Here is a 144179-nt window from a genome sequence, read left to right on the forward strand (position 1 = left end):
GGTTAGGCTCAGCTGCAAACATGTCAAAAGTGAATCCACTCAAAGCAGCCACCAAGGACCAGAGACCTTGCTTGCATCAGAAGCACAACTTCTTTCATCAGCTTTGTCTATCAATACGAGCTCAGACTAAGCTGATAAACTGACGCAAGAGCAGTTAAAAGGGGGGGGGGGGGGGATAATAGCAAGGGAGCTTGTCATCCCTCTGAGAGAGGGTGGGCAGCTAAATTTATAAACAAAAGAAGCCTTTAACAAAATGTTTTGCCATATTGAAATATTTTGTGAGAGGTCAATATAAATAAAAATAATAACAAAGATGAGTTCTATCGTTTGCAAAATGTATTATTTCAAGGAAGCATGACCTTTTCTAAGCTATAAATTATACAAACATTGGAGAATATTTACAAAGGTAAAATTGGCACAAGACAATAAAAATGAAGCAAGAAAAGGGAGCATTCAAATATTATTTTAACTGAAAATACGAATTGAACCTGTGTTTTCACTTCGGTAAATTAATATAAAGGCATCAATGTGTATTTTGCAGATTTTTGTTGATCTATAGTCAGTTTATGCTAATGCATAAATGCATTCTACATTCATATACTATGTAATTTACTGTTTTTCCTTCCTTCCTTCCTTCCTTCCATCCATCCTTCCTTCCTTTTTATTTAATTTATATGCAGCCTTTCTCCCAGAGTGGGACATAAAATAGCAACCAGAAACAATAAGTTAAAACCATGTGGCACACAATTTAAATCTATTATATGTTCTGAAATCAATTGTATTTAAACAAGTTTTTCTTGTGGAGTTTAAGCTGGGGAGTCCAATTCAGATGTCAGTTTCGGTGGATTACGCCATCTTCACTTTGAAAATGTTGATTAAACAACTGTGACGTCACACCTTGGTTGCTTCCACTATGTCAGCTATTGCAGAGTACATTGGGGGAAAGGTAAGTAATTCTAGTGTGAATAAACAATCAACATTTGCTTGAGATAGTGCTTGCAGTTCTGGTGGAACCCTAATTTTTGCTTCTTATAGACTCAGCATGTGGATTTGATTAACCAATTTAAAATTAATGACTAAACCAGGGTTTTAAAAAAATTCATTTATACTCATTTTTTTTCTCCCAAATGGGGATTCAAGGCAGTTTTGCTATTGCGCTACCAGAAAAGTTATTTTTGGACAATAATTCTCAGATTTTCTTCTCTTTTCTGAATGCTAGCTGTTATATTCTGGAGATTGTAGTCTATAAAGTCCTGACCAGAAAGAAAAGGCCCATTTTTTCTATTTGGGGACTTGTTCCTTTCTATTTGAAATATGCACAGCAATGGCATAACAAATGATTGAGGAAAGCACAGGGAATGATTATAGTAATATTGGTATGCACAACAGTTTTCGTCAACATAGCTGTGGAATCATCTGATAACTTGCAATACATACTGTTTTATTTCTCAGTGTTGGTGCACATTTTATAGCTTGAGATCAATTTCACTCTGTGGTTCTCATCCGCATGCTGTCTTTTCACACTGATAAGTAGTCCCATGGAAAAGATAATCTGATCATAAGAGTGGGTTCTCATGATGGGAGAGTGGCAGTCATTATACAAAGCAGCTTTCTCTGTGTTACATTTTGAAACAGACAGGCACAAATGATGTAGTCAATTATTTCTAGCCCAGATTTCAACTATTAATACTGATTGGCACCAACAACAGAAGAGAGGGACTGAGAATTAAATCTGCTTAATTCTATATCATGGACAGGCCCTCGGAGTAAATTTGGAATTGTTTTTCAGGAGAGTGTACTAAAGCAGTGGCTCTCAAACTTTGGCCTTCCAGATGTTTTGGATAACAGCTCCCAGAATATCTAACCATTAGTCACCTTCATTACAGCTTCTTCAACATGAAGTCCAAAACATTTGTAGGTCTAAATTGTGAGAATCACTAGCTCAAAGTAGAGCAGCATTTCTCAACCTAGGGGTCGGGATCCCTGGGAGGGTTGCAAGGGGGTGTCAGAGGGGTCACCAAAGACCATCAGAAAGCACAGTATTTGCTGTTAGTCATGGGAGTTCTCTGTGGGAAGTTTGGCTAAATTCTATCATTGGTGAGGTTCAGAATGCTCTTTAATTGTAAGTGAACTATAAATCCTAGCAACTCCAACTCCCAAATGTCAAGACCAATTTTCTCCAAACTCCACCAGTGTTCATGGTTTGGTATATTGAGTATTCGTGCCAAGTTTGGTCCAGATCCATCATTGTTTTAGTCCATAGTGCTCTCTGGATGTAGGTGAACTACAACTCCAAAACTCAAGGTCAATGCCCACCAAACCCTTCTAGAGTTTTCTGTTGGTCATGGAAGCCCTGTGTGCTAAGTTTGGTTCAATTCCATCATTGGTGGAGTTCAGAATGCTCTTTGATTGTAGGTGAACTATAAATCCCAGCAACGACAACTCCCAAATGACAAAATCAATCCCCCTCCAACTGTACCAGCATTCAAATTTGGGCAGATTTTGGTATTTGTGCCAAATTTGGCCCAGTGAATGAAAATACATCCTGCATATCAGATATTTACATTACGATTCATAACAGTAGCAAAATTACAGTTATGAAGTAGCAAAAAAAAATTTCTATGGTTGGGAGTCACCACAACGTGAGGAACTGTATTAAGGGGTTGTGGCATTAAGAAGGTTGAGAACCACTGGAGCAGAGGGTTTTTAGTATTCCACTTAACAAGAAATGCCAGGATTCCTTAAGGTGGAAGTAAGGCAGTTAAAGTCATATGTAACTGATAATAATAATAATAATAATAATATATTATTATTATTATTATTATTATTATTAATTTATATTACATGTAATATTACTAATAATATTACAATATAACGGTATAGGACAATATAGTAATATTTAATATTGATATTGTACTATGCTAAAAATATAATATATCGTACGTATATATATCTTGTAAGCCACTCTGAGTCCCCTTTGGGGTGAGAAGGGCGGCATATAAATGTCGTAAATAAATAAATAAATAAATATGTGTGTGCACACATGTACCATCAGGTTTGACTGCTGATTTATGGAAACCCCATGAATTTTAGATGGTTTTCTTAGGTCATACTCAGAGCTGGGTTTTGCCAGTTCCTTCCTTTGAAATCTAGACTTTGTCTACATGGATAAAAAAATTGCACTCACCTTGTACCAGCCACTCTCCTAAATACACAGCCATTGTATATCAGAAAGATTTTGGCATTTAGACTGCTTTAAAACTGCTTTAAAATTTTATTTTAAAAGAGTTGGCCTTTGATCTGACCAAATATCTGCCAGAGTTTGGTTATTTTTCTCGTGTAGCTGTCCTGAACATGTTTCATATTGGAACAGGGAAATGAATTAAGGATTGTCTGATCTGGTTGGGACAAGGACCTGAAGATCACATATTCTTTCCTGCTCTGTAGTTATGCTCCAACATGGCACAAATACAACTTGAGACCAATGTTTTGGGCACATGTCTTCAGCAAGACTAGGCAACATTTTACCATCTCATTTACTTAACATCCATCCTGATGAAGAGGTTTGGAGAACCCCAACACTTTTTCATGTTCTCCCCTTTCTGACATTTTTCTTGGCACGGAAAGAATGACCCTACCACATGTTATGGAATTCTGTTCTTTTTTTAAACCACCCAAATTTATGGTTTGCTGAAGTATACATGTTTTGCCACGAGGTGGCAATACAGACCAACATGTCGGAATATTTGCTTGGCAACTAAGACCAGTTGATAGCTGGGAAGCTGAAGGATATGAAAAGAAAAGAGGACAAAATATTGAAACCTTGGCTAAGTCTGAATAGTTTCTGTCCTTCACTCCACCTCCACCCCTACTCCTGACCTCTTTACAGCAGCTACTGTGCTTTCGTGTCATAGCCTTTTTCTTCTGGAGTCATGGTTTTCTACATCCTGGCTGTAGCTCACAAATGGAAGCATAATGGGTGGTCTCGTTCTACTGAGCTCCTTCATTCATCCCAGTCATGAAATAGCTATGAAACTTGGCAGGGACAGGATTAGAAGAGACTGAGAGGCCAAAGTTGAAGATAAATGCAAAATGGCGTGGAAGGATGAAGGAAACGTGCAAGGCACATGTTCCCTCACTGAGTAGACATGGTCTGAGCACAAACATTGTTTACAAAAGTTAGGGAATTTTCTCCATCTTGTTCTATTTGTCTGTCAGGCATACATAAAAACTGTTGAATGTAATCCGCATTCAGGGATAAAACATAAAATGTTGTTCAGCATAGAACTGGAACTTGGTTTACAGTACAGTACAGGAGAAATGGTTTATTTTATGGCTTCTGAGGGTACATCTACACTGTAGTGTAGTTTGATATGACTTTAACCACCATGGTTCAATGGTATGAAATAATGGGAATAGTGATGTTAGAGGTCTTCAATCAAATAGTGCTGGTGCCTCACCAAACTACAACTCCCATGATTCCTTAGTATTGCTCCATGGCAGTTAACATGGAGTCAAACTGCAGTAATTTTACAGTGTAGATTTACCCTAAGGGAACCTTAAGATTGAGTCCACATTAATAGTAATTTAGAAATTAGCCACGTGACTCAGTTTAATTAAAGACAATAATTTCTTCTTCAAACCAGGCTGCCAAGCTGGTCCAAATAACTGAAATGCAACCAAAAAAATCTGTAATGAATTAATTGTCGTAACAATGATGATGATTTTATGTGCAAATATTATGTTGATTAACTTTTCTCATTGGGCTCAAACCTGTATCTAACACATGCACATCCTTTAAATGTCTGCAAACCAGAATAAAGGGTTTTGTGCACCTCATAAACTATAACAATCCAGGAATGTAGCAGTGGTTTGGTCATTTAATGAGAGGCTGAGGAATTAGTGGAGGCTCTATCAGAAAACTTGAGGAGCCACGACCCATCAGTCCAGAAGAACTTTGATGACATTAGTATCATTCTAGTATTAGGACAATACAATCTCATCCAGTGCCAGACCTGTTCCCAATGTGAATTACTTGAATGAGAGAAGAGCCAGCCTTTGAACATAAAGCTTGTTTCTTTAAGGAACTGGTTCCCAAACTTTGGCCTTCCAGTTGTTTTGGACTTCAACTCCCAGAAGACCCATCCAGTTTATCTAACAGTCAAGAATTATGGAAGCAGAAGTCCAAAAATTTTGGAGAACCAAAGTTTAGGAATCACAGTTTTAGGGTATTTCCCTTTTGTGGGAAGGGGTGGAGTCTAGGATGAGTAGTTTAAGCTAAAAGGCACAGAATATTTCAGTTGAACATCAGATCTTGTTGGAGCAAGATGCTCACCTGATTACCTTATGGCAGAAACCCATTACCAGCCTGAACATGACACTAAACATGTTTATTAAGGTACATGTTTTCATTGAGCACTTCTACAGATGCCATAACAGCACAGATTATTTTAAAAATGTGCTTCTTTATGACCTATTCTGCTGACAGTAGTGATCACTGAAAGTTTTTAGCAGTTTTTTATTTTATTTTACAAATTGTATTTTTTATTGCCACCCTCTTTCATGGCTATATACACATTAAATACTGGGAGTCAGAGCTTCTACAAGACCATAATGGGCGTGTGTAGCTAAGGACATATTTGCTGTATTTATTGAATTTATACCCCAGATTTCTCTGGAGATTCAAGGTAGCTTTTTGAATTTTAAGCTCAAGAGTGCTTTAATACTACATCAGTACTATACAGTTACTGCAGTTTGATTCCACTTTAATTGATATGACTATTTCCAATTAATCCTAGGAGGTGTACATTTCCTGAAGAATTCAGAATTCAGAACACCATTAGTATTCTCTGGGAGGCATTTCTATGTACCTCACCAAAGTATATATATATATAATGGATAGTTGTATCCATGGGCACAGAATAATTGGATATGGAGGGCCAAAAGTATTCCATTCACAATTGGGGAAATGATGGGGGTATCTATAGATGAATAAGTAAATAATTCTGGGGGCTGAATCTATTTTGGGTTTAGGGTTATAGACATGGAGGAATGGATCCTTTAAAGTTTGGAATAAAACCTTGAATAGATTACTGACATGGAAGCCACTAGGTGCCACTGAGCACCCAGTCTTTGTCTAGAGCAGGCCTGCACAACCTGTGGCTCTCCAGGTGTTTGGGACTCTAACTCCCAGAAGCCATGGACAACTTGTCCAGTGGTCAGTAATTCTGGGAGCTGAGGTCCAAACACCTGGAGGGCCACAGGTTGTGCAGACCAGGTCTAGAGACTGCACTGATTTAAATGGTTTATTTTGAACTTCATTCTGCATCTTTCCTTTTTACAACAAGACAACTAGAATTTATCACCGTTTTTAGATAGTTTTGAAAAAAATTGATGTGTTTGTGTGTGTAGTTTTATTCTCTTTATGTTTTAAATGATCACATCCCAGTTTGTGAACAGTATTCTGTTAATAGATGATTTCGGGCTGAGAAAGGCAGCGTAGAAATGCAGCAAATAAATAAATAAGAATTTGTTGAATACCAAATTTGGTAATATTTGCATACTCATGTTTTCACTTTACAAGATTCATATGGTTGTGTGACTACTTTTTATATCAACTCAAGACACCCCTGCACCCCAAAGAATGCATTGGATTGGGTTCATGGTATACAGAGAGTGTTTCCCATCTATGTTTTCGGCCACCACAAGAAAATAAATACCTTGCAGTATAGATTCCCTCTCCCAACAGACACCCTCTTTATAAAGCCAAAATGTGTGGGTACTATTCCATGGCAATTTGGAGAATGAAAGGGTGTCAGCAAGGGGAGATATCATCATGTGACATTGGATGGTACCTATACAGGTATTATTTTGTGTCTTACCAGTAGTTCTGTATCTATGATTACCAAGAGTTAAATATAGCTCAGCATTTTATAAAGCACTAAAGGACTAAATCAGAGGTCAGAAACTGATGGACTGCATGTCCAAATATTCATCATCATTGGCATTGGGAGGGCTGAGTAATTCCCACAATGAGGATCAATCCTAGTAGTAGTTCCAACAAGTATACTTGAGATCAATGGGGCTTATATAAATAATGATTTAAAAGTTTTGTTTGTTGTAATAGCTTTACTACATTACAACAAACAATGTTGTAATGGAACGAACACTGGATTGAATCCATAGTTCCAATATGATAATACACCATTCCTTCCTTCCTTCCTTCCTTCCTTCCTTCCTTCCTTCCTTCCTTCCTTCCTTCCTTCCTTCCTTTCCTGTTTGTCTGTTTCTCTTTCACTGTCTCTCTCACAGTTTTCATTATAAATTGATATAATCTATTCTTCATGACTGGACAGAAATTATCTTCACTTTGGAAACCTTTCTCCCATCTACCTAGCTGTGCAGAATATATGCATTTTGTGTGTGTCAGGAGCGAATTGAGAAACTGCAAGTTGCTTCTGGTGTGAGAGTTTATCAATGGTAAAGGACTCTCCTTCTACACATGCTCATATATACAGGAAAAAAGAAGCAACATAAGACTCAATGTAAACCTTGTGCACACATGTACACCTTTCTTGTTTTCCTTCACTACCTTCTCCCAACGATTTTTCCATTTTTTTGCAAATGGATGCTAAACGTGGACAACTGTGTGCGGTCGATATTGAGCAACTTGCTGGGAATATTGTGGAACTTGAAGGCAAAAAAAATAACCTAGCGGGAACTGAATAGTTTGGCAGAAAGCTTGTCCTTTCCTGTTGTGGTGGGATATTGTATAGCACAAGAGGAATAAAGTAGGATTTCCCAGGCATTCGTCGCTACATTGGCGCACAAGACTCATTTTGGAATTTTTTGAAAGTACAACCCTTCAAACAGAGGAACAGAAGCACTTTGCTGGGCCCATAATTGATTTTTCCACATGAATGGGCCCTCTCCTTTATCCTTCCCACATGCTGTTACACAGACTCAAACTCTTGTTTCTGAATAGGTTGCTCATTATGTACCCCGGCTCTCACATAAAAGCGCTATTGAGACACAGCAGAATTGCTTGAGCCCTTTTATTCCATGGAAGGGGACACTGTTTAGGAGTTTAACTGTTTAACAGGTAGAGCGTTTATATCTGAAACAGCCTTTGCTGTACCTTCCCCCACACTTTGCAATAACCTCCATTATCACAGGTTGGGCCAAATGCTGATGCCAATCCCATTTCCAAAGAATGACTGAGACATATTTAAAACTTTAATACTCTTTGCATACAGCTATAAAAGCATCAGGACTAACACCAATTCAATTCCGTGCAATAATTGTTGGAGTATGCAAGGAATCAGTGAGTGTGGGCTGTTGTACATTTTTTCGGGCTATATGGCCATGTTCTAGAGGCATTCTTTCCTGTGAGTGTGTGTGTCAAAATAAGATGCATGAAGCTGATTGGTTGGATATGGCTGAGCCTGGGACTTTTGGATACTTTTACATTTTAGTTCAAGCTTGAGCTATGCAGTGCAGAGAGATAAGCAGAGAGAGAGACAGAGTTTGGAGTGTACTTGTGGTTCATGGGCTGCTGAAGGAGTTTACCCCCAAAAGAAAGTCAATTTTAAATCTCTCATAAAAGGACATTATGTGAATTGAAGCAACTGATCACATTGTACATAGGTTGTTGTTATCAAGTAGTTACCAACAATAACTACTTGTTCTTTACTGTTCACCTGTGTGACATATTTACTTTCTCTGGCAAGGTAGTGTGTGGGCTGATCAAACGTGAACTACATGTGGTTTATTTTACATTATGCCACAATAATTCCATAGCAAAATTCTTACAACACAACAACAACCAGATCATGTCTAAGGCATTTTTGAAAAATATTTCTAAAAAAGGTATTTGTTAACAGCATTCATCTGGAGGTACATCATTTCCATGATATTATGTTGGGTCTTCTTCACATCTTTCACCAGTGCCTGGTACACAACAGGCCATTGTAATGAATCTATGAAAACTATGATACATGGAAATTGGGCAGAGCTCTGTTCCATCTCCCAGTTATTCCTGCTTGCTGCTTTAATTTAACTGCAACTGCACAGCAGGAATGTAGGAGAGCTAGCATTTCTGTTTGGAGAAGAGGTGGGGACTGATGAATAGTGTTAAGTGAGTTAGAAGAAATCATTTCTGGAAAGAAAGAAAAATAACCACCTGCCCTTTGCACACATGTGCAAAGGGCATAGGGAACATGTTTCCTAATCTGAGAACTGCCTAGCAGGATGGGAGTGCCGCCTTACATTTTCAGCGCATATTCATTTAAATATGTTTGTGGGGGTGCATCTACATTCTGCATTAATGCAATTTGAAACCATTTTACCTGCCATGGCTCCATGCAATGGAATCATGGCAGTTGTAGTTTGCCAGAGAAGGCCCTGTTCCAGAAGCATTCCCTCCTGATGTTTAACCCACATCTATAGCAGGCATCCTCAGCAGTTGTGAGATTTGTTGGAAACTAAGCAAGTGAGGTTTATATATCTGTGGAATATCCAGGGTGGGAGAAAGAACTCTTGGCTCTTTGAGACAAGTGTGGATGTTGCAACTGATTAAATCTGACTACCAGTATTTTAAAAAACTCTAAAATCAGGACAGTAAATAAAGAACAATATGCAAAAACAGGGGAATTCCAGACAAGAAACAATCAGGGCCAGCTAATCACCTCCCAATGAAGGATTCCCCCAGGCAGGAAGCAACCAAGCCTTGAATCTACAAGGCTATTCAATGCTAATCAAGGTGATCAATTGCAACATTCACACTTGCTTCCAACAGACAAGAGTTCTTTCTCCCACCCTGGACGTTATTCCACAGGGTTAAAAGTTAGGAGAGAATGCTTCTGGAACATGGCCATACAGCCTGGAAAACTCACAGCAACCAAATATGTATCTTCTGTGATCTGAAATAAGTTGTGTTTTAAAACCAAGTTTTGATAAGAGACTTTTCTTCTTTTTAATTCAGATATTTTATGTTGGTGTGTGTAATTTTATGTTGGTGTGTGTTGGTGTGTTGCAGCTCCTTTAAAATCATTTTCAATATAACTTGAATACTATGATTTTTGTAGTAGAGAATCTTCCACTCGTGAATATTTTAAATGGGGGAATGGGCCCTCAATACCTATTTAAAGTTGACTTGACTGCAAATAACAACTACCTATACATTTGCTTCTGGCTAAATGTGAAATATTCATATAAGTTTTGCTTCTGGGTTATACTTCTAGGAGGAAATATGTATTACAAGCAACCAGCAACCAAAGCCTAAACAAACAGAGAGATCTAATGGCTTGGAAGTCTTTGAATGAAGCTTGCCTTTTTTCTTGTGCTTTGGAAAAGAACATGTATGTGTTTGCATGGGAATACGTTTAAGAACATTTCCGGTGAATACGTCGTCACTTGTTTGCAGTTAACATTACAGAATGTGAATCTGATATCTTTTCTTGAACGGTATCCAAAACCATTACAAAGCAGCCAGGGAATTTCCACCTGCCAGAAATGATTTAGATGTTAAGACAATTTAATAATGATAATCCTTCCATGTGGTGGGGAGGAATGATTGCAAAGTGTGCATCATTCTTCTCCCTATTTTACACAGTAAATTCAAATAAAATTTTAGACAAAACAGTTGAATATAGGGGTTTTTTTTAACCTAAAGATGTACTGGTGATTCATCTAATGAAGTAAAAATATTTTGTACTTTGAGGCAAGAAAAGGAAACTAGACTGAAGTATCATGTGGAGTTATTGTGATTGGTAAAATTAAGTTTCTTCTAGTTTGATATACAAAATGCAGTTGCTAAAAATGGTCCTTTAGCACTCTCTCCTTAGATACAAAACAAGATTGAGCACTTGATCAAAAGGGAGTTTTTGTGGACTTCTGCAAATCTGCTTATGGGAGGAGGGTTCACATCCTGGATGAAATAAACCTTTGCTTATTTGGTTCTGACGCACAACAGTGAATCATTTCATCAGTTTTCACCTTGCTATGTGAAAATATAAGGGGGTTTATTTAATTGTCAACCGTTATTTGTACTTTATGACACATTTCAAGGAAATCTCTATGTAAAATCACATATACTTTCTCTGGGTGGGTGAGGGAGTGGACAAAAGTATTGTTTCGTGCACCCAGAGATGGGTTGTGATTTTTTTTGTTGGTTTGTGCATAAAATATACTTTTTTTTTGTCGTGTCAGGAGTGACTCCTGGCGTGAGAGAATTGGCCGTCTGCAAGGACGTTGCCCAGGGGACACCTGGATGATTTGGATGTTTTTATCATCCTTGTGGGAGGCTTCTCTCATGTCCCCGCATGAAGAGCTGGAGCTGATAGAGGGAGCTCATCCGCCTCTCCCCGGATTCGAACCTGCGACCTGTCGGTCTTTAGTCCTGCCGGCACAGGGGTTTAACCCACTGCGCCACCGGGGGCTCCACACATAAATTATACTGAAAACCATATTTCTATATCAATATATTTTTGTATAAAGAGATTTTCCTGAAAAAAGTCTTAAACTCAAGAGTTGTTACTTGTTTTCTCACTGGAATGCCTGAGATCTTTTCCTCATTGAGAATATGAATATTAGCAATCATTTTTATCATTCCTAATTCCCACTTCCCTGGCAAATAATGCAATGGGAATGAATTAATGCAGACTGACAGACACCACTTTAACTGCCATGACTCAATGCTGTGGAATAATGGGAGCTGAAGTTTGGTAACACACTGCTACTCATTGCCGAGAAGGCTAAAGACTTTGTAAAACTACAAACGCCATGATTCCATAGCTGTTAAAGTGGTATCAGACTATATCAGTTCTGAAGAATAGATGCATCCATGGAGATCTCTATTTCGTCATTTGCTTAGCAGGGCAGAAGAAGAGAGAAGTCCTTTCCTTGTAGCAATATCCGTGTTGTTTCCATCTGCAGAAATCTTCACTCACCTACAAATCTACATGGTTCTGAGATCTTCTGGAGTTTTCCTCATTATTCCCACCATTCCCACAGATATAGGCCCAGAGAAAGATGAAAGGCCCTCCCTCTATCCCAACTGCTACAGCTTTGGCTTCAGAAGGAGAGAGGACAGGGCAGTAACTGCTGGATTTCTGTCCTTTCCAATATTGGGCAGAGGGTTGTATCCTTCCTTACTTGTTCTAGAGGCAAGGAAGGAAGCCTCGTTCACAGGCTGGATTGCAAGGAGAAGGAGGCAGCTGAAGCCTGCAGGGTCAGTGAAGGAAAGGGTCAGGGATAGCTCCATCATCGCTGGCTCATTGTAAGGAAGGAAGGGAAGGGAAGAAAGCATATGGGCTCTCTTGCCTGGTTGGACCAGTGACAGAGGAACACCCTGAGCCCAAGTACCAAAAAGAGCCAGGGCTCTGTTTGGGATGAAGGATGAGGGGAGGGCCAGCAAGAGAAGAAGGATGTGTGTGTGTGTGTTGAGGGGGGGATAAGGTTATGCTGCAAGGCCCCTTAATAGCCACACTGCATTGATTCAGGTTTCCTGTGAAAGACCACCACAGACCACTTTTCTATTTTTTACAGACCACCTGTGGTCCAGAGACCACTGGTTGGGAACAACTCCTAATGGATCCAACTCCTGTATCGCTAATGGTAGTGTGGAAGAGAGAACTTTAGCAGGTGTTGCTTGTTATGAAACAAGGTAACAAGCAACACTTGCTGAAATTCCTCCTTTTATTCAACTATTAAAAGTATGATATCTTCCCCCAGTTTCCGCCCTACCAGCCCTACTCTAGTGAGAACATATGAGAGGGACTTCTTGGTGGCTATTCCGAAGTTTGGAATCTTCTACCTATAGTGAAGTTAGCCATCTTTGCTATTTCTTTGTAGGCGGAATGTATTTATAATTTCTACAAAGTTGCAATTTATAATTTGATTCCTTTCAAAATCTTAGACAATAACATTTTAATTTAATCTATCTTTTAAGTTTCTGTAAGCCACTTTGGACCACAACCTGGGAGAAAGGCACTATGTCCTTTTAATAAACATACATTGTTTGACTGGTGGGGGTGGGGGGTGAGCAGATAGCGATTACTGGATGGCATATGTTCTGTACCAGAAACTAGAGCTGAAATGCAATTTTCTGAATCACCACCCCAAATAACCAAATCAAATTTAAAGTTGACCAAAAACTGTTTCGTAACCCTTTTGGTCCTAATGTTGGAGAGTGGTCCCTGGTCAAAGTGGTCCCTGGGAACTACTGTTTTAACCCTTCTTTGAGGTTGAAAGAGTACGACTTGTCCAAGGTCACCCGGTGGGTTTCATAATCAAGTGATGATTCAAACCTTGGTTTCTAGAGTCAGAGTCCAACCACTACACCATACAAACTCCTACGTGTTTAGAGAACTTAAAAATATTAGTTAGCATATGTCTTGAAACCACCACTGCTGGAAGCCCATATCATTAGAGCAGAAACACCACACAGTTCAATACAATAATGTAAAACTATTTTTTTTATTGAAAATACACCTACAAAGTAATATTTATCAAGCCACACTGGGTGCACCCAGCTGCCAGCCCACAAAGGGCACAGAAAAAAGATTGTTCTATCGTACCTGATTTTTTGTAAGAAACAGAGTTAGTGTAAAAAATACATGTAATTAAAAAAGCAGACATATTTTAACACATTTTTTCCTTATGTAGATGTTATGGAAGGACCATCTTTTATATGAAATCTTTGTGGCGTATTTCCAGAATTGATATCCAATCAAAAACACAAATGTAATTAAAAAGTTACTCCATAAACTCTAATATTAACCTCTGTACACACATATTTGAATACAGTATCTATAAAAATATCTCTAGTTACATATCAGAAGATGCCTGTCTGTCATCTAGGTTTCCTGTTAGCACAAATAAGAAATGAGTAAAAGGGAAAAAAGAGCATCCATTATTGCATTCGGTCAGAGATGACTTAAGAAAGTTGCCATGTTTAAAGCATCCCTGATTCCTGAATACATACACTGAATTAACGGCTATTCGCTTTCAGTAAGGAAGTGATCACAAAGACGCTAAGAGAGTAATGAGATGTGCTATTGACACACTTGGCCTTATCACTCCAAAGGCAAGACCTGCCCACGTCCAGCATTCTGATACTTTCATAATAGTGTTAACATTTCCACTTCACATTTTAAGGGTGCAAGTCTCCAGGGCTTATTCACAACTCACACTTTTCAACAGATCCTCGGGACACATCTGCACTTCACAAATACTGCACTTTGATACCATGGTTCCTTCCTATGGAATCCCGGAATTTGTAGTTTAGTTGTGGAACTTGGAACTCTCTACTGTAGTTCAGAAAAGGAAATGATAATTTTCTAGGGGAGCATTCTCCCACTAAACTACAAATTTCAGAAATCCATAGCATTTTAAGTTTACAGTTTACATGGCACTGAATGGGTGAAACTGGTGTGGATATAGCACTGGATGTTATCAGAGAGCTCTTGGTGGTACACTATATATTGAGTAGCCTGTTCTCATGTTACCACCAGTTTGGCAACTTCCTGAATAAATAATGGAAATCTTGGGCCAAGGGGGAAATCACCCATTGATAGCTTCCTCCACATTCTTTGGAATGGGGCACCATGTGCCACAGAGTGGAACCCATATTATCTTCTTTCTCATGACCTCAATTTTCTGAAGTTAGGTTCTATACTCCAAAAATGTGAAGGTAACATGGTGGAGGGATTGGGGACAGATCCAGACAGTGGAAAAGTCCATGCTAACCTGAGTTTTGGGGCCACACACTGGCCCCAAAAGCTTTGTGGCGAATGAATTCATTTTTACGTGGGGCATCGTTTGGACGCCCTACTTGAAAATGTGGGAGTTACCATTTTTAAAGGGCTGTCTGGATGTGCCCTGGGACTCCTGAGTTTGGAAATGCTACCTTTTTGATCTTAGCCTCCTGAATCCAGGTCCCTTCCACACTGTCCCTATATCCCAGGATCGGATCCCAGATTATGTTCTTATCCCAGATTATCTGGCAGTGGAGACTCATATAATCCAGTTTAAAGCATATAATCTGGGATCAGATCCTGGGATATAGGGCAGTATAGAAGGGCCCTAGTTAAGGATTTGGGAAATTAGATGCTTTGGAATGGAAAAAATATTAATTATGAGCTTCAATCTTTCTAGTGGCTGTTGAATCAGCACTTCCTTTTATTATTTCACCAGGGAGTGTCAGTGCATGAATACAGGGTTAGGTTATCCTCAATGACTTGAAGCATTTTTTTCCCAGATAAACAATTAATATAAGCAAACATCAGTGGAGAACATCTTAGCAGATGGCAATTTTGCTGTGCTGATATCATAGGTCTTGGGTTTTTCAGGATTCTTTAACATCTGTGACCAAATGAATGGAGTCTCAAGGGCAAAGGTGAAGTTTTAACCTTGAAACACTGAAGTGACAGCTAATGCACTGCATCTGCTTTACGGAAATACTGCTGAAGAACTTAGAAAAGAAAATTAAAACCAGCCATTGGTTTTAATTTTCTAATACGCTACTGACAACTCTTGATGCTGAGGAATTTGCTAGAATGGATAACTGTTCTTAAAAATTATTTTTAATATTATTTTTATTTTGCACATGCAGCAAAAACTCTCCTTTAAAAAAATCTATAGTGAATAAAACAGGTCAAATTAAATGGAATCCCACCTTTCTTGAAAGCTTTTTCCTGTGCTAAGCGATTCAAAAGGAGCTCTTGGTGGCACTTGTGCCAGCAGGACTGCTGACCGAAAGGTTGGCAATTTGAATCTGGGGAGCGGGGGTGAGGTCCCACCTGTCAGCTCCTGCTTCTCATGCGGGGACATGAGAAGTCTTCCACAGGATGGTAAAACATCTGAGCATCCCCTGGGCAACGTCCTTGAAGACAGCCAATTCTCTCACACCAGAAGCAACTTGCAGTTTCTCAAGTTACTCCTGACACGAAAAAAAATTTCAAATGTGGCAGTGGAAATGTTATTGAACCCTGTCAGATGCTCTGCACGTTCTGCTGCCTACCAGTTCATCTGTATATTCTCATTTAATTTGTAGCAGAGATTTTCAAAGAAGTATCTTGTTAGATAGTTAAGGATGAAGATAGACAGACATTTTAATTGTGCATAAGTGGCTTGACCTCACAGTGGATGAGTTTGCATTTAACGCTGAACAATAACGCAGCCCTCTGTGCTTCAGCAGAAAGAAGCCTGTGCAAAGCCATGGCCTCATTCTCATTAGTCAATTGTGCGATAAGTGAACAACAAACACTGTGGGGTTTTTCAGGCTTGATTCACCAACCAAAGTGTATTTTAAGCTACAGTTCCTGTTCTGTATATAGCAACAAGTTAGGAATCTGCTAAAGCAAAAGTCTATTCTTTCTTCTGTATCACGCACATAGTGCTAAATTATGATTTAGTGTTATCGGCAGATATATCCAGTGTCTGCTTTGAAAATTAATTGGATGGAAATAGAATAAACGTGCCTTTTTGAAAAGCGCATTTCCAACACTCTGGAATGGCTGTCTTCACCTTTAGGTGGCCAAATGCAATGTACTTTTTGCAGAAGTAGAGTTTGAACACTCAGCTCTAAGATTTAAACTGGCATACTACTCTCTTCTTTCCAGAGATAGGAATATTCACAGTACCCAGACTAAGCTACAATTTACAAGATTCACTGGAGCAGCCACAACATTTAAATGGGTGTGCATGAACAGTGGAGAGAAACACTCTTAAAATGTGATTTAGGATACCAATTTGTAGCGAACATTGAATTGCCTTTTAAAGTCATTCAATGTGTAGCTACACATATCTAAGTCCCACCTAAACATTCTGTAACCCATGAAGAAGCTGAACACTAGCTGTGCGTTATAGTCTGTCTGATGCTTGTCAATTCTCTTGTTTTGTTGCCTGGCAGGCAGCAAAAGCAAGGCATTTTATCAGCTTCTGATACCTGGCTACATTCAACACTTGGTGGGTCCTGGCTTGTGCAGGTGGTTTGATAATTTCCAAAGGGAAATGGATGCCCAGCAGCTATTTTGAAAGCCTACACTGATGTGGTAACCACAGTTTTTAGCAGCCCTCACAGTAGTGGAGGCTTGAAGATACAGTTCCTTTTCCAAAGTGCATGTGTATATATTTATATATATATACATATATTAGATCTCTGATCCTGGAAAGACTCTGTGCATAGGTTATCAGTACTTGTGTTAAATAGTAGTATTGTAATCCAAAGAGGAGCATAACATTACACAGAGATAATTGGAGGTTCATGATCTAGGAAGTCAATGGGACTTGAAGGTGCACAGCATCAGGAAATTAAGGTTTTCCTGATCCAAAAATATCCCATTGGGTATGAATGAAAATACGTTATGTCCTTTTTATTTAGCTGGTAATAAACGTGAAATGTGGAGAGTATTTAATCCTCAATAATAATAACAATCATCAGTATTCCTACTTTTACTGCTCTTATGACAATAAAATAAGGAAAAGATGTTTTTTCAAAAATGAATTTGCTACTCACTGCTCTGGAGGATAGCATTAGGTTTAAAAACAGCTTTGCACTGCTATTCTATACAAGCCTACTTTGAATGAGGATATACAACCATTTCGTTGAATATAATGCATACTCCCAGATAAGAGGCTGCAGCCTTAGTGGTGTTAAAAATGTGTAAAAGTCATTGAAACAAATAAAACCTTTCAGGATTTCCTCTCTGTGTTGCTTTTCAGCTTCTATTAAGTGCGATCACATTTTCAGGACTAAGAAACATGTACACTTGAAAATTATTGATAATCTGATTAAAAATATTGTGTATTCTCAAGCATATCTCACCACACGACTGTGTGATGCCTCTTTCTTCCTTCCTTCCTTTCTTTCTTTCTTTCTTTCTTTCTTTTCTTCCTTCCTTCCTTCCTTCCTTCCTTCCTTCCTTCCTTCCTTCCTTCCTTCCTTTCTCTCTTTCTTGGGGCACAATTACATACTGCAATCACAACTAATGTAGACTAAGGCATAACTAGACATGGCAAGAAATGAGGTTGCTGCCATTCCATTTCTCTTTCTTCTGCATAACATCTAGGCAAACACAACATCTGACCTGGTGTCATGTCTGTTCCTCTCCTTTTGCTTCAACAGCTGCGGGAGAAGGGTAAGGCACACACAAAAATGACATCACACTTTAATATTGTGCCTACCTAGCATTACAAAAAGGAAGAGCCAAAGAGCCCTTATTTGTGACACAGCTCCATGTCTCTCATGTCTAGGCAACCCCTAAATCTTTTCAGTGCTCTGTTTGGATAGAGAATGAAAAAGAAGGACAAATAGACAAGATACAGAAAGGACTGGACAAAGTGTACACTTCCCACGTAATCCGGCGTGTTTTGTCTCGGGTCTTCGGCCTTACATCTTGGTTTCACTGTCTAAGGGCTTTTCATTCTCATTCTCTTGTGAGATCAGCTGGTAAGGCTTCTTCATTTCGTTCTCTTCTATCACAGAATTGCCCATCTCGGCATCCTTGCTCCGCAACTCATGCCGCGACAAATGTTCTACAATCCCTGCACCAATGGAGTCTCCCAGGACGTTGGTAGTGGTGCGTAGACGGTCCCTGTGGAAAAGGTTGCAATTTCATTAAACACAGCTGCTGAAACTGTAATTGTTAAATATCTAACGGTTCAAAAGGAATTGACACATTACATGTTCATATTCATTTCCTTCACACATTGAGATTAGGAAAAGAGCATGTTCTGCAAAACAATACAGTCAGCCCTCCACATTTGCTGTGGCCAGGGGCAAAGGATCCCCATGAAGAGTGAACAAAGAAATTGCCGTTTCTTAACATGACAGAATTTTTTTTCTAGGTCTTCCAGTATGGCTCTACAGTCCACTTATACTGGAAGCTAACTACACAATGGTATTGGAGGGGCCTGGAGGTTGCTAGAGAAGTGTTCTTAAGAAATCTCTATATTATGGCTGGTGGAAGACGACCAGAGTCCATGAATAATCAAATCTGTAAAAGTCAAAGCCACAAATGTAGAGTCAACTGTGATCTGTGTGCTGTAACGTTAAGAAAATTGCCAGTATACAGAAGGCACCTAAGGAAATCTAAAGAATTTAACAGTGGATACGGTAAATCAGAATATTCCTTGCTTAAGAAAACCGTATGACATTCATGGGGTCAACAAGTTTTTTTTCCATGTCAGGAGTGACTTGAGAAATGGCAAGTCACTTCTGGTGTAAGAGAACTGGCTGCCTGCAAGGACATTGCCCAGGGGACACCTGGATGTTTAGTGTTTACCATCTTGTGGAAGGCTTCTCTCATGTCCCCGTATGGGAAACTAGAGCTGAGACGGGGGAGCTCACCCCACTCCCCAGATTTGAACTGCCAACCTATCTATCTATCAGCAGTCCTGCCAGCACAAGGATTTAACCCATTGCACCACTGGGGGCTCCATGGAGTCAACAAGTGATTTGAAGGCACATATACATGTTGCATGTTTAGCTTTAAATGTTTTTATATTTTTTACAATGAAAATTTGTTTACTTGTGTTTAAGCTTTTATTCACTAGACTACTATCTTTGTCTTGTTTTAGCACTTTTCTAAGTTCCTTGGGTCCCATGCTGTGAGAAAGGTGCTATAAAAATAAAATCTGGAATTAGGCATGCTTGGAGGGTTCCACATGCTCCCACACCTATTGCTGAAGTAACCAAGTAACTTCTGGCTTTTTTGAATGTATGAGTTGGAGCCGAAATGATCCCTGTTTAAGAGGGGAACAACATCCATATAAACATTTCCAATTTTCAGTAACAAAAAACAAAACAAAAAAAAAAAGGAAAAAGAAAACCGGTGTGATGGATAATAGGCCCAGGATGCTTTTTGTTGTTGTTGTTTCTTCACCACATGTTGCATGATTTCTCACCGTCTCTATTATAATGTCATGGACATGGATGGCCAAAAGGTAGAGTCATAGAGTCATAGAATCAAAGACCTGAAGGAGACCTCATGGGCCATCCAGTCCAACCCCCTGCCAAGAAGCAGGAATATTGCATTCAAATCACCCCTGACAGATGGCCATCCAGCCTCTGTTTAAAAGCTTCCAAAGAAGGAGCCTCCACCACACTCCGGGGCAGAGAGTTCCACTGCTGAACGTCTCTCACAGTCAGGATGGTAAATAAACCTCTGTGAAGCTGTATGATTTGGAAGGATCTGGTACGTCATGTAAATGATGCCTGTGACAAGATAAATTTGTACTCGCTTTGATCACCTAAAAACGTGTTGCCCAGTGAAATTTTGTCAACACCATGGATTGTTAAAACCATCATAACAGAAAACCTAGAAGCCACACAGATATGCAAAGAAACTATTGTATATGTTACATGTATTTACCTCCTTCTCCCTCTGTGGCACAGCTGGCTGGGAGCCAGCTACATTAAGATCACTACTGACCAAAAGGTCATGAGTTCGAAGCCAACCTGGGTTGGAGTGAGCTTGCGACCAATTTGCTGTTGACCTTTGTATCTGTCAAGTAGGAAATTTAGGTACCGCTTATGCGGGGAGGCTAATTTACGATGCCATAAAAATCTCCAGCAAGTATGCAAAGAATGCAGAAGTACTTCATCAGTGTCACAAATGGACGGTTAAGTGACAGCTCCCCTGGTGGCCAGAATACTCTCATAAAAAAGCTGGAATGTTAAATAGCTTCTGTGTGTCTGTCTATATATGTTGTGTGCCTATGGCATTGAATATTTGCCATGTATATGTACATTGTAATCCACCCTGAGTCCCCTGTGGGGTGAGAAGAGCGGAATATACATATTGTAAATAATACATAAATAAATAAAAATAAATAAGGACAGGCGAATACCAGTTTCTATTCATTTTCTCTATCACAGTAACTGATGAGATAGAGCACTACAGAATGTGTTGGCAACGTGGGAAGGTTATTCAGTGGTTTTCCTAGATGTGCAGAATACCTTATGAGAATCTTCATGGCTCTCGGGTCCTACATAATTATACTACTATGATTCCACTTTAATTGCAACGAGTGAAGTTTTCAAAATCTTGGGTTTTGTAGTTTGGTGAACTACTGAAGCTCTCTGGCCAAGAATTCTAAATATATCTTCCCTAGATTACAAAAACCCTAGGATTTCAGTAAGGTGGAACCATGGTAATTAAAATGTAATCATGCTACTGTAACTGTAAAAAGCCTTCAAGTATTTTTTCTGAACAGTGAACTATACACGTTTCTTCTGTCTACAAAATTATAATGTCCCAAATTCTCTACAATACAAGTAAAGACTGTAGAGAATCACAACATATTATAGGGTGATAAACAACAGTGAATTGCAACTTCAGTTTTGACATGCATCTGCAGCCTGTTCCAATTTATAACATGCCTTCCCGCTGATTCCATGAGAAATACTCACAAAAACCAATCCACGGCAATGATGAGAGTGATATCGTCTGTAGGTAAACCAACAGATGTCAATACAATCACCATAGTGACCAGACCGGCCTGAGGAATCCCTGCTGCACCAATGCTGGCAGCTGTAGCTGTGATGCTGGAAAAAAAAAACCCACAAAATCATTCACATTGGTTTTAAAAAATGTTTTTCAAACATTCATGCATCCTAATGATCTTTTGGGTTTTACAGACCTGAAGCTAAATCAAGCCTGAATAGTAGTTTTCACAATTTTTGGCACTTATGGAGAAAAGTGGTACATAAACTAGATAAACCATGAGCCATAGCTCTATTGTTATTTGCCTAATAGATAATGTAATGTTAGTAAACTGAATCCATCATTCATTAAGGCTGTTTCTTTGAAAAAATAGGATCGATCAGTTATGCAGAACAACTACAGAGCATTTCAAATACATTAAAAGGGTCGAAAATCCCTCTCAAGAAAGAAATCAATCAATCAAAAAGCAGGATTTCATATTGTATCGACTGAATTGTTGCTAATTATGCAAATGTAATCTATTCCCTGAAAACCAGACAAGTATATTATTTTTAAATGCATCAGCTGGCTTTTAACCAAATAATTGTAATGAAATTCACATATTACCAAGATTGAAATAGAGGCTTCTGTTTGAGATATGAGATAATACACAACTACATCCTTTATTAGTGGCAGGGTTCTGATTGTTGCTGTGTGCTTTCAAGTTGTTCCAATACTATGGAGAGGTGTATCTATAATGGGGTTTTCTTAGCAACGTTAAAAAATGTTGTTGTTGTTGTTGTTGTTGTTGTTGTTGTTGTTGTTGTTGTGTGTCTTGAATCCATTTCCAGACTTTGGCAACCCTAAGATGAATCTATCACAAGGTTTTCTTGGCAAAATTTGTTCAGAAGGAGTTTGTTTTTGCTTTCCTTTGAGGTTGAGATAATATGACTTCCCTCAGGTCACCAAGTGAGTTTCCATGGCTGAGTGCAGATCTAAGTTTTGGTCTCCAGAACTATAAGCCAACAAACTACCACACCGCATTGGCTCTCACTGTGTCCCCAGTGCCTGCAGAGTCATGAACACACACACTAAAATTATCAATTGTGCTTGGATATCTGGCATGTCTATATCCAGAATTTGAGCAAGGTGGGCCTGAATGGAAATGTACTGAAATTCCATCTCTCAAAACTGCTTATCATTGTGTCATAGTGCATGTCTCTGTATGCATACTGGGCATTTGTATGCATACTATGGTTTGTTTGGATTCAAGGGTTCTAATGAAAGTTGCCTGATAACTTGTAGTGAGGATGAAGTGTGCCTTGCCTCAAGATTTCTCACATTTGTAAAGCTATGAGAGGATCTCAGAGAAATAAAGTAAGATCCTTGTATTTGGGAGAGAATACGTTCCTGGCCAGTCCACAGTTACCTAAAACTGTGAGTATTTATTTATTTAGGGCATTTATATCCCGTCCTATCTCACCTCCACAGAGGGACTCAGGGCGGCTAACAACTGGCACAGCATAGTGCCCACAATAAGAAAAGCATAAATATACACAATATAATAAAAACAGTATAAAAACAATATAAAAACATTAAATACAACGCAGTACAACCAATTGGCATTAAATAACCTGATTTCCAGTCCCAGGTATCTTCTCTAGGAATTTGCTAGGTCCTACATTGCAATTCTTATGTTAACTTTAAGGGGAAGCGTACTATAAAATTGCCTGGAGGATCGACCAAATTCCTAGAGAGGCTATTCCCCCCCAGACATGAGTCAATGAACTGCAGATAAAGATTCAGTTATTACAGAGTTCTTAGGCCCATCCACACAGATACTATAATCTGGATGGAAGCTGGTCTGAGATCTTGAGTTACAAAATATCCACTCACAGTGCGACCTCCAACAATGCATCCATTTGGAAACTGTGTATTTAAAAACCCATCAGAAATTCTGGATCATGCCATAAAATGCACTGAAATTGATTATTTTATAACAGTACAGTCCTGCAAAGCACGAAAAGCATCCAGAGCACTTGATGGGTCAGGGTTAAAGTTGCAGGCAGAATCCAGATAAACAGCTTGGAGGGAAGGTAAACAATTGCCTCCCCTGGCAAGGAAAGGGCAGCATTCTATGGGAATCCTAAATTGCCTGGCTCAACCAGCACATTTTGTGGAGGAGCAATGACAAAAATTAATCCTGGGTCTGGTCGGATCCAAATCAGTGGAAGTTTGTGGATTCCATGGGAGAGTGTAATTGATTCCTCAGGGGTGTCTGTGTTGGCACTCTGGAGCAAACTGGATCTCTTCAATCCACATCAAAGTAAATGGCTGTGTGGAAATTTTAAAATGTGAATGTGGGCAATTTTAAAAGGGCAGAATTGAAAAAAATATATGCAAACTCTCTTTAGTCAATGTGGATGAGTGTGTAAATAAAGCACATTTGGTTACATACAATAAAAAGTCACAAACATGTCAATATGGAATCCCTGAAATCTCAAAACACAAAGAAAGATGGAAAGAAAATATTCATGGAACTAGAGAAAGAAAAGCAGCAAAATCAAGACTTCAACATGAATTCTCTTTTCATGTTGAGGGATTTGTCTAATTCATTTTGTTACTTCACTGGCTGCAACTAATCTATCACAGCAAAAGATGCCAATGTATCACACACAAATGTAAAGACATATAAATTCAGCATTTACAAACCTGATTGTGATAATCTGTCCAAAGTTTAGATCCATATTATTAACCTGTGCGATGAAAATTGCAGCCAGCGCCTCATATAGAGCTGTCCCATCCATGTTAATGGTTGCACCAACAGGGAGCACAAATCTCGTAATGCGTTTATCCACTCCATTATTTTCTTCCAAACACTTAAATGTGATCGGTAAGGTGGCAGAACTAAAATCCAAAAGAAGAAACAATGAAAGAATATTGTGTTTCAGTACTGGAAAAGCAATGCATGCAAATGTGAATGATGACTGAACATATGTTATTAATAAGAACAATTTTTTTTATATCTATGAATGAAGTATCTTAAACCAACACAATGGAAAGAAATTCCCTGTCTGTTAAAACTAAAAACTAGATTAACTAGTTTTTCAGTGGAATTTGTTCACACATCAATCATAAACTAACACTGCACTGAAGTGAAATAAAGTGAAATGAAGTGAATGCATAATGGAAAGTCCATCCAAATATGGACACCGTCTATATTAGAGAGTGCGGCTATAAAAATTTTGGTGGCCATTTTTATGCCTAGATTCCTCTATAGATTGAATGGCCTACTGAAAAATAAAACAAAGGACTCAAATGTGGACAGAAATCTATTATTGGTTTCCAAAAATGTTTTTTTTAATGATAAACAATTCAGGGGTCCCTTGCAACCAATTTTAAAAGAAAGCTATTGCACCTAGAGGCATCTGATAGCATCCCATTCTTTCCCCTTGCCTAGTAAATGGTCAGTCTAGAGCATGCCTGGGCACACTTCAGTCCTCCAGGTGTTTTGGACTTCAACTCCCACAATTCCTAAGAGTCTCAGGCCCTTTCCTTTTTCCCCTCAGCCACTTAGGACTGAGGCTGTTAGGAATTGTGGGAGCTGGTCCAAAATATCTGGAGGGCTAATGTTTGCCCATGTGTGGTCTAGAGATGCTATAGGGGTCAAGGGCAACAGAGGGCGCACCTACACTGTTGAACGAAAGCAGTTTGATTCAACTTTATATGGCTCAATGCTATGGAATCATTGGAGATGTAGCTTCTGGAACAGGGCCATACAGCCCGGAAAACTCACAACAACCCATTGTAGACGTAGTTTAGTGAAGCTTCATTAATATTTGGCAGAGAGAACAAAATATCTTGTCAAACTACAACTCCCATGATTCCTTAACATTTATCCATAATAGTTAAAGTGGTGTCAAACTACATTGATTCCACAGCTTAGATATGCTCAAAAACATCCTTGGGGACTGCAGAGCAAAACTCTGCCTGCCTCTGGTCTAAACTCTATTGCTTTCACTGATATGAGAAACCAAACATGCATATTTTTGTAAAGCAATGCTTGAAGTGTATTTATACCCAGTTGCGAAATGATAAAATTATACCGACCTATACACATCAAGTAAAATTCCACCTAAAGTCAAACTTGACTTGGTTGCAAATATCTGTACCTTGATGATGTTCCCAAGGCCGTGATGAGAGCTTGAAGTAATCCTCCAATAAAGACCCAAGGGTTCTTTCGAGTAATTAAGAAATAGATCAATGGGAGAACAACAATAGCATGGATGAGCAAGCCAATGATAACGGTGATAGTATACATGGCAAGCTGGCCTCCAATGACCCCCATATCTTCCATTTCAACAATTTTCCCAGCAATCAAAAACAAGATACCAAGTGGTGCATACCTACAAACAAATGACAGAGTTAATACTATATTATACAAACATCCAATTGCAGTCCTATTATTTGTAGGATTTAGGTACTATGTAATACACTCTTTTTCTTTTGTACTCAAAAATTCCTATACAAATGCTAACATTTGAAACACAATGATCTATTTTATACATTCCCAGAACTGGAAAAGTTTTTTTTTACTACAGCAGCTAGAATATTCCATTTAACATGCTTATGAGTACTGCTGTCTGGCAGGCTCAAGAACAGTGGTTCTCAACCTGTGGATCCCCAGGTATTTTGGCCTACAACTCCCAGAAATCCCAGCCAGTTTACCAGCTGTTAGGATTTCTGAGAGTTGAAGGTCAAAACATCTGGGGACCCACATGCTGAGAACCACTGCTCTTGAAGCTTTAGTCCAACCCCCCCCCCCCCACTTTTTTCCAAAGTCTGATTCATTGCCTAGACAGCTTAAGACTGTGAAGCAGTCTATAAACATCTTAGTCAGTCAGTCAGTCAATCAATCAATTAATCAATCAATCGATTGATTAATTTACTGGCTAGTAAGTCCAGCTCAATGCTGTGGAACGTATTTTCAAGTAAACAAGCATCAGAGCTTCAGACCACGTCTACACTGTGGAATTAATGCAGTTTGATACAACTTTAATTGGCATGGCTCAATGTTATGGAATCATGGGAGTTGTGCCAAAGAGCGCTGGTGCCAAATTACAACTCTTGTAATTCCATAGCATTGAGCCATGGCAGTTAAAGTAGTGTCAAACTGCAGTAATTCTACAGAATGGAGCCAGCCTTAGTGTAGAATAAATGTGTAGTTTTGGATGAACTGAAAATCTGTGGTCTGGGTTCAGGAGGTGGACTATATGCAGTGTCCAGTGAGTCTCAAAAGCTCTCCTCAAGCAATCAGGTTAGATTTTAGATAAATGATCTATCCCCTGCATGTGACCAGGTGAATAGAGAAAGAGAACAAAAGGTGACAACAATGAAAACAAGCTCATTTTTTGTTCTTGCCTTGCCCACCTCTGGATCTAGCCTTGTTAGGGCTACCAGATAATAATAATAATAATAATAATAATAATAATAATAATAATCATCATCATCATCATCATCACCATCAACCACACTTTATTTATATACCGCTCTATCTCCCCTAGGGAACTTAGGATAGTTTCCAAATAGGCAAAATAACACAGAAAGCATACAGAGTAGCCATTTAAAACATAGACATACAATTATTAACACAAACATATATATTAAAACCAGTTTCAACACTATTCTATTGTGCAAAATAAGGAGCACCCCAGTCCCTGAGACCAAGAAATGGGTCCTGATTATCTAGTTAAGTAAGACAGTCGAAGCACCCAACACAACTTCTCTAAACATGTCATTCAAATTAAAACAAATGTGAAATTATATTACTCTGGTTGGAAATTAAGATTTTCAAACTCTGCATTGAACAGGGAAAAAAAATCACAAACTTTTCTACTTCTGTTCCTAACACCTTTGTGAGCAGTACTTTTAATAGCACATTAGAGTTACAGCCTAAGTAAAGAAATATTTCTAATTTCTGCTTTAAAGACAAACACCCAATTCAGTTTTTAAGATTTCCGCAAGCACCGATTCATACTTTTCTAACAAAGTTATCCAAACTCTGCTTCTAGTGGTATATTTCCATTAATCACTCGTCACTCCCTGCTTCCCTTTTTTCTTTCTAATCAGGTTTAATTTCACTTCTGTGGTTTTGTTTCTCACTATCCACCTAATTTAATTTAGGAGCCCCCGGTTGTGCAGTGGGTTAAAGCCCTGTGCCAGCAGGACCGAAGACTGACAGGTCACAGGTTCAAATCCGGGGAGAGGCGGATGAGCTCCCTCTATCAGCTCCAGCTCCTCATGCGGGGACATGAGAGAAGCCTCCCACAAAGGATGATAAAAACATCAAATCATCTGAGCGTCCCCTGGGCAACGTACTTGCAGATGGCCAATTCTATCACACCAGAAGTGACTTGCAGTTTCTCAAGTTGCTCCTGACACGACAAAAAAACCCCTAATTTATCTAATCATATATATCTGTTTATACTGGATTCCCACCCAGGAGATCTCTGAAAATGCCTGTTTCTGTGAGTCCAAAAGGATCACAGCTGAACACATCTCTGCTGCTCCCCTTGCTCTCCACCAACATGGGAATAGTGCGTGGGGTGATGGGGCCTCCACATTGAAAAGGTGAGTTGGGTCAATGGAACAGAATTTGGATTTCCATAATGACCAAATAAAGGTTGAAGTTATGATGGAATCTTCATTGTAACTTACTAACAGAATACCTGCCTAGGTCTCTTTCCATTCATCTAAGTATAAATGGGATGCCAAAATTCATGCCACATAGGCAATTCAGATTGGAGGCTATTGCGTGAGAATTTGTGAACCTCTGAGAAAATATTACTTTACTTAGGAATGTTCAGAGGCCATATGTCATCTGAGTAAGAAAGTGTTTAGTAGAAAATAGCAGCAACTTGAGCATTCTTACAATATATTGCCACAGCGCATGACTTTTGGCATCTCTGGTATGTTTCAGTTTCTTCCAGTTAGCTCAAGGTGGCATTACATCACTGCTTTCCTTCATGGTTTATCTTCATGAGTTTGTGTTATAGGTTGGGATGAAAGACAACATGACTTGCCTAAGGTTGAATTTCATGGCTGAGCAGGGATTTGAACCTAGACCTTTCAAGTCCCGATTCAGTGTCCCAATGACTACATCAGCATCCAGCCATGTATTGACACAAACTAGTTGGAGATGAGGGAAGGATGTTGCCCCCACCAATCCGGCAAGAAATAAACAAACTTGAATCACTACTGGGGAGGAGTGGAGTTGAAGAGCTGCCAGAAATAGCAGAAGACATAACTGAAGGGAGTACAGTGCATTGTGGGAGGGAGAGATGAGTAGGAATCCCACTGTGTTCACCACCACCAACAGGGCCAGGGATGTTCCAAGAATTTGCTGCTTGAGGTAGAATAACAAATAATGACTCCAGCTTCCCAAAGTGATGTACATGATGTCCAAATACACTCAAATTATTGTGGCAGAGGAAACCAAACACCCTTGCTCCCATCTCTAGCATGGGAAAATACAATACAGTGTGATCCCCTCCTTGTCCTTGGACAATATCTGTGGTTTCATCTCTAGACATTTGCTAAGTCCTCCAGCATTAGTCTATGGCAGTGGTTCTCAACCTGTGAGTCCCCAGGTTTGACCTACAATTCCCAGAAATCTTAGCCAGTTTACCAGCTGTTAGGATTTCTGGGAGTTGAAGGCCAAAACATCTGGAGACCCACAGCTTGAGAACCACTGGTCTACGGTATTCTTGGGCAAGAAGTCCTTCATTTCAATTTGTTTTGCTACCATCCATACAAAGTCCAGGAAAATATCCCTGTGAATACAAGGGCCACACTGCAATAATTAACTATCAATTTGTTTCCCTCTCTATGGGAACACGTCAAACCTGCATGATGTCTCATTCTGCCTAAAGATAGGGTCAGACCTGAGCACACTACTTAGTTTTGTCAGAAAAACAGAAAAGTCTTCTCAACCTCCTGAGCTTGCACAGGCAGTAGGATAGCAACATCTCCAACTTACCACATGATTAGTGCAACCAGCCGCATGATGGCCTCATTAAGGCTATCAAAAAATTCTCTCAGTGCCCTTCCTTGCTCCCTCATGTTCCCAATCACCAGTCCAAAGCTGATTGAGAACACTACCAGTCCAAGTGCATTCACTCCATTGACAGCCCCTGGAACAGGGATCATTTCCCTTTTCAACAGAGTGAGGTTTTCCATTGCTTCTGAAACGTTGTTGATAATGCCATTGAGGAGAGATGTTTCATTTGAATCGTGTGTCGCTCGAGGAACCCGTTCCTCATAATTGGTTTTGAACTGTCAAGAGATGAGGGAAAAGACATGTATTATAGTTATATCGTCTTTAGTTGCAAGTGTCAGAAGATTTGCTTGAACATCTCAGGAGCAAGACAGAAGGAATCCACATGTTTCTGCTTTCTTCTATTCTAATTTTGATATGTATTTTGTGCAACTGCCTTTCCTCTGCATTCTCTCATTTCTCTAACAACAATAGTAAATACCACTACTGTTGTGGGGTGCCAATATTGCCCTTATTTTGACAGCAAGTTAAAACTTGGTTGTCCTGCCAAGTATCTTGAGTCAGCTAAGAACACAGCATGGTGTTCAATTTTTGAGAAAGCATGTTTTATCTTAGAACCATTTATGCTCTACAGTTCGATCCGACCCATGCATTTTCACTATGTGAAAACACAACGTGTCCACAGAAAAATATTTATGCCTTCTAAATGTGCCAATGTATTTTTATTTCCACACTGGCCTTTTCTTACAACAGAATGATAGTGCTATGATTCCACTTTAAATGCCATGCCTCCATCTCATGAAATATTGAGAATAGGGAAAGATATTTAGAATTAGAGCTCAAATTCCTCATCAAATATAAGGCATTGGATTCCACTAGATTGAATGATGGTAGTTCTAATAATAATAATAATAATAATAATAATACTTTATTTATACCCCGCCACCATCTCCCCAAGGGACTCGGAGCGGCTTACAAGAGGCCAAGCCCAACAACACATCAATAAAACAAGAGAGCAATAAATAAAAACAATACAATTAATATAAATCACATATAAACATTAACACACAAGGATTTAAAAACCTATGGCCGGGCCAAATGTAATAGTTTAAAATTAAAAAATAAACACTGGGCATGAACAAGGTAGGATATATCTGGTAGGAGGGTTTTTAAAAAAGTGAGGGGAGCGCAATCCAACGAATAGTTAAAGTGCATTCTCAGGACATTTTGCTGGGTATTATTTCCTTATTCTGGGAAGGCACACTGGAACAGCCACATTTTCAGGCTCCTCCTAAAGACTGCCAATGTTGGGGATTGCCTGATATCCCTGGGAAGTGAGTTCCAGAGTCAGGGGGCCGCCACCAAGAAGGCCCTCTCCCTCGTCCCCACCAATCGCGCCTGCGAGGGAGATGGGAGGGAGAGCAGAGCCTCTCCAGATGAATGAAGAGATCGTGTGGGTTTGTACACGGAAATGCGGTCATGCATTAAATAGTGTGAAAGGGCCTCTACATTGGACTGAATGAGTTACCAGACTCCACAACTGTCTTCATTATGTAGTACAGCATTTTATGAATTGTATGACAAATTATTGGTTTTTTATGTAAAAAGAAAGTGTACAATTACCTGTTTAAAGCAGGCTTCTACCAGATTTGGAGGAAACATATTTCTGTGAAGAAAAAAGGTGACAATTTGAGACATATTTGCAAATTTATACCATAACTGCAAGTCCAAATGGAAGAGAAAAGAACTCATTTCTATACCACAGCAAAGTAAAAGTGGTGCACATTTTAGGTTTATAAACCAAATATTAATTTTTAGGAAGCTTGGGATACAATGCATATTTCAGGGGGAATCAAACCCCACTGAATTCCATGGGATTTATGTCTCACTGCATTTGCCCCACTAATTCAAGCCCCATTGAAATCTATATCCGTCTGGAATGCAGGATTCAGCTGCATGGTCAGCATCCTTGGGAAGATGGATAGCTTCTTTACAGTTTGTCATATTCCCTGTTCATCTGACCATTATTATTTATTTTGACTGTCAGGAGCTTTTCAGGATCATAAGCATCTGCCTTTACCATTATGTTATCTGACTGCATTAATAGGAAATGCATAAACTTGAAACCTTCCAGTAAGGCATCTTTCCTAACCCATTGATATATTTTCAGAGGTATATTACACTAGATTCAACACAAAATCCCCTCAAAAATACAAAATTAGTATCTAGATTTAGCCACATGACAAATAGATCTACTTAACATGAGAAAGATAAATCAATTATGAGTTATTTTAATGATCGCTGGACTAAAACTGAGGCTTCTTCCACACAGCTGAATAAAATCCCACATTATCTGCTTTGAAGTGGAATATATGGCAGTGTGGACTCAGATAGCCCAGATCAAAGCGGATATTGTGGGTTATTCTGCCTTGATATTCCGGGTTATATGACTATGTGGAAGGGCCCTCAGACATATAATATACTATTTGGAAATCTACGTCCCCGTTGTGAAAGACCATGCTAATCCAGAATTCACTGTCACGTCAAGGACAATCAGACTCCGCCACAAGTGATAATGACCATGCAATAATTTGGCAGCTAATCAAACTGATCCCTATAAAGTTTCTGCTTATCTTTAGAGAACCCATAGGAAATATGGCATTATATCTTATTTAGCCTGCAGGGATATGCAATCTAAGGCCCCCCTTCACACAGCTGTATAAAATCCACATTGAACTGAATTATATGGCAAGTGAACTCAGATAACCCAGTTCAAAGCAGATATTGTGGATTGTCTGTCTTGATATTCTGGGTTACATGGCTATGTGGAAGACCGAGTAGATATGTGATATGAATCTCATATTAAAATTATTTCTTCCACTGATTCAGAATATAACATAATCAACAATATAATAGCAACATAAAATAATATCTATCAAATAACAATTGATTGGAGATTGGCAGTAATGTGTTACAAATATTTTATGTGGGGAAGTGAGAGGGTGCCCTTTTCTTCAATTTTTACCATGATATTACTTTTTTTAAAAAAAGGAAAAAGAGTGACACTAGTAATTTTCATTCAATATTCCTAAAATATTGCTCTTGGGGCACCATTTTGCAGGATTTCTGAATTTTTTTAAAACATTCTGCACACCAGGGGGTTGGACTGGATGGCCCTTGTGGTCTCTTTCCCTCTATTTGTCTATATATTTGTATCTATATCTTTATAGCTATATCTATAATATTATATTAAAAGTTGGAGCCCCCGGTGGCGTAGTGGGTTAAACCCTTGTGCCAGCAGGACTGAAGACCGACAGGTCGGAGGTTCAAATCTGGGGAGAATGTGGATGAGCTCTCTCTGTCAGCTCCAGCTCCTCATGCAAGGACTTGAGAGAAGCCTCCCACAAGGATGGTCAAAAATCAAAAACATCTGGGCATCCCCTGGGCAACATCCTTGCAGACAGCCAATTCAGTCACACCAGAAGCGACTTGCAGTTTCTCAAATCACTCATGACATTAAGTCTAGCGGACTCTGGGGGTGGTGGTCATTTTTGTTCCTAAGCTGAAGAGCTCGTGTTGTCCATAAACACCTCCAAGGTCATGTGGCCAGCATGACTGCATGGAGCGGCGTTACCTTCCTGCAATAGCGGTACCCATTGGTCTACTCATATTTGCAGGTTTTCAAACTGCTAAGTTGGCAGAAACTAGGGCTAAGAGTGGGAGATCATGCTGTTTCCAGGATTCAAACGACCAACCTTTCAGTCAGCAAGTTCAGAAGCTCAGTGGTTTTACCCACTGTGCTACCAGGGGCCCAATTATGTGATAGTAAGAGATTATACTTCAGCTAGAGAGTAATGTTAACAAGCTACCATTTATAGAATTAATCAGTCAAGCCTACCCTCAAACTGTCAGCCACTCATTATTTTTATAGCAATACCCCCCCCCCCCCCAATCCTTTCGGCTAGATTCTCCACCATTTGCTATACTGGCTCAAGATGCTGTGAGCTGCATTCCAACAATAACTGTATGTGATAAACAATTCCCATGCCTCATTAATAAAACCCATGATTTAATACAAAGTTGTGTACAGGGCTAATCATGGAACCTATACACAAGGGAAGGGAACCCTTGGATCTCTCCAGATGTTGTCCCCTTTTTTGTCATTGGGCGTTGTAGATAAGTTTTGAAGACAACTACAGTCCAGAACACATGGAAGGCCATCAGTCTCCCAGTCCTTCCATATGATAAAGCTACAAGTCTGCAAATTTTGAAAACAAGTTCACTATTTCACTACATTTTCATGCTGACAAATTGAGGAGGGCAAGGCCCTTTTCACTAGCCAGTATAGAGACTCACATTAACAAACTTTCAGCAAACCTTTTACTTTCCCAAATGTCTTCTGCTAGACTTCTGCAATGTGTCTTCTAATTAATCCAAAGTTACCAGATTCTTTAGGGTCTTGGAAGCTAAGCTAGGTTAGCCCGAGTTAGTTAGCAGTTAGACTTGGACTGTCACCTATATCAGGTGACGTAGGCTAATTTATTTATTTATTTATTTATTTGCGACATTTATATGCTGTCCTTCTTACCCTTAAGGGGACTCAGAGCGGCTTACAAGATATATATACATCCAATATATTATATTATTAGCATAGTACAATATCAGTATTATATATGACTATATTGTACTATACCATTATATTGTAATATTATTATTGTGTGCAGGTGGTGGGGAGAGGGGTTGATTGGTCTTGATGGCCCATGGTGTATCCAATTTTTGCCTCGGTGGTCTGTGGTCTCTTAAATATTGGGAGCCACAGAGCTAGAGCAAAGGCTTCCTTCTTCTTTCCTATGTGAGTAGCAGAGAAACTGAGCAGGCATGTAGGGAAATAACAGATGGATCTGTCTTTTCTCTGTCAGGCTGTTCAATTATTTAGAGTATTTATTCCCTGCTCTTCTGCCACAAAGATTCTGACAAATTGTTAATTTGATAGTACTCTGCCTTCAGGCTTACAGGCTACTTAATTCATCTGCATATAATTTTCTGTTCTCTTATAGAGACCAGATGAGTTGCTCAATACAAAAGCTGCCTTGCTTGGTCAATGTTGCTAAGGCATTTCTGGGCTAACGATGTCATCTTGAAAGTAAACCATTGTGCCATTTTGTCATGAGTCCATTTGGCCCCAGATCATCACTTTGAACAGTATGAATTGGCTGTGGTGACCTTTCTAACCCCATAGAAAATGGTGCCTTACCTGATTAGGTCCAGAAAGGCATCGGCAGCTGTCACTCGCACTATCTTGCCTTCTCGGTGCATCTTTTCTTTAGATCCTTTCCCAGGGTGAATTATAACCACCATGATGATTCCAATCAGGACAGCAATGATTGTGGTGCTCATATAGTAAACGACTGCTCGAAGCCCCATCTTTCCCGATGCTTTACTGTCCAGTGCAGCAACTCCTAACAAATCAAAATGCAAGTGTACAGTTAAGTGTCAACGCACCTCACAGAACTGCAGATAAAAATTAGGTACACCCATGCTTCAAGATCAGTGATTGGAAAAGTTATTTTTGGACAATAACTCTCAGAATTTCCTAGTCAACATGGCTGGAGGATTCATGCAAATATACTCCAAGAATTGCTTTGCTAAGCTTTGTATTTGGCTGGTCATGCTAGGTAACAAGATATTGCCTGGATGGACTTTTGGTATGATTCTTCAAGCTTCTTCTTACGTTCTTGTTACAGGAATATAAAAGTGAACTAGTTGTATATATTTCCCTGGAAACTGAGGGCTCTTCCAGACAGGGCCCAAAATGCAGGCCATGTTGGATTTTTTACTTGAGGCATCCAAACAATGCCTCAGGTAAAACAGAAATAATTTGAGACAATGCAGGTAAACCCTTCTTTATCCCAAATTATTTAGATATCCCATTAGATCCGGGCCTTCCTGAAAGGCCTGGTTCTAATGGGGTATGAGCCCTGTGGGGACAGACTCTTGGGACTGCCTCCGCTGTCCCAGTAATCTGTCCACACAGCTCAATTCACTTCTTTGGGCCCCATGAACCCGGATAAGAAAAGAGCCCCCCCAAAGCCTGCCTTAAAAATAATGAAAAACTTACCGGGTCACCATGAAGCTGGGGGGAGGGGGGAAAGCAAGAATGCACCTCCCCTCCTCCTGCCTCCTGGCGCATCATTTTTGCATACCAGGAGGGTTGCTGATGCCATTCTGAAAGTTCTTGGGATGGCATGGGGACACCCACCCGGGAAAGCCCAGGTTTTGGGGGGAGGCATGGGGACTTCTGCTTTGGAGTGGATTTTTTTAATCATAGCATTGCACTGGAGGACCTAGGAAATGCTTAGAGAGGTCATATTTATAAGACGTGGATAAATGGAACCACGGACACTAGTCCCACATCATACAGTTTACTACCAACTCCACATCCATCATTTTCTATCTGACAAAGGATAAAAGTCTGCCTGGTTTCTGGTCAATACTAAGTCTTATTAATAAGAATGTTAATGGCCAATGTTGTTTCCAAAGTGGAAGAGGACTCTCACCAAGTTCAGCACAATAGAACAACTTAGCCGTCCCTTTGAAAACAGGATCCTTCATTGATTTATAATGTGAAAAAACTTCAAAGTTAGATCTCAGCACGAAATTGCTGAGTAGATGCTGCCTGCTATCACATAACAGTTGCTTATTATGTTAATGCCTTACCTATTGCCATGAGGTTTGTGTTATTATCAATGGTTTTACTAATGGGCAGTGTGTTAATCATACAATTGCCGCTGGCAGTATTTTCTACCTTTCTCAATTTGCTTTGACCTCAATGTCATCATCCCAACCACAACCATGTGCTCGTATTAACCTCTAAGTTTTACTCTATGCAGTTTGAGCAAATGGCTTCAGTCTGTGAAAGCTCACCATACATTTAATGTTAGCCTTGAAGGTGCGGCATGACAACTCTGTGGTTTTGCTCTGCTTACGTAAATTTCTTGTCTAGTTCAGAAGATGAAACTTTCACAACAGTTTAGAGAACTGGAATTTGCTTATATAACTCATGGACATACATCGTGATAACAGCAATGGTGGAGGCAGATCTAATCTTTTCATACTCTTTCTTGCATGGCATCATTCTAGTCATGCAGGGAGTGAGATTGTGAAAACCCAAAGACATACAAACATCTTCAGAATTGTACAAAGGTTGAATGAAAAGTAATGCCTCCAACTTCATAACTCAACAGATGACAGACTGGTATGCGGCAGGTACTGGCTTGTTCAGTAGACTCTCCTCTATAGTTCCATTTTGGCAGGAAGCCTTAGCATTGAATGGTTGTGTTATTAAAGTGCGAAGTATGAAACCCTGTGCAGATGGTCAGTCAATGTGACTTAAGCAACGTGCAGTCATTGAATTCTTGACAGCAGAAGGTGTCACCCCAAAGGAGATTTATCAGAGAATGCAAGCTGTTTATGGTGATTGTGTTGATGTGAGTACTGATCGTTATTGGGCAAGTAAGTTTAAAGATGTTGAGGTGGGAACATCTGACTTGTGTGACAAACAAAGAGTTGGACGTCCTGTGACAGCAACCACCAAGTTTCACAAGTTAAAGGTTGACAGATTGATTCAGGATGATCATTGTATCACTCAGAGAGAAATTTCAAGCATAATCGGCATTTCACAAGAATGTGTGGGTTACATTATTTCTTTGCTTGGCTATCGGAAGATCTGTGCACGATGGGTTGCGGAAACAGAGTATTGACTTCTTCTGTGACAGCTTCAGAAAACTTGTTCATCGTTGGCAGAAGTGTATCCAATTGTCTGGTGATTATGTGGAAAAGTGAATAGTGGTAGTTAAAGAGCACAGTCTGAGGATTAATTCTGTGTTTGATTTATTAAAATATTACCATCTAAACCTAAGTAACGAGGCTGGAGGCATTACTTTTCACTCAACTCTCGTAGATATCACTGCAAGTTAGTATGACTCATAATATATGTGCAGAGATTTGGGAGATCAGTTGTCATATCACGCAACATTTCAAGGCAGTTCTGCCAGGACATTGTTAAAAGAAAGCACATAAGCACATATGAAGAGGTATAGCATGGGAGCACACAACAAAATGCAACCAAAATATGAATACATTGGGACTCTACCATGGACATCAGAATCCATGAAATGTTCAGGTGCCATTATTCAGGTCTCGGTAGTGGCCAGGGGAGCTTTTGCAGAGTGAAAGCTAGTGCGCCAGCTGTGCTCATACCTTGGGAGATCTGGCCACGGCAGTCCACACCCTTGTTACATCCTGGAAAGATTACTACAACACACTCTACATGGGGTTGCCTTTGAAGACTGTTTGGAAAGTCCAGCTAGTCCAAGGGTGGCAGTGACAAACAGGGAGCATACTACCCCCCTGTTGTGTCAGCTCCACTGGCTGCCAGTCCATTTCTAAGCACAATTCAAAGTGCTGGCATTGGCCTATAAAGCCCTATACAGTTCTGGCCCAGTTTACTTGTCCAAATGTATCTCCCTCTACGTACCGCTTTGGAGTCTAAGATAAACCAGGGAGGCACTGCTCTCAATCCTGTCTTCTTCGCAAACACGTTTGGTGGGGACAAGAGACAGGGCCTTCTCTGTGGTGGCCCCCTGCCAGTGGAACATGCTCCCCAGCGAGGTTAGGTCAGCTCCATCCCTTCTCTCCTTCAGGAAGAAGCTTAAATCATGGTTTGGGACCAGGCATTTGGGTAGTAAGTTTGGCAGCAATTGTAATATTTGAGAATCTGACTACGCACTGGCTTTGGACTGGGTCTTGGGACGCTGAATCAGACTCAGATATGGCTAAATGGTTTATAATAATCTTTTAAAGATATTTTTAACTTAATGTTTTACCTATTGTGTAATGTGTTGCATTGTGCTTTGCTTTGTATTGGCATTGAATTGTTGCTGATTGTAAGCTGCCCTTAGTCCCTCCTCGGGGGTTGAGAAGGATGGGGTACAAAGGTTTGATTTATATATATATATATATATATATATATATATATATATATATATATAAATCAAACCAATGGGGTAGTGATTTACTTTTTATCCAATGGGGTAGTGATTTACTTTTTGGAATATTTTCAAGCCATGGATAGTTGGACAGTGGGGAGCTAAAAAAGTGGGAAGGTTTATATTATATGCTATAGGAATAACTACATCAGTGTTTGAAATGGTCAATTATTTTTTGCTTTGCAGAGACAACAATCACGGTGATGTAGCAATACAAAGAAATGACACAGCAGTAACAGCTCACACGCTTGCCATGAGGGTTCTCATATCCAAGGCTTCTTTCTAGTTCTGATTTTACACCATTATGCCCAGATACAATCTGGATTTTATAAGATTTTGTCTCAAGTTATATATTACTTCAACCACAATATCAATATGAGGTCTCGTCCCATTCCCCCCCACCCCCGATCACATAATAATTCATAGAAATATGTTGTCTTTTTAGTAATTCCTTTGAAGAGTAAAAAAGAAAGAGATCTTGTGTGATATCATCCCATGAAGATGACTGGAGATATAACAAAAGGAAACACTTCTTTTAGACATCTTAAGAATGGTTTCTATGAATTTTAGATGAAAGATGAGTAAGGATGGATGATCTGCCTCCAACCCATTTTCCACCCTTGCAGCCCCCTCTTCCTTTTTGACAGAAATGAGGTGTTAGGAACGTCTCTTCTAGTTCCCTGAAATACAGTTTTGATCCCAGACAAGGGATGACATGAGTTCCTTTAAAGAAATATCATGCTTTTTATTACTTCCAGAGACATGATTCTCTTATTTGGTCACCAGTGTTGGGGACCCTTGCCCTTCAGAGTCATATAATTTTGAGCAAACCACTTTTTTAAAGATCACATCACTCTTTTGTTGGTTTTATTTTGGCTTTAAATGTGGTAATACTGTTTTTGCTAGTGGTCTAATGCTTTAATTATGCAGTGTCCTTATAATTTATGGTATGTACAAAGTGCATAAGGTTATGGATTAACTACAGCTAACATCATGCCAGGTTAACCCTGAGAAACTCCATCAGAACTTAAAGTTTGTTGTGTTGGGCAAGTTTGCTCTAGATGCATAACCGGTGGGATTAGATGTGTTCTCTGGCTGTGTGTTCTCTGGAGGTGTCTACAGACAATGCAGGCTCCTCCACTTGAAAGTGGAGATGAACACCTCCCCCAGAGCTGGAGTTGACCACCTCCTTCGGAAGTCGGAGATGAAAGGGCTTCCCTTTGCCTTTGCCTGTGAATGTCTGTCTTATTGTATCAAGGCATTGAATGTTTGCCTGTGTTTGTATTTGTATATATAATGTAATCTGCTCTGAGTCCCTTTGGGGAGATGTTGTTGTTCATTCGTTCAGTCATCTCCGACTCTTCGTGACCTCATGGACCAGCCCACGCCAGAGCTCCCTGTCGGCCGTCACCACCCCCAGCTCCTTCAAGGTCAGTCCAGTCTCTTCAAGGATGCCACCCATCCATCTTGCCCTTGGTCGGCCCCTCTTCCTTTTGCCTTCCACTTTCCCCAGCATAGGCTTGGGGAGATAAGGCGGAATATAAATAAAGTGTTGTTGTTAAATATGTAACATTAGTTTATGATGACATTTATCATGTCAAAACCAACAGAATTAAAAAGCAACCAAAAAAAACCACATTGATAAAAAGTACAGAACTTAGCAGTATGTCTGTTGTCTGAAACCACCAATTGTTCCACTATGCCTGCCTCTATTTTATAATGTCTTAGATATTGTAGCTTTACTATGAGGTTGCGATAATGTGAGAATTGCTGTGAGCCAGTCTAACATCCTGACATATATTTAAAAATGTTATACCAACAGGTCTATTTACATAATTTTAAATAGAAGTAATCAAAATAAATCTGGCATAAGCTACACATACTATTTAACATAGACAGTTCTTAGAGCAAAGCTGATGAAGAACTCTATTAATTAGCTCCATGGTTGGTGAATTCTTAATTAGATTCAAGACCTATTGACCCCCCAACAGCTTCCTCCAATGCCAGAATTGGTGAATGGATTATAATTATTCAGGGCTCTTCCACACAGCCATGTAACCCAGAATATCAAGGCAGATAATCCATAATATCTGCTTTGAACTGGGTTATTTGAGTCCACACTGCCATATAATCCAGTTCAAAGCAGATAATGTGGGATTTTATACAGCTGTGTGGAAGGTGTCTTGGGCTCCTATGGCACTGCCATATAATCCAGATTATCAAAGCAGAATAACTACATTATCCATTTTGAACTGCATTATATGAGTCTACACTGCTATATAATCCAGTTCAAAGCAGATAATCTAGATAAATGGTTCTCAACCTGTGGGTTCCCAGATGTTTTGGCCTTCTATTCCCAGAAATCCTAACAGCTAGTAAACTGGCTGGGATTTCTGGGAGTTGTAGGCCAAAATATCTGGGGACCCACAGGTCGAGAACCACTCTGGGCCAGAATGAAGAGAGAGGGGGGCAGAAGACAGTATCATCTTGTTTCCTGTGCTTTATTAAAAATATAATATAATATAATATAATATAATATAATATAATATAACTAGCAGTCTCCTGCCACGCGTTGCTGTGGCCCAGTTTGGTAATCTGGAAAATAAAGTAATGAGAAAGTGTTGGTTTCTAATATATGTAATTTCTTTCTGCTTGTGGGTAAACTGTATTTCTTGCTGTTTCTTTGCCAGTGTTGATGTGGAGATTGTCTGGTTTGCCTACTCTGGGGCATGCAACATATTATTGTCCTTCCTTAGGGGTCGCTTTCAAATCTTTGATACTGCATCTGTCTTATACATATGTGTGTGTGTCTGAATGGCTGGATGGCTCTTTGCCAGGAGGGCCTTGATTATGTTTTCTTGCCCTGGTCAAGGGAGTTGGACTGGATGGCCTTAAAGCAGCATTTCTCAACCTGGGAAGCCAAGACCCCGGGGGGGGGGGGGAGGGTATCACCAGGGTGGTGTCAGAAGGGTCACCAAAGACCATCAGAAAACACAGTATTTTCTGTTGGTCATGGTAGTTCTGTGTGGGAAGTTTGCCCCAATTCTGTCGCAGGTGGGGTTCAGAATGCTCCCTGATTGTAGGTGAACTATAAATCCCAGCAACTACAACTCCCAAATGTTAAAGTCTATTTTCTCCAAACTCCACCAGTGTACAAATTAGGGCATATTGAGTAGTCATGCCAAGTTTGGTCCAGATCCATCATTGTTTGAGTCCACAGTGCTCTCTACATGTAGATGAACTACAACTCCAAAACTCAAGGTCAATACCCATCAAACCCTTCTATTGTTTTCTGTTGGTTAGGGGAGTCCTGTGTGCCAAGTTTGGTTCAATTCCATTGTTGGTGGAGTTCAGAATGCTCTTTGATTATAAGTGAACTATAAATCCCAGCATCTACAACTCCCAAATGACAAAATCATAATGTTTTGAGTGATGGTCACACTTTGTGTTGTGAGATGTTTTGTTGCCAAATTTGGTGTGATTTCATTCATTGGTTCTTTTATTTTTAAGGTACTCATTACGCACAGAGCATTTATATATATATATATATATATATACACACACACACACACACACACACACACACACACACACACACATATACACACATAATTTTATAATATTATAATGTAATACAATACAATACTACTAGTAATAATACAATATTATAATTATATATTTTATATTACATGTAATATTACTTTTTTTTGTCATGTCAGGAGCAACTTGAGAAACTGCAAGTTGCTTATGGTGTGAGAGAATTGACCATCTGCAAGGATGTGGCCCAGGGGATGCCTGGATGATTTGATGTTTTTTTTATCATCCTTGTGGGAGGCTTCTCTCATGTCCCCGCATGAGGAGCTGGAGCTGATAGATTGAGGGAGCTCATCCGCCTCTCCCCGGATTCGAACCTGCAACCTGTCAGTCTTCAGTCCTGCCGGCACAGGGGTTTAACCCACTGTGCCACTAGGGGCTCCTATATTACTAATAATATTACAATATAATGGGATGGTACAATATAGTAATATATAATACTGATATTGTACTATGCTAATAATTATATATATATATATATATATATATATATATATATATATATCTTATAAGCTTCTCTGAGTCCCCTTCAGGGTGAGAAGGGCGGCATATAAATGTCGTAAATAATAAATAAATAAATCACTGATCTAGATCTTATATGGCAGTGTAGAAGGGCCATCAGAGAGCCTGATGAACATGCCCAGATGAAGTCTTGTATTTCAGTACTACTTCCTGTATTCCAGACACTGGTCCTTGACCTTGAAACCAGTTTCCACATGGGTCAGAATACATCCCAGACTCATTTGTGTCTTTTTTACACTTTTTGGAAAACTCAGTGAGGGCAAGGTTACAAGAAACTTTGGGATGCCCAGGCCCAGTGGTATATTTCCTTTTGCTCACATCTGCCAGGGCAGTGCCCTGCTGTGGAGGCTGTTTAGACACCGATTTAACTCTTTGCATTAGTCCGTCTTTTGCTCACGGTATTGGAATGCCCGGGATAATATGCTTTTTGAAAGGAAACTAAAGGAGTAATTTATCTCCTTTATGTGTGCTAAGCAGAGCAGGAGGTAGAGGCTAGCATGGATTCACAGCAAGCCATAGAACAGTGATTAGTAACAGCTGACAGCCCTGGACCAAGGCTCTTTCTCTTGGGTCGCCTCATTGTAATTCCTGAGTACAAAGGGCTTACTGTCCCGCGGCCAAGAAGCAGAAACGCAGGCGCATGGAGAAGAACAGCACAACATTTTCCAGTAAGAAAACGCAGTTGATACCTGCTCGGTGGAGACTTAAAAAGACCATCCTTTTGTGAACGTAAACCAACATCCCCTTCTATATGGGTGATTTGCCCTCACCACATTGGAAGTTTAACCCAGCCCATTCACAATTTTTAAAAAACCCCTCGTCGAAGCAGAAAAAAATATATATTTACTATCAAAAGTCATTTGCTTCTAGGAAAGGACTCCCAGTTGATGATTCTGTTGCATCTCCTAATGTTAAAAAAATCTTGACGTAACACAGTGAATTACTTAGGTTTAATGAGAGGAAGGTTCATCATCAACGTCTTTCTTAAACCAGCCAAACAAGGTTGCTCTCTCAGGATGCAGGGTGATTAGGCAGCAAAATTAATATCCTAATAAATAGCACTATCCCTGAAGCGAATTCTCGATGCATGAAAACAATAGGGAGTTGTATCTGCTCAAAAGGCTGTTACATTAATTTGAGCTCTCCCACAGCAAGCTCCCCAGCCAGATCCACAGCAGGGTATATGGATTTATATGACCAAATCACTTAAAAATAGCATGTATTTCACTAAATGCTTCATATACATCTCGGGCCCTTTGACACTGCCAGATAATCTAGGTTATCAAAGCAGAAAATCTTCATTATCTGATTTGAATTGAATTATCTTAGGTCCCTTCCACACAGCTGTATACAATCCACATTGAACGGGATTATATGGAAGTGTGGACTCAGATAATCCAGTTCAAAGAAAACATTGAGGATTATCTGCCTTGATCTTCTGGGTTATATGGCTATGTGGCTGTGTGGAAGTGGAATTTATACAGCTATGTGAAAGGTGCCATAAAGGTCAACAAGCTTAAAGCAGGCTTGTTGTTTCTTTTGTGTGTCTTCAAGTCATTTCCAACCTATGACATAAGATTTTCATAAGGTTTTCTTAACAATACAGTGTTCCCTCACTGCTTCGCGGTTCGCTTTATGCAAACTCACCATATCGCGGGTTTTTCCTCCCCCCCCCGAGCCGCGGGGGGAGGAAGGAGGAGGAAGAGGAGGAGGGGAGGGGGAGCCAGGCACTCCTCCTCACCATCTCTGTTGCTCCCCGCTCCGTCCTCAGAGGCCTCAGCCCAGCCTGGCAGTGCCATCAATGTATTTGTTCAGAAGGCGTTTGCCATTGACTTCCTCTGAGGGCCCTTTCACACAGCTGTATAAAATCCAGTCTGGCAGTGTGGACTCAGATAATCCAGTTCAAAGCAGATATTGTGGATTATCTGCCTTGATATTCTGGGTTATATGCTCTGTCTGGCAGAATGAACAACAGTATTCTTAGGTGTCTCAGTGGCTGGTATATCCATTTCCCTCTCAATGATTCTGTTGGATGTATTTCTTACCACATCACATCTGATTTTATTACATTTTTGTCTGATGACTTCCTGCCTTTGGTCTATGCAGCTTTGAGAAAAAGCAGTATCTCAAGACACATTTGCCATTGATGTCAAGTTTGCCCTTGATTTTTTTTTGTCGTGTCAGGAGCGACTTGAGAAACTGCAAGTTGCTTCTGGTGTGAGAGAATTGGCCGTCTGCGAGGATGTTGCCCAGGGGACGCCCGGATGATTTGATGTTTTTATCATCCTTGTGGGAGGCTTCTCTCATGTCCCCACATGAGGAGCTGGAGTTGATAGAGGGAGCTCATCCGCCTCTCTCCGGATTTGAACCTGCGACCTGTCGGTCTTCAGTCCTGCCGGCACAGGGGTTTAACCCACTGCGCCACCGGGGGGCTCCTGAATTTTGCTGAAGCATCCTTTTACCTCCTTTTCAAGGTCTGAAAGTGGGTAGAAACACTTGGACACACAGGACATTCCATAGATATATAAACCCCATTTTCTTAGTTTCCAACAGACCTCACAACCTCTGAGAATGCCTGCCATAGATGTAGGCGAAATGTCAGTAGAGAATGCTTCTGGAACATGGCCATACAACCCAAAAAACTTACAGCAACACAATGATCCTGCCCATGAAAGCCTTCGACAACACTTGGAGGACTAATTCAGCTCAGTCCTAAAACAGCTCTTCCACAATGTTGTACTTTCTACCAGATTTAGGAAATACCTTTTCTTCCTCTGGAGGGTGATGGCAATGTTTACAAAGGGGAGAAAGAATGAAAACCTGCAAGTCAGCATTCCCCTGAAATATAATCCATGGAGCTCTTTCCTTGTAGTTTCCGGCCAGGGGTCAGTGTGTCATATAAAAACCAGATTTCAGGCACTGCTCTCTGACCTTTGGAAAAGAAGATCACGGCCTCACTCAGCCGTCTTGCATGTAACTAGAGAGCAAGTTTAAGAATAATCTGAAAAATGTTTCTGAGACACACATTCAGGCCCAGTAGAGCTACGTGGCATTTGGAAGGTTCTATTATAATGATGACGATAAAAAGATGGCATTTGGAGCTTGTCTGGATGTTAAGATATTTTGGGGAGAACTTTCATTGTTGTCCACCACCGTCACAGACAGAGTTGGTGGAGAAAGCCTTTTCAGTGGCTGCTCCCAGGTTGGGGATCTCTCTTCCATTGAGGGTTCGGTGGCCTCCAATCTGTTTTCACCCCAACAGCAAGCCAAAACATATTAGACAGGCCTTTGGTGCTTAAATTATAAAGCAGAAGGATATTTGGAGGGTGGTGTGCTGTGGTTTTATATTTATTTGTATCTTAAATGCATTGGAACTGTTTTAATGATATCCTTTAAAAATAGAATCCACTGTTTTTTAAAAACTTCTGTAAATACGATTTTACCTGGACTTTCTTTGTAAACTCCTTTGAGTCCCTTGCCAGATGAACGGCGAAAGACAGCATTGGGTAGTGGTTTCATTTGGACTTTGAAGACTATGGTTCAAATCCCTGCTCAGGCATAGAAATCCACTGGGTGACCTTGGGCAAGTCATACTTTTCTAGGAAGATTCTCAAGGTGGAAGCACCACTTTCAAAAATCTGTATATATATTTATATTGTCATATACAGTGTTCCCTCGCTACTTCGCATTTCACTTTTAGTAGACTTGCTGCGGGTTTTTGAAAATATTAATAAAAATATAAAATATGAAATATTTACGTTGAAATATTTACTTCCAGGGACCCTGGAAGTGTGGCGGCCTGAGGCACGGCGGGGAAGACCTGCCTGCATAGCTCCGGAGGCTCTGCGGAGGCCAGGGAGGCAGGCAGGTGCCCTTGGGATGAGCTGGGAGATGGGTAAGAAAAAAGTAAAATAATGTAATAATAATAATAATAACAACTTTATATATATTCTGCTCCAAAGGGACTCAGGGCGGATTCCAAACATAAAAGGCAAACATTCAATACCCGAATACAGCAACAACACATCCATACTAACAAAATTTATACAACCCAACATATAAATACAAATTATGTATAAATATTAAAATTAATATGGTGTCCCATGGAGCCCCCAATGGCGCAGTGGGTTAAACCCCTGTGCCGGCAGGACTGAAGACCAACAGGTCGCAGGTTCGAATGCAGGGAGAGGCAGATGAGCTCCCTCTATCAGCTCCAGCTCCTCATACGGGGACATGAGAGAAGCCTCCTACAAGGATGATAAAACATCAAATCATCCGGGCGTCCCCTGGGCAACGTCCTTGCAGATGGCCAATTCTTCACTTCACTTCACGTCACTTTATTTCTTAATTAGTCGCACTCCACCAAGGTGCTCTGAGCAACTTACAATTTAAAATAGCATTTCCATCTCACACCAGAAGCGACTTGCAGTTTCTCAAGTTGCTCCTGACATGACAAAAAAAAATGGTGTCCCTACTTCTCGGATTTTAATTTATCATGGGTGGTCCTGGAATGGAACCCCCACGATAAGTGAGGGAAAACTGTAGTCCCATGCAAAAATATAAGTTGATAGGTACCACCTCGGCAGGAAGGTAAACGGCATTCCATGCACTCTTGTCAGCCACATGACCTAGGATGTGCCTATGGATATCGGCTTAGAAATTGAGATGAACACCAAACCCAGAGGCAGAGATGAACGGAAAGCCTTTACCTTTATCTGTGTGTATCTGTGCTTCATTGTTTCAAGACAGTGAATGTTTACCTTGTGTCTGTGTATGCTAGAAGAGGTAGAGCGGAATACAAATAAAGTATTGTTTATTTATTTATTTATTTGCTTTATTTCTATACCGCGTTTCTCAACCTAATTAGGCGACTCAATGCGTTTTTTGTTGTTGTTGTTGTTGTTATTATTATTATTATTATTATTATTACTATTACTGTTATTGCCACCATAAAGCCTCTCCTCGTGTCCTCCTGGTGCGAGAAAATTGCACCTGGGAAGACCAATGGGGGGGCGGGGGGGTACCAGGAGAGATTTTTCCAGGAGGATGTGGGGAAGAGACTTTATGGCACCAAGGGTCTTTTAAAGTAAGTTTTACAGGGGAAATGGGGGGCTTTGAAGTGGCATTATGCCATCCTGATTTCAATCGGGATGGCATGCAGCCATCCCCCACTCCCAGGAAAACACAGGATTTGGGTAGGTGGGTGTAGACTAGAACCCACGCCAAAGTGCCTTCAATTAACTGGAACTCAAACAACTGGAATTCGCAAAAACCCAGATAAATAATCCTTTAAATTAAAAAAAGCATAAATGTTACATTAAATCAAGTATATCACTCCCCAGAGCCAGAGATGAGCACCACCCCTCAGAGCTGGAAGGGGAAGCCTTTACGTTTTGTTGTTTGTAGGCAATGAACGTTTGCCTTTGTGTTTATGGATGCTGGAATTCTCCCAGAGGGGACTCAGGGCAGAATAAAAAGAGAGTATTATTATTAAGTATTATTATTATTTGTCTTATCAGGTCCAACTCCTCATGCGGAGACATGAGAGAAGCCTCTCATAGGGATGGTCAAAACATCAAAACATCCAGGCATCCCCTGGGCAACATCCTTGCAGACGGCCAATTCTCTCACACCAGAAGTGACTTGCAGTTTCTCAAGTTGCTCCTGACATGACCAAAAATAGGTTAGGTCTATTTTAATAGTTCCTCTCAAGCATCCAGAAATGTTTATCCAGCATCAACCAATTCCCATGGGTGCAGATTAACTGAGAGCCTACTTTATACTATAACTAACAGCTTTCTATAAGCAGCAGCAAATATATACCCCAAAACCTCTTGTAACTGGCATGAACGTATGCCTGAATCAAACTTATTTAGCTCAAGAAAAAAATATTCAAATATTCACACCCATTTTTGCCTCTGGTTTGGGGATGGAACAGATAGTTCTCCTAAAAAAATGTCGTTTGGGTTCAACTGTTGCCAGCTACTGACTCACAATGTAGATCACAACCTAAGCCAATTAAGGTGAAAGGTTTGGGCAATATCTGAATGAGTCATCTTTGGTTTTTCACCAAAAAATCTGATCATGTCATCACACATTAATCTGTATTAAGTAGCTTATAACTAAAACTAAAGAACATAAATCTAGATCAACTTCCTGCAACCTAGTGCTGTTCTAATCTGCTGGACTACAGGTTCTGTGATCCACAGCCATCACGTCACATGCTAGATGGGCATTATAGTCCAACAATGTTCTATCATTCCGAGAAAAGCAACCTGAAGAAATAGTCTCCCCATGGATAATGTGTCATCATTATTCCCGAGACTTGTGATTTTAATAGCAGAACTATTCATTACATTTCTAAATCATGATTTTATATAAGTGACACCATTATTTTAAGCTCTTTTATGACATTATGATGTTACTTCAGTTTCTCATTTTGTCTTGGTGTTTCAGTTTAATGGTTCTTAAACCATCAGGACAATGAGGTAGTTAAGATGAACCACTTTAAAGCACTCTCTCTGCTTTTTTTACACGGCCGAAAAGGATTTTTATTTCCTCTGAGGCCAAGATTATAGACTCCAGTTACTTCTAAATCTATGGTTCCCAAACTTTTTTTGACCAGGGACCACTTTGACCAGGGGCCACTCCCCAACATTAGTACCAAAAGGGTTACAAAACAGTTTTTGGTGAACGTTAGATTTGGTTTGGTTATTTGGGATGCTGATTCAGAAAATTGCATTGGACAGGCCACATCAGCTCTAGTTTCTGATGCAGAACATATGCCATCAAGTAGTCGCCATCTGCTCGCTCACAGAAAACCATATTTATTAATCTAGAACTGATGTGGTCTATCCAATGCAATTTTCTGAATCAGCACCCCAAATAACCCCAGGAACAGGCCTAAAAACAAAGACACCAAGGAAAAAAAATGTTTTGGTTGGGTTTTGTTATTATGTGTAGTAGTGATGTGTATTATGTGTAGCAGACCATATTTTAGTTCTCAGGCCACTTATCCTTGTGAAGATTTGAAAAAGAACATGATATGGTGGGTTAACTGGATAGAGATGTGTCAGCAGCCTGAGGTTCTGATTGGCTGCTGCCTCTGGCTGGCTGCTGAGACCAATGGTTCTAACTGTCATTCTGCCATTTTCTCTCCTTTGGACAGTGAAGAGAAAGTGCTGGCTGCCAACTATCTTAAAGACTGATCATTTCAAGACCTAAGGCTTATTTTAAAGACTATTTAAAAGAACTATTTTATTCCTCTGATCTCTGCTTGTATTCAAAGAGATCGATGTATATATTGTAACCATGTTTGAAACTTTGAAGTAAAGATACTACTTGTTTCACAAGCCTGCGTGACATTTTGTTATACAGTAGGATATATCTTGGTTTAAATACTGTGGTAAAGCTTCTGCTTATTCTGCTTATTCACATTTACCAACCCTCACAATCATGCACCTATAGAGTGCTATGATCCCACCTTAGCTGCCATGGCACTTGAGCTCTCTGGATGAGAACATGCCAAGCAAGCCTCACCACCAATATTGAATATTTCCTCCAATGTTCCAATTATTGGAATTGATGAGTGGCTATGCCTATACCATTTTGTTCCTGTAAAAAAAAAAATTGGAGATCCACGTGGCATTTTCCTCATCCCAAATATTTCCTGGGAACTTCTGGCATTGCCAAGGACTCTACAATCCTATTTCCAGGTCAAATGAATTTAGAAGTTTTCAAAATGAAACTTAGTGTCCTCACACGCAGTCATATAACTCAGAATATCAAGGCAGAAAATCTCACAATATCTGCTTTGAACTGGGTTATCTGAGTCTACACTGCAATATATTCCAGTTCAAAGCAGATAATGTGGGATTTTATTCAGCTGTGTGGAAGGGGCCCTAGCTGTCTGTTTGTATTATACTGAAGCTTCCTAAGATGGTCATCACCAATGAACGTGGTAATTGTTTCCAGAACACAAATACAATAGAGATCAAGTGAAGGGATGAGGAAAGTTTTCACCAAAAAAAGAAAAAAGAAAAAAAGATCCTAATATTTAGCATAATATTGCTAAAGCATCTTAATACTCCTGAGTGCAATTTATTTATTTATTTATTTATCTATTTATTTATTTATTTATTTAATTTACCGTATTTTTTATCCCACCCTTTTCAGCCTGAAGGCAACTTAGGTTGACGTACAGATTGGCAATAATTAAATGCCACAGCATATATACATACATATAAATTAAAAACAGTTAAATTACATAATAAAAATCCGTATAAACCACTTAAAACTATATAATCAATATCTACCAGTTCAACTCCTTATCCAACTGCATCATCTAAGCTGTTCCGTGTTCATTATTCCATCATACTATGTTTCTATGAGCTCCCTGCAAATAACTTGCTCCTATTTTTATCTCATTAAGAGTTTTTAACCATTTTATCCTGTACATGTGGCCCGCCCACTGCTACTTCGATTGTGTTTATTGTAATGTTATTTTGTTAGGAGAACATATAGTAGAGATAAGGAAGAGGAATCGAGGATATTCCAAGAACGAGTTTGGATGGAAATCTGGGAATAGGCAGGTTAAATCAAAACACAAAGAACTGGGAACTCTTATATTTCCAGAGGCATATTTTTTCCTTCCTGGATAAGTTCTGACTTTTTCCCTTGACATTCATCTTTTCATAAACTTCTGCCACATTCCTACTTAATCACATTTTTCTAGGCTACGACCGCATACGTGCTGCATCTTGCCATTTCAAGGGTGTTGCTTCAGCACTGTGATACCCTGGGTTGCGTTTTTCAGTTGCCGCTTCTCTTGAATTATCAATATCATGCTAGTTTAAGCAAATTAATATCACAGTTTGAAAGTTAGATATTTAAAATAAAAATATCAACATAGTTACTTAAATATTAACTTAAATGCTACATTACATGAGTCAACAATAATTGGGCAATACATGTACTGGTAATACTTTGGCAATGCCTTACTAGTATTAGTGTATAATAACAATGTTGAATTCATGGCTATTGTGTTGACATCAGTCATTACTTCATCATTAATACAAATATAGGTGTTGTTTTAGGTAGTGTTTTAAAGCCCTGGCTCATACTAGTCTATTTGAACAACCAAGTAAAAAGTAAAGGTAAAGGTTTTCGTCTGACATCAAGTCCAGTCATGTCCGACTCTGGGAGTTGGTGCTCATCTCCATTTCTAAGCCAAAGAGCTGGCGCTGTCCATAGACACCTCCAAGGTCATGTAGCTGGCATGACTGCATGGAGTGCTGTTTCCACCAAGGTGGTACCTATTGATCTACTCACATTTGCATGTTTTTGAACTGCTAGATTGGCAGAAGCTGGAGCTAACAGCGGGAGCTCATGCTGCTCCCTGGATTCAAACCTACAACCTTTCGGTCTGCAAGTTCAGCATCTCAGCACATTAACCCACTGCGCTACCGGGGGCTCCAACAACGAAGTCATTATTACTACTCTGATAGATAACTGATATTGAAAGATACATCTACAGTGTGTAATTAATGCAGTTTGACAGCACTTTAGATGTCCTGGTTCAGTGCTATGGAATCCTGAGATTTGTAGTTCAATAAAGAATGATTAGGACCCACGGTAGTGCAGCGGGTTAAACTGCTGAGCTGCTGAATTTGCTCACCAAAAGGTTGGTGCCAGTTTGAATCTGGGGAGTGAGGTGAGCTCCTGTTGTTAGCCCCAGCATCCCCCAACCTAGCAGTTCAAAAACATGCAAGGTATCTGAATGCAGACAGGAGTGAGAATTAAAGAAGGACAGAGGAAGAAGTGATGTTTGTACCTGTTACTAAGCTGGACACAATGAGCGGCAAAACCAACATCTGTAGCATTCTCATTAAAAGTTCACCAGGAAAGGAAAAGTACTTCACTTCTCGATAGCTGAAGTTGTATGACCGGAGACCAAATCCAAGGATAACACCTGGGGAGAAAGAAAAAAAGCATGAGAAGACATTGTAAAGCAAAACCTGTGTATCTACAGAGACTCTGTTACTATAACGGAACAGAGGGCTTACTGAACTAAACAAAAATACATGTATCAATTGTATAATAATTAAACAGTCATGACTTTTCAGTAAATACTTGTAGGAGTTGTAGGTTGTGCCCAGGTAAAGATTCACATTCTGTTTTGCATCATCTTAGTTACGCCTAGAAGTACAGTTCCTAAGCTTTCCTGGAGGGAGAGGGAATAACCATTAAAGTGGTTTATAGAGCTGCAGTGGCGCAATGTATTAAACCCTTATGCTGGCTGGACTGCTGACGTGAAGGTCGGTGGTTCGAATCTGTGAGATGGGGTGAGCTCCCATCTGTCAGCTCCAGCTTCCATGTGGGGACATGAGAGAAGCCTCCCAGGCATCCCTGGGCAATGTCCTTGCAGACGGCCTATTCTCTCACAGCAGAAGCAACTTGCAGTTTCCCAAGTGGCTTCTGACATGAAAAAAAAGTTTATCTATAGTGCAGACACGCTCTCAATTCACTTGAATGGGGCTTGCCACAACAAGAAATCCTCACATCGACTTCTGCTTCCTTGTGTTAACTTGATTTGCACTTCAATAGTCCATCATTGAGGGCCAGTGCGCATGAGTGCCCTGCTTATGGAAGCATAGATTTCTTCTTTCGGCCTGTCTATGGTAGCTTTGCCTTCCCATGGTAAATGGGTCATTTGGCTTGTTCACACTGAAGCGACCTTGACTTGCTGCACATCAATGTGGCTGCCACAAGCAGGGTGGTCCTGTTCACCACTTTGGAGAGAACCCAAGGTCATGGTCTAGGCCAAATGTACATCCTCCTCGAGTTTTCTCAAATCAGGGGAAATAGCTAGTGAAAAAAGCAATCCCACTTTCAACCTGGGAGGCTGCGCACCACCACCGCATGCTGACTGGCAACACAATCCTTTGCAAAACTAATTTCAAAGCAAAGTTTAGAAAGGTACAACTTCACAACCTCTGAGGATGCTTGCCACAGATGCAGGTGAAATGTCAGGAGAGAATGCTTCTAGAACATGGCCATACAACCTAAAAAATGTACAACAACCCAGTGATTCCGGCCATGAAAGCCTTCAACAATACTTTAGAAAGTTGCTTTTAAAAATTAATAAATTGCCATTAACTCATTAAAGTGTTTGACACTTCTATTGGTAATTCTTTGTTGTGCACCTGCAGCCCATCTCTGACATAAGGTAACCCTATCAGATTTTATTCAGAGGGAGTTTGCCTTTGCCTTCTTCTTTGGCTGAGAGAATGATAGAATCATAGAGTTGGAAGAGACCTCATGGGCATCTAGTCCATTCTGCCAAGAAGCAGAAAAATCATATTCAAAGCACCCCTGACAGATGGCCATCCAGCCTGCTTAAAAGCCTCCAAAGAAGGAGCCTCCATCACACTCCGGGGCAGAGAGTTCCACTGCTGAACAGCTCTCACAGTCAGGAAGTTCTTCCTAATATTCAGGTGGAATCTCCTTTCCTGTAGTTTGGAGCCAGTGTTTCTCATCCTAGTTTCCAGGGCAGCAGAAAACAAGCCTACTGCCTCCTCCCTATGACTTCCCCTCACATATTTATACATGGCCATAATGACTCCTCTCAGCCTTCCCTTCTTCAGGGTAAACATGCCCAGCTCTTTAAGCTGCTCCTCATAGGGCTTGTTCTCCAGACCCTTAATCTTTTTAGTTGCCCTCCTCTGGTCACATTCCAGCTTGTCAACATCTCTTTTCAATTGCAGTGTCCAGAATTGGAAACAGGATTCCAGGTGTGGTCTGACTAAGGCAGAATAGAGGGGTAGCATGACTTCCCTGGGTCTAGACACTAGACTCCTATTGATGCAAGCCAGAATCCCATTGGCATTTTTTGCTGCCGCATCACATTGTTGGCTCAAGTTTAACTTGTTGTCCACAACGACTCCAAGATCTTTTTCACACGTCCTGCTCTCGAGCCAGGCATTCCCCATTCTGTATCTCTGCATTTCATTTTTTCTGCCTAAGTGGAGTATCTTGCATTTGTCCCTGTTGAACTTCATTTTGTTAGTTTTGGTCCATCTCTCTAATCTGTTAAGATCGTTTTGAAATCTGCTCCCGTCTTCTGGAGTATTGGCTATCCCTCCCAATTTGGTGTCATCTGCAAACTTGATGATCATGCCTTCTAACCCTTCATCTAAGTCGTTAATAAAGATGTTGAACAGAACCGAAGAGAACAGAATATGGCATAGCTAAAACCATCCAGTAGGTTTGTACAGCTTAGCACGAATTTGAACCTTAACATCCCAGTCCACTGCTCAAACCACTACACAATACTGGTTTTATTGTAACTCTTTACAATGTTTTCAAAAAAATAACTTGTATCGCTTGTGGCACTTGTTACTTTTTTCTTGCTTTTTTAGAAGGCAACTCCTTAGAATAATTTATAAAATCTCAATAGCCTTTAGTGTAATGACGTCTCCAAAAGCAGCTTTGAAAAAGTAATGAGAAACATTTCTCATACAACCATACAAAGATTTGACTCTCATTTCACTTTTTGTATCTTTATTACATTCTCATTATGGGGGGGGGGGGGGGAAGACAGACTCATTTCAGAACATTTGGTTACTGTTGCTTGTAATGTATTACTTTCAAACTTTGAAGAGATGTTCCATTGAGTTCAAGTAGGTTTATCTCAGATAAGTGGGAGACATTGTAGCCTAAGAGTTGGATGCAGTGGTATTATTCTACTGACTGACCTACTTCCCCCTCCCCCTTATACCTTTCTGACAAACTTTGTTATTATTCAGTGACTTCAGGTTTGTTTGTTTTTTGGTTGTGTCAGGAGCGACTTGAGAAATTGCAAGTCGCTTCTGGTGTGAGAGAATTGGCCGTCTGCAAGGACGTTGCCCAGGGGACGCCCGGATGATTTGATGTTTTTACCATCCTTGTGGGAGGCTTCTCTCATGTCCCCGTATAAGGAGCTGGAGCTGATAGAGGGAGCTTATCCGCCTCTCCCCGGATTTGAACCTGCAACCTGTCGATCTTCAGTCCTGCCGGCACAGGGGTTTAACCCACTGCGCCACCGGGGGCTCCTTCAGGTTATAAAGCAAAAGACTTTGAAACAGTTGAAAACCAACTTACTAATGTCCTGAAAGATCTCTCCATCTATTATAAAGGTAACCACCTGAAGCCTAACCCTGCCAAGACACAAATGGTTCTCAACCTTCCTATTGCCACGACCCCTTAATACAGTTCCTCATGTTATGGTGTCCCCCAACCATAAAATTATTTTTGTTGCTACTCTTATGAATCATAATGTTAATATGTTATATGCAAGATGTATTTTCATTCACTGGTTCAAATTTGGCACAAATACCCAATAGGCCCAAATTTGAATACTGGTGGGGTTGCAGGAGGATTGATTTTGTCATTTGGGAGTTGTCGTTGCTGGGATGTATCGTTAACCTACAATCAAAGAGCATTCTGAACTCCACCAATGACGGAATTGAACCAAACTTGGCACACAGAACTCCAATGACCAACAGCAAATACTGGAAGGGTTTGATGGGCATTGACCTTGAGTTTTGGAGTTGTAGTTCACCTACATCCAGAGAGCACTGTGGACTCAAACAATGATGGATCTGGACCAAACTTGGCATGGAATACTCAATATGCCCAATTGTGAACATTATTGGAGTTTGGGGGAAATAGACTTGACATTTGGGAGTTGTATTAGCTGGGATTTATAGTTCGCCTACAAAGAGCAGTCTGAAACCCACCAATGATAGAATTGGGCCAAACTTCCCACACAGAATCCCCATGACCAACAGAAAATACTGCATTTTCTGATGGTCTTTGGCAACCCCTCTGACACCCCCTCACAACCTGACCCCCAAGTTGAGAAATGCTGATCTACATAATCGTGAAGCCAACAGAAAACTTAAAGTTATCTGGGAAGACCAAGAACTTGAACACTGTTCCAACCCTAAATATCTCGGTGTCACCTTAGACTGAACACTATCATTTAGGAAACACTGCGAACACCAAGCACAAAGTAGCTGCATGCAATAACGTGCTGCAGAAACTCACTATTAGCACATGGGATGCAGACCCAAAATTAATAAGAACATCAGCCCTGGCCTTGTCTTACTCAACTGCTAAGTATGCCTGCCCCATCTGGCACAAACCTTCTCAAGCAAAGCAGGTGAATATAGCACTAAATGAGACATGTAGAATAATCACAGGATGCTTTAAACCTATACCTGCTGATAGAGTTTATAAGCTAGCTGGCATCCCCCCCTCGATGTGTGACAGGAAGTTGATACCAAATTGCGGTTGAACACCATGAAAGCCACCCACTGTATGGCTATCAGCCTCCAGTAGACTCAGATCAAAGAAAGGTTTTATGAGAACCTCATTTCTAGAAGAATATTAGTATGCATTCTTGGAAATCTGTTCAAGTGCAGTGAGTAGCCATGTCCACAAGTCAGGTATGCTTTAGATTGTACCCCAATGTGGTATTGATGTGGAGTTCTCTCAAGAGAATCAGAGTTTGAATGATTTCATCATAAATTCTAATGTTCTCCTAATGTTCAAGAAATGGCCTGTGATTCACCTAAGGATACCAAATACTGTCAAATGTGGTGTTATCCTTGATCTTTTTTATTTTTGCTACAGCTCATTTGCATTGCATCTTTTTGATATCCATTTGGACATGCGCATTGAATCCCAAAATTTAGTTTGGAACAATAACTTTGACTACACCAAATTCAGGTTGCAAGCTATGGACTGAGTTCACCCCTTTAAAAGTTGTGCGAGTAAGTATGACTGATTCACCCCACAGAGTTGCCATTTAATTCCACTCTAAAGACAAAATGCGGAAGGATGCTGAAGGTATTTAAATTAGGCTCCATCAGGTGCTCAGGTGGTCTTCGGCTGGGTCTACATTGTCCTATATCCCAAGACCTGACTCCAGTTTATCTGCCTTGAATTAGATTACATGAGTCTATAACGCCTGATAATCTGGATAAGCAAATAACCTGGGATCAGATTCTGGGATATAGGGCAGTGTAGATCCAGCCTTAGATGGCACTAGCAAAGGCTAAACGTAACAACAGAAATAAAACTAGTTGATTCTTCATTTTTTAAAATCTGAAATCCATCTGGATTTCTTTGTCCTGCGATGATTAAAACTGTACCCCACAACCTCTGAGGATGCTTGCCATAGATGCAGGCAAAACGTCAGGAGAGAATGCCTCTAGAACAGGGGTCCTCAAACTTTTTAAACAGAGGGCCAGGTCACAGTCCCTCAAACTGTTGGAGGGCCAGGTTATAATTTGAAAAAAAAGCACGAATGAATTCCTATGCACACTACACATATCTTATTTGTAGTGCAAAAAACACTTAAGACAATACAATAATTAAAATGAAGAACAATTTTAACAAATATAAACTTATTAGTATTTCAATGGGAAGTGTGGGCCTGCTTTTGGCTGATGAAATAGGATTGTTGTTGTTGTGTGCTTTCAAGTCGATCTAGACTTAGGCTGACCCTGAGCGAGGGCCAGGTAAATGACCTTGGAGGGCCGCATCTGGCCCCCGGGCCTTAGTTTGAGGACCCCTGCTCTAAAACATGGCCATATAGCCCGAAAAAACCTACAACAACCCAGTGATTCCAGCCATGAAAGCCTTCGACTATATTCCTTTCCATCCAATATTTCACAGATGGAAAACAGGACACATGTGGCAAAGCAACACAGAACAATATAAATAATAAAAGAGAAAATGAAACATCACAATGAAATGTGCCAAGTAAAAATAATTAAAAAATTACAAATCGAAACATCTATTCTGGCCTGAGGATCATATGTGGGAGGAATAAATAATTTACACTTTCTGAAACAGTGGATGAGCTGAATTACAATTATCCTTTAATATTTGCACTTTTTGCAATAATCTGAAAAATTGTGCACATCTGGGAAAATATACATAAAATTGTGTGCTCAGATGAAAACAGCATATATTAGGGGAAGGTGCTTGTAAAATGTTTCTACTAAGAAAAGTATTGTTTAACAATGTATATAAATGCATGTGAAAATGTTCAGCAAAATCTTTACAAATATTCTTTGGTCTTTAAAAAAGAGATTCAGAAATAAGATCAAATTGTCCTTAAGAAAAAAATGCAAAGCGAAAAATTCAAACAATCCATTCCTATCGGCAACAATCCACTCAGGAAGAACTTTGCACCCTGCCAGACTAGGCCAGACAAGATGAGATCTGGAGCAATAAAAGTTTTCTCAATAAAAGTTTTAGGTTTCCAAATAATTTGTGACTCCTTCAATGGAACAAAGCTTTGTAAGAAATCCCCCAAAGCTGTTCTACAGGTTTTTCCCTGACCTTTCACATCTGTTTTTGTGGTGGAGGAAAGAGAAGCAAACGTTTAGAAAACAGAGAGGAGGACACATTTCCAAACAGCAACATAATCTCACGCCCCTGATTTTTTTCCTTGGAGAGCAATGCATTAAAACTTTTCAGGTTTTCAGTCTTAATATGAATCGGCAGCATGAGTGAAGACTAAAAATATACAGTTGAGCACAACCCAAAAAGGAAAACACTAACTTTTTGATTTTAAGTGATACTTGTTCATGCTAAATGGGAAGTTATTGAGCCAAAGTGGGTATTGAAATACAAGCCTATCATGTTACTACTATTATTATGTAAGAGCTTGTACTTGTTTTGATCACAGACCATGCAAAATGGTAACAAAAACTCATAAAAAACAGTGCCCCCTCAGTATCTGCCAGGGTTCGGTTCCAGGACCGCCTATGGATACCTAAATCCATGGATGCTCAAGTCACAACATATACAATGATGTAGTAAAATGGTGCTCCTCATACTCAAAGGAGTGCCAAGGAGAGCCTGAGCATCTGTGAAATGGAGGAAGGCCACAGGAGGAGGGCACACATTAGCATAGTGTTTGGTATGTGAAAACATAGTTTGGCTTTCAGGATTTGTAATTATTATTATTATTATTATTATTATTATTATTATTATTATTATAAGGTAAAGGTAAAGGTAGTCCCCTGACATTAAGTCCAGTCACGTCTGACTCTGGGGTGTGATGCTCATCTCCATTTCTAAACCAGACACCTCCAAGGTCATGTGGCCGGCATGACTGCATGGAGTGCCGTTACCTTCCCGCCGGAGCGGTACCTATTGATCTACTCACATTTACATGTTTTCGAACTGGTAGGCTGGCAGAAGCTAGGGCTGACAGCGGAAGCTCATGTCGCTCCCCGGAATCAAACCTGCGACCTTTCGATCAACAAGCTCAGCAGCTCTGAGCTTTAACCCACTGCGCCACCGATTATTATTATTATTATTATTATTATTATTATTATTATACTCTGCTTTATCTCTACCGAAGAAGACTCAAAGTGACTTAACATAAAAGCATTACCATTCTAAATATACAAATATGCAAACATTAATATAGGATTAAATATAAATAGTATTAAAAGATTTATTTTATTTATTTATTTAGTAGTTTTGTATACCGGTCTTCTCACCTCCATTCGAGGGACTCAGGCCGGTTTCCAACATCAATATTACAGACAGTCATTAAAACATCATATTCTAAATCACACTAAAACATTAAAATAGCAAAATACAATCATATAATTACAGTGGTCAGTCTTCATCAAACTCATTATTCGTCGTCATCCATCCATGTCACAGGATCATGGCTCATTCATCGAATGCCAATCCACAAAGCCAAGTCTTCACCTGTTTCCTGAACGTTAAGATAGAAGGGGCAGTTCTGATCTCCAGTGGGAGATCCAGAGTCGAGGGGCCACCACCGAGAAGGCCCTGTCTCTCGTCCCCACCAGCCCCGCCTGTGAGGCCGGTGGGATCGAGCAAGGCCCCTCCAGACGATCTTAGCAATCTTGATGGTTCATAGGGGAGGATACGTTTGGACAGGTAAATTGGGCCGGAGTCGTTTAGGACTTTCCAGTTAAAAACCATTAAAACTTATTCAAAGTTAAAAGTTTTGAGCTGTGGGTGCTTGAATCCATGGATGCAGAACCAGTGGATATAGAGAGTCAGCTGTAAATAATTAAAGAATGACGAAACTACGGAACTTTATAACCTAGCCAATGCTTAGTTAAGCACTTGAATAGATTGCACCATGTAAAATCTCATATCTAAATTAGTCTATAATATTGGAACATATGACTTGAACCCCAGTTTTGTGGGGAAAGTGGGATGTAAATAAATATAATTAACACCAAAACAAAAGTAATATCGTCATCATTTCGCCACAGCTTTGAGATGTGGGTATGGACCTTCTATCTCAAAATGTGGATGGTGTTAGAAACCAGTAACAAAAAGTGGTAGAATCACCAAGAGCAGTCCTGCCCTTTTCACCATTACACAATTTTAATTATGTGAGGAAAATAATTTTTGAATAACCTTCTAGTAAGGCAGCCAACCTTTTCTTATTGTGAGCACAAACTACAATTATGATGTATTTAGGAATGATGGGAGTGATGAGCTGAGTGGGGAATGTGAGAGTTGTGGTGCTACAACTACACAATACCAGAGCTGGGTGTTGTGATTAAGCATTGGGCTATGACTCTGGAGATCATGGGTCAAATTCCTGTTCAGCCATGAAAATCCATTGGTAGACCTTGCTTAAGTCAAAAACCTGGAACCTCAAACAGTGGCTGATACCAGATGAAAAACTCCCTCTTGGTCACACAGAAGATTGGGTGACTTGGAAGGCGCCAAACAGGCTGTGCTCTGGTATCACGAGATGCAGAGCTAACCTTAAGGAATGGTGCTACAAAGTGGAGTCCATGACATGCAAGTGCGGAGAAGAGCAAACCACAGACCACTTACTACAATGTGATCTGAGCCCTGCCACATGCACAATGGAGGACCTTCTAACAGCAATACCAGAGGCACTCCAAGGGGCCAGCTACTGGTCAAAGGACATTTAGCAAAATGCCAATTTTTTAACTTTGGGTTTTTAAATACATTATAACTTTACCCTCAATTAACTTCTGACACAATAAATAAATAAATAGCCTCAGAAAACCACCTTCTGGTCTTTCAAAGTTGGAAACAATTTGAAGGCACACAATGAAACTATTGGATGACATTCTCCATGACTCTTGCTTTATGTTTTTCTCTACCTGATCCACTATCTGCCCCATTTCATAACCACATCTTGTGTGTGTTTTACTTGGACATTGCAGTGACTTGTGACAAACTAGGCCAAACAATGTGAGCCACAAAAATAAGTGTTTAAAGGTTGAAATTGAGGGAAGAAAGTCCTCCCTACTTTTATCACAGTAGGAAGACATTTCTACAGTTTGGAGGTCATGATGAATTTTTGGTTGGGGTGGGTGGACAGGCAGGTAATTCGTATGGACACACATACACAACATCAGCATTGAATATTCATGGCCTTGACTTTGAGATAACCAGTACAATCCTAAAGGGTATGTGAAAATTTACAGGTCAGGGCAGGACCCATTCCAAGAAGTGACATGAACAGCTTCATCAATTTAACATGAAAAGATGATTAAAAGAAAAAGATGCGGAAGCATTTGCAAGGATGGATCTCTGTATGGATTTCCTGAAGTAAAACTGAAGGTTCTCCAATGATGTCTAAAGAATCAAGGTAAAATGTTTGGAAGTAGATGAGAGAAAAACCCTAGGACACCATGTACAGTGTGCTGGGTGTGTTAAAATTAATGATAAAAAGTTCCAATGTTTCTTTCATATACATTTAAATAAACAATGGAAGGGAAGTACATGCTGTGCAAGAAGGTAACTGCAGGTTTTCTAATAAAAATCCTCATATGCATCTTTTTGAATGTAATGTTCACATTGATTCATGTGTGCTCACCTTTGTCTTAATCAAATAATTTAAAATAAAATAATAGTTGTAATATGTGTAGACTGTTGGGATATTTATTTAGGTTTTTTATTTTAATAAACATAAGTCAAATTCAGAGGCAGAAACCATTTCAATTTCTGCTTAACTATCAAGCAAAAAGTGGGATGTGATGGACGTGTAAAGAAGCTAAAAAATACTGGAAAGAAATTCAATATATATGCAAAAAAAAATACTCATAATAAACATACCAACAAAGTCAAAGTATTTCCTGCTGACGATATTCAACATGGAGATAGACACCAACAAAGATATTCTCTTCAGCTACCTAGTTACGGTAGCAAGGATATTATATGCAAGAAGAAGGAGACTTAAAGAAATACCCTCAACAGATGAATTGTTGATAAAGATAATTTACATTATGAACATGGACACTTTAACATAACTTCTGAAAGATGATCATGGAAGGCCTAAAACAAGAACAGACTGGCAACTTTTCAAAGATCACATGAAACAAGAAAAGAAGAAAATGAAAATATAAAATTGTTGACCTGGACATAAGTAATGACTGCTCTAGAACGTAAATAGAATCAATGGAGGAAGCATTACCTATTTTATTAGCTTTATATTTTAGATCAATGAAGTATATAACCTCTCAATAAAATATTTTTTAAAAAAGCAAAAAGTGGGTGATAGAAATAATATCATACGAAAGCTGACTGGCACAACTGGAGGATCACAACCAGACACAGTGAAGACATCTTCCCTTGTGCTTTGCTACTCTACTGCTGAATACGCACGCTCAGTGTTGAACACATCTCACCACATTAAAACAGTGGACGTGACTCTTAAAGAGGCATGCCACATTATCACAGGATGTCTATGCCCCACATCATTGGAGAAATTACATTGTTTAGCTGGTTTTGCACCACCTGTTATCTGTCGGGAAGTAGCAGCAAATAACAAAAGGACCAGTGATATATTTGGCCCGTCATCTGTTTGGATATTAGCCAGCATGCCAACACCTTAAATCAAGAAATACCTTTCTAAGATCTGCATAGATACTAGCAGGAACACACCAGCAAGTGAAAGTCCAAAAGTGGCAGGCTAAAACCTGGAACCTCAATCCATAGCTGAAACTGAATTAGAGACTCCTTCTTGGGCACACAGAAGACTGGGCAACTTGGAAGGCACTGATCAGACTGTGCTCTAGCACCACGAGATGCAGAGCCAATCTTAAGAAATGGGGCCACAAATTGGAGTCCACGACATGTGAATGTGGAAAGGAGCCAACCACAGGCCACCTATTACAATGCAGTCTGAGTCCTGCCACATGCACATGCACTTCTTATAGCAACACCATAGGCACTCCAAGTGGTCAGCTAACGGTCAAAGGACATTTAGTATAATGCCAAGTTTTTAACTTTGTTTGCATTTTAAATACATTACAACTGTACCCTCATGATAAATAAATAAATAGAGGTAGAAACATTCTGCAGTCAAGTACTGCATTGGCACCACATAGGATGCGTGATACCATTTGTGCCAGATTTAATATATTAGTACCACAAGACCTCAGTAACCATGGAACCCATATCTGCAACTTCACTTAACTGCACCTGAGGGAAAATGGCCTCCTTGGAACTCCAGATGATTGGAAATTACAACAAAGTTGCATTGGATGACATAGTACAATTATAGAGAGGAAACCTCTTTAGGAATCTTTAGGTACTTCATGGTATGCTGGGAGTAGAAGTCTTGTAATTCAATTGTGTTTAGTCATATCATGTTTTCAGGTAACCATGGTCTAGCTAGGAACACATCCCTCATGCATACAAGGGTCTTACTCTATTGGGATTTAAAGTTCAGCTGTACATCTAATTAAACTCAGAAGTGGGTATGTGTGCATGAAGGGGTGGAGGGTGGGGAAATAGAAACATTTGTTCTGAGATCTTAGGTTATGATGAATTGAAAGAGAAGACAAAGGTGTGCTTTCTGAATTTAAATACGGTCTTTAAATCATGCCTTTCTGCTATTAAAAACCAAAATATGAACCCATGGCAATGATGGTAGAACTAGTCAGGCTAGCATTTAAGCATGGAAAAACTTAGCAATGTACATAGTGCATAGCACTGTTTTGCTCCATGCATCACACGTGTTTATATACTCCCCTATCCTATTGTGGTGATATTTGCTTGTTGATCTCGAGTTAAACAAACCTTTTTTCTGTTTCTTTATGATAGTTTTGGGATAATAATTCTTAAAGAAGTCCATATCATATGCTTACAGGATAGATCATGTCCAGAGACAAGGATGAGAGACTCCCCTTAAAGCAGAAAATGTAGACTCAGAATGAGATTCAAGACAGGTAATGGTAAATGGGGAAGGGAGAGGCTTCAAAAGAGGCATTCAGTTCGCTAGTAGCCAATACACCAATATGGTCCTTGTCCACAGACCCAGTGGACTTGCTGAATCTCTGGTCAAGATCCAACAATTATCCTGGCAGGGCACGATTCTTTGCCAGTATAACTTAGCCAAGATTCAGGAGACAATGCTTCTTTCCTCTTTTGGTGGGGACACAATGGCAGCCAGAGGTTTCCAGGTGGACCTCTGACAAACAGTGATTGGCTACACGGTACTGTCAAAGAGGTGCCCAGCACCCTGGGCAGGAGAAAAACCAGCCACTAAATTGAGTGCAAGGGCAGAAGTTGCTCTTTTGTCACCTGTATGCAATTGCCATTGGATGGATCCCAGGCACATTCCTCATAACCTGTAAGGGTCTAGAAGGGGGAAGACTGAATCTTATGCATAGTGTGGGGTGTGGTAGTGTCAAAAACATTCCACAAAGATGCACAAGATGCCTCCTTCCAAAGATCCTTAAAGGCCTTACTTTGGCATAACTGGTGATTATACCAACATAATCCATGGATAGGAGATATATATATATATATATATATATATATATATATATATATATATATATATAAAATCTTCACTAAGGACCTCATCACATAAAGTCACTTATCATAGGCAACAGCAGGGGGATTCATCAGGCAAATCTGGCAGTCAGCGGGGGAATCCATCACCACTCACCCCACATCGTTGCCTTCTGTATCCAATGGAAAAAATCATCATGGCCCGGCTTCCCTCCATGCTTGCCCCATTGTAGACAACAAGAACACTAGAAGTCTCCCACCTTCAAAAGTCACTTTGAATACTTGCTACATTATGTCTAGCTATTGGAAAATACAGGAGCTGGGTACACCTCTGCTTAGTCACTTAAAAGGTGGGTTGGGAGTCACAGAGATTCATGGGAGACATACCTCTCCCAAGAAGGATCTCAACACGTTACTTTTGGAAGTCATGGAAAACATTGAAAGACTTGTAAATAAATGGAGAAGAAATACACATGCATGTGATGCTATATCAGCATACCTTGTGGAGAAATATGAATTGTTTTTCCATTAAAATAAATTTTCCAAAAAGAGTGCTTTATATACAGAGCAGACAAGAGCCCGTAATTGGATGAAATACATGCAGGGTAGATATATTATGTTGGAATGCGACAGCAGTAATATCAAGTAATGGAACCAGCAATGAATGGATTACTTTAGGGCTACCAAGAATAAATAACATATCATCCTGAAGTTAAAGTATTGCTGGGGTCCTGCCTATTGGTGGTTTGTAAAGGTCTGCAAAGTGTAGCTAGATGTTTTCCCTTTCCTCACATGCCTGGTCTACCAATTTTCTGGATGGCTACACACTCACATGGTCATCCAGTGACCAGAGGAGGAGAATAGGGGAGGCCATTCTCCAGGACATCTGGAAAAGTCTCAGGAAGTTGCATAGCCAGCCACTTCCTTGCTACTCTTCAATACCTACTCCTCTGGCCAATGCAGGATCATGTATGAGGATGTGTGAGATCGGCCTGACAACAGGGAGATAGTTTAGGGAGGAAGTCATAGCAGATGGAGGGACTGAATACTTCAATCCACCAAGACCTCAAAAGTTACATTTCACTTATGCTTGCACACATCATTAATAAAATGCCAGTGTATTGGAAAAGAAAAGGTAGAATTTGGCCTTCAGACATCAAGTCGTCTTCAGCAACGGGGAATGAAATGACTAAAGCAATACTCAAGTATTCACTTCTGCTTCAATGCTTATGAAATTCCTGGCTAGAATCCTACATGTTCGAGTTTAGAATAAGAGTTCTTCATGCAGAATTTGGCTATGGCATCCTTGCAATAAACTTCAGCACTTACAGTTGTGTAATGTAGTACCCTCTCAATGCCATTCTGTTGCTAGTATTGCAGAAATCAGGGAAACACCAGGCTACATTTCTATACAGATGATGATGATTGTGATGATAATGATGATGAGTATTATTATCGTTCACTGAGATCTGCTAAGGTCCTCCTGAGATCTCAATGGATTATGACATTGGTCTGTGTCTGGCACTGAGAATGAAATTTGATGACTATCTGATCCTCCCACCTCCCCACCAGCCATGGAAGATTAGCACAAGAGGGAGTCTGGAAAAGGGAGCTTTGATGGGGGAGAGGGAGGAAGTAAACAATGACACCCATACCAACAAAAATGTGCATACAATTGATCTTCATTATCAATGGACTCTGTATCCATGGATCCTACCTTTTAAGACTTGCAAATATCCCTTCCCAAGAAATCTCAAAAGCAAACCTTGATCTTGCCATTTTTATATAAGAGACACGATTTTATTATGGTGTTGTCATAATTGGACTTGAGTATGCACCGTTTATGGTATACATAGGTGGTGGTGTTTCTGGAATCAAACCTCAACAGATATCAATGACCCACTGTATGCAAGTGTCAGATACTTGAATACTATACTTGGTGAAAAAAGGTAAAAGTTTCCTCTTGACATTAAGTCCGACTCTGAGGGGCGGGGGAGTGGTACTCATCTCCATTTCTAAGCCAAAGAGCCACCTCCAAGGTATGTGGCCAGCATGACTGCATGGAGTGCCATTACCTTCCTGAAGAAGCGGTACCTATTGATGTACTCACGTTTGCATGTTTTCAAACTGTTAGGTTGGCAGGAGCTGGGCCTAACAGCAGGAGCTCACCCCGCTCCCTGGATTCGTACTGCCAACCTTTTGGTCAGCAAATTCAGCAGCTCAGCAGTTTAACCCACTGCGCCACCAGGGGCCCCACTATACTTGGATATATCACTAATAGGATGTCATCCAATATATACTAAGTCTGAATTTCTGAACAAGGCTATATACTTCCATGCCTCTGGCAAAATTGATTGGCATCTTGTTAGGGATACAGGACTTCAAATCCCTGAAAAATCTAACCTAGGTTCTCATATATTTTTAAGTGTGTGCTGCTGTACCATGAAAAGAGCCACAAGAGAGCCTTTATGAGCTATTGAAAGAAGTCAAACATTTTGAAATTAAATAAGCAAATACTGATTATGAATTAAGGATATCTTTAACATTTTCTTTTATTCTTATTTTAAAACATCTGATCAGAAAGTGTGTTCAAAATAAATACATTTGATCTTAACTGACAGTGTCACCTTTTTAGATTTATTGGCAAGTCTGCTCAGAAGGACGCCCTTCAAAATTCACACTCAGGTAAAGTGCATAAGACTGCACTTTGTCCATCAACTAATTAATGTGACAAAACTCATAGTCCTACATATTACCAAATCATTATTTCACTGTACAATGAAATATAATTAGGAGCAATTCTATTCTGTTCTAGACACTTCTGACCTCTCTGAACCTCCCCAAAGGATTCAGCCAGAATACACGCAGGAGCAAGAAGCAAAGACAGTACAAGGGGGAGTGGCTTTGGGAAAGCAATGCAAGAATGAAAGAGGAGAATTCGTTTTTGTACATTGTCCAAAATGATGTCCCCCTTAGGCAGGGAAGTGTGTCAGCAATGTGTTATCTTAAGTTGAAATAATGCTGCTTCCTATCCAAAACAAGCTGAAACAGAGAAACGTGGTTTAAAAACTAACCAGGGAGCGTGATCTCACGACCTGTGGTGGATAATCTATTAAGATGTGGTCTGCTAAAGAAGAGAAGGAAGGAAGGATAAAGCTGCTGCAGAAAAATAACTCTAGCTCTCAGACCATTTCTTTTTTACATGTAAATCTTTGGAACAGCTACTCCTTGGATTACAACCCCCTATAATTCCATCTCCTATTTCCCTTCCATACAGCTCTAGGTAAAGGTAAAGGTTTCCATTGACATTAAGTCTAGTCATGTCCGACTTTAGAGAATTGTCCTCATCCCCATTTTTAAGCCGAACAGCCAACGTTGCCCATAGACACCTCCAAGGCTATGTGGCCAGCATGACTGCATGGAGCACTGTTACCTTCCCATCAGGGTGGTACCTATTGATCTACTCAAATTTGCATATTTTTGAACTGCTAGGTTGGCAGAAGCTGGGGCTAACAGCGGGAACTCACACCACTCTCCACATTCGAACCTCCTTTTGGTCAGCAAGATCAGCAGCTCAGTGCTTCAACCCACTGCACCACCGGGGGCTCCTTCCATATAGCCTTATAATTCAGAATATCAAGGCAGAAGGATCTCACATTATCTGAGTGTGGAGTCAGATAACCCAGTTCCAAGCAGATATTGTGGGATTTTCTGCCTTGATATTCTGGAATGTAGGGTTGTGTGGAAGGCCCCCGATCAGCTTGGGGATTCTGGGTGCTGCAGTTCAAAAACAACAACAACTTTCCTAAGCTCTCAGCCTACTTATCCCTTAAGGCAGTAGTTCTCAACCTGTGGGTCTCCAGATGTTTTGGCCCACAAATGCCAGAAATCCTAGCCAGTTTACCAGTTGTTAGAATTTCTGGGTGTTGAAGGCCAAAACATCTGGTGACCCACAGGTTGAGAACCACTGCAAGTGCATATGCCAAGATTAGTTTCCACTTTCACCTGGGTTGGGGTGCAAGATTCCTATGAAAGCAAACAAAAAAAAGCCCCACAATTATAGAAATGGCTAAAATGTTTGCCTGAGAGAACACTTTTCTAGGAATTTCTGAGCCTTCATGTACAACTCTGTGATCAATTTACATTGGAAACTGGACACAAAATGCTACTGAAAGAATGAGTAATTAATTAATATGGAAGTGTTCTCTTCAGAAATCTCTGATCCTTCCAGCAGGACTGGAGAAAGTTGACCATTGAGTCCAACTGGAGGACCTAGAGATTCCTTGAGAGAACATTTTGAATCAAATCTGTAAATAATCAGATCTGCAAAAGTCAAAACCTCAAACGCAGAGTTTCAATTCTGTTCATTTAAAAAACCCTTTGTTACTATACACATCCAATTCAGCTGCTAATTTCAGACATCACAACCCAGCTATCAAGGAAAAACTTATATTTGGCTTCTTGCTAAGGCTGGCCCTATGAGATATACATTACTGAGGCAATAATCCCAGGGGCTAACAAATAGTGACATGGTTTTGGAGGAAAAAAACTATATACTGTACTAGCCAACCTCTGCCACGCATTGCTGTGGCCCAGTCTGTGTATATGTGTTTTGTGTATATATATGTGGTTTTGTGAATGCGTTGTAATGTATTATTTGTTATATGGCTTTTTAAGTCTCTTCTGCTGTGTTTTTTGATGTTTTTATGAGTGATGGTCACTTGTTGGCCTGATATGTGCATTGTATCCAAATTTGGTGTCAGTTCGTCTAGTGGTTTTTGAGTTATGTTAATCCCACAAATGAACATTACCATACATTTTTATTTATGTAGATGATCTGACTTTGCTCAACTCATTCCGGCTAGCCTGCTGCCTTCATAGTGGAAGATGCTGCCTAATTTCCAGTCTTAGGAAGATTTAACTGCTCATCCAGTGAACTTTTACATGTGGACTGGAAAAGGATGCCATCTATGCTCATGAAACATCATTTTGGGGCACATTTTGGGACACCACCACTCCCAATCCTCCTCTCTCACATGCCAATTTTCTCTCTAGTTTTCAACTCATTTTTTCAACTATATTTGACATACGTTTTCCATAGTTTTTTCTCTAATCCAGAACTGGAAGCAACAACCAAGCTTCCAGTTCATAATATCTTGAAGCTTCTGGGAAATTGTTGAAGGTCAGCTGATGGACAACAGCTGGAAAATGAACAAAATCTGGCTACCAGTATTTAAAAAACTCTAAACAGCAAAACAACAGAGGGGAAACAATCAGGCACATGTAATCACCTCTCAACAAAAGATTGCCCCAGGCACTGCCAGGCCATCAAATACTAATCAAGGTGGTCAGTTAAAACATTCACACCCAGCTCCAACAGACAAGAGTCCTTTGTCCCACCCTGGTCATTCCACAGATATATAAAACCTTTTTCCTAGTTCCAACAGACCTCACTACCTCTGAGGATGCAAAAGTAGACAAGAGCGGGCTGCTAGGAGCCCAAGAAGTTACTAATGGAATAGACATATAGCATGCATTTTAAAAGTCCATATTTTACTCAATTTAGACATCACAAAAAAGTTATAATGAATCAGAGAGGAAGGGATGAAAGCAAGCAGAGCGTGCAAAACGCAGGCACAGGCCTGATGGACCACCCATGGTTTGGTTGTGACATTCTGATTCAGGGCACATTTCATTAACTATCACATTCTTCTTAGAAGGCCATTATATAAATTGCTGAAACCATACAAATAAGCATGAAATGTCACTAAAATAATCATTTTCTAATTAAGATAATTCAGAAATTTTACATGGTTCAATAGACAGGAAGCTAAGAATATAAGATCACAAGAACCGTATTTCCTAGCGATACCAAAAGACTGCTTCACCTAGCAGTGAGAAACATGCATTTGGACAGTTAATAAGTAGAAAAGGATGATTATTGTCCTTTATTGTTTATTTCTGCATCAGTTACTCAGAGGTACGTTATTACAAACAAAAAGCAGTGGTATCTCTCCAACTGACAGATGCTGAGAATTTGCTTTACATTTATAGACACAATAATTGGAAACGGATGCCCTGTCACAATTATAGCATTATGATTCCACTTATCTTCCTTGGCAACATTATGAAGAATCCTGGGAAATGCAGTTTAGAGAGGATCGTTTAAATTTCTCAACCAGCGAGCTCCAGTGCTTCACCAAATTATAAACCCCAAGATCTCAGGGAATGACAGTTAAGATGGAATCATAATTGTGTAGTGTGTGAAAGAGTATCTGTTCTTTGTCAGTTAATCTAACACCTTATTAAACAGCTGGTTTTGCTGAGCATCCCAATCGTCTCTTAACATCTACTAATTTAAGTTTTCTTGAGTTCCCTGCTGCAGTAACCAGAGTGGAGGATATTTCCAGAGTTTTCAGCAATGGCTATGTTTAGTCCAAATTAATAGCTTCTTATGTCTAACAAACACACAACTATGGATCAGTGATTTCAAAAATGTCATGATCAGGAGCCAACTTTAGAATCATAGAATCAAAGAGTTGGAAGAGACCTCGTGGGCCAACCAGTCCAATCCCCTGCCAAGAAGCAGGAAAATTGCATTCAAAGCACCCCCGACAGATGGTCATGTAGCCTCTGATTAAAAGCCTCCAAAGAAGGAGCCTCCACCACACTCCAGGGCAGAGAGTTCCACTGCTGAACAGCTCATGTATTTATAAGTACCTAACCATTATTCTGAGCTAGCATGTTGCAGTATTGTGGCTTGCATGTTCTAATCTAGCCTGATACTCTATTTACGTATACAAAGAGCAGAGCAAAGCTGGGTTCAGACTGCCACTTCACTCAGAACTTAAGGACTAATTAGGTATTTTCCTCCAAAATCTGTTTCCCAAATGGGACTAGACAATTACATTCTATAGTTAGACCAACATAAGTAGATCTGATTCATAACACTAAGATCCCACATCAAAGAGATGCAACATAACTTTACATTCCTAAAGTTATACCCAGGTTTCATTATGCCACCTTGTTACAGAATTGTGACACTGCACCCCAAATACTCATGCAACGAGTACACAATGCTGTGCAAAATGACACATCATGCACGGCTCCACTATTGTAAGTTTCCTCTAATTATTTAAGACACTAGAATGATGCCAGCAGTTCTTTATATTATTCTGTAAGGGTTTCCCCCCCCCCTCCCCAAAGTATATAAAACTAAAAGCCCCTTTTCAATAGTACCCTCATTGTTTAAAGAGAAAGGAAGGCACAATCCATACATAATCATACATATTGAGAGACTGCTTAAATATCGCATTAATTATGTCTTTGTTCAGCTATGCAATAACAATGCTTCTATGACAAAGGAACAAAATTAAAGAAATCAGACATGGCAATGCAACAAAAAGTAATGAAGGAACAAATAGGTCTCCTGTGGTAAAGATAAAGCAGGATAATAATAATAATAATAATAATAATAATAATAATAATAATAATAATAATAATGACAAAAAGTGAATACCATAAAAATGTAATGCAGAGTCGAAGAGAAAACTAACAAAAGATTTCTTGGAAAAAATTGAGAGCAAAATTGACAAAGAAAAACATGGATGTGGCCCACAAATGGAACTTTGAAAACGGAAACAGAGGGCCTGATTCTGGCAGCCCAAGAACAAGCAATTAGAAGACATGCCATCAAACCCAGAATTGAAAAGTTGCCAACCGATCCCAAGTGTAGACTCTGTGAGGAAGCAGACAAAATGATAGATCACATCCTCGGCTACTGCAAGAAGATTGTGCAGACGAACTACAAGCAGAGGCATAATACTGTTGCTCAGATGATCTTTTGGAACTTGTGCCATAAATACTATCTGCCGATGACAAAGAACTGATGGGATCACAAGCCTGAAAAAGTTACACAAAATGAATACGTCAAACTACTCTGGCATTTTCGAATTCAGACTGACAAGAGTTTTGGAGCACAATACTCCTGATCTCATGATTGTGGGAAAAAACAAAGTATGGATCCTTGATGTTGCAATCCCAGGTGACAGCAGAATTGACGAGAAGCAACTGGAAAAACTTACACAATACGAGGATATAAAGATTGAACTACAAAGACTCTGGCACAAGCCAGTAACAGTGGTCCCAGTGGTGATCAGCACACTGGGTGCAGTGCCTAAAGATTTTGTCCTGCACTTAAAAGCAATCGGTGCTGACAAAATTACCATGTGCCAGTTGCAGAAAGCCACCTTACTGGGATCTGCACGCATTATTCGCCAATACATCACACAGTCCTAGACACTTGGGAAGTGTTCGATGTGTGATCCAATCCAACAGCCAGCAGAGTGATCTTGTCTGCTGTGGACTCATCTTGTTGTGTTTCAAATAATAATAAAATAACTGTAAGACAAAATCACCCACTGAAGAAGCCTATTAATCAAATAAATCTCAGAGGGCCCAAGGAGTACATTTATAAAACAGATCTAACTTTGAAGAGTTAAGTGAAAGATTTTGAAAAGGTGCAGCAATACAAAAGATGAAATGACGGTGTTAGGCAGACCTCTCCTGGGAAGGCTGGTTTTGGTGTTACCAAAAAACAGCTATGCAGAATATATTGGGGGAAAGAAGGCAAATCTGAGAAACAGAAATCAATTAATTGACAATGTTAAATATTCCTACAACAAGATTATTCCATTTCAACTCAAGCAATTGTTCATTTCTTGAACAATAAAAGGAACATAGGACAGAATCCAGTATCAAATACTAAGGATACCTAACTTCTTCTCCTTTCCCCTTGCAGCGGATGCCTGGTAATGCAGGCTCGAAACAGCTACCTATCCAGGAATTAGTATAATCTGAAGAGTCAGTTTGGTGTAGACGTCTGAGCACTGGAATACAACTATGGAGACCAGAGTATGAAGGCCCATTCAGCCATGGAAAACCACTGAGGAAGGTCAAGGAAAACTCCTTCTGAACTTATATTTTCAGGAAAACTTTGTGATAGGTTCACATGTTAGAGATAACATGAAGGGATACAACAACAAAACAGAAACAACATGGCAAAGATACCTTTGCAAGGGCTTGCAGCCTAAATCTCCACAGGGTTGCTCAGCTGAACCAAGCCACAAACTCCAAGTCCCTAGCAGATTGTTGTAGTTGACAGAGTAGTTCTTCTGCACAATCAATTTTGTCACTAGAACCTCCACTTCCTTTGCATATAAAGAGGCCAGCATCATGTTTTCCTTCACTGTTTTTGCTTCTTTCTATGGTGGGGAAAGTGCGGAAACATTGCTACCACTGGTGGCCTCCTCTGGTGCCTTTTTTGCACAGATTGGGGCAGGCTGGCAGTGCTTTCAAATGCACCAGCAAAGTGCATATGTGAGATGGACCATGCCATCTGATCCAGGTAGATCCCACACAGGTGGGAGTACAGACCCATCGTTTCATCCCACAGGTTCAAAGGAAGATTAGGACTTCCCTCTTGCAGGCCAACAACATCTGGAGAACTACAGGTGTCCTTCATCTGAAACAGAGTATCAGACAAATCTGTTCTCAGCCATGAAGCTCACAGAGTCCTGTTAAGACTTTAACCCTCATGGGCTATACTGCCTGCCTGGCTGTGAAGATAGAATTGGACTCCAGTCAGTGGATAAAATATTTAAATAAGTTTTCTGGAATGAATTTGAGATTCCTGAACTTTCCTATGTCTAAAATGCTTTCTGAAGAATACTTCCTCAGAACACATTCTTCTCAGTGGTCATAATTGTAAATTGTTTCTTTCCTTAGGCGTATTGGCAATGGTGTCTTGGTGGTGGATACATAGGTGACCGTGGAGCCCTATTATTAATCTGCATGTTCTTCCACAGTGAGGGCATTGGTTTCCAGGTGGAAGGTGGTTCTGGTCAGGGTTAGGTTGGCATGCTTTCATCTTGGGTCATTTATCCCTTTTGCCCTCCATTCATGCCTCTTCGAATTCCGCAGCATTGCTGGTCACAGCTGACCTCCTATTAGAGTGTTCGAAGGCCAGGTTTTCCCAGTTCTTGGTGTCTATGCCACAGCTTCTAAGATTGGCTTTGAGCCCATCTTTAAATCTTTTTTCCTGACCACCAACATTCCATTTTCCATTCCTGAGCTGGGAGTACAGTAACCGCTTTGGGCGATGGTGATCAGGCATTCGGACAACGTGGCCAGTCCAGTGGAGTTGATGGCATAGGAGCATCGCTGTATACTTCCTTACTTCTCTCTTCCTTAGTGTCAAGTGCCATGAAGGCATCTTACTTGGCAGGGCTGGGAGCCCGTGAGTAGACATACTGGTCTATGTAGAACAGGGGTCCTCAAACTAAGGCCCGCGGGCTAGATACGGCCTTCCAAGGTCACTTACCCAGCCCCCATTCAGGGTCAACCTAAGTCTGAAATAACTTGAAAGCACACAACAACAACAACAATCCTATCTCATAAGCCAAAAGCAGGTCCACACTATCCATTGAAATACTAATAAGTTTATATTTGTTAAAATTGTTCTTCTTTTTAATTACTGTATTGTTTTAAAGTGTTTTTTGCACTACAAGTAAGGTATGTGCAGTGTGCATTGGAATCCATTCATATTTTTTTTTCAAATTATAATCCGGCCCTCCCAACAGTTTGTATATTAGCTCAATGTTATTGCATTTTGGGCTCCATCTTGGGAAGAAGACAGGGCATAAATTAAACAAGCAAACAAACAAATAATGGTGGCACATAAACAGCCTGCTCCATTTAATTTACATGAAATATTTATATATTGTTTATCAAATAAAGCTATATAGGTTGTTAAGAAATCATAAAACTACGCATCACACACAAAATGGAGCAGTGTTACAAACCACAAGGCTTTGATTGATAAAGCTTAAAATAGTAATAGAAATAAACATGTGAAAGCATACAGTCATACAATGACCATTTAATTACTATGTCTTTCCTTAAAATAATCTTAATTTATTTATACTTAATTTTCTCAAAATAATCACAGAATTTTGAGCTCTTTCTGCATATCCTGTCATATTTAATTATTTAATTGTTATTATCTTGCATTGTTTTTGCTATGGGAACAGATTATGGTTTCTTATCAGCATCTTTGGTGCCTGTTACTCCGGGAGTACTCTTGTGCGCATGTGGTGCTTTTTGTCATGGCCTTGGGCCCGTACAATAAACTATTTTGATTGATTGATTGAAGTTAGTTATTGGGCATAGATCCTAATGATTAAAAAAGTAATCAAAATAATTGGTCCATTCAAGTCGTTGCCAGTGCAATTAAGTACCTGGGTATGTGGATCTCAAAATATAATCTTTTGGCTTAAGATAAATGTAGCCTTTTGACTGTTAAAGTAAAAAAAGTCTTAAAGCATTAATAGCAGCTATAAGTTTATATTGTAGAGGCAAGTTATTTCAATAGTGAGTAAGGTGGTACTATTATTATTACATGCAACCTTCAAATTAAACATGAATTCAGTTTTCTGTTACTTCTCTCTTACACCTAATGTAATCTAGGTTTCAATGTGTTTCCCCTGTACAATGTGTTTCCCCTGTAATATTTGGGCCCTCCAAATATTTTGGACTCCAACTACCACAATTCCTAACAGCCTACTGACTTTTAGGAATTATGGGAGTTGAAGTCTAAAACACCTGAAGGGCTGAAGTTTGCCTATGCCTGCTCTAGACTGACCTTTTTCTAGCCAAAAGAAAAGAATTGATGCTCCTGGAAGCCTCAATACAGAGTTTTGGAAACTGTATCCAAAACTTTCTTAGGAAAATTTTGGATACAGAGTTTCACAGAATGAGATTATTCCATCTCAGGGGCAGATTGATTTTATTTCTGTTCATTCATTTGAGGTTATTTTTTCACGAACCTGAAATAAATGAGAATTGAGACATCTCCAAGTTCATTTTACTACACTGCCACCATCTGGGTTAGTGGTCTCAAGATCAACATCCAATCCAAAACAAATAATGTATTAATATAAATGTTGATGGGTATGTCCCCAGCCCATAACCATGCCCCTTAATGTCACAAGGCATCCCTTTTGAAGATTTGGGGTTTAGTCAGTAGGCAAAATGGAAGCTGCTAAACAGTCTTGGAAACTGTTTAGAAAAAGAACTGGAAGTCTCCACATCATGGCTCAACTGAGAAAAAAGAGTAGAAGTAGGCAAGCATATGTTTACCTTTCAAGATTATCTTTCCTGATTAATTTCTTTCTATAGGCTTTCATTTTAATCACTATTTGAAAGCTAAGCACACTGGAACAAAGATAAAATATAATGATGCAGGATTCAGATAAATAGGAGTTTTGATCTCCACCTTATACGAACTTAGAATTATAGCATTGGAAGAGACCTTGTGAGCCATCCAGTCCAACCCCCTGCCAAGAAGCATTCAAAGCACCCCCAACAGATGGCCATCCAGCCTTTGTTTAAAAGCCTCTAAAGATGGAGCCTCCACCACACTCCAAGGCAGAGAGTTCCACTGCTGAACAGCTCTGACAGTCAGGAAGTTCTTCCTAATGTTCAGGTGGCATCTCCAAGATCTTTAAACCACTCCTCATAGGGCTTGTTCTCCAATCCTTGATCATTTTAGTCACCCTACTCTGGACACATTCCAGCTTGTCAACATCTTCCTTCAATTGCAGTACTCAGAATTAGACACAGTGTCATTCCAGGTGAGGGGGTAGCATTACTTCCCTGGATCTAGGCACTATACTTTCATTGTTGGCTCATGTTTAACTTGTTGTCAATGAGGACTCCAATATCTTTTTTACATGTACCAAATTTGGTCTTCTTAGAATCCTAGTACAGTACCCTGGGACATTCAAACATGGTTTGCCATGATACCACTATTTGATAGTTTCTCGGCTTTAAATATTTTGCCTTCATTCCTAAGGTTTCATTACTGGCAGTAAGAACATCAAGATAAATGATGGGTGTATTTTTTCTACCTTCTGTTTTGCCTTTGGCTTCACTTAGTAGTAGATTGTGGCATCAAAACCTTTTCTGAGTTTGTGATTGCTCCTTAAACTAAATGTGTTTCTTTTACTAGAAGGGAAAAAAATCAAGATATGCCATCAGTTGCATATATTGACTGATTGTGGAAAAGATGTTTGTGGGAACTGAGGAGCTGGTAGAAACATAGGACAGAAATATATGCAGGGCATAATGATTCAATGATTAGAAAATAACCCATTTTATTTATCTAGGGCATGTATTGTCAAACTACGGACCTCCAGCTAGTTGGGCCTCCAACTCCCTGAATTCCTGACCATTCAACAAGCTGGCTAGGGCTTATTGCAGTTTCAGAATGCAGTCTAATTGCATTGAACTGGATTCTATTAGTCTGCGCTGCCCTATAATGTGTCAATCCAGCTTCAGGCCCCTTCCAAACAGCTGAATAAAATCCCACACTATCTGCTTTGAACTGAAATATATGGCAGTGTGGACTCAGATAACCCAGTTCAAAGCAGTTATTGTGGGATTTTCTGCTTTGATATTCTGGGTTATATGACTGTGGAGGAAGGCGCAATAGTAAATCCTCTCTGATTTTTTTTGTTTTGCCAAGAATGGTATGTGGTATGTTTCCCACAAACTCACCTATGCAAACAGTTTGAAGGTAAACAACACCAAATGCCACAGATTTGTTGTACAGAAAACTATTATTTACTATAGTCACTAAGGCCCCTTCTACATGGCCATATAAAAGTCAGATAATCTGCTTTGAACTGGATAATCCAGTTCAAATCAGATAATGTGGATTATCTGCTTTGATAATCTGGATTATATGATAGTGTAGAAGATGCCTAAGCAATATCATATATTTATCACTGAATTGTCAATCGTTTATTTCAGAAGACTGTCACTATATATATTAGGACAGTTTTTACACTTCTAAAGTAGTTCCAAAATAGACTATTTTATTTTATTTTACTTTATTTTGGATTAGTTTTGCTGTCAGCCAATGTAACGTAATCACTATGACAATGGGCCCTCCCACACAGCCATATAATCCAGAATATCAAGGCAGAATAACCCACAATAACTACTTTGAACAGTGTTATCTGAGTCCACACTGCCATATATCCCAGTTGAAAGCAGATAATGTGGGATTTTATTCAGCTGTGTGGAAGGGGCCCATAACTCTAGAAACAAGGGTTTGAAGCCCATCTCAGCTATTGAAACCCACAGGAGACCTTGGTCAACTCACAATCCCTCAGCATCAAAGGAAAACAAAGGTAACCCTTTCTGAATTATCTTGCCAAGGAAACCCCATGATAGGTTCACCTTAGGGCTGCCTTGAATCGGAAATGACTTGAAGGCACACAGCATGAAGATGAAAGAAATTGTAATGGTGTTTGATAAAACACCATCAAGTCTTAGTGTGGTATTTTATTCTCACGTGATTAAGATAACCCATTAAAGAGATAATTGGGTATTTAATTTCTGTAAACAGATGTTAGATCAAAGTTTCTACATGATGTTATATTAATGCAGTGAGAATAAGAATGAGTAAATGGCACTTTGATCTTTTAAATATTAATTTAAATTGGCTTAAAGAACCACGACATACTCACTTAACTCAGTATTTGACAGAGATTCATAAATTAGCAAAAATTAGACTACACTCATCTGAATAGCCCAAAGTTGTGTAGCTCTTCTTTGACATCAGAGTAGCCCAGTGGCGCAATGGTTTAAACCCCTGTGCCGGCAGGACTGCTGACTGAAAAGTTGGTGGTTCAAATCCGAGGAGCAGGGTGGGCTCCTGTCTGTCAGCTTCAGCTTCTCATGTGGGGACATGAGAGAAGCCTTGCACAGGATGGTAAAACATCTGGGCATCCCCTGGGCAATGTCCTTGCAGACAGACAATTCTCTCACATCAGAAGCGACTTGCAATTTCTCAAGTTGCTTAAAGTCATTATTTAAGTCCAGTTTTTGAGACAGGCATGATATAAATAAATAAATGAATAAAATGTGATTGAAGGTTGGTGGGAAGCTGGAACTTGGAAGAATTAGGGGTTCTGAAAATAAGGAAAGAAGCACGCTTCCTTGAAGAAAAAAACTTACTGATGCAGTCCATCATGCTGATGAGTCCTTTGTTAGTCTATAGCAGGAATGGGCAAACTGGGGCCCTCCAGGTGTTTTGGACTTCAACTCCCACAATTCCTAACAGCCTCAGGCCCCTTTCTTTCCCCCCTCAGCCGCTTAAGCGGATCCTGAGGCTGTTAGGAATTGTGGGAGTTGAAGTCCAAAACACCTGGAGGGCCCCAGTTTGCCTATACCTGGTCTATAACATAACATGGAAATAATATTTTTCTTTGTCTCACAGAGTGGTTCTTACAACATGAATATTCATGCCATATTAAACTCAATATGTCAGGTCTTCCTGGGATCAATGTACTAAATGAATGATTAGAATCACATCTAATTCAGGTATTGACCCACTGCTCTTCACTGCTAGTTGAAGAAAGTTATCTGGCTTAATACTGGTGACAGGAGAAAAATATTATTTCAATGACTCTCATCCACTTGCTTGGGATATTTCTTTCCCCCAGAGTTATGTTCTGCTGTAGAAGTAAATCTATATAGTAGACTTTTTACAACAGGTCAACTGAAGAGTTCAGCTAGTATCTTTGAAGTTCAGGCACTTGCTTTGCATAACTTATTCTTTATATAACACCCCCCCCCCCCAATTCAAAATAAATCCAAACAAAACAAGTTTCAATGAAACTATTACTGGGTTGTTGTAGATTTTTTCGGGCTATATGGCCATGTTCTAGAGGCATTCTCTCCTGACATTTCGCCTGCATCTATGGCAAGCATCCTCAGAGGTAGTGAGGTCACCCACCTCACTACCTCTGAAGATGCTTGCCATAGATGCAGGCGAAACATCAGGAGAGAATGCCTCTAGAACATGGCCATATAGCCCGAAAAAATCTACAACAACCCAGTGATTCCGGCCATGAAAACCTTCAACAGTATATTGAAACTATTACTTCTTGCTGGTTTCAGTAATTTGGCAATATTTTTGTCCCAGTTTTTAAGTGGACCATGAATCCATGATGCTCAGAAGCTTGCCTGATGTAATCTGATGAGTAGGATGGCTCTATGAGGACTGGGAGGAAAGGGATGGAGATTTTCATCCATTTTAGACACAAAAACCCCAAGCTTTTTACTAACCTTAGCCCCAACCCTCAACATGTTGGTTTTCCCGTAAAGTTAGAAAACACCTCAGAATTCACTCAATATCAGTTTTTTTAAAAAATATGAGAGTTAAAATTTGCAATAGGAAGCACATTCAAAGTGTGTCCAGTTTTATGCTACCATTCAGAGCTAGTCCAAGATATTTGGTGACTTTGAGAGCAAGTGGCAAACAGTGCACCCAACCCATTCAAACCAAGGTGCACTATATACTATGAAACTCACATTAGAATCATAGAATCATAGAATCAAAGAGTTGGAAGAGACCTCATGGGCCATCCAGTCCAACCCCCTGCCAAGAAGCAGGAATATTGCATTCAAATCACCCCTGACAAATGGCCATCTAGCCTCTGCTTAAAAGCTTCCAAAGAAGGAGCCTCCACCACACTCCGGGGCAGAGAGTTCCACTGCTGAACGGCTCTCACAGTCAGGAAGTTCTTCCTAATGTTCAGATGGAATCTCCTCTCTTATTTTGACACATGACATAAAATCCCCCAAGCACCTCTTCACATCCTTGTCAATAAAATATCACAAAAGCAGATAACCAAAATTTGCCACTTGAGGCAACTGCCAAATGTTCTCAATTATTAGACAATGTGAGGTCTAGAAGTGGCCTTCAAACAAAACAACAACAACAATAACAACAACATTTATTTATACCCTGAAACCATCTCCTCAAAGGGACTCAGGCAGTTCACAAAAGCACTTCAAGTGCCGTACATAACAAACAATACATGAGCATATAACCAGTCACAAAACTGTAAATAAACAACCACATATAAAATCCCATCTAATAAAAATGTGCAATTCATAAAATGCAGTAAAACCTGTGAATAAAGCTGGCTATCTACAATTAACAAATGCAAGTGGTGGAGTGAAGCAATCACTGAGTTCTCCATCTGACCACAGATTACACAAGGTCAAAGGCCTGTCTAAACAGCCATGTTTTAAACTAGTCTGAAAGACTTGGATAGTGGGGGCTAACCTAACCTCTCTAGGGAGAGTATTCCAGAGTCAAGGGGCCACCACCGAGAAGGCCCTCTCTCTCGTCTCCACCAACCATGCTTGAGACAGTGGTGGGACCGAGAGAAGAGCCTCTCTGGCAGATCTCAAAGCCTGTGCCGGTTTATAGAAGGAGATGCAGCCTTGAAGATATATTGGACCGGAAGCATATAGGGCTTTATAATGACACTATGTAAATCTTATGAGCAAGAATTACTAAGTTTTTCATTAAGGCTTTTGTTTCAATTCAATGACAGATCTCCTCTCAACTATTCCCAGTGATCACCATTTCTAAATATCTCCATTGAATGCAAAATCACAGATTTAGAATGCCATAAGGAGAATGAAGTTAGAAAAATCACTTTTTTGGACTACCTTTTGGAACTGCAATTCTGAGTTCTGCTTCAACAACTATAGAGTCTTCCAAACATTAGCCCTTAAGAGAGTCGTCTAGCCATCCAACATGCCAAGTCCCATCATCAAAGACTGCCAATAAAATGTACCACAATTCCAATGAGAATTTTCTTATCTGAAATACAGTTTTTGTACTTTTAAATATATACAAGTTAAAGAGTTTTTAGATTACTCTTCAAAACAAGGAGCCACGGTGGTGCAATGGGTTAAACCCTTGTGCCGGCTGAACTGCTGACCTGTAGGTAGGCAGTTCGAATCCGCAAGATGGGGTGAGTTCCCATCTGTCAGTCCCAGCTTCCCATGCAGGGACATGAGAGAAGACTCCCACAGGATGGTAACACATCCAGGCGTTCCCTGGGCAACATCTCTGTAGACGGCCGATTCTCTCACACCAGAAGTGACTTGCAGTATATTCTCAATTCACTTCTGACACAATAAAAAAAACTCTTCAAAACCAACCATGCCTAAAGATACTGTCCTTTTCCTTACATTAAGACCATGAGACTAGATTTGTGACAAATACTTTATACAACTGATAAAACAATTTTTATGAGAAACTTAATGCAGGGATTGGATGAGTCGCACTACACAGTGCTTACTGTAGACTTGCCGTCTCTAAAATTATTGAGATTTCATGATTCTGTTACTGACCAAAAACACTGCCCCTTTCTTTGCCTAACATCTCCATTTATAGACCCCTCTCCAACTTTATATAAAAGGAACAGACCCAGTGCAGTTGCTGGTTTTGGTGCTGGACTGGGACTCAGGGAAACCAGAATTCAAATCCCGACTTGGGCATGGAAACCCATTGAGTAATCTTGGGCAAGTCACACTTTCTTGGACTCAGAGAAGGGTGGCTTGACCAAATGTCTCCTTAGCCAACACTGTGCACCTCAGGATCACCATAAATCAGAAATGACATGAAGGCACACAGAAATAACAAATAAGAGGAACCACAAAGTCATGTAAATGCCATTCAGTTGGTTCAAACTATTACCTGAACAAATAATTTCAACACTTTCCCAAGTGAATCCATAAAATGATCTATGGGAACAGAGATATCCCATCCAATAATGATATCCAGAGAGCATTTTGTGGATGCATAACATTGTTTTACATATTGTCTTAAGCCCAATTGCTAGTCACAACAAAAGCGGACCTATTAAATCAATAGGGTGTTGTTAAGTCAACATCTGTTAAAGTTTCATTTACTCAATAGGTATACTCTCATCGAGACTAAGAATTTAGAGTTTACAAAATGCCTGGATGACAGTATTCCTGAAACATATGCAAGTCCCATCCGCTTTCTGAAAGGAGTAACATCTTTAAGATTGCACATAAACCTATATAAACCACAGGATAAATCCATCCAAATAAATAAAGAGAATTTTGATAGTTACATTTCAAATAGCTAAATATGTCTTAAACTTGTCTAATCTTATATGTGTCTTCAGAAAAGCGTTTCCCATTGATTCTACTGAGAGATTCACTCTGGATACATCATTGCACATTGTGCCCAAGAAAGATGTTTACCCTAAGGCAGTGTTTCTCAACCTGGGGGTTAGGACCCTGGGGGGGAATCATGAAGGGGTGTCTCAGCGGTCGCCAAAGACCATCAAAAAGCACAGTGTTTTCTGTTGGTCATGTGGGTTCTGTGTGGGAAGTTTAGCCCAATTCTATCATTGGTGAGGTTCAGAATTTTCTTTGATTGTAGGTGAGGTATAAATCCCAGCAATCACAACTCCCAAATGTCAAGGTCTATTTCCCCAAACTCTACCTGTGTTCACATTTGGCTATTGAGTATTCATGCTAAGTTTGGTCCAGATCTATCATTGTTTGAGTCCACAGTGCTCTCTGGATGTAGGTGAACTACAACTCCAAAACTCAAGGTCAATGCCCACCAAACCCTTCCAGTATTTTCTGTTGGTCATGCGAGTTCTGTGTGCCCAGCTTGGTTCAATTCCATTGTTGGTGGAGTTCAGAATGTTCTTGGATTGTAGGTGAACTATAAATCCCAGCAACTACAACTCCCAAATGACAAAGTCACCCCCCCAACCCCACCAGAATTCAAATTTGAGCATATCAGGTATTTGTGCCAAATTTGGTCCAGTGAATGAAAATACATCCTTTACATCAGATATTTACATTATGATTCACAACACTAGCAAAATTATTGTTATGAAGTAGCAACAAAAATAATGTTATGGTTGGGGATCACCATAACATAAGAAACTGTATTAAGTAGTTGCGGCATTAGGAAGGTTGAGAAACACTGGCTTAAGGAATCAAATAATTTTCCTAAAGATGAATAAATATACAATTTAGTTAGAATTTCTTTTTTTGCAGGACAGTTTGAAATGTACGGGATCTTTTCAGACCACCATGTTTTCGTACAGTTCCTATTCTTCTGGTAGGGCTTGTGTAAAATGCATTCACATCAGATTGTTCCATTAGAATGACAGAAGCAGTTTTGAACAAAAGCTCAATTTGACACAAGACTTTAGAAAATGTTTTAGCATCTATCTGAAACGGACAGCCACATTGCCATGCCTGTACAATTTCTGCAAGAAAATAACTTTGAAATGTGTTCCCTGGAGAGAGATATGAAGCAAGTCAAGTCCGTTCCTTTGATTGCAATAAGCAAACTTACTTTCGTGTTTTGAAAAATAATATCTTCACGCTTGACACTCTCCAAAGTAAAGAAAATGACTATTCGGAGTAGAAATTCCTTTTGTTTATCGACAATAGAACCCCAGCATCAAACATTTCTCACATGCCTCACACTCACTTAGATGAAATCTTTCCTTCTTTATAAAATATGTTTTCACAATTTATTATTTATTTTTTGAAACATTTATATTTCGCCCTTTTCATCCCGAAGGGGACTCAGGGAGGAGCACAGCATATATACAGCACACACTGCAGTAGTCTATGCTGAATGTAAGGAGAGCGTGGATCACCGTGGCCAATTCTGACTTCCCAAAGTACAGGCACAACTGGCACAAAAGTTTTAATTGTGCAAAAGCCCCTCTAGTCATCGCCGCAACCTGGTGTTCCAGGCTCAGCGATGAGTCCAAGCTGTTAACCTGTGCCTTCAAGGGGAGTGTAACCCCATCCAGCACAGGCTGTAACCCTATACCTTGTTTGGCCTTACGACTGACCAGGAGGGCCTCTGTTTTGTCTAGATTCAACTTCAATTTGTTTGCCATCATCCAGACCATCACAGCAGCCAGGTACCAGTTCACGACCTGGACAGCCTCCTTAGCATCTGGTGGAAAAATGTAATTGAGTTGGACGTCATCTGCATACAGATGGCACCAAACTCTAAAACTCTGAATGATCTCTCCCAGCAACTTCATGTAGATGTTAAACAATATGGAGGACAACACTGAGCCCTGCGGGACACCACAGGATGATGACTGTGGGGCTGATCAGGTGCCCCCTAACAACACCTATGATTCACCAGGAAGGACTGGAGCCACTGCAGAACAGTACCCCCAAGACCCATCCTCATGAGATGACCCAGAATGATACTGAAGGCCAGTGAGAGGTCCAGGAGAACCAATAGATAGACACTCCCTCTGTCGAGCTCTCTGCGGAGATCATCCACTAATGCAACCATGGCCCAGAAAGCTACTTTTGCTGTGCTCAAGGGTAATAGGCATGTCTGCTGGGAATGTCGCTTTGTTTACATTTACAAAAAGACATTTGCCATGAGGGAAGGAGGGGCTAATGTTTCAGAAACAGGAATTCAACATCCCCTTGACATGCTGAACTAGTTATGCAGTTCTTTGAATCCAGGTCAGAATAAATTCTTATCATGTGTGTATATATATATGAAGAATAAACACAGCAAGACAATTCCCAAGCCAAGTGTTTCTTCCTACTAGTGATAGTCAAACTATAAAAGCTTTAAAGCATTGCCCTAATCACTTTTGCAAACACTGCCTAATCAAATTGCCTTGAGTTACCTTTACACAGGTAAATCTCTCATTGGCCACTGAATTATATGAGTAACACAAAGAGTAAAGCACCTGACCTTGGGCATCTGACTGGAAACAGTTGAATGGTGAGGACAAAATAGTTAAAAATTTAAGTGACACATTGTTATTTTTATGAATGAGCACCATTCAGATTTTTGGAGTTTGGTTGTTTGGTCATTTTTAGGTGGCGACAGAAAGACGTTCTTAGAGATGTTCAATGTATTGTCGAAGGCCTTCATGATCGGGATCACTGGATTGTTGTGAGTTTTCTGGGCTGTATGGCCATATTCCAGAAGCATTCTCTCCTGATCTTTCGCTCACATCTATGGCAGGCATCCTCAGAGGTTGTGAGGTGAAACATCAGGAGAGAATGCTTCTGGAACATGGCCACACAGCCCAGAAAACTCAAAACAGCCCATCTTTAGAGAATCAGGCAGGGATTGAACTGATTTCCTTTACTTTTAAGAAACATTAAGGCCAGAAAAAATATGGGAGGGCAGTTTCTAACTAAGGAGTGTTCTTGGAAGTAAACTGAAAGGAAATCAGCATGATAATTCAACACTTTTCCTTCCAATTTTGAATCTTACTGTCTGGTTTAAACTGATGGGACGTATAACAGCAGCTGGGATTGTTGGTCTGACTAGTAAGAGAAACTTTCTCCAACTCTCCAACAACATGGAGTGATCAGATTGAAAAACCTTTGAAGCCTGAAAGTTCTCAATGGGTTAGAAAATGAACAGCAGCGGCTCTGTCCAACTGATGTTTTTCAGGATTGTTGTGTTGATCAAATTACTCACCGACAATGACTGCAATGATGGTGAACAGCACAAAAAAATTCCTCAGTAAGTAACTTTTCACATCATCCTTTGTGATGCTCTGCACCTTCTTTTTTGCCATGAGTGTACGTTTCCGGACTCCTTGCTGGATGCGCTCCATCCTATTGCCCGATCTTGTGTCTTCTCCGTTACTTTTAGTCATCGATATCTCGAGGGAAAAGATCTTCTTGATAGTATGCTGGTGTTAAAATTTCCTCGGGGTGGGGTGGGGGGCAAAGAGAAAGGAAATTCTTTCTTCTTGATCGAAACCTAGAAAGAAAGCGTTGGAAAGAGAATGAAAGAAACATTAGTTTCTGTAGTTGGATACAAAATTCAAAATCATACTTTCTTACAAAAACATGAGGAAACATTTTAACTACTAGATGCTAAGAAAAACAGTTTTAAATTGTAGCAAAAATTAATAACAATTACAAATCACTGCAATCTTGGGGTGTTTTTCAGCAGTCCGAGTTTTCAGGATGGATGCCGATGATACCGACTTAGTTTAGGTTGTATTGTCGAAGGCTTTCATGGCAGGAATCACTGGGTTGTTGTAGGTTTTTCCGGGCTATATGGCCATGTTGCCTCCAGAACATGGCCATATAGCCCGGAAAAACCTACAACAACCCTTAGTTTAGGTTATGGGTTTTCAACAAGGGCTCTCCGGAATCCGAAGGCCTCCGTGAGAGATCGCTAAGCGTTCCGCTAGAGATTGTGATTGGAAAAACAATTGCAATCTCTATTTTTGAATTGTAGATAGAACAACTTGTATGCAAGGGTTTCCTGAGACTTGAAAATTATTTCAAGTTTTCCTCCAGGGTAAAAAAGGTAGAGAAATTCTGGTTTAGATATTTCAAAATGTCACAATCTGTTAACTCAGTTTATGCCAACTCAATTATGATTTTTTAAATGAAAGTATTAAAATAAAAGTGGCTAAAGTAGAATTATTTTACACCACGACATAGAAGAAAAGAGTAATCTGTATGCAAACAAACAAGGCATGGGCAATATCCTTCTGCAGCTGAATGGTTCTCAATGCAGTCATTATCCAAGTTTATTGCGTATTCCTACAACCTTCAATGGCATTTACTCACAGCTAGCTATGTACAGATTTGTATCCTTAAAGTCTCATTGATTTCAGCAGGTGATATTGAAGCGCATGATTCACTCTCACTGAAAGCAATGGGATTTGACTTGGACTGTGTTATGCCTCATTATTTTGACTGCTTATAAAATAGCTGATTCTAATTACACATTTTGTTAAAAGATCAATTACACAATGCATTCTACATGGATGCTATGCTTTAAATATATCCAATCCCAATGCATTATTTTGTGCAAGCCGCAAGTGCCTCTGATGTGTCCCGCTAGTTCAGATGATGCTCTGAGTCACACATCCTTTCTTCCTCATTCAAGATTATGAGCTTCATATAGGCTGTCATCGGAGAACCAATTCAAACAGGGAAAAGCAGACTTTAGGGCACTCTCATATACAGGTCAGCTCAGTATATTTCTTCATGCCATTGAACCCATAGCAGACTACCACTCCATACTTATTAATTTTTTTTCATGTCAGGAGTGACTTGAGAAACTGCAAATCACTTCTGGTGTGAGAGGACTGGCTGTCTGAAAGGACATTGCCCAGGGGAAGCCCAGATGTTTTATCATCCTGTGGGAAGCGTCTCTCATGTCCCCACATGGGAAGCTAGAGTTGATAGATGGGTATTCATCCTGCTCCCTGGACTCGAACTGCCGACCTTTTGGTCAGTAGTCCTGCCGACACAAGAGTTTAACCCATTGCGCCACCCATTGCGCCCTTACTTATTAATTACACACACTTTGCTACCAATGGCAAATCATTTACTCCATTCCACACACCAACCAACTGATTATAGCGACCCTTGATTTCTAAAGTCTCTATTTAGATCCAGTTCACCTACCACCTGATTATAGTGATCCTTTCTTGCTAAAGTCTCCATTTAGATCCATTTTACCTACCACCTGATTATAGTGATCCTTGATTGCTGAAGTCTCTATATAGATCCATTTCACCTACCACCTGATTATAGCAATCCTTGATTGCTAAAGTCTCTATAGAGATTTCACCTACCACCTGATTATAGAGATCCTTTATAGCTAAAGTCTCCATTTAGATCCATTTTACCTGATTATACAGATCCTTTATTACTAAAGTTTCCATTTAGATCCATTTCACCTACCACCTGATTATAGGGATCCTTGATGGCTAAAGTCTCTATTTAGATCCATTTCACCTACCACCTGATTATTATAGGGATCCTTTCTGGTTAAAGCCTCCATTTAGATCCATTTCACCTACCACTTGATTATAGTGATCTGTTATTGAGAAAGTCTCAATTTAGATCCATTTCACCTACCACTTGATTATAGTGATCCATTCTTGCAAAAGTCTCCATTTAGATCCATTTCACCTACCACCTGATTATTATAGGGATCCTTTCTGGTTAAAGCCTCCATTTAGATCCATTTCACCTACCACTTGATTATAGTGATCCATTCTTGCAAAAGTCTCCCTTTAGATCCATTTCACCTACCACCTGATCCTTGATGACTAAAGTCTCTATTTTGATCCATTTCACCTACCAATTGATTATAGTGATCCTTTATTGCTGAAGTCTCTATTTACAACCATTTTGCCTACCACCTGATTATAATGATCTTTTCTTGATAAAGTCTCTATTTAGATCCATTTCATCTACCACCCAATGATACAGATCCTTTATTACTAATGTCTCCATTTAGATCCACCACACCTACCACCTGATTATAGTGATCCTTGATGGCTAAAGTCTCCATTTAGATCCATTTCACCTACCACCTGATTATAATGATCCTTGATGGCTAAAGTCTCCCTTTAGATCCATTTCACCTTCATAACGGTGTGTGTTTGCTCATACTGTTTAATGCAGCTGTTCGTGCTCTCAGGGAACGAACTTTTGGAGGCAAGCTGACAGATTAAAAAGTTGCGGAGAGCTATGGTGCCATTTGGCAATGCTTAACATCTCCTGCGACAGCAAACTTTGTGCAGATTTTGTTACTGAGACAGATGTCGTTTTGGTTTCCCCTGTGTTACAAAAAAGATCCTTTTCCTGCATCCTTTTGGACACCGTCAGAATTTTCCATTGCCAACTGTGCAGTTCAAAAGCAGAGGCATACTTCAGCGGCATCTGACTTAACAATCAAGAGACATGCCCATCTTGTCCCTTAACCCAAACCAGGCACATTCATCAAATGCATATCCATTTCTGCAAGGGAAATGCTATTAAGTGAACATTAGGGTGAAAAACAAAAATGCCAGAAGCAGCCAGTTTGACTCAGGAATGCACTCACCTTTTCCAGCGGTGGGATTCTTCAAGCGAAATGCCCGAAAGACAAGGTAAAAGATTCCCAGGAGATTAGGAAGGGGGGAAAGAAGGGGGGCAAAAGAGGGGAGGCAACGAGGAAGAGAAAGTGATTGCTGCTGGTAAGAGTAGGTAGTACTCTGAGGATTACAATTCACAAATCGGAGCAACTTAAGAAAAGAGGAGGAGTCTGTCCAGCCAGAAGGGAGAGAAAAAAAATTACAACAAGGGGAGGAAAAAAAAAGTGTGTGTGTGGCAAGGCGAGCAGGGAAAGCGGAGCTGCAGGACTATTGATGAGTCTTGGCACACTAGAAAGCGGGGCTGCCTCCTTTGTTTTCCTCCCCTTAGACCACTTTCACGCTTTGTCAGTTCAGCTTCATTATAAATGCAAAATCTGGGCTAGCACAGAATCGCACGCTCATGGGCACACAAATACACGCCGGGGACACACACACACACACAGCCTCTTCCTCCGACCCAAGTCGCAAACCAGAATCATGGAGTTGGAAGAGACCTCATGGGCCATCCAGTCCAACCCCATTCAGCCAAGAAGCAGGAAAATTGCATTCAAAGAACCCCCAACAGATGGCCATCCAGCCTCTGTTTAAAATCTTCCAAAGAAGGGGCCTCTACCACATTCCGGGGCAGAGAGTTCCACTACTGAACAGCTCTCACAGTCAGGAAGTTCTTCCTAATGTTCAGGTGGAATCTCCTTTCCTGTAGTTTGGAGCCCTTGTTCCACATCCTAGTCTCCAGGACAGCAGAAAACAAGTTCACTCCCTCCTCCTTATGACTTTCTCTCACATATTTATACATGGCTATCATGTCTCCTCTCAGCCTTCTCTTCTGCAGGCTAAACATGCCCAACTCTTTAAGCTGCTCCTCATAGGGCTTGTTCTCCAGACCCTTGATTGTTTTAGTCACCCTTGTTTAGACACATTCCAGCTTCGGAGTGTGGTGGAGGCTCCTTCTTTGGAAGCTTTTAAGCAGAGGCTGGATGGCTATCTGTCAGAGGTGCTTTGAATACAATATTCCTGCTTCTTGGCAGGGGGTTGGACTGGATGGTCCATGAGGTCTCTTTCAACTCTATGATTCTATGATTCTCAATATCTCCCTTCAATTGTGGTGCCCAGAATTGGACACAGTATTTCAGGTGTGGTCTAACCAAGGCAGAATAGAAGGGTAGCATGACTTCCCTGGATCTAGACACTAGACTCCTATTGCTGTCGGCCAAAATCCCATTGGCTTTTTTTGCCGCCGCATGACATTGTTGGCTCATGTTTAACTCCAAGATCTTTTTCACACGTACTGTTGTTGAGCCAGCCCCCCCCCCCCCATTCTGTATCTTTGTATTTCATTTTTTCTGCCTAAGTGGAGTATCTTGCATTTGTCACTGTTGAACTTCATTTTGTTAGTTTTGGCCCATCTCTCTAATCTGTTCAGATTGTTTTGAATTCTGCTCCCGTCTTCTGGAGTATTGGCTATCCCTCCTGTGCACGCAGTCTGAATTGATTCTCTAAAGGCAGGCATGGGCAAACTTGGGCCCTCCAGGTATTTTGGACTTCAACTCCCACAATTCCTAACAGCCTACCGGCTGTTAGGAGTTGTGGGAGTTGAAGTCCAAAACACCTGGAGGGTATAAGTTTGCTCATGCCTGCAGAATGCATATGCAGAATGTACAGGGCAAAGCATTGTGTGGCTTTTGCCTTGAATTCTGACAGCAGGCAAGGCATTCAACTGGTCTTCCCCTTCAGGGAGGGAGCAGGAAAGACAGCAGGAATTGAGCAAACCTGACCTCTTTACTTATCTTCTTTTCTGCCTCCTCCCTTGTCGTTAGTTACGCTGCACACAAGACAAGGCTTGTTCTGCAGCTTTTCCTTTTGACAGTTTTTCAGCAGGAAGCTCAAATTCCAGGGAAATTTCCTGCAATGGGAAGCTGGAGAGAGAATGGACACAAAAGCAGACCACATACCCAGGTTTCTTCACTCTTGCTGTGGATATAAGTCTTAATTTGGGCACCACAATTGAAGAGAGATATTGACAAGCTGGAATGTGTCCAGAGGAGGGCGACTAAAATGATCAAGGGTCTGGAGAACAAGTCCTATGAGGAGCGGCTTAAAGAGCTGGGCATGTTTAGCCTGCAGAAGAGAAGACTGAGCGGAGACCTGATAGCCATGTATAAATATGTGAGGGGAAGTGACAGGGAGGAGGGAGCAAGCTTGTTTTCTGCTGCCCTGGAGACTAGGATGCGGAAAAATGCTTCAAATTACAGGAAGACTGTGAACATTAGGAAGACTGTGAGAGCTGTTCAGCAATGGAGCTCTCTACCTTGTGGTGTGGTGGAGGCTCCTTCTATGGAAGCTTTTAAACAGAGGCTGGATGGCCATCTGTTGGGGGTACTTGAAAGTGATTGTCCCGCTTCTTAGCAGGGCGTTGGACTGGATGGCCACCAAGGTCTCTTGCAGCTCTATGTTTCTATGATTAATGAGACATGCATCACTATCAGAGGAAGCCTACGTCCCACACCACTGGAGAAATTATACTGTTTAGCTGGTATTGCACCACCTGATATCCGCCGGGAAGTAGCAGACAATAGTGAAAGGACCAAGGCAGTGACATCTCCAACCCATCCCCTGTTCGGATATCAGCCGGCACGGCAATGCCTTAAATCTAGAAATAATTTCCTAAGATCTACAGAGATACTCGGGAACACCTCAGCAAACAAGAGTCCAAAAGTGGCAGGCAAAACCTGGAACCTCAACCCATGGCTGATACCAAATGAGAGACTCCCTCCTGGGCACACAGAACACTGGGCAACTTGGAAGGTGTTGAACAGACTGCGGTCCGGCACCACAAGATACAGAGCCAAACTTAAGAAATGGGGCCACAAAGTGGAGTTCATGACATGCGAGTGTGGAGAAGAGCAAACCACAGACCACCTATTACAATGTAGTCTGAGCCCTGCCACATGCACAATGGAAGACCTCCTTATAGCATCACCAGAGGCACTCCAAGTGGCCAGCTACTGGTTTTTTTATGTCAGGAGAAATTTGAAAAACTGCAAGTTGTTTCTGGTGTGAGATAATTGGCTGTCTGGTGTGAGATAATTGCCCAGGGGATGCCTGGATGTTTTGATGTTTTACTATCCTTGTGGGAGGCTTCTCTCATGTTCCCACATGGGGAGCTGGAGCTGACAGAGGGAGCTCATCTGCACTCACCCCAGATTCTATCTTCCATCCTGCTGGCACAAGGTTTTAACCTATTGTGCCACGGGGGGCTCCTAGGGGCTATTGGTCAAAGGACATTTAGTACATGCCAAGTTTTTAAACTTTGCGTGTGTGTTATTGTTGTTGTTGTTGTTGTTTTTTAATACTTTAAAACTGTACTCTCAGTCCACTTCTTGCTTTTAATTTGTATACATGCCTGTGTGTATGCATAGTAAAAACTGTGTCCAAGGCTTGCACTATGCATGATTCTAGATTCAAGGTCTTGCACAAAGTTTGAGAGGGATGTTCATTACACTTCAGTAAATCTTTTCAGTTTCCCCCTGATGGCTATGAATAAAATGATTGGCGTCAAAGCATAGCCAGCTCTCCATATTTGCTGGGGTTAGAAGCACAGAATCCCAATGTAAGTGAAAAAATGTGAATAAAGAAATCACAATAGTTTCTTTCTTGAGAGAACACTCCTCTAAGAATTTCCAGGTTGCCTTCTGCTGGAAGCAGACTGTAGAATCACACTGGACGGCTTAAATATTCCTGGTTAGGTGCTCTTTAGAAATCTCTAGGTCCCCCAGTGTGACTGGAGGAAGTTGACCGAAGAGTCAAACTCCAGGACTGTATCAACCAGGCTGGGCTGGAGGAAACTTACATGAAACCCTAGACCAGGCATGGGGAAACCTCAATCCTCCAACTGTTAGGAATTGTGGTTGTTGAAGTCCAAAACACCTGGCCAGCCAAAGTTTGCTCATACCTGGTCTAGACAATCTCTGCAACTCATTGTGATAGACCAGTGCTACTGAAACTAGTGGTCCCCAAGTTAATGGCTACTGGTTGATTGTGTGTTTCCTGGAAAGAAACAGTTGTGGTCAATGGACACAATAATATGACCATTATTTATTGCCCCATGCTCAAGAGGAAGGGAAACCAGCAAGTTCCCCAAGTAAAATAGCTTACAAAAGTCCAGAGTAGACAATGCTGTGCTCAGTGATCAAGATCATTGGTCCTTCTTTCATAGAACTGTCTACTCTTGACTGGCATATCTGCAGGGACCTGGGCAGTGAGACTGTTTTTCTTAGTCTCCTGGCTGATACCCTTCAACTGGAGATAGCTGGGTTTGAACTGTGGAAGTATCTTGTTCCAAGGCATGGGTTGTATCCTGAGGGTGTCCAGGTGCAAAAGAAGAGTCTTCCTGCATCTTCGTTACATAGGAGAGGAGGTTTTAGTAGGTGTGGTTTTAGTAGGTGTGGCTTTCCTTGTAACCTATACCTGCTCAAATTCCATGTCTTCTAGATTTTTTTCTTATTGATTAATGGATGTATTGAGTTTTTAATCTGCTTTTCTCCCAAAATGAGATCAAGGTTCTAGAAACACCAAGCTTATCAAGCATCCTGAGCCATTATAGAGCCACCTTTCAGATATTTCTTCAGTACTATTGCCAGCTAGTGTGGTGCAGTGGTGTGAGCATTGCACCATGACTCTGGAGAAGAGGGTGTGATTCCTTGTTCTGCCACTGGAGATTTACTGGGTGACTGTGGGTATGTCACACACTCTCGGCCTCCAAAAACCTTGTGTTAGATTTGTCCTGGTCAGAAATGCCTTGAAGGCACTGAACAATAACAAATAAGAGCAACCAGCCAATTTTTCTAACAAAACTACACAGACGATTAAAACAACCTTCAGCAGAATTATTAGATCCATTAACCCAGTGGTTCTCAACCTTCCTAATGCTGCGCCCCCTTAATACAGTTCCTCATGTTGTGGTGACCCCCAACCATAAAATTATTAGGTTGCTACTTCATAACTGTAATTTTACTACTGTTATGAATCATAATCTGAAATGCAGGCTGTATTTTCTTTCACTGGGCCAAATTTGAATACTAGTGGGGTTGGGGATAGGTGGGTTGATTTTATCATTTGGGGGTTGTAGTTGCTGGGATTTATAGTTCACCTACAATCAACGAGCATTCTGAACCCCACCAAGGATGGAATTGAACCAAATTTGGCACACAGAACTCCCATGACCAACAGAAAATACTGGAAGGGTTTGGTGGACATTGACCTTGAATTTTGGAGTTGTAGTTCACCTACATCCAGGGAGCACTGTGGACTCAAACAATGATGGCTCTGGACCAAACTTGGCAGAAATACTCAATATGCCCAAATGTGAACTCTGTTAGAGTTTGGGGGAAATAGATCTTGATATTTGGAAGTTGCAGTTGCTGGGATTTATAGTTCACCTACAATCAAAGAGAACTCTCAACCCCACCAACGATAGAATTGGGCCAAACTTCCCACACAGAACCCCAAGAACCAAAAGAAAATCCTGTGTTTTCTGATGGTCTTTGGTGATCCCTCTGACACCCCCAGGTTGAGAAATGCTGCATTAGCCGAATCTTCCATTTATACATTTTCTTTCACTGTTGTAGTTCTCTTACGAATTCCTTTCTGGAGACTTTAAGTGAAATAATAACAAAAAAAGTCCTTCTCTCCCCTAAAAGATAATCTCCTTCAGAAGAAACCTAAGTTAAAAATGGACTCCTTGGCTTTACTGAACAAAAATACCTTGTACTTTGGTCATGAAAGGAGTGGTTTCTTTTGTTTATTTTGGATAAATAACTCATTATCATGCCTTAAGGAAACTTCTCTGAGAAATAAAGAAAATCCTTTGGTGACTGGATGAAACACCATCAAAGACTGCATTGGCTAATAGAAGGGCTTTAAAAATGTTTTGGCATGAACATTATTTGCAGATTTAAACTGATGTCTGTTGGCTTTATAATCTGCTAAGTATTGGTACACTGACATGAAAAAAACTGCACAGGACATTAGACTGAAAAAGACATGCAGTGTTTCTGTGCAATGTCAATATACATTAATGCATATTTATGTTGAAAGACTCTTCTGTAACATGCCTAAATTTGGCACAGTGTAGGAAGCAAGCTGATATATGAATTGAATGCCCAAATGAGCAAGGAGTTGCCATTAGTCAGAAACTACCATATAAACTGGAGTATAAGCCGACGCGAAAATAAGCCGAGACACCTAATTTTACCACAAAAAACTGGAAAAACGTATTTCCTTGAGTATAAGCTGAGGGTGGGAAATGCAGCAGCTACTGGTAAATTTCAAAATAAAAATATATACCAATAAAATTACATTAATTGAGGCAACAGTAAGTTAAATGTTTTTGAAAATTTGCATAAAATTGTAATTTAAAATCAGACTGTGCAACTCTGATTAAACCATTATTTTAACCTTCTTCAATGTAAATGTGCTTATGTATCCTTCCAATAATAATAGAGTAAAATAGTAAATATAATAATAAATGTCATAAGAATAATAGAGAAAAATAATAAATGTAATAATAATAAATAGAGTAAAATAATGTAAATGTAATAATAATAAATAGAGAATAATAATAATAATAATAATAGAATAAAATAATAAATAACTTTGACTTGAGTATAAGCGGAGGGGGGCTTTTTCAGCCTAAAAAAAGGGCCGAAAAATTTAGCTTATACTAGAGTATATACGGTACTTTAAAACATACAACAACTATTAACTTGAAAATGGGAAACCATTAACTTGAAAATGACAGATATTGGGTCAGCACTCAAGCTGACTGATTTGGGATCCCTGCTCTATCCATGCAACTGTAGCCAATCAAGTGGTCTGGCCTGTTTACCAACAATTACCGTAAACTGTGCGTGATTGAAAAAGAACCCAGTAGCACCTTTGAGATTGACAGGAGAGCGGAAATTTCTAACATAAGCATTAGTGGACTCTCTCTACGAATGTTTCATCATTCCTCCTTGTGCTCTAAATGAAAGCAACTCGGTTAAGGCTCACATTTTAAAAATACTCATTTTAATTTGAGTGTACCTCAAGGAATTTGGACTTATTTCTCACCTTATTGGACTGATATCCCATGTTTATTTCGAAAAAGGACTCATGAGTTCAATTACAAAAGACTAATGTAAATAAAATATTTTCTGCTAGAAGGGCAAGAAGGCAGAAACCAACCTAGCTTCTTGTGGTATGGAGCTCCAGATTCTGGATGTTAGGAAACCCTTCTCTTGCACCACCAACATATCTCTGATAGAGGAACTGATAGAAGGCCTACCTTTAATGGTTTCAAAACTTAGGCAAGCTCATATGGAAGACTGTGGTCCTTGAGACAGCCAGGTTCTAGGTCACACAGAATCATACAATCATAGAGCTGGGTCTGATAGACTATGAACAGTACAGAAAATCAGTGATTCCCAAACTCTATAGTCTTCATGTATTTTGAATATTACCAGAAGCCTTGGCTACATTGGCCAATGTACAGGGATTCTGGAAGCTGAAGTCTCAAACACTTGGAAGACCTTGAGATATAGTATTTCCAGCTTGTTGTTGTCCAACCACTTTTTGAAGATATGCAAAGAAAGAGCATATGTCTAGGTCAGTGGTTTCCAACCTTTTTTTGATCAGGGACCACTTGACCAGGGACCACTGTGAACAGGGACCACTTTGAACAGGGACCACTCTCCAACATAAGTACCAAAAGGGTGACAAATCGGTTTTTGGTCAACTTTAGATTTGGTTTGGTTATTTGGAGTCCTGATTCAGAAAATTGCATTGGATGGGCCACAGCAGCTCAAGTTTCTGATACAGAACATATGCCATCCCGTATTCACCATCTGCTCGCACACAGAAAACCATATTTGATAATCTAGAGATGATGTGGTCTATCCAATGCAATTTTCTGAAGGAGAACCTCAAATAACTCCAGATATAACTCCAAATAACAGGCTTAAAAATGAAGACACCAAGACACCTGCACTTCCAGGTGTGACATGGAATGGCTCCGCTCAGAAGGAGGAGGAGGAGAAGCAGCAGCCAGAAAGCTTGTTGTCATGCTTTTCATTAGTTTGACAGCATTATACTTTATAGTGTTTATAATATTTGTTGTCTTTAATAATCATAATCATAATCATAATATTTTTATTTATTGGGTTGCTGTGAGTTTTCCAGGTGGTATGGCCATGTTCCAGAAGCATTCTCTCCTGCTGTTTCACCCACATCTGTGCAGGCATCCTCAGAGGTTGTGAGGTCTGTTAGGAAACTAGGCAAGTGAGGTTTTTATATCTGTGAAATATCCAGAGTGGGAGAAAAAAACTCTTGTCTGTTTGAGGCAAATGTGAATGTTGCAACTGGCCACTTTGATTAGCATTGAATGGTCTTGCAGCTTCAAAGCCTTGCTGCTTTTTATTTATTATACACCTCTCCTTACCGCTTGATGTGGGGCACAATATGTAGAATCAAAATATGTAATCATAATAACAGAAAATACATTCAATACAAAGATATTTCTGTAAAATACACATACTAAAATACATAGAACAAAGATTAAAATAAAATAGGCATAGAATATGAGTGTATTATTATAATTGTTTGTCGTTAGTAGAGCTGGCTAACCTGCAGAACTTTGAGGGAAAAGACATTTGGTGCTCATTTTAGTGCTATAATCATTTCAGACATCCTTACCCGCCATCCCTGTTTTGTGGTAGTGTTAATCTGCATTCTGTGATTAAAAGAAGACGGTGATACTTTCACTTTGAGAAACAAATGGCCTACTAAGGCCAAAGGGCAATTACAAGACTGAAAGGGGTAGACTTTGAATTGTTTGTGTTTCTCCCCCCCCTCTTGCTTAGACCCTAAATGGCCCTGAACTTAACTGTGTCTGGCAAATAAACACTTCTGCAATTTACATTCTAAGGTTCGAGTAAAATTACAAAAGGATTGTGCATTAAGATACATTTTAGAAGGACACTTTTTGCTCTTATTCTTATTGCTCTTAATCTAATGGCAATTGTTTATGTAGTGCACCATCTAATTATTTTTTATCCTTTATTTATTCTATATTTTCTCTTTTTTTAAAAAAAAAGAGCAGATCTGAATGAAAGGGAGACTGAATTAATACCTTCTCTTGAACTGTTCTTGTATTTGACTATAGTAATGTTAAAGAAAATTAAAAGTGAACCAAAGAAAACAATTTTTGAAAAAAATATTCAGTTTGTTGTAGTGACTTAGACAAAACACATATTTGGGAATTTTTTTTCATTTTGGAAAAAAATACTGATTGAAAATACTGGAAATTATAAAATAAACTGGCAAAATGAATTTATATAATCATTTTCTCCCCTATTCAGTCTATACCCCCAGATTTTAAGGAGCTTGTGGGGACTCAAATCCGTGCTGAAGCGGGTTTTTAAAAACTGGTTCGGTGTAGGTTTAAGTCCTGCCTGGAAGCGCCCTGAGGCTCCTTGGGAAAAGGGGGTGAATATAAATAAAGTTATTATTATTATTATTATTATTATTATTATTATTATTATTTCACTGCTTTGAACTGAGTTATATATTTATTTATTATTATTTATTTAAAACATTTCTGTTCTGCCCTTCTCACCCTGAAGGGGACTCAGGGTGAGCACAACATATATACAGCAAACATTCAATTCCGGAACATAAAATAAATATACATAAACACTAAAATCAATTATCTCCACTTTAAAAACAATTGTTTAAAACCATCTCAGATCAGCCATACCAGGTCCTATTGTTGTCGCATTGCACTGTCCCAAAGGCTTGGTCCCACAGCCAAGTTTTTACCATCTTTCTGAAGGACTGGAAGAGGGGGCTGATCTATAGCAGTGCAAACTCATATAATCCAGTTTAAAGCAGATAATGTGGATTACCTGATTTGATAATCTGGATTATATGGGGCCTGATTCTCAGCTATTCCCTATAGATACATGGTGTAATAGTCAATAGGATTTTGTTCCATGTTGATTTGGCATCCTTAAAATGGGAATCATTATTGTGGAAACCTACACCTAGGAATCGTGTAATATTCCAAAAAGGAAATCAGGGAAGTCTTCATCTTCAGATATTTAGCTAGAAACGAAATCCGTATGTTAACATGTGTTATTTTTCTTGTCCTCCTTGGAACATCTGGAATAGCATCTCCACTGTGCATCATTTTTTCAGTCATCCTCTGCTAACTTTGCACTAACCCCAAGATGACCTCCAAGGCTGGAATGGGGAAAATTAATAGCCTGAAACCATCTAACAACGGAATGTTGTATTGAAAAAAAAAAGATATATAGATCTCTTATGACAAATGGCTAACATCTGTTCATTCAGGTCTGGCGAAAGAGGATTATTATCAATGCTAGATATTGGAGCATTAAGCCATCAAAAATGATATTTGGATAACATAATGCTACCCCTGAGATTTATTTGATTTTATCAACTGACCCTTCTAGTACAAATGCACGAGCACCACTCTCAGAGCATCTTACAATGACAAATACTGCAGTTTCATAAACAAATTAAACAGGGACTGGCTACATGGCCAAATGAATACCAAGCATTAATTCTTTCCAGCTAGCTTTATATAAAGAACAAACAGATAAGAATTACAAACTATTTTGTTTATCAAAAAGAACATTTGATACTTTAAAAGAGTTACATCTGTTTGGTTGATAATGCAAATGATCACCGATTCCGTGCTCGAGTCGTCAGTATCATGACCACAATACTTCATTCCTGAATTTGGTTACTTCTTCCATTTGGTTCTGTCTCAACTGTGTTTGGAGCACATGTAGAGTCACTTTAATATTTCTGCTCTTCTTTGCTTTCAACAGCCTCCTAAGAACTCCTAAGAACTTTGGGATGAACTACATGAATGGTGAAAAGTCTTCTAGATATTCATCACCATACTACTTTCTTGGTGGAAGATAAACACTCTTAGTATTTAGAACAGCCTGGATTTGTTAAAGCCTGGGGTGTAGGACCAGTAGAACACCATCAGATCCTGGACCATTATCTCTGTCTTGACATGGAACCAACCATGGTCTTCAGTATCATGACCACAATACTTAATTCCTGAATTTGTTTGCTTCTTCCATTTGCTTCTGAGACAACTGTGTTTGGAGCATGTGTAGCTCGACCATAATTTCTCTGTTCTTCTTTGCTTTCAACAGCCTCCTAAGAACTTTGGAATGAACTACATGGTGCAAAGTCTTCTAAATATTCACTACACAGAGACTTGGTGGAAGATGAGCACTCTTAGTGTTTAGAACCGCCAGTGGAACACTGTCAGATCCTGGAACATTTTCTCTGTCTAGACATGGCACCACTATACAATATCTCAGAATACTTGTAAGGTATCAGAACAAACACAAAACAAAACAATCAGTATAAGGAGAAATTATAATATCCAAAGAGCATATAGTATACAATTTACCAAAATCCCCAGTACACAGTGGAATAAAGCAAAATGAAAAGGAGCAGTTGCTCTCAAACATAACAATTCTAGATCTGAATATGGATTCCACTGTGCAAGGAAGCCACTAGTTTGTAACAATTTTGTAAAGATGCCACCACTTTGTAAGAGTTTATTAAATTGATAACGTAGCTAATAGCTAGTAATATTGGTCTTTCTTCAGGGTGTAGCATGACTTAACTTGGAAAAGATTTGTAACAGAAACTGGGTTTTATAAGAAACTGTAACAAGTTTATTGAAACGTAGCAGAAGTTTGATGGTTCCAATGTTTCTTAACTCTTAGAGGCACATATCTTTAGAGGTTACATTTATAACATTCTTTAAAACAACTCTGGAAAGGACTCTTCCTTCTACTAAACAGGTTTCAAACTTATTTTTCTTCAAACTGTGTTGCTTTCCTTAATAGATTACTTCAGATATAAGCTTATACTTTCTTTGTGATATTTCTGTTGCAATAAAGATTCTCACTGGGTTTCTCTCTTTCTACTCATACACTAAATACTAATATAAATAAGTCACCTCGACTTATCTAAACTACCTAGGCTAAAAGCCAAAACCTTCATGATTCTCACTACAGAACAGAACCAGCCACTCCTGCAGTTCACAGACTACAGACTGACCGTTTTAAAATGGCTGCCCTGCCAAGTGGCAGTTGCCTCTGCCCCTTTTTCCATAGCAACCCTGCTCAAAGTGAGCTGAGCTGGCTACCATCCCTCCATTTATAGATTGTCCAAGTCCACATGGGATTTTGGAGTGATCCATTGCAGAGCACAAAATTTGAAAGAATTAGACAAATTTTTGTATTGTGTAAAGTGTGAATATAGAAAGGACTCAGTAGATAAAAAAATTATTCTAGATTTATGTTCAGAAATTCTAATAGAAAAGAGTAGTCCAAATATAAATGAAAGCTCAAACACAGACCCAGAGGTGTGATTAAGCATTATCCATACTTCTGCAGGAAACTAAAAAGGATTAAACCAATTGCTGCAATTTCATAGTGCAATTGGAAAGGGAGAGGAGGGTTGCTTTGTTGCCTAAATGGAGAAAAAACCTCTTTCCAGTTGCCTTACAAGATTTGCATTGGATTTAAATAACAAGAACAAGAGAAGGAGACATCTCTGGCCTAAATAATGGTCAGAATACAGTAATTCATCCAAATCACAGAACCATAACATTGGGAGGGGTCCTGTAGGCCAAAGCTTCTTAAACCTTTTCCACTTGGGGCCCCTTTCTGGCAGCAAAACTTTTCTGCCTGAGAAAGTTTTACATGACTCCTGGCATACAGGTTTATAAATTAGGTTTAAAAATTAAACTTTTGCTGACAATAAATAAGCACTTGCAAAACTAACTATACAAGCTGATTTTCCTTTTCATGAGTACAGCTGAAGCATCTTCTGCAGAGTCCGCTGTAAATACTGCACATCGTTGTTAAAAGATTGGTGTAAATGAGTAGCATTCAGAAACCCAACCAGTATTCAACGTTGGCCATGTAGGTAGTGTGCTAAGTTTGGTGCAGATCCATTGTGGGCTGGGTTCAGAGTGCACTTTGATTGTAGGTTAACTATAAATTCCAGAAATTACAGCTCCCAAATGTTAGGCTCTATTTTCCCCAAACTCCACTAGTGTTCACATCTGAGCATACTGAGCATTCATGCCAAGTTTGGTCCAGATCCATCATTGTTTGAATCCACAGTGTTCTCTCGATGTAGGTGAACTACAACTCCCAATTCAAGGTCAGTATTTTCTCTTGGTCATGGGAGTTCTATGTGCCAAGTTTGGTTCAATTCTATTATTGGTGGGGTTCAGAATGCTCTTTGATTGTAGGTTAACTATAAATCCCAGCAACTACAACTTCCAAATGACAAAATTATTCCACCATCCCCACCAAACCAGTATTCATATTTAGGCATTCTGGGTATTTGGTCCAGTGAATGAAACTGCATATCAGAGACATATATTATGATTCACAACTAGCAAAATTACAGTTAGGAGGGAGCAATGAAAATAATTTGATGGCTGGGGGTCACCACAACATGAGGAACTGTGTTAAGGGGTTGTGGCATTAGGAAGGTTGAGAACCACTGCTGTATATGTATCAAGTATCTTGGTGAATACAAATTTTATTTGAGAAGTGCAGTGGTGTCAAATGCCATTAAGAAGTGTCAAATGCCTCCCACCAGTATAGATATTCAATTAATAAACAAACAAACAAACAAACAAACTCTGCATATTCTAAAGTTTTCCCCATTCCAGCTGATATGGCAAAATCATCTGAAACTGGGCACAGAGAGTCTGCATTTTTAATATCACGAATTAGCCACATTTCTGAAGGATCAATGGAGAGGCTTCATTTATACAGATAATGAAGTGGATTGTTAGAAAATGAAATTGCTCATGAATTCTAGTTGGATTTTTTTTCCCAGCAAATATATTTTGAATGCAAAAATCCACCCTGATCAGTCATTGAAATGAAATTCGGTTAATGATGTTTCTTTAGACAAAGCTTAAATTTGGAAGCATTCGTTTATAAAAAATAATAACATGTATCCTGTTAGAATGATTAATAGAACCAATCAAGTCACATAAAAATCATTTGTGGTAATAATTCTAATTTAAGGCTATGTGTGTGTATCTCAAAGTTTGCTTTAGTGGCAATGACTATTATAGCCACTCTTTTGCATTTGGACATTTCTTTGGCAGGAGGGCTGGATATTGTCTATTGTGAGAAAGAAACAGGCTCTGAGAAAATATGCAAATTTTTTAGCAAGGAAAAAAGACAGCTTCAGGTTGAGAAAACAGAGAAGCAGAAACACTTCAAATATTATGCGTGCAGACTAGGCATTTGTACATATTCTGGCTATATTATGTTGTCGGAGATTATTCAAAGCATGGCATTCAGTGGCTCTTTTCTATAAGATATAACATTGCCTTAGATTATACTTGGCAAACGGGCATCAAGAGTAGTTGGCAGACTTGTATAGAATTTTCTCATTAGAGCAAGAAATGATTTTCTTCCATGGACACGGTGGGCTAGACCAAAGGAGGTGGGAGATAGAGAGAAAGAACGAACGAAGAAGAAAAAAAGAAGAGAGAGCTGATGTTAATGGGTAATTGTGGTTTAAAACAGAAATTAAAACAGAATATAACTAAAACCAATCACAATAGTAATTTACTTAATTAATTAAACTAGCATACATAAAACAGCACTGAACTAAATAAAATTTGAAAGAAATTAAAACACAAGAAATTGGAAAGAGTACTGCAGCCTTGTTGTTGTTCATACGTTCAGTCGTCTCCGACTCTTCGTGACCTCATGGACCAGCCTACGCCAGAGCTCCCTGTCGGCCGTTACCACCCCCAGCTCCCTCAAGGTCAGTCCAGTCACTTCAAGGATGCCATCCATCCATCTTGCCCTTGGTCGGCCCCTCTTCCTTTTGCCTTCCACTTTCCCCAGCATAATTGTCTTCTCTAGGCTTTCCTGTCTCCTCATGATGTGGCCAAAGTACTTCAACTTTGTCTCTAGTATCTTTCCCTCCAGTGAGCAGTCGGGCTTTATTTCCTGGAGGATGGACTGGTTGGATCTTCTCGCAGTCCAAGGCACTCTCAGCACTTTCCTCCAGCACCACAGCTCAAAAGCATCGATCTTCCTTCGCTCAGCCTTCCCTAAGGTCCAGCTCTCACATCCGTAGGTTACTACAGGGAATACCATGGCTTTGACTAGGCGGATCTTTGTTGCCAGTCTGATGTCTCTACTCTTCACTATTTTATCGAGACTGGACATTGCTCTCCTCCCAAAAAGTAAGCGTCTTCTGATTTCCTGGCTACAGTCTGCATCTGCAGTAATCTTTGCCCCTAGAAATACAAAGTCTGTCACGGCCTCCACGGTTTCTCCCTCTATTTTCCAGTTGTCAATCATTCTTGTTGCCATAATCTTGGTTTTTTTGACGTTTAGCTGCAACCCAGCTTTAGCGCTTTCTTCTTTCACCTTGATTAGAAGGCTCCTCAGCTCCTCCTCGCTTTCGGCCATCAGAGTGGTGTCATCTGCATATCTGAGGTTGTTAATGTTTCTTCCAGCAATTTTCAGCCCAGCTTTGCATTCATCCAGCCCCGCACATCGCATGATGTGTTCTGCATACAAGTTAAAAAGGTTGGGTGAGAGGATGCAGCCTTGCCGTACGCCTTTCCCAATCTTGAACCAGTCTGTTGTTCCATGGTCAGTTCTTATTGTTGCTACTTGGTCCTTGTACAGATTCCTCAGGAGAGAGACAAGGTGGCTTGGGATGCCCATCCCACCAAGAACTTGCCACAATTTATTATGATCCACACAGTCAAAGGCTTTAGAATAGTCAATGAAGCAGAAGTAGATGTTTTTCTGAAACTCCCTGCCTTTCTCCATTATCCAGCGGATATTGGCAATCTGGTCTCTCGTTCCTCTGCCTTTTCTAAACCCAGCTTGAACATCTGGCAACTCTCGCTCCATGTATTGCTGGAGTCTTCCTTGCAGGATCTTGAGCATTACCTTACTGGCATGAGAAATAAGGGCCACTGTACGGAAGTTTGAGCAGTCTTTCGCATTTCCCTTTTTTGGTATGGGGATATAAGTTGATTTTTTCCAGTCTGATGGCCATTCTTGTGTTTTCCATATTTGCTGGCAAATGGCATGCATCACCTTGACAGCATCATCTTTTAAGATTTTAAACAGTTCAGCTGGGATCCCGTCGTCTCCTGCTGCCTTGTTGTTAGCAATGCTTCTTAAGGCCCATTCAACCTCACTCCTCAGGATGTCTGGTTCTAATTCATTCACCACACCGTCAAAACTATCCTCAATATTATTGTCCTTCCTATACAGATCTTCCGTATAGTCTCGCCACCTTCTCTTGATCTCTTCAGCTTCTGTTAGATCCCTGCCATCTTTGTTTCTTATCATACCAATTTTTGCCTGAAATTTACCTCCAATGTTTCTAATTTTCTGGAAGAGGTCTCTTGTCCTTCCTATTCTGTTGTCTTCTTCCACTTCCATGCATTGCTTATTTAAAAATAGTTCCTTATCTCTTCTGGCTAACCTCTGGAATTGCGCATTTAACTGGGCATATCTCCCCTTTTCACTGTTTCCTTTTGCTTTCCTCCTTTCTTGGGCTACTTCCAGTGTCTCAGCAGACAACCATTTTGCCTTCTTGGTTTTCTTTTTCTTTGGAACGTACTTTGTTGCCGCCTCCTGAACAATGTCGCGGACTTCTGTCCATAGTTCTTCTGGGACTCTGTTTACTAAATCTAGTCCTTCAAATCTGTTCTTCATTTCCACTGTATATTCACTAGGAATGTTAGTGAGATCATATCTAACTGGTCTGTGTATTTTCCCTAATCTCTTTAGTTTTATTCTAAATTGGGCAATAAGAAGTTCGTGATCTGAGCTACAGTCAGCCCCAGGTCTTGCTTTCACCGACTGGATGGATGTCCGCCACCTTTGGCTGCAAAGGATGTAGTCAATCTGATTTCGGTGTTGACCATCTGGTGAGGTCCATGTATAAAGCCGTCTTTTAGGTTGTTGGAAGAGAGTATTCGTTATACACAGCGAGTTTTCCTGGCAAAATTCTATCAGCCTGCGTCCCGCTTCATTTTGTTCTCCCAGACCATGCTTGCCTGTGATCCCAGTTGTCATTTGACTTCCCACCTTGGCATTCCAGTCTCCTGTAATGAAAATAATGTCTCTTTTTGGTGCAGCCTACATAGAATCATAAAGTTGGAAGAGACCTCGTGGGCCATCCAGTCCATCCCCCGTCCAAGATGCAGGAAAATTGCACCCCTGACAGATGGCCATCCAGCCTCTGCTTAAATGCCTCCAAAGAAGGAGCCTCCACCACACTCCAGGGCAGAGAGTTCCACTGCTGAACAGCTCTCATAGTCAGGAAGTTCTATTTATTTATTTATTTATTTATTTATTTATTTATTTATTTACTGTATTTGTATACCGCCTTTCTCAGCCAACTGGCAACTCAAGGCAATTTCCAACAAATCAGTATACATAAAACATAATAGATAAAAAATATTAAACAGTATAAGACATCACAAAAGCAATAAAAGCAACATCACCAGCATCTCATAGTTCTTCCTCATGTTCAGATGGAATCTCCTTTCCTGTAGTTTGAAGCCACATATAACCCATGAATGGCCTTAAACATGTCTATAAGGGGATCTACAATGCAGATTTAATGTACTTTGACACTACATTAAGTGCTATGGCTCAATGGTATGGAAACTTGGGAGTTGTAGTTTGGTAAGGCACTGCCACAATATGACAGAGAATGCTAAAGACCTTGTAGAAAGGGTGGTAGAAACATCAGTCTACTGCTTACAGGTTGATAGGAGAACAGACCTCAATCACTTGCAATGGCTGCTAGCGGGCAAGTCAGAACTGTGGGACTTTTACGATCTCTGTGTATTCCCAACATTATTGAATACCTATGGGTTATGAATATGAATCTATATATGAACACATAACTTTGGGTTTGTTGTTGTTTATTCTTTCAGTTATTTCCGGCTCTTTGTGACCTCATGGGCCAGTCCACGCCAGAGCTCCCTGTCGGCTGTGGCCACCCCCAGCTCCTTCAAAGTCAGGCCAGTCACTTCAAGGATGTTATATGTTCTAGAAGCATTCTTGCCTGACATTTTTGTTATCCTTGAAGTGACCAAACGCAGCATTGCCCAAACATGAATCAAGGAACATGAAAGGCACTGCAAACTACTTCAACCAGAGAAATCAGCCATAGCAGAGCACCTGATGAACCAACCTGGACACAGCATGTTATTTGAGAAGACAGAAATGCTGGACCACTCTAACAACTACCATGTCAGGCTACACAGAGAAGCCAATGAAATCCACAAGCATGTGGACAATTTCAACAAAAAGGAAGAGGCCATGAAAATGAACAAAATCTGGCTACCAGTATTTAAAAAACTCTAAAATTATAACAGTAAATAAAGAACAACACTCAAACACAGGAAAACTCCAGACAAGAAACTATCAGGAACAGCTAATCACCTCTCAACAAAGGATTCCACCAAACAGTAACAAGTCACACCTAAAAACTGTCAGGCCATCAAATGCTAATCAGGGTAGCCAATTGAAACATTCACACTGAGCTCCAACAGACAAGAGTTCTTTCTCCCACCCTGGACTTTCCACAGTTCTTTTATGTGTACTGTACACCGCCATGAGTCGCCCGTAAGGGCTGAGAATGGCGGTCAATAAGTGCATCTAATAAATAAATAAATAATAAATATATAAACCCAATTTTCTTAGTTTCCAACAAACCTCATAACCTCTGAGGATGCCTGCCATAGATGCAAGCAAATGTCAGGCAAGAAGGCTTCTAGAACATGGCCATACAGCTTGAAATACCTACAACAACCCAGTGATTCCGGCCATGAAAGCCTTCGTCAATACACTCATCTATTTTACCCTTGGTCAGCCCGTCTTTCTTTTTCCTTGCATTTCCCCCCGCATCACTATCTTCTCCAAGCTTTCCTGTCTTCTCATTATGTGGCCAAAGTACTCCATCTTTGCCTCTAATATCCTTCCCTCCAGTGAGTAGTCGGGCTTTATTTCCTGGAGTATGGACTAGTTGGATCTTCTCATGGTCCAAGGCACTCTCAGAATTTTCCTCCAACACCACAGTTTGAAAGTGTCTATTTTCCTTTGTTAAACCTTCCTTATGGTCCAGCTCTTGCATCCATAGGTTACTATGGGGAATACCATTATTTTAACTATGTGTATCTTCGTTGCCAGTGTGAATTGCACAGTTCTAATTGTGACTGTGAGTTCCCCCTATTTTTAAAAGTAATTAAATAATTAATATAATTCTTTTTAAATTTTAAAACCTCTACATGAACAATAGCTAGTTAAAAGTTATGCCTGCATGGAAAGTTACATGAAAAAGGCCTCTGAAGTCTGGGCTATTATGTGTTGCAATGAAGTTAGGTAGGTGCATGGAGGAGTTCTTCCAGCACATTTCTAATTTATTTCATTAAAGATCACATTTTCTTCTACCAAGGACAGTGATTATTTTACCCTTACTTTGGTTATAGCTACTGAGCTGAGAGGAATGCCTAGATGAAACGTTTGCCTTTTTGCACTTCAAAATTAGCAATATAAAGTAAGTAAATGGTGGGGAAGAACTAATTCATGCCCACATTTTCTACTAGAAGTGAAACAAGCTCTTAGCAGAGGCAAAATGAAGGAACGCTAGCTCTTCTTGGTGTGGCGACATCCAGTCCTTAGGAGTGAAATGCAAATCAGCCCTAGTCTGCTTAATGTACTGAAACTGAAAAGGGTCTATGAGAGATGAGACAGGGACCTTAGAAAACAGAATTTAAAAGGCAGTGTAATGGGGAAGAAACAAGAGACAAGCTCATTAAAAGTGTTCTCTGAAAGCCTGGCTCCAGAAAACGCCTGCGTCTCCATCCATTTCTGTCTGCCACCCAGTGTTTGCTGAAAACTTGTGATCTGTTGGCAGGCGATCTGTGGGTACATCCCATTAAATTGTATTCTGGACTCATTCACTTCCATACTCTGGGAAATCCCCCCATTGAAAGCAGCTATTCATCTGATGCAGGATTCTTTCTTTCTTTAGAACCAGAATTCAGTTTCATTAAGCTGGAGATGGACCTTCATATATAGCAACTTGCAGTTGCCAGGGGAAACGGAAGCCTTTCCTTGTCTACACCAGACTGATTCCGGAATGAGTCAGCAGCAAGCAAAACCATGGACTAGGCTTCCACGTTCACCAACGTATTCCCATCAAGCCCTGTCTCTTTTCTTTTGTCCCTCCTGAACTCAAGCTTGAGACGTGAGTGACCAGGGCCACAGCCAAGTTGACCTCGTATTGCATCAGTTGCATTTGCAAAAGAATGCGCCCATTTGTGTGTGTTATGTGTGTTTCTCAACTCCAGGCAGCCTGTGTATGACAAAGTTTTCAAACTCTTCGCTTCTTGAGGAAGTTCCGCTGCATAATGAGCGTGTCTCAAATGGCTGTATTGAAATGCAAATCATTGTTGCTTTGATTTTCTTCTGCAAAGGATGATTATTCTTGCCCCTGACTCTCAGAAAAATGGTATGCAGGAAGTGAGGGACGTGGGAATGGGATAGGAGGGGTTGGACAAGTAAGTTGGATATCTTACCAGCTACAGATCTTTCTGTATCTTTGCTACGTTACAGAAGTGCTGGAGAAATAAAACTGGCTGTTTCACATGGCCAGTTGATGGTCACCTCAGACAATGGACTCCTGCCATGGATGCAGTTACTGACACTTTATATCCATAGATTCTACATCCATGGCATCCACTAGCCATGACTTGAAAATATTTTTTACTTCCACCCCAAAAAAACCACAACCCTTGATTTTGTCTTTTAAGAGAGTCTATTTTACAATGCTTAGGTAAATGTAAAAGTTTCCCCTTGACATTAAGTCTAGTTGAGTCCGACTCTAGGGGGTGGTGCTCATCTCCATTTCTAAGCCGAAGAGCCGGCACTCTCCGTAGACACCTCCAAGTTCATGTGGCCGGCATGACTGCATGGCGCGCCAATCCATTACCTTCCTGCCAAAGCTGTACGTATTGATCTATTCACGTTTGCATGTTTTTGAACTGCTAGATTGGCAGAAGCTGGGGCTAGCAATGGGAGCTCACCCTGTCCTGCAGATTCAAACTGCTGGTCTTCTGTTCAACAAGTTCTGCAGCTCAGTGGTTTAACTCGCTGCACCACTGCAGCCCCCTTTTACAATGCATATTATAAAATTTGAATATCCATGGATTTTGGTATCCATAGGGAGACTTGGAGCTCATGCATTATGGGCGATCATTTGTGGTTGAGTATTATTGTTTTCCAAAGGTAGAATCTTGGAAGGTGAATAGGTGAAGACCTATTTTGGATCCACTTAGTCTTTCACATTGAGGATATATATTTCCAAATGGAAGGCTATCACTACAAGGATTTGCTTGATGTGCTTCCTCTTGGCACGCTTCTACCTTTTGCCCTGTATTCATGCCTCTTCAAAATTCATGGAGATGTTGGTAAGAGCTGACCTTCAGTAACAATGCTTGAGTGCCAGGGCTTTCCATTTCTTTGTGATTACAAAGAACTGGGAAGCCCTGGCACCCAAACATTATAATAGATTTTTTAAAGGTTAGCTTTAAGCCTATCTTTAAATCTCTTTTGTTGTCCACTGACATTCTGTTTTTTGTTCTTGAGCTGAAAATAAAGTACAGTAGAGTCTCGCTTATCCAACCTTTGCTCATCCAATGTTTTGTATTATCCAACGCAGTCTGCCTCCCGCCCAGATCCATAGCTGTTTCAATACGTTGCAAAGTACAGTGATTACTACATAAAACTACCGTGTATTGAACTGCTTTTTCTGCTGATTTGTTGTAAAACATGATGTTTTAGTGCTTAATTTGTAAAATCATAACATAATTTGACGTTTAATAGACTTTTCCTTAATCCCTCCTTCTTATCCAACATTTTCGCTTATCCAATGTTCTGACGACCCATTTAGGTTGGGTAAGCGAGACACTACTGTAACTGTTTTGGGAGATGGTGATCAGGCATTTGGACGTGGTCAGTCTAACAAAGCTGAAGGCAAAAAATAATTCTTTCAATGTTGGTGGTCTTTGCTTCTTCCAGAACACTGACATTTGTTGGCCTATCTTCCCAAGAGATTTGCAGGATTTTTGTTGAAGGCAACGCTAATGGAATCTTTCCAGAAGTTGAGAATGACGTTTGTTGACAGTCCATGTTTTGCAGGTGTACAATAGAGTTGGAAGGGCTTTATAAACAAGTATCTCGGAAATCCTATGAATGTTCTGACCGTTGGACACTCTGTGCTTCATTAAAAAATGATCTGGAACTAAATCCCACCCAATACAAAGAATCCATAATAAAATCAATGCATTGTGAGATGATATTCGGCCAACTTCTTATAGAGTTTCAAGCTAACGTAGTGTCTCCCAGACTTTGTTTCTCATAACTCTGCCTTGGTGTCTTTCTTGTCTACTCTCTCCATAATCTTTCATCCTTGTTGTATTATGAAAAGATCTGTAATTTTCCATGGTTGATTCCATTCTGCCCAGTCTTGGACTCCTTTCACACCCCTCTAAACTCAATCACTCTCGTCAGATAACTAATTCACTTCTGGAAAAAAAACCTTTCTAATTAATTATTCCCTGAGATTTTTAATTTGGATTAATTAAAAACCTAGCTGTTCTGTTCACTCAACTTCTTCATTATTGCCTCTGAATCTGGATTTTAAAATATACATCAGGCATTTTGCACAAGGAATTATTTCTTGGAAAAACGAAGCAGTGCATTGTTTGGTTGGGAAATGGCTTCAAAGGAGGAATTGTCTGCAACAGTTACTAATTAAACCTTTTAATTAATTATGTTCAGGACTAGTAACAGTAGTGAACAGAGAGAGACAGGAGGACTGAAATATTTTTCTTTATATTCTGCTTTTTCCTCAGAAATAGGTGTAAAAGTAGTTCACAGAATTGAAACATGCCTTATAGATACACAAAAGTCGATCATTAAGATATGATCAAGCCCTCTATTCCAATAGAAACAATATAAAGTTTCCATTATAAGATTCTTTAAACATAATTTAAAAGCACACTATTGCAAAGACAGTTTAAGCTAGGCGTGGACAAACTTTGGACTTTCAGGTGTTTTGGACTTCAGCTCCCACAATTCCTAACAGCCAGTAGGCTATTAAGAATTGTGGAAGTTGAAGTCCAAAACACCTGGAGGGCCAAAGTTTGCCCACGCCTGGTCTAAACACTGCCAGTTTCCAAAAAGTGTCAGAAATGCTTTTGTCTGCTAACAGAAAGCTAACAAAATGGGGATAATTTCATGTCCCTAATAAAAGAGGACTATTCTGTATAGTGTTAATTTAAAAAAATAGATTAATTGAGTTGTTGTGAGTTTTCCGGACTGTATGGCCATGTTCCTGAAGCATTCTCTCTGGAACATGGCCATACAGCCTGGAAAACTCACAACAACCCAGTGATTGGGCTAGGCAAAACTACGGTGAGGTGGATCTGTAATTGGTTAAATGGACGAACCCAGAGGGTGCTCACCAATGCTTCCTCTTCATCCTGGAAAGAAGTGACGAGCGGAGTGCCGCAGGGCTCCGTCCTGGGCCCGGTCCTGTTCAAAATCTTTATTAATGACTTAGATGAAGGGTTAGAAGGCAGGATCATCAAGTTTGCAGACGACACCAAATTGGGAGGGATAGCCAATACTCCAGAGGACAGGAGCAGGATTCAAAACGATCTTGACAGATTAGAGAGATGGGCCAAAACTAACAAAATGAAGTTCAACAGTGACAAATGCAAGATACTCCACTTTGGCAGAAAAAATGAAATGCAAAGATACAGAATGGGGGACGCCTGGCTCGAGAGCAGTACGTGTGAAAAAGATCTTGGAGTCCTCGTGGACAACAAGTTAAACATGAGCCAACAATGTGATGTGGCGGCAAAAAAAGCCAATGGGATTTTGGCCTGCATCAATAGGAGAATAGTGTCTAGATCTAGAGAAGTAATGCTACCCCTCTATTCTGTTTTGGTTAGACCACATCTGGAATACTGTGTCCAGTTCTGGGCACCACAATTCAAGAGAGATATTGACAAGCTGGAATGTGTCCAGAGGAGAGCGACTAAAATGATAAAAGGTCTGGAGAACAAGCCCTATGAGGAGCAGCTTAAGGAGCTGGGCATGTTTAGCCTGAAGAAGAGAAGGCTGAGAGGGGATATGATAGCCATGTATAAATATGTGAGAGGAAGCCACAGGGAGGAGGGAGCAAGCTTGTTTTCTGCTTCCCTGGAGACTAGGACGCGGAACAATGGCTTCAAACTACAAGAGAGGAGATTCCATCTGAACATGAGGAAGAACTTCCTGACTGTAAGAGCCGTTCAGCAGTGGAACTCTCTGCCCCGGAGTGTGGTGGAGGCTCCTTCTTTGGAAGCTTTTAAACAGAGGCTGAATGGCCATCTGTCAGGGGTGATTTGAATGCAATATTCCTGCTTCTTGGCAGGGGGTTGGACTGGATGGCCCATGAGGTCTCTTCCAACTCTTTGATTCTATGATTCTATGATTCTGACCATGAAAGCCTTTGACAATACGTAAGATTAATTCTCATTCATTTCAAAGAAGACTTCTGTGGGATTGTGTTGAATCAGGTTGGCCTTCTCTTACCTTGATTCAACAGCACAGGTCCATTACTTAAGGCAGCTGCCTCATTTGTCAGTAAGATAAGACCATCCTTAGTCCTTTCTCATCTGCTCAACTGTTACTACTGCTCAATTTCCCTCTTCTGACTGGCATTTTGAGGAGATTAACAGTAATGACGCCATCCTGCAGAAATGACCTTCTCTCTAAAAGTCTTGGAGATCCATTATGATACTTGCAAAGTTCCCATACAGTTTCCACATAGCTATGGCACCAGGGCTCCCAATCAGTTTTTGAATTTTTCTATTCTGTGTTGATTTCAGAGTTCAAAATAAGCATCCAAAATGAAAGGTGTATTCACTGCTCCAAGTGGGATTTTACTACATTATAATAACTCTCTCACAGTGCGGCAGCTCTCAGAACTGTTTGCTCCATTCTGGCACTGTTAATGCCGCTCAAAGGGAAGGGGTTTTTCTCCCTCTTCAAAATGCCTATGATTTACTTCCCACCGAGAGCCCTATGTTCAGGATGCACAGCAGTGTGCAAAATCAGCAGGAAAAATTCCAGTCTGATCTATTTTTTAGTAGAATAACTCAGTTCTCATGCAGCAGAAGAACAGCTGTGTCAATAGGAAAGTGTTTGTAGGGCACTTCGCATTTAACTGGAGAGTTTCTTTTGTGCTCACACATATTATCGAGGCAATAAGAGACAATGCTTTTGAGTTTTTCTGAACTATAGCTTCCAGAATCCCCCAACCACCCAAACCACAGGATGTTTTAACTGTGGGATAATTAACAGTGGATAATTAGGGGCTCTTGTCCAACAATAATCTCCCTTTTACAAGCTTGAAAATATACATCTAATATATGTGTGTATGTGAACAACTACAATGCATTTTACAAGTATGATAAACTCCTGATGAATGGCTATTATATCACATGAAATTATGGTCAAGATATCCACTCAAATGGTATAGGACTCCTGTGCAATTAGCGAAAAAATCCAATGGGATTTTGGCTTGCATAAATAGGAGTAGCACTTTAGATCCAGGGAAGTCATGCTCTCCCTCTATTCTGCCTTGGTCAGACCACATCTGGAATCACACTGTGTCCAGTTCTGGGCACTACAGTTGATGGGTGATGTTGACAAGCTGGAACGTATCCAGAGGAGGGTGATTAAATGATTAAGGATCTGGAGGACAAGCCCTACGAGGAGTGGCTTAAAGAGCTGGGCATGTTTAGCCTGAAGAAGAGGAGGCTGAGAGGAAACATGATGAGGACCATGTATAAATATGTCAGGTGAAGTCATAGGGAGGAGGGAGCAGGCTTGTTTTCTGCTGCCCTGAACACTAGGATGCAGAACAATGGCTTCAATCTAAAGAAAAGGAGATTCGACCTGAACATGAGGAAGCACTTCCTGACCGTGAGAGCTGTTCAGCACTGGAACTCTCTGCCCATGAGTGTGGCAGAGGCTCCTTCTTTGGAGGCTTTTAAGCAGAGACTGGATGGCCATCTGTTGGGGGTGCTTTAAATGTGATTTTCCTTCTTTTTGGCAGGGGGCTAGACTGGATGGCCCATGAGGTCTCTTCCAACTCTATGATTCTATGAAAACAATGTGCAGGAAAACCGGAACATATACCCACATGTGGTGGATTGTGAAAAAGTACAAAAGTTCCATAAAATAATTTTAAAAATAGAGGAACTATTAAAGTTAAAAATAGATTGGAACAAGACAATTTTTTTCCTCCAGAAAACCAAAGACAATGGGGAATCTAAAGAATGGAAGGGATTAACAAATTACATGTTAGATGCAATTAAAGCCTCATTTGCTTTAGGCTGGAAGTACAAAAGGAAACGGGACACAAAAACATGGTATAAATATTTAGTGGACTACCTCCTCCAAGACTACATTAGCGAAAGGAAAGGTTACTACAGGATGGGCCCAATCAGAAAGTCATGTGAGGCAAAATGGAAAGGCTTAATTGACAGAATAAAGGGGAAAGATAAATATAAGGAATTAAACATTGTAATACATACAACAACATTTGCAAACTGTTTCCAGGGAGGAGAGGGAGGGAAAAAGAGGAGGAATTATGTAAACATGATTTCCAATGGAAAATGTTTTGAATGTTTGTATAATTTTGTGTAGCACTATTCACAGTAATTTTGAAAATAATCCCCCCCCCCCAAAAGAAAAGATGTCCGCCCTTGTGAAATTAGAGGCACTACTCTGAATGTCATTAAAGAAAGGATGCAGAAATTTGAGAGTTCAGAGGGAAATTTTACAACAAAAATTGTGGCATATTCAAAATTATCTTGCTCATTCCCCAGGGATTATAAGCCCATTTGTTAAGTCTGCTTTACAAGGAATTTACAATAATGATAGACATAAGTGTTGCTGGAGAGCAACTGCAGGTAGGCTGAAACATAGAGACATGTTAATGCCTTCCCTAATTCACTAGTGGGCAAAGTGGATACATATGGGCCCAATTTTTTTTTCTGACCAAAAGAAGAATGAATTGGTGATTCTGGGAGACACTAGCTTCAAGGGTTTACATCCGTTAAACATTAAATAATATTCATTCATAAGAACCAAATGTAAGTTCTGGCTACATTGATTTTTTAAAATCTATTCAGCTCTTGGAGAGTCATAAGAGTTGCCTCCAGAATGACCATAATTGGCCATTGCTGTCTTTAAATGCCTTGATGCTTGGATACATTACTTCAGATGGCATGTCAGCCCTGCCTTCTTCCTAAACTCATGGTATGAATCCCTTGTACCATTGCAGTAATGCTAGAATACTATGGATCAGAGACTTTGAGAAGGAGAAGGAGGTAACTTCTTATGCTTGTGTCATCTTCTGCTCATTTACAATAATAGTAATATAAAAATTAATTCTAGTTGTGCCCGACTCTGAGGATGGTGCTCATCTCCATTTCTAAGCTGAAGAGCTCACATTGTCCATAGATAACTTCCAAGGTCATGTGGCCAGCATGGAGTGCTGTTACCTTCCTGCAGAAGCAGTACCTATGATCTACTCATGTTATGCATGTTTTCAAACTGCTAGGTTGGCAGAAGCTGGGGCTAACAGTGATAGCTCACCCCGCTCCCCAGATTTCCACCACCAAACTTTTGGTCAGCAAGTTCAGCAGCTCAGTGGTTTAACCCAATGTGCCACCAGAGGACCTTCAATTATTATAATAATATAATATATTTAGTATATATTATATAGTATAATAATATAATATTTTTATTTGTATTTTGCCCTATATCCCTGAGGGGACTCAGGGCGGACTCCAGCATATATAGAGACACAAAGCAAACATTCAATGCTTCGAAACAATGAAACACAGACACATAGATAAAGGTAAAGGCTTCCCCTTTCATCTCTGGCTCTGGGAGTGGTGCTCATCTCAATTTCTAAGCCAAAGAGGTTGCACTGTCCACAGACACCTCCTGGTCATGACTGCATGCAGGGGCGGCTCAACCCATTACGCAAAGTAAGCATTTGTAGTATAGTTGATTTTGCCCAGGGGTGCTCTTGAGGCGCTCTTGGGGGAAAATAGACCTTGACGTATGCAAATTGTAGTTACTGAGATGTATAGTTCACCTACAATCAAAGAGCATTCTGAACTCCACCAATGATGGAACTGAACCAAATATGGCACACAGAACTCCCATGACGAACAGAAAATATATATCAGTGATTGGTGGGGGGGGGGGGCACCAAATACTGTTTGCTTACCATTGAAAATTACCTAGGGCCACCTCTGACTGCATGGAGCACCATTCCAGCCCGAGGTGGTACCTATTGATCTACTCACATTTGCATGTTTTCGAACTGCTGGGTTGGCAGGATCTAGGGCTAACAGTGGATGCTCACCCCATCCCACAGATTCGAACCACCAACCTTATGGTCAGCAAGTTCAGCAGCTCAATTATTTAACCTGTTGCACCTCTGCAACAGTGGAACCCATGAATGGCAGACTTTCCCTAGAAGAACAAAACTTCAGCAGCATGATCATTGATTGGAGTAGAAAACACTGTCTAAAAATGTCAACAAAAATGCTAAGCGGTAGGTTGGTGGGTCAGGAAAATATGGGATAATTTGTTCCAAGGTAAAGGAAATGGAAAAGACCTTTATTGCCATGATTCAGCTTGTATTCCACAGAAAATGTGTGCCTGTGTGTTCATTTAGTGTTGATCACTGATTCCACGGGTGTCTCCTTTGATGGTGCAGAATAACCTACAACTCTGTGCTTTGGGAGAAAGGATAATTACACATTTAGAAGAGCATCTAAAACCCTGCATTGTGGTATACTCACCCTTCACTAATTTTTACAGGGATGCAATTATGCTAGGCCACCCCATTGAAGCCAATCTTTCTTAGTATTGATTCGACTGTCTTCTTTCTTCTTTGTTTGCAGTCATGGCAATGAATCAAATATCCCTGAAATGAATGTGCAATGACTTACAATAGTCAATGATGTTTGTTGCCCTGTTGTGATTGTTCCCTAGCAAAATCTGTACTTTGAAGTGGAATGTGTCTTCCTTCTAGCAATTGTGCTTTTGCTGGTAGGCTAAACCTCCAACTGGTATGTTATCTAATGGGACCACAGTGAAATCTGAAGTAAGGTTTGGGCCTTATTTGTTAACTATTTTGGATAAGCCTTGAACAAATATTTCATTAATTTTTTTTTAGAATTTACATTTATTTTGACCAAATTTGACATTAAGTTTTTGGCATCCTGAACATTTCTATGTGATCTTGGAAATGATTAGCAATGGTTTTGGAGTGGATGGGGTTGCTGCTTTCATTACGTTTTGCATGAAACACAATATGGGAAAAAAATGAGGATTGCAGATGCTACCAATCAAACATAGGTTTCATTTAAATAATAAATGAGTCCCATTTTGGTGAAAAGATGGGGTGTAAATAAAAATATTTGCCAATATTCTACATTTGATATTAGATATGGATGTTCAAGTAATGTCTCCTAATCTGAGCTCTCAAGTCTACCTTAACAGCCAGAAGCCACATTCAGTGATGGAGACTTATTCAGTTGCCAATTGGAGTGTAAGGAGGAGGACGTTTCTAGTCTATGTCCACCAGCAAAGCAAGACTGTGACAACCAGAAACAGGACCCCTTTTGCGATTCCTCAGTCTTGTTTGCTGGTAGAAGCATCTTCTTCCTTTTACCTGAATCAGGATTATATGGCAGTGTGGACTCAGATAACCCAGTTCAACGCAGATATTGTGGGATTTCCTGCCTCGATATACTGGGATATAGGGCTGTGTGGAAGGGCCCTTCGATAATCCAGTCCACAGCAGATAATGTGGATTCTCTGTTTTGAAGATCTGGATTATATGGCAGTGTAGAAGAGGCCTAAGTTTTCTCCTTTCAATCCTGGATAGTTATTGGTACCCTTCAGCTGCAAGTGTTTGACACCTGCCTATTAGCTTCATTTTGTGGAACATTTGTGTATAATTTTCAAGATGATATCATTTTGGGGCTGGAACAAAACCGATATGTTAGCCATGATGTCCTGAAACCATAGCGCATCAGACCCCTTCTACACTTCCATATAAAATCCAAATTATCTGATTTGATAATCTGGATTATATGGCAGTGTAGAATGGGCCACAGACCAAACTTACTATATTTTGGTTGGGGTGTCAATATTTCTGGGCACTTTGACTCAGCATTTGGTAAAATTTGCTGGGCTCTCACAACACAACGATACCATTGAGACACCTGGGTAAGGGAGCAGTCATGGTTGGAGATAATTATGATAGCATTTATCTTCATTGGCTACAGCTTCTTTTCCTTCCCCTCAAAATCCCATGGTTCTAATGGAGAAAACACCCAAGAGAGAAAAGCAGAGAAAGAAAAAGAATAAATTGGAGATAACTTTAATAGACCTGTGGGCCAGTTAGTCACATCCAGTGCCTGTCATGTAAAGGTAAATTGATGGCACATGCACACAGAAATCAATCATGAAGATACCCACCTCAGAAGTCTCTGAAAAGAAAAAGGAATTGGAAAATGAAAATGACTAAAATACAATTCTAGTTTTGGTTTTGGGGACATGGGCACTGAGGAGGTCTCAGGGATCTACAACTTGATAATACAAAATCCACAACACCAAAATCCTAAAGAACTGCCTTTTGCTACTGAGGAACCTCAGGGGGACTAAATATAGACAGAGAAAAAGCCTTGGGGCAACATATGAGGTATCGGCCACATTGTGACTACCATATTATATTTCTGTATAAACGTGTATGCATACACGTACCCATGCTGCCATATATTACCAATAACAATTTTCACAGGGTTGTTTTTGTTTTACAGAAGTTTGTTTTGTGGCTCATAAAAATGGTAAACTCTATTATTGGGTCAAGAGGTTGTGGAGTGCATACCAGCCCCTGTTTACTGCTTTGCAATAATTTTTGCAGACCCTGTGACTCTTACTCCAAATTCCTGCATTGAGGATGCCAAGATCTTTATCACTGATCTAAAGACAGCTGAAAGTTATGACAACTTAAACATTTCAAAGTAACCTAAGGTGTATCGTCAGCACAAGGACCTTACATTGCAATTATAAGTAATAATATAAAATGTTGTGGCTGATATTAATCAAACTCGACTGCATGGGAATATTTTTTTTAATTGGGACCAGCTAGAATGTCACAATTACATAGCTTCTTGCAACTTACAAAACCCTTTCCTTACCCAGCATGATCAGGCTGACTGAGATGACTGTAGCCTTTAACATCAGACAGAAATATTATATTTGTACTGTCAAAGGCTTTCTTAGCAAGAATCAATGGGTTGCTGTGAGTTTTTCGGACTGTACAAACATGTTCCAGTAGCATTCTCTTCTATTCATCTCAAAGCTCCCTGCTTGAGCAGTAATAGCACAATCATCAGCATAGATGAAACTCTCTGTCCCTTCTGGCAGTGGCTGGTCATTTGTGTAGATGTTGAACATGGATGGAGCAAGCATCCTCCCCTGAGGCAGGCTGTTCTTCTGTTTCCGCCATCTGCTTCTCTGGCCCTGGAACTCAACAAAGAAGCTCCTGTTTTGTAGCAGGTTTCCTATGAGGCGGGTGAGACGGTAGTCCTTTGTGATATTATACATTTTTCTCAGGAAGAGGTGGTGGTTTACAGTATCATAGACCACTCACAGGTCTATGACGACAGCTCCTGTGATCTCCTGCCTTTAAAAGCCATCTTCTATGTGCTGAGTCAGGTTCAGCACTTGCGATTTGCAGCTTTTGCCTTTCCTGAAGCCAGCTTGCTGTGGAATCAGACATGGGTCTATTTTTTTTCTACCTATGATGTCAATAACAGACCTCACTCATCTTTTTAAGTCTAATTTTTTCTTTTTAAGTCTAAAAAAAATAGACTTAAAAAGATGAGTGAGACCTGTTATTGACATCATAGGTAGACCTCAACTATGAGAGGCAACATGAGAAAACACATCCAGAAAATCACATTGTCAGATTTTTATTGAATTTTTTTGCAAATTGACATCATAGGTAGACCTTTACCATGTTACCATGTTATGGTAGCATGGAATTTCTGCTGTTCTTGTTGTGAACTGCTGTGAGTCGCCTAAGGGCTGAGAACAGCGGTATACAAATAAAGTAAGTAAGTAAGTAAATAAATAAATAAATAAATAAATTATGGTGGAAAATAAGTATTTGGTCCATAAGAAAAGTTCATCTCATTACCTTTGTCGGCAGTGACAGAGGTCTAACATTTCTGTAAGTACACACAAGGTTGCAGAAATTATACAGGCATGGCAAAGTGGCTGTCCATTTCAAATAGATGCTAAAACATTTTCTAAAACCTTGTGTCAAATGGAGTTTTTGTTCAAAACTACTTCTGTCATTCTAATGAAACAATCTGTTGTGTGCACATTTTACACAAACCCTAGCAGAAGAATAGGAACTGTACAGAAACATGATACACTGAAAAAATTCCGTACATTTCAAACTGTTCTGCAAAAACAGAAATTCTAACTAAATTGTGTACTTATTCATCTTTAGGAAAATGATTTGACTCTTTAAGGCAGTGTTTCTGCACCTTCCTAATGCCACGACTCCTTAATACAGTTCTGTATGTTGTGGTGATCCCTAACCATAACATTATTTTCATTGCTACTTCATATCTGTAATTTTGCTAGTGTTGTTAATTGTAATGTAAAATATCTGATGTGCAGGATGTATTCACTGGACCAAATTTGGTGCAAATAATAGGCCCAAATTTGAATACTGGTGGGACAGAGTGGGTGGATTGATTTTGTCATTTGGTAGTTGTAGTTCCTGGGATTTATAGTTCACCTACAATCAAACAGCATTCTGAACTCCACCAAAGATAGAATTGGGCCAAACTTTCCACACAGAACTCCCATGACCAGCAGAAAATACTGGAATGGTTTGGTGGACCTTGAGTTCTGGAGTTGTAGTTCTCCTACATCCAGAGAGCACTGTGGACTCAAACAATGATGGATCTAGACGAATATTCAGTATGCCCAAATGTGAACACTGGTGGAGTTTGGGGAAAATAGATCTTGACATTTGGGAGTTGCAGTTGCTGGGATTTATAGTTCACCTACAATCAAACAGCATTCTGAACTCCACCAATGATAGAACTGGGCCAAACTTCCCACACAGAACTCCAATAACCAACAGAAAATACCGTGTCTTCTGATGGCCTTGGCAACCCCCTGACACCTCCTCGTGACCCCCCAGGGGTCCCAACCCCAGGTTGAGAAATGCTGCTCTAGACTAACACCTCCCAAACAGAGGTATATACACACTCCACTTGTCTCACTGCTGACAGAACTTCTGAAGATGCCAGCCACAGATGCAGGTGAAATGTTAGGAGAAAATGCTACTAGAGCATGAACATACAGCCTGAAAAACTCACACCAACCTATATTTGTACTTTTGTGTTTTCCCTAACTCAAATTATGTTCTGTAATGTCTAGCCTAGTGAAGCCACTCCCCTGCCCCTAATTTTTAGAGTAATTTTAGTTGCAAAGCATGCTGGAAATCAACCTTCTCAAGCCTCCAGTAGTTACATGCTGAATATAATCCAGACTGCCCACTGTATTGTATATGTGTGTATTGGTATGCAATTTTACCTTAACTCTTTGTTGTGGAAGGGGCTACAGACCATGTGATCAGAACTGGACTTGTTCAGGACTCAGACTCCATTTTAGAAACAGTTTGCTTTAGATACAAGCAGGAAATGTATGCTTGGAGACTTCAGTAGGAACAGATGCATGTTTTCAGATTCTCAGACTGTACAGACTCCATTAGACTATAGATTGTTGAGTCTGTTTTTTTTAATTTTTAACATTTTATTTTAGTTATGGTACATAACAGAACAACAAATCATAACAGATATAGTCAGGTAACAATATTTTTGTTGTATGCATGCCTATCTACCTTCTCAAGTCTCTAGTAGTTACATGCTGGATATAATCCAGATTGCTTACTTTATTGTATATGTGTGTCTTGGTATGCAATTTTACCTTAACTCTTTGTTGTGGGAGGGGCTACAGACCATGTGATTAGAACTGGGCTTGTTCAGTACTCAGACTTCATTTTAGAAATAATTTGCTTTACACGCCAGCAGGAAATGTATGCTTAGAGACTTCAGTAGGAACAGATGTATGTTTTCAGTCTCTCAGACTTTACAGACTCCATTCGACTATGGATTGTTGATTCTAATGATGCCCTGTGTTACCTACAAACAGAAACGCCTACAAATCTATTTGTCACTGGATTAATAAGCAAAATACCTGTATGTGGAATACATGAAGTTTGTGAGTAAACCAACTATGTTACTTTTAAAGAAGCCTGCTTGTTTTTGTCTCCTGAGAGCATGATTTAAAGGCAAATATATTTTAAGGGAGAGTCGATGTTTTGGAGCAACTAAAAAGAACACTTCTGAAACTCTGCTGAAAATATATATGTTTGGGCATTGGTATATCTTTGTCATTAGCAGTTCAGAGACATATCTAGGTACATCAGTTTAACAGATGAGAAACCTAATTATCTTGCATGAATGCCATTTTCCCAAAAGGTTATGACATCATTTTCTAAAAGGTTATGATTTCTAACAAGGTCATGCCTTTCCAAAGGTTATGGAGATTTCCATTTTCCAAAAAAACCCAAAAAACAAACATATGAAGTATTAGTTTTGTGCATACCTCACTCCTAGATTTTGGGCACTCACTGGCACAAATGGCCATATATAATTCAATGAATGAATGAATGAATGCAGAATAAATGTTACTGAAACACTGACGAAAGGAATGAGATTTCAGTGTATCTGAAAAGAAAGAGTAGAATTTACAGGGACATTACATAATAATTCTTAGGGGTTTGTACAAAGCACTAGTCTTTCTGAAAAACTTCTTAACAAAATCTCTCTTTACTACACTGGTACACAAATAGTTACCAGGTCTCAGGGCACTGCCACGAGTGCCCAGTTTACATGGGTCACCTCCGGGCAGGGCTTCGCATTCTCCAATTTTGTGAGGTCAGCTCCGGGCAAGAGACAAGGTTGCATGCAAACCCTGGGTCAGGCAGGGAGCCTTCTCGCTGATTGTGCAGTGCTTTGCAAAGGTTAATTGATTGCAATTGTGTTGCAATTTTGCAAAGACACTTCCTTTCCAACTAGAAGGGATACACTCTGTCTGTCTGTTGATCTTTCTGTCTCTGTCTCTCTCCATGTGTATTTGAATGGCAAGCTGTGAGCAATTATGGTTGCTGCTTAGTGCATAAACTTGATGCCATGACCAGGAGCTATCCATCGCTCTTAGGTTTTGATTCTGGGATGATCTTGGGCTCACAACCCTATGTGGAAAGGGAATTCTTCATATGTTCACATGCCAGCGCTTAATTCCTAAGGAAACTTCCAAGACTCAAATGTTTTAAGCTGCCTAAACTGCATGCCCTAGAAAGCCTGCTACTTAATTTTGTCAAATATTTAGGTCTCTCACTATTTATGGTGGAAGGGGATTATGTGTTGAAAGGTCTGACCTTCAAATATTTTTAGAGCAGAGATGAACACATTCTTGGGGGGGGGGGGGTGGAGAAACACTTTCTCTTTTGGGACCCACCACAGACACATCATGTCTCCAAAACATATCTGACCGCATAGGGAAGCTGATGAAGAAACACAACCTACAAACTATCTACAGACCCACTAAGAAAATCCAACAAATGCTACATTCAGCAAAAGACAAGAGGGATCCTCCAACCTCTGCAAGAGTCTATCATATTCCATGCAGCTGTGGACAAATCTACATAGGTACCACCAAACGCAGCATTGCCCAGACATGAATCAAGGAACATGAAAGGCACTGCAGACTAATTCAACCAGAGATTCAAGCCATAGCAGAGCACCTGATGAATCAATTTGGACACAGCATATTATTTGAGAACACAGAAATGGTGGGCCACTGTGTAGTTTACCATGTTAAACTACACAGAGAAGCCACTGAAATCACAAGTTGAATAGAAAGGAGGAAACCATGAAAATGAACAAAATCAGGCTATCAGTATTAAAAAATTCTAAAATCAGGACAGTAAATAAAGAAGAACACTAAAAAAACAAAACATGGGAATTCCTGACATGAAACAATCAGGGCCAGCTAACAGCTCCCAACAAAAGATTTCCCCAGGCAGGAATCAGACAGGCCTTGGGCCCTTCCACACAGCCCTTTATCCCAAAATATCAAGGCAGAAAATCCCACAATATCTGCTTTGAACAGGGTTATCTGAGTCCACACTCAGATAATGTGGGATTTTCTGCCTTGATATTCTGGGACATAGGGCTGTATGGAAGGGCCCTTTGAAGCTGCAAGGCCATTTAATGCCAATCAAGGTGGCCAATTGCAACATTCACACTTGCCTCAAGCAAACAATAGTTCTTTCTCCCACCCTGGGTATTCCATAGATATATAGACCCTATTTGCCTAGTTTCCAACAAACCTCACAACCTCTGAGAATGCCTACTATAGATGTGTGTGAAATGTCAGGAGAGATTGCTTCTGGAACATGACCATACAGCCCAGAAAACTCACAGCAACCCAGTCATTCCGGCCATGAAAGCCTTTGACAACAAATCTGGAAGTAGTTATGAATCACACTTCTGGTACTGTAAAGACCAGAAGTGTGTGTTTCAGCAGAGGTTGTTTCTGAAGGTTTTCAAGAACAGCAAATAATAATAAATAATAAACTTTATTTATACCTCGCCACCATCTCCCCAAAGGAGACTTGGGGTGGCTAACATGAGGCCAAGCCCAAATATACAATACAGCAAAAATAAAATACAAACTGCAGACAACAAAAATTGCATCAAAATAAAATACGTACAAAACAAAATAACACAAATAAAGCAAATTAACACAATATAAAAGGTTTTTGTCCCACAAATTTCAGTGTGGGAAGGTCCAGACCCACTGCAGTCTCGAATTTTTTTATACTACTACTACTACTACTACCAAAAAAAAAAAACATCCAAAAATACATCACAAAGTAGTACCATAGCATCCCTGGGGAAAAAAGGGCAAATTTTGAGCAAAATGGCATCCAAAAGTGATATTGCATCACTTTCAGCATGCCAAAATATGATGATGCGGCCTATCAGGAAGGCATGGGAGTGGGATGGCCCCCAGCCCCTCCAAACTTGTTCACTAGACCTTACAACAACGGATGAAACATTTGCCCATATTCTATGGCTTCCTGAGCACTTTTGCCCCAACAATAAGGTTCAGCCTGTCAAGGGTCTCAGTTCAGTCACTATAAAGTTCAATGCTAGTCTAGTGCAGGCTCATGGTCACACAGCTAATGATATAACAACTATATCTGTGTTTTGGCTGCCTTCTGTCCAGGCTTGACAGCATCCTCAGCTGATGCACACTGTCTGTGTAATGTGCATTAATTATTCTGAGCTGCTGTTCCGGCGGATACTAAGTCTCTCCGCATAGCCTCAGAGAAGGCCTTTGATAATTCTCTTATTCCCCAGTCGCGTTCAATGAGAGACAAAGGCACTTAAAGAACCCAACACAAACAGGTTCAAACATGTTTTTATGCCTAAAATGGGACTATGTTATACACATAAAGTAGTTGTTTTATAATCCTGTATATTTTGAGTAAATGTATTTGTCTGTTTGCTTTATTATATTGTAGTTTTTGTATTTTATTTGGATAGTTTGTTTTACAGTTGTATTATCATTCTTTCCCTTCTCCTGTATATATGTGTTTTTCGTTGCATTATTTGCAAAACACCATGTACACTGCTATATAAATACATGATAAATAAATGACAACAATGATGGTGATGATGAGGATTATGATGATGATGTGTTGCTATAATAGAGTTAACACAAGAGAATTCCAATGCACATTGGGTCAGAACGTGTGAACAGTTTCCCCCACAAAAATCCTTGAATTGGACAGACAGTTGGAATTATGTTATAGTACAAAGAAAGATCTACAAAATTGGTGGCACAGCACTAAATCAAATCAAATCAAATCATTTATTTTGGTCATTGACCAGCAATAATGGATGTATTAATAAGAGAATGGAAAACTGTATCTGCACAAAACAATACAGGCAGGCTCCAAGTTATGAATTAGAGGCTCTGTAAGTTTGTTATTAAATTGCATTTGTATATAAGTCAGAACAGGTAAATTTTTAAATGTAAGTCCAACCAAAAATATATATGTTTTCGCTTTGGATAGCATAGGGAAGGGTTAGCACCTATGTGGTGTTTGTTTTGCTGTCTGTGCCCCTGTTCAGAAGATTTCACTTCACTTTCTGTCCCTGTGACAATTGGATTTTGACAAATTTGGCCTGTTGTGGAAACAAGGATTGGTGAGAAAGCTTCAGTGGAGGTGCCTTTTCGTCATGATAACTCTTCCAGAAGTAAATTTCCCTTCCAAGAGGTAGATTTATTTCACTTCCTGTTGTCTAACTCTTGTTCTTCACTATGAGTCATAAGTCAAATGTTTGTAACTCAGGAACTGCTTGAACTATAAAAGCTCGAGGATAATGAAGATAACAACTAATATCAGAGTTAAATATGCATATTAAGGTGATAATTGATACATAAAAATGTCTACTAAGTCATCTAAGGAATACTGTTTAGCCAGTTTTGCAACACCTGACATCTGCTGGGAAGTAGCAACCAATAATGAAAGGACCAAGACAGTGACATCTCCGACCTAGCCCGTGTTTGGATATCAGCCAGCACGCCAATGTCATGAATCAAGAAATAGTTTTTAAAGATCTACACAGATGCAGGAAAACCTCAGCAAGTGAGAGTCCAAAAGTGGCAGGCTAAAACCCAGAACCTCAATCCATGGCTGATACCAAATGAGAGACTCCCCCCTGGGCACACAGAAAACTGGGCGACTTGGAAGGCGCTGAACAGACTGCGCTCTGGCACCACGAGATGCAGGGCCAACCTTAAGAAATGGGGCTACAAAGTGGAATCCACGACATGCGAGTGTGGAGAAGAGCAAACGACAGACCACCTGCTGCAATGCAATTTGAGCCCTGCCACATGCACAATGGAGGACCTTCTCATAGCAACACCAGAGGCATTCCAAGTGGCCAGCTACTGGTCAAAGAACATTTATTATAATGCCAAGCTTTTTAAACTTTGTGTATTTTAAATACATTACAAATGCACCTTCAGTTCGCTTCTGATATGATAAATACATAAATGTTCCGCAAGAGCATCTGGACACCCACCCCAGAAAACATGTATGAAAAAATATATATTTATGCTGCTAATAGCAAGAATATGTGGTGCTAAAGAGAGGAAAACAGCAGCAATTCCTCCTGTTGAGCTACATGAAAGAAAAATACATATGATTGTGCTGTTGTGTCTGTTTTGATTGATTCTTTAGTGTAAAAGAATTCAACAGGATGAATGCCTTTAATTAAATTTTGATAGAGGTGCACATTTCTACTGATGGGACATTTATTTATCAAAATACCTTACATTTAGTTTTTGCAGTTATGCTTGCTCTTGTGTAATATAATATAATATAATATAATATAATATAATATAATATAATATAATATAATATAATATAATATAATATTGATACATCCACTGAGAAAATATAGCTGGTGTACGGCTATGTCTCCATAGCTACATTTCTCTGTGCAACTCCAAACCCTCCAGTTTAAGCAATGCAAGATGGTAAGTACATATTAAATACCAAAATGAGGCACCACAGCTCCAAATGCCTAGAGCTATCTAAATATTTCATCTCATGAATAGCTGTAGGAATCTACTGGTTGATGTTGGGGTTTATGTGTGTGTGTGCGCGCGCACACAAGAGGGGGGTATTAATAGTTGTCATGGCATCCCTTGTTGCCATAGCAATTGCAAACAAATCAGTTATGTGATTGAAGCTTCTGTTTGGTAAGAGAATTGTCCACGGGCAATTCCTGTCATTAGTTAAGAGCAAAGGAATTTTTTAAAAAGAAGCATGCTTTCCCTTCCAAAAAGGATGCATAAAAGAGTGCTTTTCAGAAGGCTTTTCACACTGTCGGAGATGCTGGATGCCAACCAAGTGCAATGGAAGTGCTTGCTTCCCATGAAATATATATAAAAAAGCTCGACTGTTTAAAATCCATGCCACAAGGTAGTCTGCAACCCATGCCACAAGCACATGTTCTCCGTCCTCCTTATCTTCTTCTTGCTATTTTTTCATGGACATATCCAAAATTATACTGTGTACTTGAAAGTGTTGGAGAAGAAGTAACAACCACAGAATAGGAGGAGACATGAGCTCTTCACCACAACTGTTTTCACACATTAACTAAACACATTAGAATCATAGACTCATTGAGTTGGAAGAGGCGTCACGGGCCATCCAGTCCAACTCCTTGCCAAGAAGCAGGAAAATCGCATTCAAAGCACCCCCGACAGATGGCCATCCAGCCTCTGTTTAAAACCCTCCAGAGAAGTAGCCTCTACCACACTCCAGGGCAGAGAGTTCCATTGCTGAACAGCTCTCACAGTCAGGAAATTCTTCCTAATATTCAGGTGGAATCTCCTTTCCTGTAGTTTGAAGCCATTGTTCCGCATCCGTTTCCAGGGCAGCAGAAAACAAGCTTGCTCCCTCCTCCCTATGACTTCCCCTGACATATGTATACATAGCTATCATGTCTCCTCTCAGCCTTCTCTTCAGCAGGCTAAACATGTCCAGTTCTTTAAGCTGCTCCTCATAGGTCTTGTTCTCCAGACCCTTGATCATTTTAGTTGCCCTCCTGTGGACACTTTCCAGCTTGTCAACATATCTCTTCAGTTGCGGTGCCCAGAATTAGACACAGTGTGATTCCAGATGTGGTCTGAGATTTGATTTGGTTATTTCAGGTGCTGAATCTGAAATTTGCATTGGCATTTTATATGTGGTTTTTAATTTTCTTGATAGATTGTTACGAGTTTTAATTTGCAAGCTTAGATTGTTTATATTTTTATGAGATGTGTTTTATTGTTTACCTTTGCAGAATTGCATTTTTGCCTAATTTGTAAGCTGCCTTCAGTCCCCTCTCGAGTCGAGAAAGGCAGGGTAGAAATGAAGTAAAGAAATAAATAATAGACCACATCAGCTCTAGTTTCTGATACAGAATGTATGCCAGTAATCGCCATCTGCTCAGCCACAGAAAACCATATTTAATCATTTAAAGCTGATATGGTAGTAATAATCTTTTGTGGGTAATCAGCCTCTCTCCTCCTGACATTCCCATTGCCTCGGTACTATAAGAGGGTTTTGTGAGACCAGTTGCTTTCACCGCATGCTTTCAAGGCAACGGTGTAGTAATAATAAGGCCAAAGACCATATTTTCATTTTTGCAGACCACTGGTGGTCCACGGACCACAGGTTGGGAACCACTGAGCAAGGCAGCTCCATATGGATCAGAGGAAGAGTAAAAAAAACCACAATTTCATTGTGACTGTAGAGCACCTTTCTTCCCATTTTTGCTTTAAGCCTCCCTTACTTTTTTCCATCCACCCATCAATCGATTCATAAGTTACTTGTAGTCACATATCCATGCATACAGGGAATAAGATAGGGTATCCCAAAGACTTGAATTGCATAATCACATAATGATATGCAAAGTTATTTACTGGGAATAAAATACATGCATTCCTAGAGAAATTGTTAAATTGTCTACAAAAGATCCCAGAAAAGTCATGAATGAGACCAGCAGTACTATTATAATTGGAAAAATAAGGATGTGGAGACTATATTTAAATTTCTCATTTTAATTGAGACAGAGTGTTTATAGAAGTTGCCAATCTCCATGAGATAATAAGCATTTTAGTTTTTTGGTCAGGATTTCTTCAATTTATGCAAGCAACATCTGTGCAAAATTTGGTTTCTTTTCCCTGTGTGAAGCAAAGTGTGCACAGACATCATAAGCAGAGAGTAGATTTGGTTTCAATAAGTTTAATTCTTATACTTTTTAGGAAACTTCCTTTTTGCAAATGCACCAAGTCCCCATCTTGCTAGGTTTCAAGCAAGAAAGAGAAAATGAAGGTTTTCACTCTTATGTAGGAAACACGACAAGGAACTAACTGTATAAAGAAACATATACTGTATAACATGGCCAAATCTTCCCTAGAGATTGCCATTCATATGTTCTGAAACACCCAGCTACAAATTCCTTTTGCAAACAAACAACTTTCTCTTCACTTCCCAATGTGGTTTGCCTGTACGTGTCATAACAGACCACTGGTAATATGGTAATGTGCTCACCACATCATGCTTCTTTTGTTTTTCACTCCTTGTTTTGTTCGTTTCTCATTTATTTCAGTTTTATTGGCTGCGTGCCTACACTGCATCTTGATCTGCCTCAAGGGAGATCCATAGTAAGCCCTTTCACAAAGTAGTTATTACCAATGAGACTGCAAACTCCCAGATTTTCTGAAGCCTGGGCAAATATCACTTTCCACCACCAAATCACCATATATACATAAAAATAAAAATAAATATGTGAGCAAATATCTGCCAATATGAAAACCCAATGCAGGGGATGAGGCTGCATTCCATTTGATTTCAGTAGCTATTGAGCATGTGTTTGGAGTTTGGTGAGGCAGGAAGGGTTGAATCCCTCCTTCCCTTGAATATATTATTGCAGGTAGTTAATGCTTTCTAGTGTCTGTATCTCCAAATTGGGTTTTTGGTCTGGAGAGATGACTTCACAGTCCTCCAGCATGACTGTAGGATTAATTTCTTGAGAAAGCTGATCATAGGATTGCAATGAAAAGCCCTAGAGATTTCAAGAGAGAACATTTTAATCAAATCTGTGAATAATCTAATCCACAAAAGTCAAATCCACATGTGGAAGATGACCGAAGTGCTGGAATTCTTAAGCCACTATACTGTGATTGAACTTTGAGTGCCATTTGATTCAGCCACCATCTATATTAAATATGCTGGCAGCTCTAGCAAATGTGTTGTCGAAGGCTTTCATGGTCAGAATCACTGGGTTGCTGTGAGTTTTCTGGGCTGTATGGCCATATTCCAGAAGCATTTTCTTCTAACATTTTGTCCACATCTATGGCATGCATCCTCAGAGGTTGTGAGGTCAGTTGGAAACAAGCAAGTGAGGTTTATATATTTGGAATGTGAAGGGTAGGAGAAAGACCTCTTGCCTGATTGAGTCAAGTGTGAATGATGCAACTGACCACCTTGATTAGCATTTAATGGTCTTGTAGCTTCAAAGCCTGGCTGGTTGCTGCCTGGGGGATCCTTTGTTGGGAGATGTTAGCTGGCCCTGGTTGATTCTTGAGTGTTGCTCCTTATTTACTATCCTGATTTTAGAGTTTTTTAAATACTGGTAACCAGATTTTGTTCATTTTCATTGTTTCCCCCTTTCTGTTGAAATTTTCCACATACTGGTGGATTTCAATGTTCTGTGCAGACTAATTCAAACAGAGAAGTCAGCCATAGCAGAGCACCTGATGAACTAACCTGGACACAGCATATTATTTGAGAACACAGAAATGCTGGACCACTCTTAACAACTACCATGCACACAGAGAAGCCATTGAAATCCACAAGCATGTGAACAATTTCAACAAAAAGGAGGAAACCATGAAAATGAACAAAATCTGGCTACCAGTATTTTAAAAAGTTTAAAACCAGGACAGTAAATAAAGAGCAACATTCAAACAATAGGGGAATTCCAGACAAGAACCAATCACGGCCAGCTAACAACTCCTAAGAAAAGATCACCCCAGAAAGCAACTGGCCAGGCTTTAAAGCTACAAGGCCATTAAATGCTAATCAAGATGGCCAACTGCAACATTCACACTTGCTACAAGCAAACAAGCGTTCTTTCTCACACCTTACACATTCCACAGATATATAAACCTCACTTGCCTAGTTTCCAACTGACCTCACAATCTTTGAGGATGCCCGCCATAGATGTGGGTGAAACGTCAGGAGAGAATGCTTCTGGAACATGGCTATACAACCTGGATAGCTCACAGCAACCCAACTCTAGCAAAGTTGTTATCAATGAGATATGCCAGACATTACCACTTGCATTCATAGTGCACAGAGCAGAAGATGCTCTCAGAGCTAAATCTTCCCTTCTCCTAACACATATAAACCCTTAGCTGCAGCATGTGGTGTCTTAAACTTCAGTAACAAATAGATTGAGTGGGTTTAGATTGATAATAACACTTTTTTAATGTAGTGAAGGTTGGGGAGAGCTGTCCAAGTCCTGTAGATTTCAGTTGAATAAATAGCCTGTATTTGAAGTCAGCCTGGCAACTCTCTAGAATAAAAAAACACACACACACACACAACTAGCAAGAGTTGCCAACATTCTCAATATGAATGCTTTGTTGGACAGGTTTTACATTTGTGGCATTGTTAATGGGAGATTTTGTTCTTCCTAGGTGAATCATTCCATCTCTGTTTTACTCACATCTGTTTGCCTTTACAGACAATGAACTTTTAATACAGAAAGAGACTGCAGATTTGTGGTTCCCTTATTCAACTGATTTTCGATAACAACAAAAGGACTACTGTGTGTCATTCAATGGCCATGCCAGAGCTCTATCACATGACAGTGTCACATTTCTAAAGGCTGATAACCAAGAGCCCGAGCGGATGAATATTGTGCTGCACCTGATCACTGGGTATTCTGGCAGCGTTTTGCAAAGTAAAAGCATAAACAGACATACAACCCCTTTTGCATTAATGAAATTCAAAAAACTAGATATGGACAGGAAACTATTTATTTATTTATTTATTTATTTATTTATTTTGAGTACTTCTATGGTGAAACAATGGTGAAATTTTGAGATACTACTTGATTATATGCTTTCCTAAGTCTGCAGCTCATAGGCCTTACTAAGATCAAAAGCTGAAATCCATCTAGTCTTTAGGAAATATTGGAAGGCCACGGATTACATGTTATATATACGGAATTAACTTTTAAACTTCAGTCTAATATTAATACAAAAAAACCTTAATTCTCAAAGCACACAAATGTTATCTTTCCCTCTTTAATTTTTAAATAAAACAGTTGTTCCCAACTTTATGAAGTCAAAACAGCTGGAGGGCTGAAGTTTGCCCATGCCTGGTGTAGACTCATATACAGTGTTCGCGGGTCTTACATTCTAGGACCACCTGCAAAAAGTGCAAATCTGCTATCTCCCTCTCTCTCTATATATATATATGTATATATACTAGCCGTCCCCTGCCACGCATTGCTGTAGCCCAGTCTGGTGATCTGGAAAATAAAGTAATTAGAAAGTGTTGGTTTCTAATATATGTAATGTATTTATACTTGTGGGTAAACAGTATTGCTTGCTGTTTCTTTGTCAGTGTTGATGTGGTGATTGTCTGGTTTGCTTATTCTGGAACATGCAACATAGAAATGTCCTTCTTTAGGGGTCCCTTTCAAATCTATGATACTATATCTCTCTGTGTGTGAATCATATCTATCATCTATCTATCTATCTATCTATCTATCTATCTATCTATCTATCTATCTATCTATCTATCTATCTATCTATCTATCTATATCTATGGCTGGATGGCTCTTTGTCAAGAGGGCTTTGATTAATAGGGCTCCCCAGTCACCTACGGACCCAACGCCAGTACACCGACCTTGGGGGACAATCTTACTTGGACAACAAGGGATCACCTAAGTAGGTAAGTAAGGAAACTTTTCCATGCCAACTAGACGCAGGTGACTGAGATGCGTTTAAACAGTGTATTTTAATGTTGAGACTTTTTTAAAAATATTTATGTATGCTTATAATTTATTCATGTCCCGGCATTGAATATTTGCCGTTTGTATGTTGTGCTCTACCCCGAGTCCCCTTCGGGGTGAGAAGGGCAGAATATAAATGTTTTAAATAAATATAATAAATAAATACACTAACCATATAATGCAGTACAATATGCATTATAATGGCATTATGGATGAGTCCCTAGACATACATCACTGGAAAAATATTAAAGTTAATCTAGGTTGTTGTTGCTTGTATATTTAAACACAAATGATGCTCTTCTCATATCTGAAGCAGCTTATCTTGTTTATTTTGAAAAAGCCCTATAGAATATAATAATAATAATAATAATAATAATAATGGATCAAAGTAATTTGAAAACAAAAGGGATTCTACAAGGCTGAATTGCAGAATTTTCTAGATTACTGATGTCTTTTAACTAACCATCTTTCAATAAAATGTGTGTTTGGTGTCCCAATGGCTCTCAGGGCTTTTTCTAACTGTTTAAAGTTCAATTACCAACAAAACCCTTCTTTCTCAAGGCCACCAATAAATTCAAGTTTGAAAACAATTGGAATTTGTTTAACATGCAGATCAGATGAGTCCAAATTCAAAAGAAGAGCATTAGGATTCTGGACACCTGGTCGTGCCTGGCTGTGAATAGCAAACAGGGTTGAATGTTGAAGTCCAGTTGCTCAAGTCTAATGGTTAATCCTCTTTACAGCAGTCAATTTATATGTTAGAAAATGTAAAAGATGGAAGTACAGAGCCTCACTTTGAACATTTGTCTTTTGAATCCCCCCTTTTGAGGCAAGAAACACAGATTTGTGAAAATGAACAGAAATTATGCTGATTGAATTATGAACATTACATAAAAACATTCCCAATCCAGCCAATTTTTTTTGTAGTCAGGTTGTTTTCAGTGGGTAAATTAACCTTCTGTTTTGAAGTCTCATTGAAATTAATGGCATATAAAATATCCCACATGGACTAAAATGTGCCCATTCTAGTTTCCAGAGAACAGGAAAGTTGTTTTTGGGAGCAGCAACTCCAAGAAACCCTAGAAGACTGGGAGATCATGAGAATTGTAATCCAAAAGTTAATATTTCTGTGCTCTGTTTCTATATGGACTCTAATAGGCATATATTAGGTAGATACAGAGGAAGAGGGGAAAATCTGAACAAATGCCATTAAGGCCGGGATCGAAAAATCAGCGGATGACCCAAAATGCAGACTGTGCAAGGAAGCGGATGAAACCATTGATCATCTCCTTAGCTGTTGCAAGAAAATCGCACAGACGGACTGAAAACAGAGGCACAGCTCTGTGGCCCAAATGATTCACTGGAACTAATGTCACAAGTACCACCATCCAGCACTAAAGAACTGGTGGGATCATAAACCTGCAAAGGTAGTGGAAAGTTTTGGAACACAATACACAAGACATCACGATTGTGGAAAAGAAAAAAGTTTGGATTTTTGATGTTGTCATACCGAGTGACAGCTGGATTGAGAAAAAAACAACAGGAAAAACTCAGCCGTTATCAGGACCTCAAAATCGAACTGTAAAGGCTCTGGCATAAACCAGTACAGGTGGTCCCAGTGATCATCGGCGCACTGGGTGCCATGCCAAAAAATCTCAGCCAGCATTTGGAAACAATAAACATCGACAAAATCAGTCAACTGCAAAAGGCCACCTTACTTGGATCTGCACGCATCATTCGAATATACATCACACAGTCCTAGACACTTGGGAAGTGTTCGACTTGTGATTTTGTGATATGAAATCCAGCATATAGATCTTGTTTGCTGTGACATACTGTGTTTTTGTGTCAGTAAAATAATAATAATAAGAAGAATAGCAGGAGCTTTCATGGACTATCATCATGTTCAATTTGAAGAAACGGCACAATAGCCATGAAAAGTGGACCAGCCTTATTTATAGTCATCTAATGAGTATGTGGCTGAGATGAAATTCAAGTTGTTACTTTTTGGAGTGCAACTCATTCACATGGCTTAGTCACACAATAGGTGAGATTTGTAGAAAAGACTTCAAAAAGATGAGTATTACAAAATTGTGAATAACTATTATCCCCGTCTGCCTACTGCTCCGTTTCCCCCTTCTGTCTCCTATTTCTCTGTCTTTAGGTCCTGTCTCCACAGCTTGGCAAGGGACTTGAACTCCCATTGCTGCTATAGTAACCTCACGGACACGTGGTACGGCATGTGCGCAGCATCTTTTAAGAAGGCATGGGAACTGAGCTGTTGACTTCTGTAGAGGCTGCAGATGGCAATGACAGAATCAGATCCAATGACCCACTCCAGCCAACAAGAAAGGCAGTTAAACAAAAGAGGTGGAAGCCAGGGCTTTCCATGTGCGTGCTTGCCTACTTCCTTAACACTAAAACATGTGCTTTCAAAAATTACTTTATAAAGATCACACATGTCAATATGTCTAGGTCTGAAAACATATACTTAGTTGAAATGGATGGGATTAGAGCTAAACTGTACAGCAAGTACATATCACGGAGCTGAATCTGAATTTTTTTCTTGTTCCCAAATGTGTGCTTGGAGCTGATCTAGATTAGGACAGTTGTACACAGATAGTGGAACTTCAGCATAAACACATACAAATACACACATTAAATCATTCCTTCCATGGGAGTAACTTGCCCTTGTCTGTCTTTCTAATGCCTGTGGAAGAGAACGATGTAAGATGGGGATGCAACTCCTGTAAACGAGAAGTCCCTTACTTCTCTTACCTGTGCATGATAAGCACAGTCTATACTGGGAATGAACACACTCACTTGAGAGTAAGAAAAAGACTGAAACTCAGCCAAATTGCAGATACTGATTAAACTATATTATTTAGCTTCTAGTCTTCATTTATCTTCTGACAGTTCCATATATTGGCTATAATATTTGAAGTTTTTCAGTCTCTGGATTGTCTTGATTGTGTGGAGAGTCTCCATGCAACTGAAGGCACCTATGTGTTGTGTTTTGTGCAACTTGACACACCCTTCTACGAGCAGCAATAATCTTGAATGAGGATTAGATATCAAAGTTGCTTTCCAAAATCTAAAAGATCAATAAAATACTCTCAAAAGATCTATCTGTAGACAGGTGAGGGTTCAACTAGATGATAACTGGAGAGGCACAAATGTATTTCAGGTATCTGCCCTGCTTTTCTTAAACATGTTTCATATTTTGGTCTAGTTTGTTTAAAACTAAAGGGAGGGAGGATGGAAGGAGAGTCTTGTAGCACATTTAAGACTAACCAGTTTATTTATTTTAGCTTAAGCTTTCATGGATTAAAATGTACTTCATCATATGTTCTGAGGAAATCAATGTTAATCCATGTTGGTTCATGCTAAAGTAAATACATCCGTTGCTCTTACAGGTTCCTCACGACAACTTTCTCCCACCCATCCCCTTTATTTTTATACAGAAAGATAATTATATTTGTTTGTTATGTTTGGTGTCTGCTTTATTAAATGCATTCTCTAACTGTCATACAAAATCAAATATAAAATAAGACTAATGTATTATTTATTAATTGAGTTCAGATGCTGCATTTCCCCCCAAAATGACACTCAAGGTAGAACAATACAATTTCAAGGCATCAATACAATCCAGATCCAGTCAATAACATGAACAGAAAAGTAACAGCAAAAATGAAGGCAAACTCAATAACCAATAAGCAGTTAGCAACAAAGATTGATAATATGGTATATGAGAGGTTTGGAAGAATCCATGCCAGATGAACTTTTCCTGGGGGAGCCTGGTGGGATTCTCTCCATCATTACTACAGGACTTCTTGGAACCTATCCACACTTCCATTTAATGCAGTTTGATCAATGTAGACTCATATATAATGCAATGTGACTGCATTGAACTGCATTATCCAAGTTTACACTGACCTTATAATCTAGTTTCAAACTGCATTATATGGCAGTGTAGATGGGGCCAAAGTGAGGAACAGAACTATGCAAATCTGGTCTGCACTCTGTTGAAGGCGGGAGAAGAGTTAACACCTTCCTCTAGTGCCTTCATCCCAATGAAATTCCCACACACAAGCCTGGCATTCCCTCTCAGATAAAGCCATACATTAAAGCCAATTAATTTTATTTTATCTCCCACTATTCATCAACTTGTTTTTCAAAGTTCCAGTCTTTCAACAAATCTAAATTATAACCATGTACTGTACTTTCAACCCCTGTTCACTCTCTTGACCATGCTGTTTTTCCTCCTTTCAATCCATTAAGCACACTGTATTTTCTCTAAGTCTTCTCACTGTTTTTCTCTTTCTGAAACGACTCACTGCCCTCTAGTGTCCAATCTTCTAGGATTCCCATGCTAGAAAAAAATATGCTAGCTTCCACTTTTCAACCATTTCCACTTTTTGACAGTGCTCTGGTCCTTGAGCTGCCAGTGTGTTTCTCCTGGAAGGGGAACCAAGCCAGCTCACAAGCAGAATCAGCTTAAACCTAAATGTGAAAGTTAGCCACAGCTAACCTTACCATGTTAAAGCAGGACCTTACATAAAGTTTGAACAGGTTTATTTTCTGAGTAAGCAGCTGAATAGAATTCTGCCTCAGTTTTTTGTTATATCTCCAAAAATAAAAAGTTCAGAGCATCTCATTTCCACAACATTGATGTGTTGAACTATAATTCCCATCATCTCCAGGCAGCAAAGTCAAAAGGAAAAAGAAAAGAAGTAGACAAATGTTTGGAGAGGAGTCTTGGGATATTCTCTAAGGCAGGGGTCAATGTAAAGGTTTCAGGGGAGCGATAAGACTGAAGTTTTTTAAAAAATCAACTCATCTTTATTTTTTCTTGACCTCTAACTGAAACCTAGCATTTTCTTCACTTATGGATGCAATAATTTACAATTGGGCTGGGCTAGCACAGTGGGTTAAACCACTTGCTATAGAAAATCCTGCTGACCAGAAGGTTGGCAGTTCAAGCCTGGGTTGGGGTGAGCTCCCACTGTCAGTTCAGCTTCTGCTCACCTAGCAGTTCAAAACAACAAAGTAAGTAGATAAATAGGTACCACTTGGTGAGGAGGTAAAAGGCGCCCTGAAAACAACATGCCAGCAAAAATCTAACCAGGAAAAGCATCCACGGGCAACAGACTCCTCGGTGTGGAAAAATGAAACAACAACACCTCTTCATGGCTGAGGTGAACATAGCCACATGCTGGAGATGGAAAGAGGGAAGCCTTGCCTCTGTTTATGTACTGCCTGTCTTTGTCAATTGTATAATGGCATTGAATGTTTAACATGTATGTGTCTGTAATCTACTGTAATCTGGGGAGATAGAGTGGAATATAAATAAAGTTGATTATTATTATTATTATTATTATTATTATTATTATTTGTTTCAAATCACAGTAAATTACAGTAAAGGCAGTCCCCAAGTCACAAACAAGATAGGTTCTGTAAGTTTGTTATTAAGTTGAATTTGTATGTAAGTCAGAACAGCTACATTTTTGAAGTGTAACTCCAGCCAAATGTGTGTGTGTGTGTGTGTGTGTGTATCCTTTGGACAGCATAGGGAAGGGTTAACACCACTGTGTTGACTGTTTTGCTGTCTGTGCCCCTGTTCAGAAGATTTCACCTCACTTTCTGGCTCTGTGATAATTGGATTTTGAAAAAAAATGACACAAGGCTTGGTGATGAAGCTTCAGTGGAGATACCTTTTTCCCATGATAATAATTGGATTTCCCTTCTGAGGGGTAGATTTCTCTCACTTTCCTGTTGTCTCACCCCTGTTATTAACTATGAGTCTTTTGTAAGTCAGATGTTTGTCTGTAACTCAGGGACGGCCTGTAGTATTCAATTCGTATCGCATTACAGTGTTGCATATCTTGAAATATTGCTTATGCTCATCCATACATGAGAAAAGCCTCCCAAAAGGATGGTAAAACACCAAACATCCTGGTGTCCCGTTGGCAATGTCCTTGCAGATGGTCAATTCTCTCACACCAGAAGCAACTTGCAGTTTCTAAAGTTGCTACTGACATGAACAAAAATCCATACTTTGGCAATTTAGTAGTTGTTAGACCAGATGCTAGATTACCTGTGATCACAGTCCTGCTGTATACAAACAACAATATAATTTAAAGATATACCAATGTTGTGTGTCATAAAACTGCCTCTGCATTCTGAGAGCAGCCTGTGGTTTTCTCTTGACTGGTAAAAGGGTCTGTGGAAGAAAAAAGGTGCAGAACCCCTGCCTTAATAACTGCCTCCCCGGGAGCTCTCCCAGGTCCTGAATTATCCTACCTTGACCTTTTCTCAAAACCTGGTTACTGCTTTTCAGTGACTGAGGACTCTCTCAAGTTTAGTTGTTCTAGGTCAGTGGTTCTCAACCTGTGGGTACCCAGATGTTTTGGCCTTCATCTCCCAGAAATCCTAACAGCGGGTAAACTGGCTGAGATTTCTGGGAGTTGTAGGCCAAAACACCTGGGGACCCAGAGGTGTTCTAGGCCCTTCTCAGTATCACAGAATGGGATATGAATAGGATTTGAGAGCCACAAGCATCATACATTTTCACACACTGAGGACACAGGTGCTTCAGCCAGTGTTTGGAAGTGTTACTTGTCAGCCAGGATTCCGATATGATCCAATGTGCATTAACCTGGAGTTATACATTTTAAAGCACCAGATCCCCTCTGATCTTGGATGTGAAGCAAGGTTGGCCCATGTTAGTACTTCGATGGGAGGCCACCAATGAATGCAAGGTGATGTACGCAATATTTCAGAGGAAAGAACTGGCAAAACCACCTCTGAGTATTCCCT

At 39.9% G+C, this 144179-nt stretch overlaps 1 protein-coding gene across 1 annotated transcript; it reads right to left on the reverse strand.

The window, feature by feature from the left end:
• Window positions 1-13457: 13457 nt before the first annotated feature.
• Window positions 13458-91594, reverse strand: SLC1A3 (solute carrier family 1 member 3). Its single transcript, XM_060761399.2, has 10 exons — window positions 91288-91594; window positions 87901-88188; window positions 52480-52617; window positions 34739-34943; window positions 31108-31150; window positions 29467-29762; window positions 25601-25834; window positions 24141-24335; window positions 21416-21550; window positions 13458-18596 (listed from the first exon to the last, which is right to left on the reverse strand). The coding sequence occupies exons 2-10, from the start codon at window positions 88079-88081 to the stop codon at window positions 18392-18394; spliced, it is 1632 nt and encodes a 543-aa protein (XP_060617382.2). The 5' UTR covers window positions 88082-88188; window positions 91288-91594; the 3' UTR covers window positions 13458-18391.
• Between the last annotated feature and the right edge of the window lie 52585 nt (window positions 91595-144179).

This window comes from Anolis sagrei, chromosome 2 (genome assembly GCF_037176765.1).
Source record: "Anolis sagrei isolate rAnoSag1 chromosome 2, rAnoSag1.mat, whole genome shotgun sequence".
Lineage (NCBI taxonomy): Eukaryota > Metazoa > Chordata > Lepidosauria > Squamata > Dactyloidae > Anolis > Anolis sagrei.

Excerpts from the sequence above, each read along its gene's own strand:
- SLC1A3 (XM_060761399.2), bottom strand. The coding sequence starts at position 88,081 with ATGACTAAAAGTAACGGAGAAGACACAAGATCGGGCAATAGGATGGAG. Across the intron at positions 34,944-52,479 it reads TGTGTCCAGCTTAGTAACAG|GAGTTGCTGCACTGGACAGT; the intron begins GTACAAACATCA and ends TTGATTTGTTAG. Across the intron at positions 29,763-31,107 it reads TAGAAGCCTGCTTTAAACAG|TTCAAAACCAATTATGAGGA; the intron begins GTAATTGTACAC and ends ATCTCTTGACAG.